The sequence below is a fragment of the Marmota monax genome, unplaced genomic scaffold, assembly GCF_021218885.2.
Source record: "Marmota monax isolate L192 unplaced genomic scaffold, Marmota_monax_Labrador192_F-V1.1 WCK01_AAM20220418_F8-fsc00022, whole genome shotgun sequence".
In the NCBI taxonomy this organism is placed as follows: Eukaryota; Metazoa; Chordata; class Mammalia; order Rodentia; family Sciuridae; genus Marmota; species Marmota monax.
In genome coordinates this window covers 26,947,840-27,086,194 of record NW_026695215.1, presented here as the reverse complement: position 1 = coordinate 27,086,194, position 138,355 = coordinate 26,947,840, and the positions used below count along the sequence as shown (strand labels likewise).

The 138,355-nt window shown below is 51.3% G+C and overlaps 5 protein-coding genes and 1 long non-coding RNA gene across 10 annotated transcripts in view; 5 read left to right on the top strand and 1 right to left on the bottom strand.

Annotated features, from left to right (window-relative positions):
- Rbm5 (RNA binding motif protein 5) overlaps positions 1–10,106 on the top strand; it is a 31,880-nt gene extending 21,774 nt beyond the window's left edge. Inside the window, exons 16-25 of the mRNA XM_046431533.2 lie at positions 311–395; positions 601–692; positions 4,041–4,202; positions 4,780–4,929; positions 5,007–5,078; positions 5,705–5,884; positions 6,178–6,252; positions 8,353–8,450; positions 8,530–8,659; positions 9,471–10,106. Of these exons, the coding sequence (XP_046287489.1) occupies positions 311–395; positions 601–692; positions 4,041–4,202; positions 4,780–4,929; positions 5,007–5,078; positions 5,705–5,884; positions 6,178–6,252; positions 8,353–8,450; positions 8,530–8,659; positions 9,471–9,596 (1,170 nt within the window). The 3' untranslated portion in view covers positions 9,597–10,106. The remainder of the gene's footprint in view (positions 1–310; positions 396–600; positions 693–4,040; positions 4,203–4,779; positions 4,930–5,006; positions 5,079–5,704; positions 5,885–6,177; positions 6,253–8,352; positions 8,451–8,529; positions 8,660–9,470) is intronic.
- A 30,611-nt stretch (positions 10,107–40,717) lies between these two features.
- On the top strand, positions 40,718–70,090 carry Sema3f (semaphorin 3F). 4 transcript variants are annotated; one of them, XM_046431789.1, is made up of 20 exons: positions 40,718–41,264; positions 41,550–41,668; positions 45,312–45,470; positions 59,033–59,193; positions 59,300–59,362; positions 59,474–59,593; positions 60,339–60,431; positions 61,984–62,077; positions 63,771–63,890; positions 64,118–64,257; positions 64,375–64,489; positions 64,653–64,722; positions 64,893–65,037; positions 65,986–66,208; positions 66,794–66,882; positions 66,998–67,039; positions 67,226–67,383; positions 67,581–67,648; positions 67,937–68,070; positions 68,743–70,090. In XM_046431789.1, exons 3-20 carry the CDS (start codon positions 45,359–45,361, stop codon positions 69,151–69,153), a joined length of 2,358 nt encoding a protein of 785 aa, XP_046287745.1. In that variant the 5' UTR covers positions 40,718–41,264; positions 41,550–41,668; positions 45,312–45,358; the 3' UTR covers positions 69,154–70,090. The 4 variants fall into 4 exon arrangements, with proteins under 4 accessions (XP_046287745.1, XP_046287743.1, XP_046287747.1 ...); XM_046431787.2 differs by lacking the exon at positions 41,550–41,668; XM_046431790.2 differs by lacking the exons at positions 40,718–41,264; positions 41,550–41,668 and adding an exon at positions 44,368–45,207.
- An 81-nt stretch (positions 70,091–70,171) lies between these two features.
- Gnat1 (G protein subunit alpha transducin 1) lies at positions 70,172–76,937 on the top strand. The gene is made up of 8 exons (XM_058574830.1): positions 70,172–72,370; positions 73,592–73,634; positions 73,743–73,884; positions 73,985–74,142; positions 74,236–74,364; positions 74,582–74,711; positions 74,961–75,114; positions 75,226–76,937. The coding sequence occupies exons 1-8, from the start codon at positions 72,265–72,267 to the stop codon at positions 75,414–75,416; spliced, it is 1,053 nt and encodes a 350-aa protein (XP_058430813.1). The 5' UTR covers positions 70,172–72,264; the 3' UTR covers positions 75,417–76,937.
- LOC124084344 (uncharacterized) lies at positions 73,271–75,362 on the bottom strand. The gene is made up of 2 exons (XR_006849092.2): positions 75,240–75,362; positions 73,271–75,041 (listed from the first exon to the last, which is right to left on the bottom strand). It is a non-coding gene; the product is annotated as an uncharacterized LOC124084344 (long non-coding RNA).
- Positions 76,938–86,170: 9,233 nt separating the features above from the next.
- Positions 86,171–103,464, top strand: Slc38a3 (solute carrier family 38 member 3). 2 transcript variants are annotated; one of them, XM_046431517.2, is made up of 16 exons: positions 86,171–86,286; positions 94,291–94,443; positions 94,552–94,633; positions 94,793–94,908; positions 95,467–95,540; positions 95,628–95,720; positions 95,817–95,898; positions 96,952–97,034; positions 97,177–97,235; positions 97,627–97,791; positions 97,868–97,947; positions 98,219–98,319; positions 98,550–98,674; positions 98,760–98,904; positions 100,723–100,826; positions 100,917–103,464. In XM_046431517.2, exons 2-16 carry the CDS (start codon positions 94,343–94,345, stop codon positions 101,019–101,021), a joined length of 1,515 nt encoding a protein of 504 aa, XP_046287473.1. In that variant the 5' UTR covers positions 86,171–86,286; positions 94,291–94,342; the 3' UTR covers positions 101,022–103,464. The 2 variants fall into 2 exon arrangements, with proteins under 2 accessions (XP_046287473.1, XP_046287474.1); XM_046431518.2 differs by having other exon boundaries at positions 86,282–86,402.
- Positions 103,465–116,110: 12,646 nt separating this feature from the next.
- Gnai2 (G protein subunit alpha i2) lies at positions 116,111–137,760 on the top strand. The gene is made up of 9 exons (XM_046431897.2): positions 116,111–116,338; positions 130,991–131,033; positions 131,274–131,415; positions 131,603–131,763; positions 134,258–134,386; positions 134,726–134,855; positions 134,944–135,097; positions 135,912–136,125; positions 136,803–137,760. Exons 1-8 carry the CDS (start codon positions 116,221–116,223, stop codon positions 136,100–136,102), a joined length of 1,068 nt encoding a protein of 355 aa, XP_046287853.1. The 5' UTR covers positions 116,111–116,220; the 3' UTR covers positions 136,103–136,125; positions 136,803–137,760.
- The last annotated feature ends 595 nt before the right edge of the window (positions 137,761–138,355 follow it).

Below are 138,355 nucleotides of genomic sequence, written 5' to 3'. Positions count from 1 at the left end.
ACAAATACTGTCTTTCCTACTATATAAACCAGGATTGAATAATATACATTCCAGTTTTATAATTTTATTGTATGTATGTGCATATGTTTTAAATATAAAACTCCAAATGGAGTGTGTTTATACTTTGTGCATGCTTCAACTCGACCCTTAAAAAGAAAGTTATTAGTATGTATTCTGCTGAAGGATTGTCTTCGATCCTTGCTGCAGTATGTCTTGTCAGGGGAGCCCTTCCTCCTGGATGATTGCAGTGGTTTAGTTCTCTTAAAAGACTTTACAGTTGAAATTATATTGAAGCTGCTGTTCTTTCCAGACTGAGGAAGCACAGCCTAGCACTAGCACAAGTACACAGGCCCCAGCTGCTTCCCCCACTGGTGTAGTTCCTGGTACCAAATATGGTAAGCCAAACCTCATGGGACTGTTGACAGTTGGAAGGTCCTAGTTGTGTCTTTGTTTAATAAAAGTTCCTCTCCCATTGTGGGTATCAGAGGGACACTTGGGGATGTGAGAAAAAGAACATTAAGACCTGCTTCATCTTACTGGCTTAAAAATATAGCCAGTTTCTTACCTGGAATGACTATGTGCTGAATTTTGTCTTTGCAGCGGTACCTGACACATCCACTTACCAGTATGATGAATCTTCAGGATATTATTATGATCCAACAACAGGGCTCTACTATGACCCCAACTCACAAGTAAGTGTGCTGTTTTACCTCTCAGCTTCAATAGAAGTACCTTAGTATATTTCTGAGGCATGAGATAAAATATTCCCTGGTTAGGAGTATGTAACTCAGATAAGTTGTTTTTATTGTTTGTTTGGGGATTTTTTGTGTGTGTGGTGTTGGGAATCAGATGATCTAGGGCCTTGAGCATGCTGTATTACTGAATCCCAAGATAAGTTTTAACTTCTTCAAAGCCACCAAGATATGGACTGGAAATAAAGGTCAATTAGTAGAGTGCTTGCCTCGCATGCTCAAGGTCCTGGGTTCAATCCCCAGCACCACCAAAAAAAAAAAAAAGAAGTCCTTCAAAGCCACCAAGGTGTAATTTTTATTTTAGGATTTACTTTTTTTTTTTTTTTTTAAGGTTAAAAAAATGTTTTGAGGACTGGAGATGTAGCTTAGTGGTAGATTACTTGCCTAGCATGTACAAGGCACTAGGTTTAATCTCCAGTACCATTAAAAAAAAAAAAGTCTTGAGGTATAATGTTCATGTAAAGAAATACACAAGATTCAAGTGTGGCCAGGATAGTGACACATGCTTGTAATAATTCTAACTACTTGGGAAGCTGAGGCAAGAGGTTTTCAAATCCAAGGCCACCCTGGACAAGTTAGACTCAGTCTCAAAGTAAAAGCGGCTAAAACCTGGCACAGTGAAGTCTGAGGCAAGAGGATTGCAAATTCAAAGCCAACCTCAACAACTTACTGAGACCCTATCTCAAAATGAAAAAGGGATGGGGATGAAGTTCAGTGATAAATGCCAGTGAGTTCAATTCCTGGTTCCTAAATAAATAAAAGTTTTCAGAAATAAAAATAGCTAGGGATGTAGCTCAGTAGTAAAACACCTTTGGGTTTAATCCCTAGGGCCACACACACAAAAAAAGACTGAAGTGTGCAATTCTTCCAAAATTTGCATGGATAACATATTTATACCATCACTGAGAACATTCTCGGCCTACCTGAAAGGTCCCTCAAACCTCTTGCCAGTCAGCACTCTTTCCCTTTAGTAACCACTATTCTGATTTTTGTTATCAGAGATAATTTTGTCAAGATTTATGTAAAGAGCCAGGCACAGTATGCATACCTATAATCCCAGCAGCTCGGGAGCTGAGGCAGGAGGATTATAAGGTCAAAGCCAGCCTTGGTAACTTATCGAGGCCCTAAGTAAGCAACTCAGTGAGACCCTGAGTCTAAATAAAATACGAAAAGGGCTGGGGAAGTGGCTCAGTGATCAAGTGACCAGTACCCAAAAAAAGATTTTTGTGAAGACCTAGCTAGAAGATTTTAATTGTGGTTTTCTCCTTGTTTTTTTGTTTTTTCAACTGAGATAAAATACACATAAAAAACAGAAACCACCATTTTAACCATTTAGAGTTTGTAACTCAGTAGTTTTTACTGTATTCCTACTGTCATGCCACTGTCTTAATTCCAGAATATTTTCATCACCCCAAGGAGAAACCCTATACCTATTAAATAGTTACTCCATATTCCCTCCCCACCTCTGCCCAGTAATCACTAATCTACTTTTTGTCTCTGTGGATTTACCTGTTTTAGACATTGCATATACATGGAATCCAACAGTATGTGTCCTTTTGTATATGACTTCTTTCAATTTTTTTCCAGAGGAGGGGCTACTAAGGATTGAACCCAGGGGTACTTTACCACTGAGCCATATCCCCAACCTTCATTTTCTGTTTTAAGACAGGTTCTCACTAAGTTGCTTAGGATCTCACTAAGGTGCTGAGATTGGCCTCATACTTGAGATTCTCCTGCCTCAGCCTGCTGAGATGCTAGGATTACAGCACCATCATACCGGCTTCTTTTACTTAGCATGCTTCTGTATTGAGGATAGAAATTTAACAGATCTGTGTAATGATGCTTTATTTTTAGTGATGTACATAACTTCTAAAATAGGAAAGCAGGGCTGGGGGTGTAGCTCAGTAGAGTGCTTGCCTTGCATGCACAAGGTCCTTGATTCAATCCCCAGCACTGCAAAATAAAAAGCAAGAAAGAAAAGCAACTTTAACACTCCATAAATAAATATTTTATTACCAGCAACTATATATATAGAATAGTAAAATAAGTACTTTTAACAAGAACTTGGCATTGAGAGCTTGTGGATTCTGAGAAGGGAAGCGTGAAGCTGTGTGCCACCAGTCTGCAGTTCTTTCACTCTGATTTGTGCAGTCTGGCCATTTCCCTAACATCTCTCCTTGGTGTACTTCTGTTACCTTCCCCAGAGGAAACATAACTGACACTCTCTCTTTTGTCCCTGTTGAGCAGGTAGTGAGTGACAAAAATAAAGGAGAGAAAGATGCCATCTGTACTCTGTTGTAACTTCTGTTGAGTTCAGGTTTCTTTACCATACCTCCTTCTAGGCTCCCTAGCTAATGTTCACACTCTCTGATTTCCTGGAGATTCAAATGATTCTACATGACTGAGCCTAGTGAAGAGCTATTAACTAGTTTTCACAGAAGATGTGCGTCTCATGACATGTCCATCTGTTCTGGCTACCTGGTTTGTGTAAATGGTGTTGTCTCTGTAAAGGAGTGAGACAGTGCTATTTGGGTAGACTTTGGTTTTTGTTTGTTTGTTTGTTTTGGTGGTGCTGGGGTTTGAACCCAGGGCCTCGTGCATGCAAGGCAAGCAAGCACTCTACCAACTGAGCTATATCCCCAGCCCTGGGTAGACTCTTTAGTAGAAGAAATTATATTTTACTTTAACCCTAGAAGTTTCACATTGCTTTGCTAGATGACTCATCATCCTCAAGTATTCCAAGGTGTATCATAGGTCATTTATAAGTAGGAAATATCACTAGTTTGTAACATATTTTATATTTTTATGGTTTTCTTGTGGGGGGTGGGTACTAGGGTACTGGGGATTGAACCCAAGGGCACTTTACCACTGAACCACCTCCCTTTTTTTTTTTTTTTTTAATTTTGTGACAGGTCTCACCAAGTTGGTTAGGGCCTCACTGAGCTGCTGGTACCAGCTTTTAATTTGCAATCCTCCTACCTCAGCCTCTCAAGTCACTGGGATTACAGGTGTGCACTGCCACATCCAGCTTGAGTCTAATTTTTTTTTTTTTTTTTTGACAAAAACAATATTAACCTGCTCTTTGTCATTGACCTGACAGAATATTTCTTTTAAGTTTACATAGCAGGGCTTGAGACATAACTCAGTGGTAGAACACTAGAACACTTGCCTAGTGGATATAGTGCCCTGGGTTCAGTCTTCCATACCATTTAAAAAAAAAGAAAGAAAAGAAAGTTGACATAACATCAGAAACCTTCATTAATTGTACTTTTTTTTTTTTTCTTCTAGTACTACTATAATTCCTTAACACAGCAGTATCTTTACTGGGATGGAGAAAAGGAGACCTATGTGCCAGCTGCGGAGACTACCTCCCACCAGCAGACGGGTCTGCCTCCCACAAAAGAGGGGAAGGAGAAGAAGGAGAAACCCAAGAGCAAAACAGCCCAACAGGTAAGAATATGACCACCCTGGGACCCTTAATTCTCTCCTTGGGTTGTCTGAACAGCTTACTTCTTTATTTTTGTGTTGTAGCACTTTTGTCAGCTTTATTTAGATTCTTAAAAACTGGACTGAGCCAGGCGTGATGCTGTACTCCTGTAATCCCAGCAACTCAGGAGGCTGAGGCAGGAGGATCACAAGTTCAAGGATAGTGTAAACAACCTAGTGAGAACCTGTTTGAAAAACTAAAAGGGGCTGGGGATGTGGCTTAGTGGCTAAGGACTCTTGGGTTCAATCCCTGGTACCAAAAAAAAAAGAAGGGATTTAGCTCAGTGGTAGAACACTTGCCTAACGTGTAAGAACCTGGGTTTGAAGCCTGACATAACAAAACAAAACCATCCTGGAACTGTCATGGGCTTTCAAGAAGTTTTCATGTGTTTATATGTTATGGTATCTATGGAAATATTTGTAGGAAGAGGTAAAAGAGGGTTTGTTATACCTCATGTGATTGAGATAAGATCCTTAATGGTTCATTGCAGTGGTACAAGGTACTGAATGTTTTTTGATGGTGCTTGTTGTTTGACATTAGATTGCCAAAGACATGGAACGCTGGGCTAAGAGTTTAAACAAGCAAAAAGAAAATTTTAAAAACAGCTTTCAACCAGTCAATTCCTTGAGGGAAGAAGAAAGGAGAGAATCTGCTGCAGCAGATGCTGGCTTTGCTCTCTTTGAAAAGAAGGTAATGATAGGAATGATCACACTTCCTAGTGGGAGCCTATGTAAAACTTGAGGCTTATCGCTTATTCTGTTTCCCAGGGAGCCTTAGCTGAAAGGCAGCAGCTCATCCCAGAATTGGTACGAAATGGAGATGAGGAGAATCCCCTCAAAGTAAGAAAATATCACTTGCATTTTAAAGATCATATATGTAATTTGTGTGTGGATTTGAGTTTCAACTACATCTTGGCTAATGTGATTTCTACTTAAAAATGGATGTGGTCTTTGTGGGTATTTGGAACAGTTTCTACACATAGAGTCCATTACAAGGGATTTGTTTTCTATGTTTGAAAACAGGTGAGGTGAAGCAATAATGAAGCCCAAATTCTAAGCTCCATTAATTGAGTTTTGTTTCATCTGTAAATAGAAGTTTTAATGGTGTGAAAAGAGAAAAATTAGATAAGAAAAACCTGTATTGGGTAGATTATTGGTCCAGCCTGGCTGTTAACTCTTGATCTGTTGTTGTATTGGAGGGTTTTGTACATGATTGGTGGTTTGAAAACACTCATCCAAGACCATGTTTCTTGGGTTCCAGGAGGGTTAGTACCAGGAGGTTATCAGGCCCCATACTTAAGGACTGCTCTATACAGTTGATGAATAAAATGTAATTCACTATACTGAAGGATGACACAGTAATGAGGATTTTCTCAAGTTTTGGATTAGGCATCACTTTATCCATATACATAGCAATTACTGTCTTCCTGTTGTGCATTTCCAATGACCCATTCTTTTGTCCCCAGAGGGGTCTGGTTGCTGCTTACAGTGGTGACAGTGACAATGAGGAGGAGCTGGTAGAGAGACTTGAGAGTGAGGAAGAGAAGCTGGCTGACTGGAAGAAGATGGCCTGCCTGCTTTGCCGTCGCCAGTTCCCAAACAAAGATGCCCTGGTCAGGCACCAGCAGCTCTCAGACTTACACAAGGTGACCTCGCTTGCTTCCCAGAAGCTGATTGGAAATGGGGAAGGGAGGTAGTGAGATGATGAGAGTGCCCTGACCTTGGTGAAGGTTTGTTAAATTCGTCTGTTGAATGGTTATATGGAAGTATAGAATGGAGGGGAGCCTTACATCTCCACACTCTGCAGGTGCTGGTTTTGATGCTATGGTGTATTGAATTATGTTTTGGCGTTTAGAACACAATAGATAGTACTAATGTTATGACATCTCACATTAGGATGGCCTGAATTCTAACTGTGTCTATAAAATCTCTTGTATAGCAAAACATGGACATCTACCGACGATCCAGGCTGAGTGAACAGGAGCTGGAAGCCTTGGAGCTGAGGGAGAGAGAGGTGAATCAGAAACAATGTGCCACTAGGAAGGATATCTGCCTTTAGCACTTTTTGTTTTGATTTTGCTTTGGTTGGTTGGTTGAAACTGGGTCTTGCTATGTTACCCAGGCTGTCCCTGAACTCTTAGTCTTAAGCCATCCTTCTCCCTCAGCCTCCTGAGTAGCTAGGACTGTGGGTATATACCACCGTGCCCAGGTTGCCTTTAACTTTTATTTATAGCATTTAATTTCAGGTCCCTGGGGCAGGATAAAAAGATTTCTAACACACTTGTCACCTAACCATTGTAGCTCATGTAGACTGGACACAGGCTTTATGTATTTGTGAGCCCCACACTGTACCTTCATGGTGGTACGCAAGACGAGCACAACTTCAAGACTGCTTATAGGTACAAAATGTCAAATACTCACTGGTGACAAACACTTGTTTTTTTTCAAGGGAAGAATGTTCTTATTTGGCCTGGCCAGGGAAGCCTTCATGGGTGATGAGGGAGGCTTTAAACAGGCTTAGGAGCTAGCAGGGACATGAGATGATTGCAGATGATACGGAAGGAAGGGATAGGCAGGGCATGGCATGCAAGGCCGAAGACAATGATAGAAAGCTGCAATAATGGGCAAGCATTTGGTGCTGGTGGTTGATAAGGCAGATTGGGGACTAGGCAGCCTGGGGTGGGTTGTTTATTTTGTTTTGCTTTCCTCCAGTACTAAATATAGAACCCAGGCATACTTTACCTCTGAGCTATATCCCCAGCCCCTTTTTAAAATTATTTTGAGACAGATTCTTGCTACATTGCTGAGGCTGGCTTCAAACTTGCAGTTCTCCTGGCATGGTCTCCAGAGTTGCTGGAATGACAAGCATGCATCACCATGCCTACTTCAGACAGGGATTTTTGTTGTTGTTGTTTTAATTTTTTAAACTTTATTTTATTAGTTTACTTTTTTATATGGTGCTAAATAAAGACTGTGGGTTAGAAATTTTCTATCCTGAGAAAATTTTGAAGTGTCTTAATTTTTTTTTTTAGTTGTAGTTGGACATAATACCTTTATTTCACTTATTTTTATGTGGTGCTGAGGATCGAACCCAGGGTCTCGCAGGTGCAAGGCAAGTGCTCTACCGCTGAGCCACAACCCCAGCCCCTGAAGTGTCTATATTTTAAGGCTTTTGCTTCCTTTTTCCCACTGGTTATGGTGCCGTCTCCCCAGGGACTGTTGGGTAGGTCTGGAAGCCTCATTGAACTTGGAACTTAAAACCAGGCCCAAGGGCTGGGAGTAGCTCGTTGGTAGAGTGCTTGCCTAATACATGTAAGGCACTGAGTTTAGCACCACATTAAAAAATAATAAAGTAAAATTAAGGTACTGTGTCTGTCTACAACTAGATAGATAGATAGATAGATAGATAGATAGATAGTTTTTTAGTTGGTTGACCTTTATTTATTTACCTATATGTGGTGCTGAGAATCAAACCCGGTGCCTCACACATGCTAGGCAAGCACTGAGCCACAACCCCAGCTCTAAAAAAAAATTTTTTTTTAAAGACTCAAAAGCCAAAACTCTGTAGCTGGGCACAGTAGCACATACCTGTAATCCTAGCAGCTCAGGAGGCTGATTCAGGAGGATCACAAGTTCAAAGCCAGCCTCAGCAACTTAGTAAGGCCCTAGGTAACTTAGCAAGATCCTGTCTCAAAATAAATAAGGCCTGGGGATGTAGCTTAGTGATTAAGCACACCTGGGTTTAATTCCCAGTACTAAAAAAAAAAAAAAGCCAGGCTTCATACTGCTGGATGTTGTGATACATGTCTGTGATCCCAGCAACTCAAGAGGCTGAGGCAGGAGGATCTCAGTGTCGAGGCCAGCCTCAGCAATTTAGCAAGGCCCTAGGCAACTTGGAGAGACCTTATCTCAAAAATAAAAAGGACTGGGGTTGTGGCTCAGTATTTGAGCACCTCTGAGTCAATCCCCAGTACCTAAAAAAGTAAAATAAATAATAATGTAAAATAAAAACTTTATAAAAAGCCATGCTCCAGATTAAAAATAGTCTAGATGCATTTAACTATTACCAGGCTGGAGTCTGAATATTTCTAATATTGTTTTTTCTTCCATGTAGATGAAATATCGAGATCGGGCTGCAGAAAGACGAGAGAAGTATGGCATTCCAGAACCTCCAGAGCCCAAACGCAAGAAGCAGTTTGATGCTGGCACTGTGTATGTGATGTGCACCATTTTCCAGTTCATTAGCTGGGGCTCTAGCTGTTTTAAGTAACTGTGTGTTTGCCACTGGCAGGAATTACGAGCAGCCCACCAAAGATGGCATTGACCACAGTAACATTGGCAACAAGATGCTGCAGGCCATGGGCTGGCGGGAAGGCTCGGGCTTGGGAAGAAAGTGTCAAGGCATCACAGCTCCCATTGAGGTAAGCAATAGGAGTGGGCATCATGTAGATGCTGGGTTTATAGGCCTTGTTGAAAAAATGAGAAGAGAGAAAAGTGCCCAGAAAGCCTGGGATATACTAGCAGCTTTACCTTAGCACAAGACTTGCCAGTCATGTTGTCACCCTCCTTATATCTTTCAAAATTAAAATTTAAGACGCGTGTGCTGGCATACACCAGTGATTTGGGAGGCTGAAGGAGGAGGATCACAAATTCGAGGACAGCCTGGAGTGTGTCTCAGTGATTGAGACCCTCTAGGTTAAATCCTCAGTGCTACCCCCACCCCCAGTCCCTAAATTGGTCATAGTCCAGATTGAGACATAATTTCAGGATCATAGGCCCTCATGCACTGGCCTAAGCAAGAGCTCCACCTACCAGTGATTGCTTCCACACTGTCCTGACACAGTACAGCTTAGACATTTACAGACCATGTTTATCCTTTGCATGTGAGTTTTGCTGACATTGGCTATCCTGTGGTAATTTATGCCTATAATTATCAGGTCTGCCCCAGGCTTCACTGGAGTGCTTTGGGTTCCTTACAAAGCATAGATATTTGCTTGAGCAGTCATGAGGATGGGATATGGCTTCACTTAGCTGTTTTCTGTAGTCCATTTTATTATTCCAGTCTTTAAACCTACCCCAGGTCTCCAGCGTAGAATCCTTGCCTTCATATAAACTTAGCATCTCCTGGTGGGTGGTCCTGCTTGGGAAGAAATGGGTTGGATGAGAGATGGAAATAATCCACACTCTACCTGCCAGCTGCTAACAGTTGTTTGGTTGGTTTTGTTTCCCCAGGCTCAAGTCCGGCTAAAGGGAGCTGGCCTGGGAGCCAAAGGCAGTGCATATGGGTTGTCAGGTGCCGATTCCTACAAAGATGCTGTCCGGAAAGCCATGTTTGCCCGATTCACTGAAATGGAGTGAGATTGTAAGAGAGAAATGACAAGGAGCTCCAAGGAGTGCAAGGAGTGGACCATGTCCTGAATTCACTCTTATGCCTAAGGGCATGCCTTGTGCTGTTAATAGTGTTTTAGGGTGAACCACTTCATTCTTCAGGGTTCTCCCTCCCAACTTAAAAAGAGCTCCCTTATGTGGTTATCTGGTAAATGGCCTTCCTTCCCGTGCTAGGGCCTTGTGAATAGACCAGAGGGGACAGTGGGCTTTTTATACTTCCGTGTACATAGTGTAATGTAGTGTATTTTACATGTGTAATCTATGTTGTGATCCCTCCTTCCTGGGGGTTTGAGATGCCCTAGGTGGTAAGTGACACTGAAGTCACCTCTGTCATTTGTCCTGTGATGTCTTTTCTTGGCAGAAGCCTTGTGTATATTTGTATATTACACATTTGTACAGAATTTTGGAAGATTTTCAGTCTAGTTGCCAAATCTGGCTCCTTTACAAAAGAAATACCTTGAAAAAATGGGTGTCCTGTGTCTCTTTATTCCTAGATGAGTGGGTGGGTAAAGCAAGTCTGAGCTAGTCAGGTCTAGTGTTTTTTAAATAAGCAGTATTTTATGCTATTTCCTTGTCCCCATCATTCATGGTTAGTTTTTTGCTTATTTGTTTTTGCAATTCTAGGGACTAATCCAGGGCCTCAGAATGCTAGATGAGCACTCTACCACTGAACCATACTCCCAACATCAAGTTCAGATTTTATATATATATATATATATATATATATATATATATATAAATAAAATAGGATTGAATCCAGGGGCACTTAACCATTGGCATATGCCACTGGTCCTGGCTTCATGTTCAGATTTTTAAGTTTGAGAGTTTAACATGTTTTAAGACTATATAGAAAATCAACCATAACTCCACTTACCTTCTGTCTTCTCAACTGCTGAGAGGGTTCTCCAGGATATTGCAGGGCTTTCTATTCTTGATAGTGTCATCCCATCCTTGTCTCCAGCACCAGGGAAGAGACCATGTTTGAGGAAGACAGAAAGTATGCCTGGGTGGCAGAGACTTTTCTGAGGACCAGGTGACTCGATAGGTTCTCGAATTGCCTTATCTGGCCTAATAATTCTTGAGCTCCATAGATTTTGTATATAATCAGGGAAGGCAGCCTTTTCTTGAAACTTGTTCTAGACTTCGTGGCTTTTGTGGATGGTCACATTTTCTTAGGGCAAGCCTGGCCCTTAAACAGTTGAAAATAGGATGAACTTCCAAGACACAGGTCCACCCCCAGCCTCCTCAGTGATGCCTTGGAGTGTTTGAGCATAACTCTAGCTTTGTGAGGGAGAGAGAAGTAAATGCAAAAGCCCCAAGTATAGGTTTTCAGAAAGCCATGAGAACCTCACAAGGCCCTAAGTTTCCAAAGGCCAGATAGGGTATGTATGTGCCAGACTAGTGTAGGGTAGGCACCCTTGAAAACAGATTGGCCCCACCACTGATGCCTCAGGGAAGATGCTGGTGTTCCAGCACTGAGCAGCAGTCACAAGCAGCCTAATTAGCTGAATCTGACACTCAGCATGGACAGCTCTTCAGGTGAATACAAGCATAATGGGCTGTAGGAAGCTCTTAATTATGTGCACCCAATACATCAAAGCTTGGGTGACAGCTTTTTTTTTTTTTTTTTGGAACAGGGGTTGAATTTAGGGGCACTCAACCACTGAGCCACATCCCCAGCCCTATTTTGTATCTCATTTGGAGACTGGGTCTCAGTTGCTTAGCACCTCATTGTTGCTGAGGCTGGCTTTGAACTCATGAGCCTCCTGTCTCAGTCTCCTGAGCTGCTGGGATTATAGGTGTGTGCGACTGCACCTGGCCTGGGCAAAAGCTTTTTTTATCTAGGGGAGCCAGCCCTCTCATCAGTCATGTTCAGCATTGGGTTGGTTTCCCCACACCAGGAAAGGTACTTCCTCCCTCTCTGCTTGGTGGTATTCTCTATGCCTCTATACGGACTGCTCTGGACCATAGCATCTGCTGTCAGCAATGCAGGCCTTTCTTATGACATGAAATTGAGGGTTCCTGCTGGGTGTTGTGGCACACACCTGTAATTCCAGAAGCTGAGGCAGGAATATTTCAAGTTTGAGGACAGCCTCAGCAATTTAGCAAGACCCTGTCTCAAAATTTAAAAAAAAAAAAACAGGCATGGTAGTACATGCCTATAATCCCAGTGACTGGAGGCTGAGAGGATCAAAAGTTCACTACTAGCCTCAGCAATCTAGTGAGGTCCTAAGCAATTGAGAAGAACCTGTCTCAAAGTACAAAATACAAAGGCCTGAGAATGTGGCTCAGTGGTGATGTACATTTTGGTTAATCCCTAGTACCAAAAAATGGAGAGTGTAGTTCAGTGATTTTAAAAAAAAAAAATGGGGGTTCCTGTGACTATGAGTATCCGAGCCAGCTTTTCAGAGAAGCTGGAGACGCCCTCTGGTTTTTTTCAACCTGTTCTATGGCCACACCTGTCACCAACCTATCTAGCCAAGTAACTGCAGCTATCATCCCTACTGTTTTTTTTTTTTCCTGGTATTGGGGATTGAACCCAGAAGTGCTTTACCACTGAGCCACATCTCCAACCCTTTTTAATTTTTCATAGTTTGAAGCTAATTTAGCAAGAACCTATCTCAGTCTCCTGAGTAGCTGGGATTACAGGATCACATCATGCCCAACTCCAAAGTTCTTTGTTTCTATTTTGTGATACTGGAACACAGGCATTTCTACCACTGAGCTACATCCCCAGCACTTTTTTTTTTTTTTTTTGAGTCTCAGTTGCCAAATCTGGCCTTGTGATCTTCCTGCCTCAGCCTCCTGAATCCCAAGATTTACAGGGTTGTGCCACTGTGCCTGGCCGGTCCCAGTTCTTTAGATTTTGACATGCTAAATCTTGGGGCTCAGATCCCTGAGGACCTGAGGCTGAAGTCCAGGGCAGGCATCCTCCATCAAGACTGGCTTCAACCCCAGGCCCTGAGATGGGTATACTCAGTTCTGCCTACCCACAGAGCTGCCATTCCTCCTAACTATGCCTGATGTGGAACTGCTGAGAGCAATATAAACTTCCCAATGAGGGAAACCTAAATCCCAAATTTGGAAGGGGATTTTGATGACCTAGAGAGAACCTCCAGGGTTCCTGAAGTCCAGACTGCCCTTGGCTGGAACAGCTGCTGTGGTGTGCAGAGCTTTGAGGGCTCTCCAGGAGCAGCTGTCATGGCTATGCATCAAACAAGTTTCAAAGCCCAGATGAGCAGCCAGGCCTGAGCTAAGCTCCCTAAGCATGCATAGTCTGGCTAGGGGTCTCAAGGGCGCCCGGAGCCCAGCCACCCTTATTGGGGAGCAGCGGGGTGCAGGGGAGGTTGGGAAACAAATGTCTTCAGAGAGGTGGGGTATGGAAAAAAATTGCTGGAGACAGGTCCCTAGAGGGGAGTACTGTGCTGCTGCTGGCCACCAGGTGGCAGCACTCCATTATCTTACTGGCCAGGCTGGTTTTCATAGTGGTAGTGGGAGGGTGTCCTACTAAGTCCTGAGGTACTGGAGGTTCTCAAAACCTCTTCTCAGGTCTCTGAGATTCAGAAAGACATGACAAAAATTTGTGCCTTAAAGCTCCTTTTGTGGAATCAGGTAAGCTCCCAGGCTGCTGGCACTATTTCCTGAGGATCCCCTTCTTCTCCCCATCAAAGATCCCCACTGGTTAGAAGGGGAAGTTGTCTCCATAGCACCCAGATGAGGGCAAGAGCTAGGCTGGCCATGTGCATACTAAGTGCTTCAGTCTCTTAGCAATTCTTGCCAACCTAGATAAATAATTTCTCTGGTCGATAAAATGCATTTCTGCCTCTCACATTCCCTTTACCCATCTGCGTAATTATTGACTCTCACAGAAATACTCTTGACAGAACTCATATCAGACCTGCAGTTTCTTTTTCTACAGCCCATGGAGCTGCAGACAAACTTGCCCAGGGCTCCCGGGTGGAAGCAGGGAGTGTCCACATGTCCTCACCACAGCCTCCCAAAAGGTGACAGGAGGGAGTAAGACCCTGGGTTAAGATCTGGAGTGGGTCATACCTAGCCAGAAAACTTTCCAGCAGGACAGACAGACCAGGGACAGGTCCTGCTTAGTCCAAGCACCACTTTCATGCAGTTTAAAGTGGAAGAGCAGTTGCTGGAGGTTACTAGGTTGGCTGTTTACAGGTGAACACTGAACCTGGATTTCAATCTGGATGGTCCACCCAGTTGACCCACGGTTCTAAGAGTTCCATGGAAATGGGTCCTCCTGTATCAATAAGGTCAGGCTCCAGCACTGACGCACTCCAATCCTGAAATGAGCTGGGCCTTAGAACCCCCAACACCCTGGAAAAAGAAGACAAAGAACAATCCGTAGATGACGCTGGGAACAGGAGCTGAAGACAGCAGCATGGGCTTCAAGGGGTGGGAGGCTGAAGGGATAAGATAAGAGGGGAGGAGTGGGTATCACAGAGGGGCTCAGGGGACTCTGGTTGCACTGCTGAGATAAGACAGCTGAACTGTGAGTGAATTCTCCTTACTGATGGGGGAGTCCACAGCAAGTGGGCACTTTCCTGCATGACAGGCCAGGCTCAAGCTTTGGGATCCAAGGGGCATCATCACCCTCTGTGTCGTGGACAGAAGCTATTTGAGAATGATTCATTGAAGCAATTAATCCCATCCCCTGGCTTGGGCTGGAGACAGGGTGGGTGGAGGTATGGGAGCCCAAACCAGCCTGCCCTGCAGTGTTGGGTTTAGCCCCAGGCTCCCCAGCCCAGCATAACCAGTCACCAGAGGATGCCCAATCCACAGGGCCAGAATAAGAACTGAACCCAAATCCTAAGGAATAGCAGGACTGGGACTTCTTCCCCTCCACCCCACCTTCCTCCCATCCTTCCCCCATCCCTTGGCTAGGCTGAGAGGACAGTCTATTCACAAGCACATAGCATACATGCATGCATGCACACTCACACACAGGCTTAGATAGTTATCCAGCTGCAGCAGGCTGTGTACATATTTCCCCAGCACTCTGGAAGTGTGCAAAGCCACTACATGCAGATGCCTGCAGGTCACAGCACATGCCAATCCAAAGCATGAACTATGTTCATTCATACCTCTTGCCCTGGCCACTGGCACACAAGCCAATCCAAATTCACCACTGCATGGAAGTGTGACCTGGCTCCAGCCACAGGGTACAGGAATCAAATGTTCTTGCTATCCCTGAAGGAAGGAACCTGCTGGCTGAAAGCAGGGAAGGGGGAGAGAGCCCTCAGGGCCAGAGCCTGACTACAGCACAAGCCATCACCCAGCTTACATACCCTTGTGCACGTACTCAATCTGTGGATCCCCTTTTCCAGGTAGGTGTATCTTGGGGGTTTTCATTTGAAACAGGTTCCTGAGCTCACAGAACAGATCCAAAAGGGCCAGTTGCTGCTCAGCTCTAGAGCTGAAAGAGAGCTATGGGGGTAGGATGCTGAAGAATAGGCATCATGTCCTTAAACAGATTAGCTTAATACTCCCCCTTCCAATACAGCAGCCGTACCTCATGGATAGGAGAGGGAGTGGAAACAGATTGGTAAACTGAGGTTCAGAGATGGACCTATGCATGCCCAGTTGAGAGGGCTCTTCAACAGCTCATGCAAACCCATCAATAGCTCTTGCTACCCATGGCCCAAATATCTCCATGGGTTAGTGCCCTATCTCCCCCAAGACTGGGCTCTGTTTCCCCTCTTGGGCAAGGAGTCTCCAGAAACAGTTGAATTCTGCCTCTTCCCTCAGATAAGGCTCTCCCAGGACTGGATAGGCCCTATTTCTCCCTAGCACCTCAGCCCTAGCTAGACCAGGCCTCTCCTTTAAGACCAGGAGCCCCAACTTGAGCCCCTTCACAGCCTTCTACCAGATTCAAAAGCAAACTGGGAGAAGCAACTACATGCCTACACCACCATCACACACCCCTGCCCCACAGATTTTTCTGGTTCTTATTAATGTAAATGAAATCTGCTCCAAGTGGCCTTAATGGAAAGCGTTCCTGGAATTTGTGCACACGTGGGGTAGGGGAAACCCTGAGATTAACTCTTGTGCAGCCGGGCCCAGACTAGTCAGGCTGCAGTGACCCTGAGACTAGGATGGGCTTGGCGGAGATCAGGTCAGTCATTCAGCCCCTTCCAGAATTTTGTCCTCACATCAAGGGTGGCAGAGAAACATCTATATTCTATCCCTTGTCCTGGAGTCAGTTGAGCATGTTCAGAGGTTTCTCCGAGCCTTAGAAAGGTAGCCTGGACAGAAATGGGGAGCTCTGGAAAGTCCTTAATCAAGGAAGGGCCCCACCAAAGAACAGAGGGGCAAAAGGGAAGTATAAGGTAGAGTAGCTGACAGTACACATCTTGTCTTCATCCAGCTGTATCCTAATTTAGGAGATTTTGGACCCAGGCACCCTGCACAGAGAAGACCTTGCCTCTGAGATTTCTCTTCTTCCCCCAACCCCACCTCACTCCTGCCAGGACCATTATCTTTGTGACTATTAAGGGCAAATGGAGGGAGTCTGAGAATCCAGAGTGGATGCCCAAGACCAGTTGGCATCAGGGTGGGAGCAGAAAATCCCTGGCTTGGAGCCTGTAACATGCCCTGCCTGGCTCCTTCACTGAATCTGGATGCTTGTTCTGGCACAGCCCTGGGGCCTGGCCCCAGCGGAGCCCTGTTTTACTGCCTTTCCTGGCCAGGACAGGGATGTCTGCTTCTTTGGCGGGGGTAGGAAGAGTCTAGGATTTCAATTTCTCCCAGGTGTGGCTCAGTCTGGAGGATGCCTTGGGGAGGCTGGCTAAGGGGCCCGCACCTGGAGGTGGGGGCTACAGAGACAGGGAGGAGCTCAGGAGAGGGAGTGCAGGAAGGGGAGGAGGCGTTAGAGGGGGTCTCAGAGAAAAAAGGGGACTCAAGATGGGGAGGTCCCTGGAAGGAAGTAGGGGCTCTGTAAAGGGGGAAGGCTCAGGGAGGGGGATTGGAGGGGCAGAGGACTTAGAGGGGTCTGAGGGCAGAGGCTCAGGGAGGGGTGTTGGAGGAACAAGGGGGTGGGGAGTTGGAGGCGGGGGCTCTGAATGGGACCAACTTCCTTGGGGAACTATAAACTGAGGATCCTCCTCACCCACACCTGGCAGGCAGCTGGGGGAGGAGACTGACCCACTTAGCTGCCTCTTCCCTTAGGCTTCCACTAATGAGAGCTCTGGGCTTTGGGAGGCAGCCTTGCCCCCAGGCTTGCTGAAGGCCATCCATCCCCCTATTGCCCTTCATTATCTATCGGGGTGTTCACTGGCTCAGTCAGTCTCCCTTATCTGTAGCTGTGCTTCCCTGTGATGGTGACAGGCAGCTCTGAGCCCTAAAAATGTACCCCTACTTCCCCAGATTAGGGAAACAAAGGCTCCCAGACCCCTGCTGTGCAGCCAGCTCTGAGCAAAGAGCTTTGATTCCACCTGTGGGCCCCTCCAGCATGCCAATGAGGAGGCAGCAGGGTGCCCACGCATAGCACATAGGAAAGCTGGCTGAGGCCCTAGCAGGACCCTGGGGGTGGACAGTGTGCTCAGATCATATAGAGGTTTGTAGTGCCTGTGGTCAGAAAGGAAAGGGGTTCATCGTAGATGAAGGAAGACCCCTTAATGTGGGGGAGAACAGGTCTGGAGGATGAAGAACAGGGAGATGCTTCAGGGGGCATACTTCTGGGAAGATGGGAACATGGCTTGAGGAGAATGAGGCCCCTAGAGTAGTTCTAGAAAGGAGAAGTGGCATCGGAGAGTTGGTGGGAAGAGAAGTTTGCAAGGGCACAGCTGCTTGTGGATAGCATGGGGGAAACAGTTCTGGGAGCAAGCCTGGGACAATGTGGGTGCTGGGAAGCACAGCTCTGCGACACTTGGGCAGCACAGCTCTGGTGACACTTGGGCAGCACAGCTCTGGTGACACTTGGGCAGCACAGCTCTGGCGACACTTGGGCAGCACAGCTCTGCGACACTTGGGCAGCACAGTTTTGGGATTGTGTGGGAAACACTATAAGAGTGAGGGCACAATTTGAGAACAATAAGGTTGGGAGCCAGCTCTCAAGGATGTCTCATGGGAGGACAGTTCAGGGAGGAGTCTACAGTGTCTCCAATAGCCTTGACCTCCTTGGACTCCTTCTCACATTCCTAGGGTACATGGGAAGGTCTGGTTGCTGGATTATGCCTATGTCCCTGAGGCCTCCCCTAACTCTGTCCCGCAGTCCATCTGTCCTCTTCATCCCAGAGGATCCCAAGGCCCAGGTGGCACTCTTTCCTCCCAACACCCTCATTAAGGAAGGGCTTTGAGATCCTTCTGTAGCATCTGCCCCCCAACTCCCTCCCAGCCAGCTGCAGGCTCTGGCCCCTGGAGCCTTATAAATATTTATAAGGAGATAAGCAGGATCTGCCAGGTCCCAATCCAAACCTTTGTCCTGGGAGTAAGAGAGAGAGAAGTAGTCTCAAACTCAGGACTTGAAGCTTCCTGAGGCAGAGCCAAGTCTTTGGCCAAGGTAGACCTCTCTGGGTAAGTCTCCTGGGTTCCATAATAGGGATGGGGCTGGGCAGCCTCAGGGAAAGCCGCTGGCTTGGAACAGGGCTCAGATGGTGAAGAATTTGCCTCCAAAGTGTCATACTGGCAAGGCCTGACCCCCGTATCCCTCATCACACTGGCTGTCCCCATTGCCAGGCTGCGTCTGTCCAGACTAAGCTGGCTGGCCTTTTATACAGGAATTACATCACCTGCCTGCTGATGTTGCCACCCTACCTTCTGACTTCGAGTCTTCATGGCTTCATAACCCCCAAGTTAAGATCACACTGACCTGGGGGCCTGGCAGGAGGCACACTCAGTATCCCTCTGAGGGGCATGTGTCAGGGAAGGAACTCCAGCCTCCTGTCATAGATAATAGACCACCAGGCTTCTCAGGCCCCCCAGCCTAAGATATGCTCCTCTGGGCTGGCCCACCTTCCCCTCCCTTCCCATCTCCCCATATGTCTTCCCATGTGGGTGCTAGGACCAACAGCAGGAGGGGCTGAACATCTAATGAGCAAGAGAACAGAACACTGTTAGAGGGAATGTGAAATATTGTATCCAGTGTGCATGCAGATTATTAAACACCGTACCCCATTTACAGGCTAAATACTAGATCTGAATGGCATCAGATACCAGGCTGAAGAGGAAATTAATACTGTACCCAAAGGAGGGCAGACTCTTAGTCTACTGAGTATAACTAAGTACTGGCGAGTACCATCCTTGCAGTGAGGGCACCTCCTCTTCGGACATGGCTAAGCATTTTTCCAATGAATACCATATCTAAGCTATGAGAGAACAAAGTTCACAGTGTACACCATCCCAGGTCCTTGAGCAAATCCTGCATCTGAAAGGAAGCATACCTTTCTCAGTCTCTAGGTGGGTGGAATGTGGGTAAAACATAAATATTGTCCTTTGGTTGGGGTGTATATATGACATTCTGTTTTTTATTTTTTTGTACTGGAGATTAAACCCAGAGATGTTCTACCCCACTGAACTGTGTTCCCAGCCCTTTTTATTTTTTATTTTGAGATAGGGTTTTGCTAACTTGAGGAAGCGGGCCTCAAACTTGCAATCCTCCTCCCTCCCTCAGCCTCCTAAGTAGTTGGGATTGCATATATGCGCCACTGGGCCCAGTTTTTAACTTTTTTTTTTTTTTTTTTGCTGTGTTGGAGATTGAACCAGAGCTTTGTGCTTGCTAGGGAAGCACTCTTCTATTGAGCCACACCCAGGTGTAGTCAGGTCCTGTATTGGGGGCAGGTGCATTCTGTACTTGGGACATACTTAACCTCTTTTCCTGTTTGGAGAACTGCTGTACCCACACTTAGGGACGGTTCTTAACTAGGACTGTCAAAGAAACCCTGAAATTGATATATTAATAATGAATCCAATGATACTCCATGTGTTCCTGGCCCATGGTGTGGGGCTCAGATGATCAATGAGGTTTCCCATGGATTCCAAACCTACTCACAGGATACAGGCCCCCACAAGGCATCTAGCTCAGCTCTGCCAAACTGGGCTTATGAATCATGAAGTTGTGGGGGCAGCCCAAGGAAACTGAGGGAGAGCCCCTATCTCCTTCTGTCCGGTTGCTGCCTAAAGAGCCCCAGACTCCTTTCCTTCTCCTCATGAAAGCCTGAAGGTTGTCCAGCAAAACTTCTGAGAGAACTACCAAATCCATTTGGTACAGGGTGGAGGCTGGGTGGAAGCCAAAGTGGAGTTAGGCCCAGGGCTGGGTTCCTCAGCTCTGGGATCAGTCTCTTGCTTTATGATCCCAGGTATTATCATTTGTAGGACCGAGGACACTTGGTCTGGAGTAGCTATACTTCACATGGCACAGCACAGTTCTAGAAGCAGATGGGGATGGAGATAGATGCAGGCTCAGGGCCACAGGCCCTGGGGACAACTCCAGCAGTACCTATGTGTTTACATGCCCACATTTATAAGTAAGAGGTGCAGCCTGGATATACATTATTCCTCTATCCCCATTAGGGATCAGGATTATTGACCCCCTGCCAGTCTAACTCCAGCCTCAGTGATTCCAAGTCAAGGGTCCCAGTAGGGTCCATTCAGCTGTCCAGGATGGTTCTGTGCTTAGCAGAATTTTAGTTGCCATTCAGATGGTAGCTCAGAATTCATTAACCTATTGTCACAGGTTAGTGGGCCAGTGAATCCTGAAGGGGTAGCCCTTGGGTTTTTTGTTTGTTTGTTTGTTTGTTTGTTTTAATTACTTCTCCAGAGTCAGGCCTCCCTACCTGACAGCTGGTTGGTCTTCCTTTTTTTTTTGTTTTGTTTTTTTGGTATCAGGGATTGAACCCAGAGGCATTCTACCACTAAGCCATATCCCAGCCCTTTTTATTTTTTTGAGAAGATCTCACTAAGTTGCTGAGGCTGGCCTTGAACTTTCCATCTTCTTGTCTCAGACTCCCGAATTACTGGGATTGCAGGCATGCATCACTGCACCCTGGCTTTGAGGGCTGATCTTCCAAACCTCCATCGTACTTGTTGCTCTGTCCATTGCAGGCAGGCCCAGAGTGTTTATACGGTGCATCCTGATAGCCTAGGCAGGATAGCCTGCCTGGTGCTTCTATGTCTCTATGGAATTCTTGTGCCTAGACCATGCCCTCAACTGAAGGGAACCCTAGGCGTGGGTCTGGAAATCTAGATTGGAACAAGCCAACTTGAAGTTGGCAGGCCTGGAAAGTTTATACCCCCCACCTCCATTGCTAACTATTCTGTGCAGACACACTCATGTGCAGAAACACACACACACACACACACAGGCAGCCCATATAATCTCTGAAGCTTGGCTACACTAATGCTAATGCATTAATGGAAAAGCCCGATACTCTAGGAGCCACGATGCTCCCAGGTGTGTTTAACCAGCATCTCATAGGGTTGGTTAGCCAGAATGTCCAGCCCCTAGTATGCACAGTGATGGCTGCATAGTGCTGAGCCTGCATTGGGACCTGTTAAAGTCACCTGTGATTCTGGTTACCTGGTTGTCCTGGATTCCCTGAGAGTGTCCTCTGATGATAGAACAGGAACTTTTCTGCCTCTCCTGGACCCTCACACTAAATCAGTGTCTTGGTGATAGGTCTTCTCCTACAGGCCCCTGGAGAAGATGAGTGCCACCTTGAGTAGCCATCTTCCAGGTATGTGCAGTCATCTTCCAGATGTGTGCGGCAACCCTCCAGATGTGTGTCATTGTCTTAAGGGTATTACATAGTTATACTCTAGGATCCTGGAGTTGATCTCTGGCCATGTACTTCTTTTTCAGGACCAGTGATGAGTGATGGTGATTCTCAGACTGTCAACTCCAGAGGTTAGGAGCCCACCTGGATGGTCTCCAAGACCCAGGCTCTCCCCAGCTAAGAACCCAGATAAGAAGTCTCAGGACCCAGCTCCAGACTCTCAGGCTGGGAATGGTGTGAGATAGGTGTGGGTAGTGGAAGCTTGGGGATTACTCCCCACAATGCTTTCTCCTGTGAACCATTGCTAGGGAGGAGGGGCCCACCTTGGCCTTCTGGCCCCCTGGAAAGATTGGGGGTGACTAATTCCAGGTCTTTCTAACCTCTTGTCCCCAAGTGCTATAGCCCAGGCCCACCTCCTCTGCCCATCCCCTCCGGCCACATCCCAAATCCCCAATCCAGCAGCAGACCTCCTCGGTGTTTGCCTGTTGCCATGGTGATGGGATGCACCTTTCTGTTACTATGGCAACCAGTCAGGGGTTTTTAAAATTCAGTTGAGGTAATTTCTACCCCTCAATCCTCATCCTCAGACACCTCGTTTCTTCTCTTTTCTTCTCTGAATGATAGAATGTTGTGGTGGGGGGTTGGATCCCACAGCCATCAGCCAGAGCTGGATGTAAGATGAGCCTGTGTGAAGACTTCACCAATTCCTCCCAGACTTTTCCACCCAGACTAGACCCTGGAGAGTAGGACAGTTTTCTTCCCACTCTCATCCCCAGGCCCAGGTCTAAGATGAGAATATGAAGGCTTTGCCTGGCTTGATAAGCAGCCAGTACACCTGGGAGGTCTAGATGAGGGTGCAGCCCATGTGACTGTGTGCCTACACAGGATCAAGGAGAGTCCCCAGGGATCCTCCCAGGCCTCCCCACTGTGTCCCCAGGCTCATTTAGAGATCTCAAGACACCGGGGCTCAGACCCTAGGACAATAGGGGACAGATGTTGTTTATGCTGTGTCCTAGTGCTAAGAAGCTTAGCATAGCAGAACCCTGGGCTGGCTGGATTTGGGCAGAGGGCATATGAGAGAGATGGAGGGAGGGAAGGGGATGCAGACACTGTCCAGTAGCTGGTCCTCCCCCTCCCCCTCCCCATCAGAGTCCTCTATCCCTAGGCACCTGCTTCATTAAGTCTAGTCATTGTAAATTCATGAGGGCCAGAATCCCCTCCCTGCCCCCACCTTCCTCCAGTCTAGAAGAAGAGATTCTGACAGCCTAGGACAGACAGGTAGATGCCTGAACCTGCCTAGTCTGCATGTAACACACTTTGGCTTGTCCCTGTAGCATACTGTTGCTCCCACAGGTGGGGCCTCCCCCAGAGAAGAGGTTTCAAAGAGACAAAAAAAATCTTGGGCAGTCCTATAGCAGGGGAATAATCCCCACCAGCTCTGACATATGCCTGTTTCCCATCTCCTCAGTGGGTTGGGTGGGGGTCCTATTTCCTGAAGTTGGATGTGGAACAGCACTGTTACCCTAGCAGCCCCATGGGTAGTTCTTCAAAGCAAAGGACTGCAGGGCCATCTGATGGGTACCAGAGATAAAGGAGGGAGCTAGGAGATTATTCCCCACAATTCTTGCTCCCTTGACCCACTGCTGGGGAGTAGGGGCCCATCTTGGCCTTCTGACCCCCTGGAAAGGTAGAGTACTACTCTCAGCCTCCCTGTCTCTTGGGCACAAGGGCCAAAACCTTAATAGCAACGGCCCTTCTGGGGGTACAGATGGACCAGCTGAACTTAAGAGGCTACAGAGAATCCCTAGGTTGAAGCCTCTGCCTGAGGTTCCACATTTCCTCTCCCAAAGCAGGGAAGTCCTAGAGACCAGAAGGGTTGTTTGGATAAGAATTGCAACCCCTATCTCCTCTAGTAAATAGTGGCCCCAGCCCAAGTCCACTTTACTTAGAGAAGGGTTCCCTGCTGCCCTGCCCACCAAGCCCCAGAGGGCCTTTACAGGGTCCATAAGTACCTGAACACCTGGGTCTATGCCACCCACCTCCCATGTATAGGATAATAAAGTCTGTATTTGACACTTTTCATGGGTTATTATTCCCACTAACCAGCCTTGTTGGCTCCATTGGCCCAGACAAAGCCACAGGGTTCACAATGGCAAGCATAATTAATTCTGTTCTCCTGCCAATTGGTGGGAGGAGTGGGGGAAAGAGGGCTCAAACCCTCTTCAGGCAAGGAGGAGGGAGCTGGGTGTGGTGGTGCACACCTGTATTCCAGATACTTGGAAGGGCTGAGGCAGGAGATTCACAAATTCAAGCCCAGCCTGGGCAATTTAGTAAGATCCAAAATAAAAAGGGCTGGAGGTGTGTCTCAGTGATAAAGTACCCTTAGGTTCAATCTCTAGTATCATACCAAAAAGTGAAATGATGGGGCCCAGTGAGGGTATGAAGACTGAAGGGGAATATTGGAAACCCACCCCTAATATCTGCCTACTTTTCCTGCCAATACCAGAGAGACCCCAGATTAGGCTGGGGAGGAAGGAGCCCAAATCAAGCCCTAGATGAGGGGGTATTTCCTAGGTGGGGAAACCCTGATCTTCTTCCACACTCAACTGGTTGGCTCCTGGAGGAGAAAATCGGGTATTTATCTCCCAGGTGCTTCCCCTCTACAGCCAATGGTGGCCTCTGCCTTTTTTTTTTTTTTTTTTTTTTTTAATTGAACCTAGGAACTCACTCCTACATACAAGTAAGTGCTTCACTACTGAGCTACATTTCCAGTTCACTAGGGAACTGCTTTTGAACCACACTATAGCTCCAACTAGGATCTTCACACTTGAGACCCTACTGCTAAAATCATGAGGGCAGGGCAGGGTTGCTAGAGGTTTCTCATGTTAGCAGCAGGCGACTGGTGAGACCTGTTCAGCTCAGTGTGACTTGCTTAAACTTGACATGAGCCAGAGCTAAGTCTAGCTGAGCAGAAACTCCAAGAAAGTCCGCTAGCCCTGGTAGGCTTGTGAAGCACTGAAACTCCTATCCAGAATCAGATGCAGGTGCAGGTGAGAAAGAGACCAAGAAGGGCACGATCCAGGCCAAAGTCTTTGGCTTGGGCAGGACTATAGTCAGGATGGGAATGTAAGAGCTCCATCCCAGACATCTGATGGTTTAGATCCTGGGCCCTGCCTAGACTTCTGGAACCTTCTCTCCTTTAGAGTCAGAGGCAGGACCCTCCCCACAACCCCACTATATATATATATATATATATATATATATATATATATATATATATATATACACATTATCATAAAAAGAGCAAACCTCAAACTGCACTGTAATCTCCCTGGAACAGTCTGATCCTTCAACAACAAGAAAACCTGGCTGGGAGTGCTGGCACACGCCTTTAATCCCAGTACCTTGGGAGGCTGAGGCAGGAGGATTGCAAAATTCAAAGCCAGCCTCAGCAATTTATCAATGCCCTAAGCAATTCAGTGAGACACTGTGTCAAAATTTAAAAAGAAACCCTGACCAAGCGTGGTGGCACACACCTGTAATCCCAGCGACTCAGGAGGTTGAGGCAGGATGATCACAAGTTTGAGGCCAGCATCAGCAATTTAGTGAGACACTGTCTCAAAATAAAAAATAAAAAGGGCTGGGAATGTGGCTCAGTGGTAAAGTACCGCTGGGTTCACTTGCCAGTATGCAAACCAAAAACAAACAAAAAAAAAACCCTGAATTGTTCTGCCTCAGTGGAGAGGGGTCCCTGAGGCTCCAGGACTGGGTATCAGGGCCTAGAATCTTGCCTCCCAAGAGAGCATTTAAAAGAAGAGCTGAGGAAATAAATGCCAGCAAATATTTATAGCCCGAGGGAGGTGCCAGCCCAAACCTTCTCCGGGTAGCCACCTGCCAGCTAAGACATGAGCATCTCTGCTTTAAGCTAGGAGGCCACAGAGGTCTAGAAAGTACAGGAGACTCATCCAAAATCCTATAAGTCATGATCTGCTTGGCTTTAGGTGCTGGACAGTAGGGCTGGAAAAGCCAGCTCAGGGATCATTGTGGTATGGGAGGGGCTTCCAGGTCAGGGCTCTTGAAAAGGAATGAAGGGCCCAGTTCCCCTTGTGGAGCCAGAGCTTCAGATGATCATGGGTCTGGGGCAAAGGAGAGGGAGCAGAACACAGCTATGAGTATGGGGGCACCGGGGAGTCATTGAGGTTGGTCCCCACACTGGCTACCATAATGAAAATTAAAGACTTAAGCAGCCCTCTTAGCCCACCCAACAGTACTTCCCCTTCCCAGCAGGGACAGCACAGCTGTTGCTGTAGTAGACACTCCCTTCAAGGAACTGGTCTGTCTTCCCCCAGGGTCTGCCAGGGTGACCTTAAGGGTGCACTAATCAACCTTATACCTTCTCCACAGCTTGCCTGCTCCTCCCAGGACATTAAGGGTCAGTTCTGGACACGTGAAGCCTATTTTTTACTAGCCAGAATGAAGCCAGCCTCCTTCCTGGGGAACCATCTGCCCAGCTCAGGTTGCCTGAAATGGGCACCAGCATAAGAACAAACAGAGCTTGGGAGCCAGGCGGGCAGCAGCCCTGAGTGGGATGTGGATGCAGCGGTAGGGGAGGTAGCTCTCTAGCCCTGCTCTGGAGTTGAGTTCCTGCAACTGTCCATGAGCCCAGTCTTGCCTGATGACTACATGAACTTCTAATTCCTAATCCTTCAGCCTTGTGGTGGACTACTCCCTACCCATGTTTAGCCAGGCCCTTCCCAGAAAATCTATCTCCTCTTGATACACAAAAGGCCTCTGCTTCCCTCCAGGAAGACTCCTCCATGGCCCTCCATTCCCTGCCACTAAACTAACAGAGCTGGGTGGTACTTCCTATCATCCTAGTGCCTGCTACTGCCCCAGTGCCAAGGACAGGCTGGCTCAGTGAGCATTGCCACCTTGGTCACAGAATTTAGGGTACTTGTTCCTGGGGTGACACCTGGCCAGTTTGGACCAGCTATATTCCTTATTCCTCCTTTCTCCTCCAAATCTGGCTCCAGGCCCAGGGCTTTACCAGGCTCTGAGGACTTTACCTAGATGCAGAGCTAAACTCCAGGACCCTATAGGAGACCCACTCTCTACCCAGCTGTCACTACCCTGCCCACATGAGAAGGAAAGGACTGGTATAACCTCTTCCTCACCCCACATGTAGGATTGGCTTTGGGGGATCCCTAGGTCTAGGGGGGGGAAGCAGTCTGCCTGTACTCAGACCTCTTATCCAGGAAGTATGAACTGCTATGGACCTTAAGATCCGGGCCTCTTGAAGGAGTTGGTACCCTTGCACTCATCTTTCCCCATCACAAACTTCAATGCTGTCTGTGTCCTGATGAGGCACTTTCAGTCAGTGCTGGGATGGGCCAGTGGGGTCCTGCGTGCCAAGAGGACTATGCAAGATTCCCCAGGACCTAAGGTCACACAGGGGTCTCTAACTATACACTTGCTGTGAGACTTGAGCCAGTGGGGAGAGTAGAGTATGGCAATCCCTCCCTCTGGGTACTCCAAAAAGCATTTAGTATACCAGTCAAGGCTCATTTTCCATTTCCTGTTGGTTGGGTCTCAACCTGACAGGCATCCTCTCTCACCTCCCAATCACCATTTCCTCTCCCCCCTCCCCCTTCCCCCACCTAATCAGAATTCCCCCCACCCCACAGAGCAGCTTCCTCTCACTGCTTAGTCCAACTGCTTCAAGGAGGGGCCATCATTCCATCCCCTGCCTCTCTGTAGGCTCTGTCCTCTCCCCTCTGTCCTTCAGGAAGACCTCATCCTATCCTAAAGTACCCCGCCCTTGGGGGTGCCCCTCCCTTAGCTGGGGTTCAGGATCCTGGCCCCCACCCCCAGCAAACTTGGCTCCTTTCAACTCCCCTCCCTCCCGGGCAGAGGCAGGGCGTTCAAGTCCATTTAATCTTGGCAGAATGCAATTTCCTGCTTCAGGGAGCTGGCGGGTTTAGGAGGCTTAATGAGGGGGAGGGGGGAGACAGGGAAGAAGAGAGGCTGAGACAGGGCTGGGAGATGGAGACAGTCCCTGAGAAGGGTGGTCTAAGAAGCCTCAGGGATGTGTGTGTCTGGGGTTGGGGGGATATTTAGGGGTCAGCTCTTCAGTTTCAGGCTCCCACTGGGTCAGGGGCCTCCTCTGCAAACCTCCCCACCCCCAGCTATGTGAAATAGAAGGGGCAGGGGGCCTGCTGTCAACAAAATGGGGGAGGGGTAATGAGATACTGTATATGTGTGTATGGAGGCATATGCCTGTATGGCTAAGGGGGTGGTGGAGGTATAGGCCCAAATGTGCAGATGAGGGAGGGGTCCAGGGAAAATGTACAGCTGGGGCGGGGGTGGGAATCCTAAATAGAATGTCCCCTTTGGGTGGGTCAGGGAAGAGTGCAGCTGGCAAATCCCAGACCCCTGAGTGGTAGAGTAGCAGCCAGGCTGGAATTTCAGCCCAGAATGGGAAGCTTATCTGTAGGCTGCCACCAAGGAAGCAAAGATAAGGGACAAAGGGGCCTCTGAGCTGCCAGAAGCCCCACACCTGGTGGGGGCAGGGCAGCCTAGAGTCCTGCCTGATACCTGGAACACAACCCCTCAGGGAGATAGAAGCTGGTTGTCCTGTGCTCCCCCACCTGCAATACCATTTGGCTCCTGCATCCACCCCTACCCCAGGTGGTCTCCTCCTACCTGGTTTAGCAGATCCACCTCCCAGAGAAGCCCTCCAAAGAGCCAAAGCCCATGGAAGTAGGAAGTTCTTAGGAAGGGCTGCTGGAAGGAATGGGATGGTCAGGGACTAGCCCAGGTACAAGGTACAAGAAAGTATGCGAGGGACACATGTCCTATGCCCTGAGTTTGCTACCCTTCATAAAAGCAGCATGTCATGCAGAGGGGCTGTCCTGTCTCTCTGGGGAGGATAGCTTCAGTCAATCAACAGAATGCTTTTAGAGGCAGCAAAAATTCCCCAGCTTGCAGGGGCTCCAGAAACCCCACCACCTTGTGTAAATTTGTCCTGGTCCTTTGCATCTCTACTTCCCCTTCTGGCTAGCCCTGCCAGCTGCCTGAGGCCAGTGGTTACCTCCTCAACCTGGCCTTGGCCTCCAGCTGCGGCCTTTCCAAGGACTGTTCCAGGGCCCATAGCTGCCTTCACCCCTACTACTTTGCTATTCAGTCCTGGTCCCTCCTGGCCCTTGAAAGGGTAGGTACAAATGGAGCTCAGATGCCATTGTTGCCCTTTTAGCCCCTTGTCCATCCCTATTAGGTTCAGTTACTGCCCATGTCCTGCTCAAGGTAGCCCAAGTTTCTTGTCAGACACACTACAACAGGGCATGTCTCCAAGCCCTTGCCCAGGTCTATTCATCTTCGTTCTTTATTTCCTTTTTTCCTTCCTTCCTTCCTTCCCTCTCCTTCTCCTCCTCTTTTTTTGTTTTAATTGAACCCAGGGACACTTACCAATGAGTTACATCTCCAGCATTTTTTATTTTTTATTTTGAGATAGGATCTCACTAAGTTGCTGAGGGTCTTGCTAAGTTGCTAAGGCTGGCCTAGAACTTGGGATCCTTCTATCTCTGGCCCCCAAGTCATTGGGATTACAGGCATGTGCCACTGGGCCTGGCACCTACCCCACTTTCAAGATTGTTCCTTTAAGGGGCTGAGGTTGGCTGGGCACAGTGGCACAGGCCTGGAATCCCAGTGGCTCAGGGGGGCTGAGGCAGGAGGATCTAGAGTTCAAAGCCAGCCTCAGCAACAGCAAGGCACTAAGCAACTCAGTGAGACCCTGTTTCTAAATAAAATACAAAATAGGGCTGGGGATGTGACTCAGTGTGAGTGTCCCTGATTTCAATCCCCTGTAAACCACCCCAGCACCACCGAGAAAAAAGGGGGAGTGGGGTTGTAGCTCAATGGTAGAGTGCTTGCCTAGCATGTGTGAGGCACTGGGTTTGATTCTCAGCACCACATATAAATAAATAAAACAAAGGTCTATCAACCTGAAAAAAAAAAAAATTGTTCCTTTAAGGCCCAGCAGTGTCACCTGCTCTAGACATGCTTCCTTTAGTTACTCTCCAGCTCCTCTGGGCACTCTGCATACCTGTCACCAGGACACCTCCCTGCAGATTTGGGAGCTGATCAAGAACATTATCATTTTGCCAACTTCCACAGTTCCTGGTGCATAATTGTTCAGAAAAATTGTGGGCTGGATGCTGGGGTCAGGGCCAGAGCTGGGCTGGCCTATTTAAGGAAGGAGGTAGCTGGGTGTGGTGGCACATGCCTGTAATCTCAGCAGCTCCAAAGACTGAGGGAGGAGGAGTGCAAGTTCAAGGCCAGTCTCAACAATTTAGCAAGGACCTAATAACTTAGCCAGACCCTGTCTCAAAATTAAAATTTTAAAAAGGGCTGGGCTTGGGCTGGGGATGTGGCTCAAGCGGTAGCGCGCTCGCCTGGCATGCGTGTGGCCCGGGTTCGATCCTCAACACCACATACAAACAAAGATGTTGTGTCCGCCAAAAACTAAAAAATAAATAAATAAAAACATTAAAAAAAAAAAAGGCTGAGCTTGTGGCACCATGGTTCAGTGCCTCTGGGTTGAATCCCTGGTACGGGGTGGCGGATTGGGGCGGGGGGTGGGGGGTGGGAGAAGAAGAAGAAAGGAAGGAAGGAAGGAAGGAAGGAAGGCAGGTTTGGGCCCATGAGTCCCAGGTGGCCTGAGTTGCTGACACTGCGTTCCCATGACAACCTGTAAACACAGGCTCTCTGTGTGTGGGGGGTGGGGTGGGGGGACAGTGAGGTTGTGCTTACCTGAGGCGTGTGCTGCCATGGGACCTGGATTGCTGTCAAGCCATGATAGGAGACAGAGTCAAAGCTAAGCAATTGTGGCCACCTCAGCCCAAGTGGACCCATGTGTTGGATAAGAAGACAGACACCTATCTTCTCTGGGGCCCCAGCAGAGAAATTCCAACCAGGCCCCCTAGCACTGGCATTTGGCCTCTTTGTCATGCACAGGGGAAAGTTGATGAGTCATAGCAAAGGTGACACAGGGAGACTTATACCCTATATGCAGGAGGCTGCTTCCAGTGATCTGTTATTGGTGGTTTGTTTGATCCTCTCAGATCCCATGAGGAAGGCACTTGTTCTCATTTGACAGAGGAGAAAACTGGGGGAAAATGAATGCACATGGGTACATGGGTAAGAACCTCATATAGCCAGGTTTAGAGAGGGCAGATTTATGGGAGACCAGCAGCCTTTCCACATGCAAGTGTGCACATGCACTCGTGGTCCCAGCTTGTAGTTTGGATAGGTAGAATGAGGCACAGTGAGGTCAACGAGCTCAGTGAGGTCAAAGGGCCACACTGCCAGCCTAGTGGCCCTTCCTGTGTCTGCCCATAGGAGTTCTAGTGGGTCAGACCCATAGGGCTTCCACTTGTCAGGCTCTCTCTAGATGCCTGACCCCTTCCTGCCTGGAACCCTCTCCCCTCCTCAGGGGACATCAAGGTGTTGGGTCAGGGTGGGCTATGGGACCTGTAGGGACTCAGATCCCCCAACCCAGGGCCATTATGTTCCCTCTTTCTTCTCCCTCTCCTCCTCCGCCTCCTCCTCTTTCTCCTCCTTCTTCTGAAGTACAGAAGATTGAGCCCAGGGGTGGTCTACTACTGAGCTACATTCTCATCCCCAGTCCCTTTTTTTATTTTATTTTGAGATAGGGTCTCACTAAGTTGCTGAGGAAGGTCTCCAACTTTCAATTCTCCTGCCTCAATTTCCTGCATCTCTGGAATTACAGATGTGTACCACCACCTTCAGCAAGGTCTTCTCTTCTTGAGGTGGCTCCCAGTCCTCAGCTCAAAGCCTGAGAGCCTGGTCTATCACTTCTTGGAGACAGTTATGTTGAAATTTCTAGCCAAACTGGGATGAAGCCAGATTCTCTGCCCAGGTTTTATCACAAGGCTGGGCACACGTGATTTCTACAGAATGAATGACATTTGACCAAGATATAGGGCAGAGTAAGGGGTTCCCCCAAAGACCTCACAGGAAAAAGACTAGCTGGACGTTCAGGACAGGCTTTCAGAGGAGACCATTTTGAATCAGGCCAGAAGGACCAGGAGTCCCCCTACTAGGGAGACAGGGAAGGGCACTCTTGGGGGAAGAGGAGCTGAGGCAAAATCTTGGGCACAACAAGATAGTACAGATGATGAAGCTGGCTCTGCAGTAACCAGAGGCACTGCCCAGGTGAGCCACTGAGTTTTGTCTGGGAGGCCCTCCAAAGATCCTCTGACTTGTTCTGCTAGGATCACATAGCAGGCAAATTGGGCATTGCTGTTTGTCTGACTTAAACTTTCCATGGGACTCTATCAGGGCCTTCATTTCCCCATCTGCCATCTTTGTCTGAGTTCTGGCATAGTAGAGGGTGAAGGGTCCCTGGCATGGAAAGAACAGGAACTAGGGATGGGGCTCTGTGGGGAGAACAGGACTAGGGATGGATTCTCTAGAGTTCTGAACTCTGTGGCCCTGATCAATAGGTAATAGAGGGAACAGAAACTAGCACCTACTTAGACAGATGGAAGCCCTAAGGTATCTCTCTACCACAAGCCCCATTGTGAGAAAATATTGGGAGCAACAAGGGGAATGCATGGAGGAAGTGAACACAGAATTTCTTCCAAAATCTGGCATGTGGTAGGAGCTCTCAAGCCTTGTGCCTCAAATCCAGCTCTTATCTCTTCTCTGAGGCCCCTTCTCTACCTGAAAGACCCAGGATGATGAGGTCTGGGCTACCTTGTGACCCTTAAGTTTGGAGGACAACTGCCTCCGCTGGAGATAGCAGTGCCCTTCTGGGTCTGGCTACTAGTATCTTGGGAAAGCTGGACCCACCAAGACCTGAACCAGCCAGGAGGACTACTTGAGCCCCAGAGACCCTCTTTCCTGGGAACGGTGACTGTGGCTGAGGTGGGCTGGAATGGCACACAGTAGGTGTTTAGGCAGGTTTTGACACATGAATTTATTCCTTTGGGTGGCAGGAACTGGGTTCTCCCTAGTTAGACTGAGGATGCTGGGGCCAGGCAGGGCAGAGTGTGAGGTCTGATTTTTTTTTCTCTCTTCCCAAGTAGGCCCTGCCTCTCCCTGCCTACATCCCTCCCCCTGTCTCTTATCCCTCCATCTAGGTTGGTGCCTGTTGCTTCCGGCAGCAAACATGAGCTTTGCAGAAACTTGTCCTCAGATTAAAGCTTAAACCACTATTTCAGGAGAAGGGGGCAGGGTGGCTGGCCAGGCAGGCCATGTGTCCAAGGGTATAGGGACTAGGGAGGATCCTGTCTCCCCCTTCAAAATCCAGGTCAGGTCCAATAGATGGGTTCCAAGGGAAGGCTGAAGGAATCCTGACCATGTTCAAAGATACCCAGGAACACTCCCAGTGCTGGTCAGATCCTTGTCCTCTCTTCTGGATGTCTGCAACTTCCTCTCTGGCACCCCACTAGTCAGGGAGATCCTTTAGAATCTAAATCAGGCTGGGCATGGTGATTTATACCTATAAACCCAGCAGTTTGGGAGGCTGAGGCAGGAGAATCGCAAGTGTAAAGCCAGCCTCAGCAATTTTGCAAGGCCCTAAGCAATTTACCAAGACCCTGTCTCCAAATAAAATATGTTAAAAAAAGAGTTGAGGATGTGGCTCAATGGTTAAGCACCCCTAGGTTCAATCCCCAGAACCAAAAATCTAAAATCAGACTCTGCCATTCCCCCTCATCCTCAAGTCAGTCATAGTCTTTTCTCTTTTAGAGGTTGCACCTCAACAATCAATGGAGTCCTAGTCTAGAATTCCCAGATGAGGTCACCCAGTTCCTTACTCTTCAAGGTCTCAGCATTCCCCTCTATTAAATGGATGCACAATGGTGTTCTAATCTAGGTGAGTCTGAGCTCAGATTCTTCCCCAGACTACACAGATAACACAGGAAGATTCCAAAAGTTCCAGGGTGAGAGGTCAGAGACCCCCAACATAGCCAAGGCCCCCTGCTCTGCCCAATTATGTTTGAAAATCAACCCTTAATAGGACAGGAAATCACCAGAACCCCAGGGCAAGTAGCACAGGCTTGACTTCATTGCCCTGCCAACCACAGTACATGGAATAAGGAGGTTCATCATTCTGGATGAATGCTTAGCCGGCTCCAGGGGCAGGTTCAGCTTCCCCACAGGACTAGTGTCAGCCCTGTTACCCTAACCTTCCTCTAAGGAGGCCATAAGCTATAAAGGGGAGATTTTCTGGAGGGAGCATTCCTTATTAGTCAACCCCAACACTGCTGGGCCACAGAGACCTTGCTGATGTAGCCTCTCTGTCTCCTGGCCTGGGAAGGCTACAGACCTAATTGGGATGCTCTGGTTTCAGATCTCTGGTGTGAAGGCAGGGACAGTAACCTCAGATTGCAAGCCCTCCTCAGGGATGACCTGGAGCCAGGCCTAAGGAGGAGGGCCAGGATGACAGGGTGCCCAAAGTCTGCACATCAACCCCTCCCTTTCCAGCAGGGCTCTCTTCATCTGGTCCCCACTTCCCTGCTGGGAGTGTAGAACTTAGGGGAGGCCACGCCACCCGCCATCACCACTGTCACGAAAGGGACATTCCCCAGTCATTTGGAACTAAGTAAGTCCAGATCTCAGCTAGCAGGCCTGGTTGCAAAACCCTTCTCAGGGGCCCCCCTCCTCAGGACTGGGGCCACACAGACACATGGAGGGAGTGTGCTCAGCAGATGTGGACCTGGGACACAGCCAGAAACTTCACAAGACCAGGGCCTGTTGGTGTTAGCTTTGTCAGGGAGCTGCCTGGTCTCTCCTAGCGCTGAAGTCCACTTCTACCTAAGGGACTATGCCTGCCCTGGGGAGCTCAAGTGGAGCTTCACTGCCTTTTGTGTGTGTGTGTGCGTGTGTATGTGTGTGTGTGTGTGTGTTCACGTGGATTGAACCTGGGGCCTTGAAGCTCTATACTATTAAGTCTACATCCTTAGCCCCTTTGCTACCTTTTAAGTAAAGCAGAGTCTATCTTAAGTCCTGGATACTACACCTTGAGAGATCCTCTTTTTTCAGCCTAGCTCTTAAAAAGAGGGGGAAAGAGCAAACAGGTACCCTTCTGAGTCCATCCAAAGTTCCAGGTAAGCGTGAGCTGAGGCCCCAAGGCAGGAGTGAAAAGCAGCTCACAGCCTGTGATCAGCGTATGGTCGGGCATGGGACTGAAGCTCCTGTCCCCCAAAGCCCCATTCATTCATTCATTCAACACCTGGAGAAGCAACATAAGACAAAACACACAAAAGTCCTTTCCTCTTGGAATTGACAGTTGAGCATAAAAAAATATGTTAATTCTATAATACGTTGGGAGGAGAAAAAAGAGAAGGGAGATAAAAGTTAAGAATGCTGGATGCACTGGTGGCTAGGACGGGCCTGACTGAGAAAGGCTGTATTGGGGTTAAGTCCTGAAGGTAGGGAGGGTAAAGCCCATGCACACATCTGTGGGAAGTGTGTCCAGATAAGGGGAATAGCCACTGCAGAGGCCCTAAGGGCTAGAGTGTGCCAGGTGTGGGAGAAAAGTAGGAGGCTGTAGCCAAAACAGGAGGAAGCAAGTCAGAAAGGTGGGGAGGGGATCAAGGGAATGATGTCACGCTAAGGACTGACTTTCAACAAACTAGGAGCCATAGAGAATTTTGGGCAAGAAAGAGACATGATCTGCCTTTCATTTTACCAGGGTCCCTCTGAATTCTGGCTAAGTAGGTTATAGGCGCTGAGAGAGCAGGGAGAAAGCTCCCATAATTGTCATGTGAGAGATGAGGTTGGCTATGGAAGTGGAGGCCTCTTAGGCAGTGGCTGCAGAGCATGTGGTCAGGAGGTAAAAAGTGGTCACCTGACACTTTGTATATGGTGAAGGTGAAATTTGAAGGATTTGCCAGTGGTTTGGATGTGAATGTGAGAGTCCAGGCTGACTCTGGGGCTTTTGGCCTGGGCTGCTCAAAGGACAGAGCTGCCCCACTGAGCCAGGCTGGCGTGAGCTCCCAGTTTGGGTGCTTTTTCACCTGGGCAGGGTGTCCTCAGCCAGGTTCATTGGCCAGTGGCTGGGACTGGTCACTACTGATCCAGGGCCCTGATTCCCAGAAATAAACCTCTACAATGGGGCCAGAGGAAACCTGAGTCTTCCTTCCTTCCTTCCTTCCTTCCTTCCTTCCTTCCTTCCTTTCTCTCTCTCTCTCTCTCTCTCTCTCTCTCTCTCTCTCTCTCTCTCTCTCTCTTTCTTTCCTAGGGATTGAACCCAAGGGCTTTTACCATTGGGCCACAACACCAGCCCTTTTTTTAATTTTTTTTTTTTAGTTGTAGAGACACAATATCTTTATTTTAACTTATTTATTATTATGTGGTGCTGAGCATCAAACTCAGGGCCTCATACGTATGAGGCAAGTGCTCCACTACTGAGTTACAACCCCAGCCCCCCAGCCCTTTTTAAAATATTTTATTTAGAGACAGGATCTCGTTCAGTTGCTTAGAGCCTTGATAAATCACTGAGTCTGGCTTTGAACTCACCATCCTCCTGCCTCAGTGTCCTGAGCCCCTGGGATTATAGGTGTGTGCCACCATACCTGGCGGAAACCCAAGTTTCTACCCCAACTCTTATTGGGGAGGCCTCTCTAGAACCAGTAGGGACTGAGCTTTTAGCCTGGACTTGGGCTCCCCAGTGGGGGCTGGGCAGGCCTGAGGGGGTAAGGGAAGGCTGTCTGGCCTCTGTCTAAACAGGATGTGTTCAGGCTGGCCAATGGTCATGGGTCACTTCGAAGCCAGTAAAGCGTAGGCCCACTCGACCCTACCTTACATGGTCCAATTCATATAAACACACCACATGAAATGAGGGGGTATGTGAGAACAAGCAAAGACCCCAGTGCCCTTATTCCTCTCTATTATTCATGCTAAATTCACATGAGCAGCAGTTGCTAGTAGATTCCTAAAGGGCCCCAGGGGACTACAGAAGGGTTTGGGTGCCCTGGGCAGGATCTTTTAGCGCCTGGATTGAGGTGAAGGATCCGCAGGGGCCCAATCCTGACACAGCCACTAAGGCTGACTTCCTGGGAGATGAGGTCTCTGTCTAGAGGCCTGAAGGATCTAGGAGGAAACAAGAAGGACATTCCAGGCCCAGGGGAACAGCATGTACAAAGACTCAAAGATGAGAGACAGTATAGAGCTCCTGGAAGAGGTTTGGGATCCCGAGGGGCCCAATAGGGGAAGAGGAAGATGTGATGCGGCAACCTTAAAAAAGGAGGCCTGTGCAGAAAGAGGCAATGTTTATGGGTGAAGGAGGTGGCCAAGGGCCCAATCCTAGTGGAAATGCAGGGTTCAGTGGTGCTGGAGTCTGGGAAGAACGTTCCTGGTAGAGGGAACAACAGCAGAAAAGACTTGGTGGCAGCTACGGGGAACAGCCAGGGAGGTGGGTCTTTCCAGCTTTTGATCGGCTTAGAGCCAGCCCCTGGGGCAGGTTGGGCAGGAGAAAGCTGAACCAAACCTCATCCTGGCCTTGAGCCATGGTGACTCCTCACTGCTCCCCCTTCCTGGTGCTGCCCAACCAGCTGGCCCACACCCCCTCCAGGCCCCTTCCCAACACTCCCCCTCTCCAGGATCCGGTTCCTGGGCCAGAGAGCAGGCGGCGCCTGGGGCAGGGGAGATGAGAAAACCAGAAAGTGGGGAAACCTGAGCCAGCAACGCTAGGCGGGCCAGGGCCTGCTCAGCCTGCTAGGCCCGGGAAACAGGTTCCCCCGGGGCCTGGGGGCAGAGGAGGGAGTGCCGGTGTGGCTGCCACCTTCATCCTCAGGGTATGGGGGGAATCTCTGAGGTCCAGGCTTTCTGAGGCCAGCCTTCATATGCCAGGCCAGAAAGGCAGGATCTCTCTCAGGAAATGCATCAAGGGGCTCCCCTTTTCTGCTTCAGGCAGGCCAGGAGCAGACAGATAGGGGATGCACACAGCAGGAGGCCAAGAGGTGGCAGTTCAGTCCCCACAGCACAGCCTGGAAGAGTCAGAAGGAAAAGAAGCAGGCATGAACACTATTGGGTACTGCCAGGAACAGTCGGGCCAGGTGGAAGGGCTGGGGTGTTAGGGGAGGAGCCTGTCAAGACTCTCCTGCCTGCTGACAGCATCATCACCCAGGGTGGGGGCTGGGCCAATTTCTCCCAACTGTAAATCCCACTGTTGGCCCAGAAACCTCTCAGAAGCCTGTTTCTCTGTCTCTACCCCTCCCCAGCCCATGTGACCAGACTGGTATCATGGTGGGCCATAGAGTTGGGGGCAGTGTAGGGTTGAAGAAGATGCTTGGCACACTGTGGAGGAGGCCTGACTATTTCCCTTCAGGTTACCCTATTCCCCTTCCAGGTCACCTAAGTGGAACTTCATACTATTGGGCATCCTGGGTGATTCTCAGGCAGAGCTAAAATAGCTGAGTAGTCTTTTGAGGGAAGGACAGTAGGAATATGGGTGTCAGGGAGACCATAGGGTAAGGGCAGTCAGTTCATAGCAGCTTGGTAGCAGAGTGAGGAATTGACTCTCTGGCTTCTTGGCTCATATTCCCTCTCAGATCAAGATGGAGTGCTGCAGGGCCTTGCTCTCTTATTCGTTCAATAAAGATTTATTGAACTCCCTTAACTCCACATGGGGCTCTAGGACTCAGAACCAATTCTAAGCACCTGTGTCTGGGATGGCAGGCCTTGGCTCCACATGGGTTCCCTAGCCTGGTCCTTCTGTCCTGGAAGTTTTTTCTTTTTCTTTTTGGTTCTGGAGATTGAATCTAGGAATGTTTTTGCCACCAAGTCACATTTCTGGTCCTTTTTTATTTTTTGAGACAGGGTCTCACTAAATTGCTTAGGGTCTAAGTTTCTCAGAAACTTATCTCAGCCTCCCCAGTTATTGGGATTACGGATTACAGGTGCCCCACCAGACTCTGTCCTGGGTTCTCAAAGCTCCTGAAATGCTGCCCTCTTCAGTCACCATAAGACTGATGGCCATATGCCCCACTTCTACCAGTCTCTACTTCTTCCTCTCTGCAATGGGGATAATTGCTTCTTGGTGTGATTGGGAATTATGATTTCCAGGGCTGGTTTCAATGGGACCTTTTTTTTTTTTTTTAAGAGAGAGAGAGAGAATTTTTTTTAATATTTATTTTTTAGTTTTCGGCAGACACAACATCTTTGTTTGTATGTGGTGCTGAGGATCGAACCCGGGCCTCATGCATGCCAGGCGAGCGTGCTACCACTTGAGCCACATCCCCAGCCCTCAATGGGATCTTTAGATCCCTGAAGTTGAAGGCAAAATTGTAGAAAACTATACAATATTACTCCAAATAATACCATATAACAACACATTACAATGATACAAAATGCTTAGCCTACCCCTGACACAGAGCAAGGACTCAGTGAGGATTCACTGCTGCAATAATACTAATTTTTTTTTTGGATTGATTATTCAGTCCCCAAATTATCTATGAGAGAAATTGGCCTTCCATCTTGTAATGAGGCTCAAATCTAACTCTCTTTCCTTCCCCTTGCCTCTGTCCCTCCCCTTCCAGTTCACCTAAGTAGAACTTCATGAACAAATCAGTTGAGCCTCTTTCCTTCTGGACCCTGCAACCTGTAGGTGTTGTCAGGTCCTCACAGTTCTGCCTTAGTGCTCATGATGATGCTGATAATGCCAGGGTGGTGATGCAGTGGATGGGCTATGAGGACACCATGGAAGCTGAGAAAGGATGGAAGAGAGGGTGCTTGAAGCCATAGTGAAGGTGACCTCGCTGCTGTGGTAGTGGTAAAGTGGTAATAACCTCAGTGGTGGTTATGGTACAGAGGAGTGAGGATAAAGAAGGATGTCTGTCACAGGGTTTTATTGTCATTCCCCACCCCTCCACTGGTGCTGGGGATTGAACCCAGGCCCTTGAGCATGCTAAACATGCCCTCTACCACTTGAGCGTCACAGCAATTTGAATGAAGCATGACAGAGAGAGGAGGTGCAGACACTGTCACCACAGGTACCATAACCCCAGTTGGTGTTTCCTCACCTCAAATGCCCAGCCTCTGCTCAAAGCATGTGGGTAGCACTCTGCTCCTGAGTCCTCAGCAGGATCCTATGACCTGTCCCACACTACACTATAGTCACTCAGTCAATGGGTCAGAGGGACAGAGGTTTGCTCCTAGGAGTCTTAGCCAGGAACAGAAGTAAGGAAGGATAAGAGAAAGAAAGGGAAAAAGAGTAGGAAGAAAGAACAGGAGAAAAAGGAGGAGGGAGAAGAAAGGGCCAGATTGAGGCAGGGGAAGGAGGGGAAAGAGAAGGAGAGATTATGGGAGGAAGAGGAGGGAAACGAAGGAGACAAAGCTGAAGGGAGAGGAGGAGAAAGAGGAAGAGGGAGAGGAAGGAGAAGAGGAGAGGGGAAAAGAGTTGAGGAAGGAAAGAGTAGAAGACAGAGAAGAAGCAGAGGACAAAGAGGGCCAGAATCTCTGGGGACCTTGGCAAAGTGCATAGGGCAGGGAGAAGTGGTCTTGGCTGATGAGGACATGACCTTGGAGGTTCGGTTGAGCAGAGGGTTCCTTCCTGAGGTCAAAGTGAGCCCCTGTTCAGTTGCTGAGCCCTTGGGTTATCACAAGGCCATTTGAAAACAAGTGTTCCTTTTAGGAGAGGCCTCAGTTCATTTGATTTCTCTGGGATATGGAATTATAAAGGATAGTCTTTGGGAGCTGCTGGCTTGAAATAGAGCTGGTTATTGAGGTGATCACGGAATGGGGGGAGCATCTGGTGGCCGGACAGAACTGGTGGCTGGACTGCTCCGACCTGGCCCTAAGCTAGAGGCGGTGGCCCGCGGGAAGGTCCAGCAGTGTCAGGAGTCCCAGGGGCTGCACCGCCACCTGCTGAGCAGCCAGGGCAGTCCCAGGTCCTGCGCTGCTGGGTTCAAGCTAGGTGCCTCGGGCGCGGTTGGCGGCGAGTGGGAAGGAGGGACGCTGAAGGGGGTGCGCAGGTGAGCGCAGGCTGGTTGCTTCCCGGCGGCGCCAGCCCTTCTCGCCAGGGAGTTGAGTGCCCGGGTAAACACCAGTAGCGATGTGCACGGTGTATCCACGGAGAGACAAAGCCAGGGCGGGGCGGGGGCGCCGCCCGCGAAGCGGGGGCGGGGATGCGGGGTTCAGATTAGCCTCCCCTGGCATAGGTTGCCCACCGCCTGGGAACGCTGAGCCCAGCCCGCGGACAGGTGGAGCGGGGGCGGGGCGGCGGCCGGGCGGGTCCCGCCCCGGGGGTGGGGCCGGCCGGGCGGGGCGGGGCGGGGCCGTGCTATGCAAATGTCGCCCACGGGCGGCCAATTGCTGGCGCTCCCCGCGCGGCTCCGAGCGCCCTGTCCCGCCAGCGGCCGCGAGACCAGAGCAGAAAGCGAACGAACCGCGGCGGTCCAAGGAGCCCCAAGCGCAGCGTAGGGCCAGGGCGCGCCTCGAGGAACCGTGCAGCCCAGCGCGGCCGCCCGACCCCAGTCCAGCAGCCAGGCGAGCGCAGCGACACCCGGCCGAGGCAAGCGCAGCGCCCCGAAGCCGAGCGCGCGCCACCGCCCGCGCCCCGCGCTGGGGAATGCGCCCTCGGCGCGCCGGCCAGGGGGCGCCCGCAGCCCGCCCCGGGGGAGGCGGCCCCGAGCGCCCCTGATCCTTCCCATGGCCCGGGCTGGGGCCCGGGGCCTCGGCTGCTGACGTGCCCCAAGCCCGCGGAACCAGTTAAAGCCGCGGCCCCGGTGTGGATCTGTGCTCAAGCGCAGCGGCAAGAGGGCGCGGGCAGGGCCATGGCCCCGGGGGGCCGCTAGAGCGGGCCGGCCCAACAAGAGCCGCTCCGCCACCACTGCGGTCGACACCGCCCGGGCGCCCAGGCCCCGCCGCCTCAGAAAAGGTGAGTGCAGCGGTAACCGGAGGGAGTGGGCAGGCGGCCGGGCCACCCCGCGACCCCTCTGGGATCCGCGGCACTGCAACTCTGCAGAAGTGTCCAGTGAGCTAGACTCGGCAAGCCGAGGCACTGCCCGAAGACGCAGGAGGCTACAGGACTAGGGTGGGCTTCGTACCTGTCCCGGCGGCCCGGACCCCTTAGCTCTGGGGCTGTATAATGATGCATGGATGTTTGGGTGATGTGGCCTGTGGGGTCACCAGTGTGCAAAGCAACTTTTTCCCCCACCCGCAGGGATCCGAATAGGTGGATATCTTCACCCTCACGCTCCTGGAGCTGGAGTTCCGATTCCCCTTCTCCTGTTTTCAGTTTTCTTTCCCATTAACGCCTGAGGCAGCACTCTTCTGCATTAGGTACGCCTGCCCTGCCTCAGTGTCCCTATCTGAAGACCGGGTCAGTCAGAAGGAAAGCGCTATACTGGCAGCACCCACGGGGGTAGGGGTTTGCCCTGATCAGTAGGGCAGGAACACAGCCAACTCAGAGGTTTTTCTCCTAGCATTTTGCCATCCCCTTGACCCTCAGCTGCATCTTGGGTTTGCTTTTACAGCAGGGAGTCCTGCTTGGGTTTATGGGTCCCCTGCATGTGGAAGTGGAAGTGATCCTGCAGTCAAGCCCCTGTTTGAACCCAGGGCCCCACTACTTAAGTGTAACAGGGTCAATAGGGGCTTGATGGGCTTGCCTGGAGCAAGTAGGACAGGAGGATGTCAGGGTGGCCCAGGAATTAGGTAGTGCTGGCAAGAGGAGTCCTTTGGAACTAGAACTGGGGACCTTGATGGACAAATAACTCCTAATTTTTGAGATAGCTGCATTTTGCCACCTGGAGAGAGGACAAATGGAAGGCACCAGTGTGTTCACCCTGGAGCTGAGCCAGGTTGGAGACCCCTTGTCCTTCTGAATTCATCCAGTTTGTCTCCCAGAAGCCACTATCCTAGTTGCAGAAATGGGAAAACTGACCAGGGATCAGGAGACTCATCCCAGCCCAGCGTTGTTAGATGGAGCTGGGGCCTCTTCCCAGGCTACTCAGGGGGTGTGCCTGGACCCCACGGGGTATAGTGTCTGGGCAAGACAAGGGCATAGGCATACCTACCCCAACTGCTCCCCCTCAGTTCTGAAGAAGCCAAGCCCGGAAGTGCAGAGGTGGGGGCCAGAGAGAAGGCCAGCAGCCCTAGCTTCAGTCCTTGCTGCTCTGCATACCTTGGGGTGCGGGGAGGATGGAGCCAGGCCCAGGTGACCTTGACTGGAAAACCCTGGCCACAAAAGCGGGGTTTCAGTCCCAGCTATGCTGGGGCTGCTTCGCTTCCTGGTCCATGAGGTGTTGGGGGAGGGGGAGCCAGCCGCCAGGAAGGAGCTGGGGGGTGGGGGGGTGGTTTATATCTGAGGGGTTGAGTAGCTGGTGGGGTGCTCTTAATAATTTCCTCCCCGTGTTCCCCCACAGCCCCTGTTTCTGTCTTATTTCCATCTAGGCGGTTCTCAGCTCAGAAGAGCCAACCTCCCTTTCCTGAGGCAGGCTGTCCACCCCCCACCCCTCACTGAGCTTGGGAGGTCTGGCTCAGGCTGGACAATTCGACCACCTGGCCCCCTGTCCAGCCCCCAGGTGCCTCCGGACCTCTTCCTCTAGCCGCCCCTTCCCTGCACCCCTTGCCAGCCCCAGCTCCTCGTTTCTTTGTTCAGGCGTCTCTCCTCCGTCCCTCCCTCTCTCCTCCCTCTCTCCTCCTCCCTCTCTCCTCCTCCCTCCCTTACTCCCTCCCGCCAGTTTTCCTCCTCTCCCTCTCAGCCCTCCTCCTCCTGGTGGGCTCCCAGGTGGCGGTGGCTGTTCCTGCTCTGTCCACCCATTTGAATCTGTTCCGATTTGGGGGCTTTTAGCGGGCTGGGGCCAAGTAGAAGGCATCTAGGGGCTGACAGAGGGGAAGGGACTGTGGAAACCTCCTCCCCCTTTCCCTTTCAGTCCTTTCCCTCTTCTTTCTTCCTTCTCCTTCTTTCTGCCATCATTAGGCTAAAGAGGGAGCCTGGACTTAGGCCTGAGACCCCAGCAGACTTCGCATCCTCCATTCACCTCTCTCAAGGGCCAGAGCATTGTAGGAGGTCCCTGTAGGGGCACTGTGGGAAGTCCCCCACCTTCCTGGACACCTTGGGTGAATCTAACTTCTGTCCTTGGTGACCCTGACCTTTGTCACCATGAAAATGGATGCAAGAAAAATGAGGTCATGGGGAAGGGGTAGATGGGAGGCAGATTGACATGAGCCCCCTGCTACATAGAATCAAAGCTCTCAAAGGGACTGAGAATGCATCCTCCCAAGCCGGGACAGTATCTCCCAGCTTTCCTGAGCCCCACCCCACTAGCAGGTCAAGTTCTTGAGCAAAGTCATGCCTCTGAGGACGTGCATAGGCATGCAGGTATGGAAGTGTGTACATCCAAGACTGTTAGTGGGGGGCCTCCCAGGTGGGTGAGGGAGGTTGCACAGCCCTTTCTCCCACCTGTCCCCCTTATCAGAGCCTGCTTTTCCGTCAGCACTAGCTTTGTGCCCCAGCAGACTGGGGGGAGGGGCTGGTTCTGATTCTCCCCACCCCCAACTGGCCTCCTCAAGAGGGAGCATCTGGGATGGAGGATATCTTAAGGAACATGAGAGGTGTGCCAGGCATTCTGGAGCCATGTTCCCACAGAGAGCACCACATGAGGAATAAGCCAGGAGGCCTGAAGCTGTACTTCCTGTTTGAGGAATCATGAGTGGTTTGCCTTGGCAGGAGAGGAAAGAGCTCAGGGGATGTGGGTCTTGGGAGGGCATGAGGGTCTGTCCAGTGAGGCCTAAGAGTCCGATGTGATGCCTGGTTCTTGCCTCAGCATTGGTTAGCAATGTCAGGGGCGTAATAGGCCACAGTGCCCCCACCCCCAAAAGAGTCTTAGAAATGGGCCTGGGTCTTACCTCCCTGGGAACAGACAGGGCAGACTAAGGAATGGGGCTTACATTATCATTCTTGATGACCCCCCCAACCCATGCTTCCGTGTGTGTGTGTGTGTGTGTGTGTGTGTGTTGGGGGTGGTAGGAGTTGGCGCTGGTTTGTGCCGGGAGGGAGCAATATGTTCTGACAACTGGTGCTGGGCTGCGTTTACCCAACAGCCAGCCTGCCTGGGGAGACAATATTTGAAAAACATAGTATTGAAACTTGGATCTGCTAAGGATGTGGGGGGTCTGAAGGAGATAATTCAGCCATCTCATACCCTGCCCCAGGCCCACTGGCCATCCTAACTCCCCTTCTTCACCCTCTAGGGTCAAAACTGGAACTTTTCCTGGCAGGAAGTCCTTCTGCCTGTCTGACCTGGGTCCTTCCTGCTTTGATTTTAATAAAATTGAGCCGTGCTATTCTGTACATCTCTTTTTCTTGCTGATGCTGTCCCTTCTGCTTTAGGCTGTCTGTGTGTGTCTTGCTTATCCTCCCAGTTCTCTCCCGTGCTTCTCCACACACCAATAATCAGGTCCAGATTTCCTTGCATCCACTGGGAGGAAAACTTTGGCTAGAGCAGTCAGGGATGAAACCTATCTCTTCCTCCATTTCTCAAGGTGGGAGAGAGAAAATGAGTCCACTTCACTGGCAGTGGGTGCAGGGGAGAGAGCCTACTGGGGATTGGATAGGGCTCCAAGATCACCTGCTCATGCTAGACCCTTTGAATGTAATTCAGGATTCTATGAGGGGTAGAATTTAAGTCTCCAGCTGCTCCTCATTAGCTCTGGTGATCCCAAGCCACCCACCATGGCCTGGTCTTGTTTGTCCGTGACACTTTCCCAGACAAAGGCAGAAGAGCATATATCAGGTCTGCACACTGGAGCATTCATGGCCCCAAGTGGGGTGTGTAAACGTGAAGACCTCCCCCACCACCATTACTCTTTTTGTTCAGGTAGGGAAACTGAGGTACCTTGGACAGAAATTGAATAAGGGAAATGTTGGTAAGGAGGGAATCCCTCATGTGTTTCATACATTCCAATCTTGTTCCTCTCCTAGGTGTCCAGAGACCAAGCCTGCTTCCTGGGCCCTAGGCCCCTCCCACAATGCTTGTCACTGGTCTCCTCCTCTGGGCTTCCCTACTGACTGGGGTCTGGTCAGCCACCCCTACCCAAGACCACTTCCAGGCCACTCCCCGCGTCCGGCTCTCATACAAAGGTAAGACGCTGCCTTGATCTTCCCCAGAAATCTTTCTTTCTTCAGAGCACTTGACTCCACTGCACAAGAAAGAGAAGAAGGGTCGGGGCAAAAAAGGGACAGATTGTACAGCCACGTGGGTTTTCCTGGGCATGGTGGGAAGGGCAACATAGGAGATGGAGTCTTGCTGGAAAAGGCTGGAGACTAGACCACTTAAATATTTTGACAAAGGGTCCAGAGTCTGGGCATCTATGTTCCTGGGCTATGTGGCTCACGGTGTTCAGGGAATCTGTCTCTGATTCCCTGAAGGTGACAGCTGAGGAAATGGGTATGTTATTCCTTCTAAACCTGCAGCTGCTTTGTAGTGTATGCTGGTGTCCTGGGCAACCCCTGGGTGGAGACATTGAGGCAGACACTGGAGCCTCACCAAGCTGGAGGAGTAGGACCTCCCCTGTTGGAGCATGGGTTCCAAGGAGCCTTCCTATGATCTCCAAGGGGGAGGGGTTCCCAGGAATCTGGGAGTCAGTCACTGTGGCCTGTTATAGGTTCAGGGAAAACTCATGCTGTTATGAGAGACCTCGCTCCCTGGATCCCTAGTGAGACTTTGATTGGAGAATCACTGGAAGGGTTTTTATTTGTTTGTTTGTCTTTTATTTTATTTGCTTGTTTGTTTTGTAATGAGGCCACACTGTATTCCCAGGCTGATTAAAAACCCCTGGGCTCCAGCTATCCTCTGTCCTCTTGAGTAGCTGTGACCACAGGTGCATGCCACCATACCCAGTGCCATTGGAAGGTTTTAATGATGTGTTGGGGTCTGCAGCTAGTTCCCTAGCTCCATCATCTTTGCATCTAACCCACTTGGGCAGGTGAATAGAATACATGGTGTACACACTCAAGAGGACATATAGCTCACCTGGCTAGCAACTTCCTCAATGAAGGATGTGGCCTCTAGAGTCCAACCTGAGCCTGGGGAGAGGGGCAGTGGCCATGCCGGGGTCATTGCTGAGTTCTCAGCCCCAGCTGTTCTCTGGCCAGAGGTAACTTTGTCCAGCCTCCTCTGCCCTGGGTGGGGCCAACTCAGCCTTGGCTGGCCAGATTTCCGGGCAGCCATATTGAAAGGCTGGGCTGACCTTTCCTTCCTCAGGCTTGGCTGAGACCCAGCCCCCATCTTACCAAATGTTCCCCCTCCCTCATAGGGCCCCTCCCTGGCCTCATGCCACCCAGGCAACTAGATGGAAAGAGTGGGGAGTGAGCTGCCTATCATCAGCTTTCCTAGCCCCTCACTTCTGGAATTTCTGAGGATGGGCCTGGAGGGAGTCCTCAGTACGGCCTGGGAAATGATCAGAGAAGAGTTAATCCATTCGGGTTAGAAAAGCACCCCCCTTTCCCAGGCTTGGGTAGGTGAGATATTTATTCTGCTGATACCTCCACCCTTCCCTGGTGGAATTCTTCAGAATAGATTAATAAATCTTGAAGGGGTCAGGTCCACTCCTCAGTCCTTCCCTGCCCAGGGTGTCTGCAGGGCCAGTGGAGTGTCTCCTTCCCTCACAGAGGCAGGGAGGGGTGGCTTGGGCTCCATACCCTAGGGATCCTGTGTCCACTCTGGGTATTATTCTTGTTATTATCCACACAAGGAAACAGGGAGGACAAGACATTCCTTTTAACCTTCTTGGACCTCCAGGGGTAAAGGGGCAAAGGCTTTTGTTCCTGTTTTCCAGAGAGAGAAACTGAGTCTCAAGCAAGGGCAGAGCCAAGGTCAGTCAAGCAAGAGGCAGAAGCGAGGCCAGAAATAGAACCCTGGTGTCCTGGCCTTGCCAGCGCCCACATCTTGTTGGGTCGATTCCCTCTCAATTAGTTCTGAAGCCGACACCCACAGTGACTAAAAGCCATGCTTGCTGGCAACCAGCCTAGGGTGCCCCATGCTGTGGAGGACTGGGGTGGGGCTGGAGGTTGTCTGGGGCCACCCCCTCCTCAGGCAGGTTTACCAGCAGAGAATGACCGTCCCTGTCCCCACCTGCCCTGCATTCTAGTATTTCGTTTAATTGCTTCAATTTAGCAGATTTTTGGGCACCTATTGTGCACCTGGCCCTGGCTGAATGCTGGTGACTGCTGTGGATGAGACGAGGTGCTCTCAGGTAGACAGCTGAAAAGACAATGGATATTCAGTTGATCAGTGCCCTGGGGAGCCAGTGTGCACTGTGCACTGGTCACTTTGAATCCTCCATGCTGAATGATCTCAGCTGATTATATATATATATACAAGTGTCCCTCAGTGAGGAGAAGGCCCTCACCAAATGCTTGTGGAAAAAAAATGAAGACCAAGGCCTAGAGAAATTGGGCTCCCACAGCTAGGCTACATGCTGGGAAATGGGGAAGGGAGTTTTTCCTTCCAGGGTACACAGGAGGGGCATAGAAAAGGTTGTTCTCAGAAGCACCACTGGCCACTTGGGTTCCATGACTCAGTTTCTCCTTCTGTGCTTGGATAGATATAGCAACTGGCAGCCCAGGCCTCAAGGATCCAGGGTGGACCTCTCCTTCCCTGAGTCCTGCTGCAGGCAGGAGTACCAGTTCTAGCCTGGGTAGGGCTAGACCCTCCAAAGCAGAGGTGCTGGCATAAGGGGTCACACTGTTCAGGCCAGATAAAGGAACAAAGGCAGGAACTGGTGCCAGACTTGGGCTTGCTGCCCTACCCGCCCAGGCACCCCAGCCAGATTTAGAACTAGAAGGTTGTGAGGGCAAAGGGGCCCAGAGTTCATTCAAATTGGTAACTCCTATGGCCCATCTCCTTAGCTTCCATCAGCAGCACAGACAAGGTCAGGTCCAAGTGAGGGGTAAAATGGGACAGTTTTTCAGGAGTTGGCAAAGTGCTCTTTGATTCTTAGTTCTGGGTTCTGGAGAATTCATGGGGCCCTCTTCCCCTCCCCACTTTCCCAAGGTCTGAAGTCCCTTTCACCCAGAGTCACAGACGGCCTCCATGAAAAAGCTTTTCTTTTTCCTACCCTGAGATGACTCTAGGCCCTGGGGTACCACCTCCATCCCCTGCAACAGTAGGGAGGTGCAAGGCCCTGCCCGGTCCTTTGTTTAGCTTGGGGAGTGTTTACTTTTTCCCAGGAAGCCGCCCTTCAATGCACTGCTGCTGCCTGGACTAGCTTTGGCCAGGACTTGGGGTCAAAAGATGTTTGGTCGGAGAGAGGGATCTTGTGATGGCAGGCAGTTGGACTATGAGGAAAACTGAGGCAGGAAAAAGGAGAAGGAACAAAGGGTCACCTTGTGAGGGGAGGTCAGGAAAGATGGAAATAAGGGTGGGTAGGTGCCTATTGTGATAACCAGGCTGTAGTCTCTCCCAGGCCTGAGCAGAGGCTGCCCAGTTAGTTACCTGTGAGAAGGAGGCTCAGAGGGGCTTCCCAGGTCACCCAGGTGGAAGATTGAAATTGTGCCTGGCTCTGCTTGATGCCTAAACCTGTTCCAGGACTGAGAGTGGAGGGTGGGGTCCTGGTGATGCTGTGGCACAACCTGTAGCCATGAGTTACAGCTTGGGTTCTAGGATCCTGCAGAGCCAGCTTCAGTGGTCATAGTATTGTTTCCTGAGGAAAGGGCTGGTGTGGCACTGGCAGGTTCCTCTTGTCTTCTGTCTACTAAAGGAGCAGAATCAGAGTTTGCTTATTTTCAGGCTGTAATTCTACTGAACAGTGTCTGCCAAGAAGCCCTCTTAAGTCAGACATGAGACAACCAGGACCCCAAAGAAAAGGGGCTTCGGTGTCCAGAGCCTCTCTGCATCTGGGCCCTCTCTGACCCGAGGTGTAGCTGACTCCTTCCTGAGTCAGGGTAAATGGGTGGGGCTGGTCGCTGCTCTCCCACCTGCCTTGGCCTAGGTTCTGGGTGGAGAATGGCTCAGAAGAGTAGTACCATTCACATCATTTGCATGTGCATCCGAGGACCAAGGTTGCCAGATCTTGTTCGGAAATGACAAGGTTGGAAGTCAGGAGAGGTCACAATAGGGGTTAAGGTGGAAGGCCTGCAGCCTTGGAACCAGGCTTAGCTACTGGGGTGGGGATGGGGATGGGAATAAGGCTGGAGAGCTAGATGACCTGTTCTTGCCCCTCGGGGGCTCCATGGCCAGCCAAACCGGGACACAGAGCTTTCAATTGCAGAGTAGAAGGAAGAGACCCAGGAGCTCTGAGGCCAAGAGTGGCCTCAGGAAGCTGACCTGGGGTCAGGTGGAACTAATCTGATAGGGATCGGTGTGTATTCTAGGATGAGCCAGGATGACAATTGGCCCACGGAGAAAGTAGAGACAGGGTCATTGAATTTATCCAAGAACTTGTGTGAGGCCCAGTCTGACTCAGTCAGACCATGGGCTGGGGCCTTCAGTTGTTGCCCATCCAGGTCCAGCCACGCTTTGGATGGGACTGCCACTGGTTGGGCCTCCACAGCACAGGCCTCGTCTCCAGCTCCCTGGCATGTTGCCCGCCCCTCCCTGCCTGGCTCCAGCTTCCCTTGGCACTGAGCATGGAGCTGGTGCATGCTCAAGGAGTAAATCATGTTCCTTGGCAGCCCCCACTGCTTCGTAATCGTAAAGAATTTAAAGAGAAACCACCAGGATAAAAATCTCACCCTGGCCCATAAAGGCATCTTTCACCCTGTGGCTCAAGAGGCAGCCAGCCTCAGAGGGGCCTTGTGGCTATCTGCACCTGTGTGTAAGCACTTCTGACCCCTTGATCCTTCCAGAGGTAGTGATAGCTCAGAAGGTGGCTTCAGGGCTATAACTTTCTGACCCCTGACTCTGGGAGCCTGCCAGCTCCACACCCAGGGCTGAATAGAACACTTAAATTTGTTATGGTGCAGAGGTGGTGGCGGTTAAGCTGGCTGGCCCTGAAGGCAGACAAACCTCTGAGGTTGACTGTGTGACCTCAGACAAGTGCCTTAGCCTCTCTGAACCCTGGTTTCCCCTCATGACAAGTAGGATTGGTAGTTACTCCCTAGAAACAGCATCCCAAAGGCTCAGGCTGCTTTGCTTATGACCTGGTATGGGGTAGACCCTGAGTAGTGTACTTCTCTGCTCACACTACTTCCTGCAAAATGGGGATGAATACTGTTATTGCCCTAGCAGTGAAGGAAGTCTCAGTGGCCAGGATGGTGGTTGACAGATGAGGAGGGAGAGTGCCCCAAGATGAACACACCTCTCCCTCTGGAATTCTAGGTTTTGTTCAGGGGGATGGTACTTGGAAAGAACTGCAAGAAGGACCCTGAGCTCTGCAGGCTGGATGGACGGGGTCAGGAGGGGAATTCCTATCACTAGCATCCAGGTATCTGGCAAGCTTCATCTGGAGGAGACAGCGTCTCAGAGGAAAGGAGATCACAGAGAGGGAAAAGCCAGGGTGAGGGGCATGCCGTGCTGAACCTTGTGACTTTTAGCTCTTCTCTTACGGCAGAGGCACTAATTATGGATGGTGGGAAAATTCTAATGATAGAGATGCATTTGGGGGAGAGTGGGTGCCTTGGAAGTAGCCTCCTGCTGAGATCAACTTAGAGCCTGGTTGGGGCACCTGATCACCTCCAGTGACTCCCTCTGTGGATATTGTTGTGGCTCCTGCAGCTTGTGTCAGGGTGGCCAGACTTGGGCTGCTCACTCAGGCGTCTACACAGCAGGGCAGAGAATGTGTTTGCCTCTCCTGGCCTGGTGCTGTCCTGGGAATCTGAGCCCTGTCTCAAGGGAGCCCTTGGAGAAGCAGAGAGGATTCCTGCTGCATTTTTCTTAGAAATAGCAAGAGGGCCTTTGCCAGAGGTCTGGATGCCAGAAGGCTGCAGCCTCAATCCAAAGCCCAGCTCACGTGGGCGCCTGCGCTTGGCAGGCCTGCAGCCCCGCACCCAGGCTGCCGAGGGAGAGGGTAGAGTCCTCCTGGGCTCCAGACCATGGCCACTGGTCCTGACCTAGCAGAGAATGGGGTTTGGGCAGTGGCTGCTGGTGTAGGATCCAGGGAACCAGTCTGTGGTGGGGGACGAGGCTCTGCTAGGGCCACTGTGGCATTCTTACAGGAGGGACGAGAGCTAACCAGCTGGTACATTACTGTGTAGGGCAGAGACCAACCCAAAGCAACGATCCACAAGCCCTTGGGGCCTGGACACCTCAGCTCCAGACTCCCTTCCCCCACTCTTCCTTCTTTCCTCCCTCCCTCTGCCCCACTTGCTTTCACCCACTCCTAACACTAACCTTCTCCGACTTCCTACCCCAATTGGTCTTTCCTCTGAAGTTATAGCAACGAGCCAAGAACCTTATTTCTTCCGACTTGGGGCCCAGTGTGGATGCCCTTATTTCCCTCCATGGGCAGAGTCCTCAGCTTTGTATCAGCTAGTCAGCGTGGCCCTGAAGGCAGACAAACCCTCAGTTCTATCCTTGTTGACTGTGTGACCTCAGACAAGTGCCTTAGCCTCTCTGAGCCCTGGTTTTCCCCCCATTACTTTATACATTACAACTAGCAGAGCAGTGCCTAGAATTTGGGGGACTTGTGGACTCCTGCAAACACTGAAGCTGGGTGGTTGGCCCTTGAGGTGGCCTCAGTCCAGGGATGCTTGCAATATCATTTTGACCAACCCCTTCCTCTACCAGCACTAGGCCTGTGTGCCATACCTGTTGCCTTCTCTTAATTGGCTGCCCGCTTAGACCTGCTTGGGCTTCTGATCTAGCCTTGCCACAGCCTCAAAGCTGACCTTGAGCCCGGATCTCTATGCTTTAGTTTTCCCCATCAGAATATATTGACAAGGGGGCTAAACTGTCTTTGGCATCCTATGAGGGTGATGTGAAGAGGTTTCGGGTTCTACAGGAGTCCAAGGAGGGCAGCAGGGATGGGGGCTGGGCCCAGGGCAGGGGGAGGGTCTTGACACCCACCAGCCTGTCGTCCCATCCTGGCCTGTCCAGCTGGGTGATTTATCGGAGTAAATGAGCCATGGAGAGTTTGTTGTCTTTTGTAGTCACTGGGAGGAGGAGGTGGTGGTGGAGGAAGGAATGAGGGGTTTCCGGGCCAGGTCTGGAATGTGGGAGGAGGAGTGGGCCCCTGGGGCCTCTGGAACTGGAAGCATCTCTGAAGGCCCTTTTACTCTCTCCACCTGAGAAATGGATCAGAGCAAGCCTTTCACCTTAGGACCATCCTCTCTCCCTACCCCTTTACCTTTCCTGGGACACATTCCTGTGTGATCCACCTGTCAGGCCCCGGTCACCTCCTCCCACCCCCGCACCAGGACTTCTCTTGATCATACTGTGTCCTTCCCAAGGATAGCCCAGGCATTGGCTTCTGCCCACCCTGCAAATGCCCACGTGTGTTCTCTCTCTCTCTCTCTTTTTTTTTAATATTTATTTTTCAGTTTTCGGTGGACACAACATCTTTATTTTATTTTATGTGGTGCTGAGGATCGAACCCAGAGCCCCACGCATGGCAGGCGAGCGCGTTACTGCTTGAGCCACAACCCCAGCCCCCACGTGTATTCTCATAGGTTCACACCATTAAGTATCTATGTAGAACCTCATGGCTCCTGAACCACCAGCCCAGACCTGGAATGATCAGGTATCAGGGGGCCATGGGATGAGCAGGAGTTAGTGGAGGCACTTAGACTGGAGAGCCCTCATCTGCTGGGACAGAGGGTCCAAAGTCACTGGATGGTCTTGTGGGTGCAAGGTATGGAACTTTTGGTCCTGGGCTGATGTGTGCCCGGGGATGACCTTGTTGCTCCTTTCTTCCTGGCTGGCTCTTCCTGGCTCAGAGATGAGCCAGCCCCCAGCCTGTCCTCCTGGGCGGAGCAGGTGGGCACTGGGGCAGAACGGTCGTGGGAACGGCATGCCTCGGCCTGTAGGCCCCAGCCCCCAGCCCCCACCCTCCAGCAACTGAAATGGGAGGGAAGAACAGAGCAGAGTTTTAGCCCAGCTGGGCTGCTCTTACCCCTGCTTAGTGTTTACTGAACAGCTGGGATGTTTACAGTAGCCCTTAAAAGAAGAGGCCCCTGTTCCAGAGGATTTTCCATCTTGAGGGTCCCACTGAAAGCTCTCCCCACCTCATCATCTCCCTGACCCCCTGGCCAAGGATGTAGGGACAGCCACCATCCGACCCTGCATCAGTGGCACTGTCCTCCACCCCTTTCTCTGGCTTGAGTTCTTCTCCCCTGGAGGAGCCACATTCCCAGAAGTGGCAGCTCTAGGTGGTGAAATTGAGTAACTGGATCCCCAGTTCAGACATTTAAATTAAATTCAATCAGAGTAGTGATTGAATATAAACACGAGGAGTCATTTACATGTTAATTATGTTGAATGGACTATGAGGCCATAATTAGTTGCTAATTGGGTGAGAGTGGCTTAATTGGTTTTGTTGGCACCGACCTGGCTCACCTGCCTGAGGGGAAGGGGAGTGGGTGTGGATGCTCCCTGGGAGGCCTCTGGATCTTCAATCTGGAAAGCCTGGCCAGAGTGAAGATGGGGGGCAAGTATTGAGGGACTTAGGAGGACCAGAGGAACCTGGAGCCTACCGCCAGGCAAGGGCATCTTAAGCCCAGGGCCGAACCCTGGTTCTGGCTTCCAGGGATTCTATCCAGAACACCCAAGGTGGGGAAAGGGATCAGCATTGGCAGCCTCCCGTGCTCAGCTCCATGTAAGACCTGGCCTCCAACAAATGGTGAGTGCCCCAGAAGGTCCAGGAGAGCACAAGGCAGGTGTCATTACAGATGATGGACCCTGGGTTGACCTGGTCAGTGGTTGAAGGCTTGGCATTGGGGTAGGAGTGGACTGGGTGTGCTGAGCAGGGACACCACGAATGCAAAGGCTTCTGGGCTGCCCTGCCCCCATCTCACACTGGCTGGGGCTCCCAGGGTTGCAGGGCTGTGGCCAGGGGCTGAGGCCTTCCGGCTGGCCGCTCATTAAAAGAGGATTAGGCTGGAAGCCAGGGGGCCAGTCCAGTCCTGGACTTTCCTCTGGGGCCCCTTACAGCTTTGGGGAAGTGAAAGCGGCTACGGCCCCCTCCCTAGAGCCCACAGGGGGTGTCCAGTACAGACTGCCTGGTCCCTGACTCTCCTGTCACTGCCACGTCTTCCGACCTCAGAAGGTCATGAGGTCTGTCTTCTTGATGGAATATACTAACAAAGACCCAGGCCAGCACACCCCACCTCTTTACCCCCAATCCCCTTTCTCTAAAGCTTCAGGATTAGGGCTGTACTAACCCACATGAAGTCAGAGGTCAGAGGGAGACTGCAGAGACCTTTCTGTCACTCTCTGGACCCCAGCTCTTCCAGGGAGGTGAAATCTGTCAGTCAGGCCCTCCTGCTTTGTGGAGCTGTAACCAAGGGGGTGGAGGGCTCACCTCTGCTCCAAGACCCTCTTTTTGCTGCAGACTGTGCCTCTCTGGCAGCAGACCTGGTATCCTAGAGATGGGCATCAGGGGTCAGACCCCTCATACACTTGGGGTCTCTGGTGAGAGCTGTGTGCACATTTCCTCAGTGCCCGTCCTTGTCTACTGCCTCCTCTTATTAAAGTAAGACATCAGCTGCTGCTTCCTAAAGATGAGGAGACCCCTGGGATGAAGCCCCCCCCCAGGCACAAAGAATGTTCCTTGCCTCGGAACCTTGGCCAGGCCATTCTGGGCCAGAATCCTGGCTGTATGATGGCTGAGGGAGAGGCCTGGAGGCAGCAAATGGCTGCGGAAATGAGGTGTCTGATGCCAGAAAAGGCTCTTCCTTCCTCTATGAGGGGAAAATCCTTCCCGGATGTTGCCCCACCCAATTCATGCCTAGCCTTGGTGAGAGGATGGGGTGGGGGCCTTCCCAGGAGGCATCACACAGGCATACCACCCTCCCTCCTGCCAAGGTCAAAGCTTGCGTGGGCTTGAATCTTGACCTCCAACGAACCCTTGATTGGGCCTCAGCCCTCCCTCAATTCTGCTATGTTCATGGAGGAGGGGTGACACTCCTGCTATCCGGGATGAGCTGGGGTCAAGTGTTGCTGAGGTGGGCCTGACCTGAGGATATGATCAGGCTAGGTTCACATCAGCCCCTACCCACACTGATGCCACCTGGGGCCCCTGGAACCTTTTTGTTCTGGCCTCTACTGATAAACTGTGGGTATCAGAGAAAGGTACCTAAGGCTACTTGACCACCTCTGTTCTGATCCAGGGTCCTTGGATGAATATGGCCCCTCAGTTCCTTTGTCCTGTGGTGTATGGGTTAGGGGGGTACTAGACACCAATTCCACCTTTCAGTATACGACCTGGGATAATCACCATTTTCCCTGGAGCCTCGGTTTTCCTCTCTACAGCTAGGAATACAGGACTTTCCTGGGGCTCCTTGTTTTATTTTCTCCTACCGTCTGCCATGAATGTTCCTGATGTGGGTTAATAAGGCCAGAGCCCTAGCCCTGATTCTACCTGGGACACTGAGAAACCCCTACATCTCTCTGCTTTAGTTTTCCTTTCTGTAGTCCAGTTTGGATGAATGATCTGGGATTTAGCTCTGCTTCTGTGGATGAAGTGGGTGGGGACCTGCTGGATTTGGTAGAGGTTGGGCCTGAGTCAACAGGAAGCTCCTTCCTTCTCCATAGCCTCTCTGCTCTCCACCCCAGCACTAGGAAATGGGGCAGCAGGGATGGGAATGGGGGAGGATATCCTCTAAGAGATAGTGACATCTAGAAGGAAGGCTGCTTCCTCAGGCAGAGAATTTGGGACCCTGTCCCAGCTCTCCTATCCCCACAAGACAGATGCCCATGGAGTGGGGAAAGAGCAGAAGAATGCCTGGCTATCATTTTCTCTGAGATCAAAAAAGGGACTCCCACTCAGGATCAATTTGAATGTCAGTACTAGGAGGGTCCAGGATATGTCCTAGGCAGGAAAATGAGACCCACAGAACCAGAGTGCCCCACCTGGGATCACAAAGCCCTCTCTAGAAACTGAGCCATATAGCCAAGGACTCCCGATCTTGGGTTCCATCACTTCCTTACCCTGCTCCACTTCCCTGCCACCATTTCCACAGTGACTGAAGTATCACGTCCTGTGACACCAGAGGGTCCTGTAATTCCAGAGCCATTGACGCCATATCCCGCAGCCACTGGGAGGGGTCCAAGGGTCCTGAGTCATGTGTCCTATTGATGGAGGGCGAGTCACCTTCCGGTCCTGGCTCTGCTGGCAGGCGGTCTCCACCACCAGGACTGGCTTCCCAGGGCCTCCCCCTCCATCAGCCATAGACCTGCGTAGGAATCTCATCCCCGCTGTACCCTGGCCTGTCACTTCCCTTCTCTGTTCCCTGATGTCCTCACTTATAAACCGGATATGTGAGCACAAGGCTTTGCATGTGGTAGTGCTTGATGACTGAGTGAAAGGCGCCCACCACTCTACCTCCCCCCAGGGACAGATAGGGGAGAGGGTACAGGGACAGGATGTTGGGCGAAGGCTAGTCTCCTGTCCCCCTTCTGTGCACTCAGGTTCCTCACTCGCCAAGTAATCTTTCCCCTGCAGAGGAAGCTGGGGAATACTGGGGCTTGGGGAGTAGGTTGGGGGTCTTTTTGGACTTGGGACATGGGTCATGGTAGTCATGGCAAGCAGAGGGGAGGGTCTGGATTATGGAGGTCAAGGATGAGCAGGGATGGAGGGTAGGGATTTTGATTGCTTGGGTCTCTGGGAGCTAGATGTCTGAAGCTTCCCTTATCCCAGGTGCTATGTTTGAACGTGGCCACTTGAGCTCTGCCCCTCACCCCTCCATTGTCCCCAAAGCACCCCCTAGCCCAGCAGGATGAGTGAGGGCATAACCAAGGCCATGCCCCCAGCCAGGGTATAAATAACCCCTGGCGGGCTGTCCCTGCCTGTAGGGGCTCTGCTGGCAGTCCCACTTCCTCTCTGGCCACTTCCCAGTCCTGGGGGGTAAGGGAGTGTTTACTTTCCTGTTGTCACTATGATTGGGTGGCCAGGCGGGGGACTCCGAGTGGCCCAACAACAGGTGCAGGACAGGTGCCCAGGCTGCCCTGCCTAGGACTTCAGAGGCGCCGCTGGACTGGCGGGTGAGGCCATAGCCAGGCAGGAATCGGCCCTTTGATCCCTTGGCATCCTGGCGTCCCTGCGTCCCAGCAGCCGGCCAAGGTCATCACCTGTATTCTCTGTTGCTGTGTAGTCAAGTCTGGGAAGGGCAAGGCCTTACCTTGACCCCCCAGCCTCTCAGAGTGAGGTCTTAGCACCAGACAGGAACTCCAGATCAGCTGTTGGAGCTCCTGGCCCCCAGCCCACCTCATCTACCCTACATGCCCAGCCCAGCACATCTTAGAGCTCCTGTCTGAAGCTACTCTCAGGCAAAGTCCCCAGCCCATCCTAGGGTCCCTGGCACACAATTGGAGTCAGGATCAGCCAGGGCCAGTCAAGGACAGCCACCTACTGGTGCCAACTTCAGTCTGTGCCCAGGGCTTCAGATCCCAGCTGTTCTCCCTCCAGGTGCCTTAAAGCCTGGCCCAGGCTCCCCTGAAGTGGGTTACCAGCTGAGTGCCTCAGCTGTTGCAGGGGGTGTGTGTGTGGGTGTGTGTGTGTGTACGCACGCACGCGCACACATACCTGTACCATGCGTATACATGTGCTCTTCTATGTGCTGCCACGTTAGCCTCTTGTGCATACAAGTATTCATCACCCTCATCACACGTTTTCTCGCTTGCTGAACTAAAGATAGGTGAGGGTGGGCAGAGAAGGAGCTTCCCAAGGGGACACCTTAGCTTTCCCAGAGGCAGCTTCTCATAGTCCTGTGTCTGTCATTGGCTGAGCTCCCTCCTGTCCTTCCTCCCCAGGAAGGAGGACTTTTTTTCCAGTGTCTTGGGGGTAAGGGGGATAAGGTTGCTAGACTTATGCCAAATAGAAAACAGAGACCCAACCAGCCACTTGCCCCAGCCCTGGGGGCTCTCAGGCACTAAGGAGAGAGCCTCTTTCTGACTTCAAAGTGGCCTGAGTATTCCATCATTAGCATTGGAGTCATCATTCCACTGGAGTCTGGAAAAAGCCAGAGGTCTGTTGGACAACATGGCAGGACTTTTCAGAATCCTGCTAGCCTGCTTCAAACCAGGTGGGGACCTGGCTGTGCACCAACTGTGTCCTCTGCCTGGTGAACAGCCAGGGTGAGGATAGGGCATCTAGGCTCCATGCCAGCGTCTGCATGCTGGATGTGTCTTATGTGTTCCTGACCCCCATTCCTACCTGCTCATTAACCCTTTTAGGCTCATGTAGGAAGCTGGCCTCACCCTGAGCGTGGGAGCATTAACCCCCACTGAGTAAAGACACTTTGATGCCATCACTCACCCTGGCCTGAAACCCACTGCCCTTTCATTGGTGCTAGCTAGGGCTGACTATGAATCAGCTTTGGGTGTGACTCCTTCCTTGGCCTGCCCACCTGTCCCACTTTCTCTTCCCAGCCTGTCAGGGACTGGAGAAGAAGTTACAGAGGCTCTGGGAGATCAAATTTAAGAGACTTAAGACAAAGATGTGGAGGGGTCCTTGAGGGACACCTTGGCCTCAGTGCTTTTTCTCAAAGGGAATGTGGTTGGATGGTCACCTGAAAGTCCTAACTGGTGCCCTGTCCTTTACTCACAGAGCTAAAGGCCACAGGCACTGCCCACTTCTTCAACTTCCTGCTCAACACCACTGACTACCGAATTCTGCTCAAGGATGAGGACCATGACCGCATGTATGTGGGCAGCAAGGACTATGTGCTGTCCCTGGACCTACATGACATCAATCGCGAACCCCTCATTGTAAGGGCCATCTTAGAAGTAGGGCATGGGGAACATAAGGGCGTGGGATCTCAGGGCACAGGGCCCTGTCCAGCAGGCTGCACCCTCTGACCCCCATCTCTTGCAGATCCACTGGGCGGCCTCCCCTCAGCGCATTGAAGAGTGCGTGCTCTCAGGCAAGAATGGCAATGTGAGTGTTGTGGGGTTCACAGGTGGGAAGCAGGGTGAATGAACGAACCCAGAGAGGAGATGGGACCAGGCAGGTATCTGTGCATCTGTTCAGCTTTCTCTCTGGCCTCAGGGCGAGTGTGGGAACTTCATCAGGCTCATCCAGCCCTGGAACAGAACACACCTGTATGTGTGCGGGACAGGAGCTTACAACCCTATGTGCACCTATGTGAACCGTGGCCGCCGCGCTCAGGTAAGCCCTGGCCCACCCTGGCCCTGTATTATCCCCACTGATGCCTGCATTTCAGGGTCCTGATGGGCATGAGCCCCAGCCCTACTACTTCTGAACCCTGTGACCGTGGGTGAGTGACCTTGTTCAACTCTCTGAGCCTCAGTTTCTCCACCTGAAATGGGGCTAACAACTGCCTTTCTCACAGGTCGGTGTGAGGCGGAGGCAGAGAGCTAATGATCCCAAGCTCTTAGCACTATGCCTGGCACATAGTAAGCACTTGCCCCATACATTGACAACAGTTCTCTTGGCTACGTCTGTGGACTGTTCCCCTGCAGCCAAGCCAGAGGGGCTGGCAGGGACCTTGGCCTCAGGAGGCTAGATGCTTGGGTCAGCTTCTGCCATGTGGCCTAAGGGACAGCTGCCTTCCTCTCCTGGGTTCAGGGGTTGGGGGGAGCTGCCCCTTCTTCAGTTCTGCTCCACCCTGCCTGCTTCTGCCCTTTTCCATTTCCATGTGGGCATGTATGTGAGCTGGTGTGACCTCATAGGGCATATGTGAGAGAGAGCGACTGGACCTAAGGGGCACATGTGTGTGTAAGTGTGTGCCAAGCCTGTGTGTATGCGTGCACGTACACATGCATATCTGTACTCTGGGGGCCCTGTGCTCACGTGTGTACTTGGCCTGTGTGGTGTGAGAGGCTGGCAGCCCAAGCCCGCTCCCCCAGCCCCTGCCACCCCCAGCTCTAACCCCTGTTCCTCATCTTCTCAGGCCTCACCATGGACCCGAACGCAGGTGGTCAAAGGCCGCGGCAGCAGAGCCACAGACAGTGCCCTCCGCCCAACACCCGCAGCCCCACGCCAGGTGGGCCTCATCCCTCCAGGCCTTTGCCAGGCAGCACAGCCTCTGAGGTCAACTCATCCTGAGCCTGCCCTTCAGTCCAGCAGGGGCTCCCCTCTACCTCTGTTTCCCCACCCCACTCCCACCCCTTCCCCTGCAGTGCTCTTAGGCACTGAAGGCAGTCCCAACTGGATTCTTGTCAGCTTCAGTGTGGCCCCTGCAGGCAAGAAATCATGAAGCCACCATGTGGGGAAGACAGGAGTCCTGGAGATAGCTGTGCCTCACCCTGAGAACATGTGTGGAGACTTGCATGAGCACATACCAACATATTCTCGAGCACCCTTTTTTCAGTGCCCAGAGTGGGAACATGGCATGTGCGTGCCCTCTGATGCATGACTGATAGGTGTCCATGCTCATGCCTCCTGTGGGTCATCTGGTACCCTGCACACGCACATATAGGGGCTCTCTTCTGGGGTGATGTCTGTTCACTAGTCAGGAGTCAGATCTGGGCTGGGCAAGGTGGGGCTGGGCAGGGGCGGGCAGGGGGACAGGGGCTGCCGGTGAATGATAGAGTGTGTGCACGTGTAGTGGGGAATGCTGAAAAGTCGGGTCATTCCATTCCATGAGTGTGTGTCCAGGGTGTAAGCCATGGGTTCTGTGTGCTGGTGGTGACATGTGTGGAGCTGTGTGTGCAGCCCCTGTGTGTGCAGGAAATTGTGTGCAGAGTGTAACTGGAAGTGGGCCTGTGTGCACCTTCCCATCACCATCCTGCCACCTGCTGCCACCTCCTCCTGCCTCTGTCTCTGTCCTCTCCCCTTTCCCTCCCTCCCTTCTCCCTACCTTTCCTGCCAGGCCCAGGAGCTCATCCTGGTTCCAGTACCTTTACCAACCCTCCTATCATCTTCCAGGCTAGGCTGGGAGGCACTAGGGCTTTGTGAATTCCGTGTGGTCTGGGCTGGATCCCCCAATTCCTGGCTCCCAGGGGGAGATATGGAGCCTGGGGGCTCTGCTAAGAGGCAGGAAAGCCTTGGCCTGTTGTTTACCCTGAGGACTACAGGTAGGGCGTAAAGCCTGGGGAAACAGCAATCTTAAAGCTCTCTGGCCTGGTCTAATCTGATGGCAAAGTACAGGACCCAGGCCCTTAACCTGTGCCCCCTGCCCTGGCCAGGTCTGCAGTCTCTCCTTGGCCCAGGAAAAGAAGCCACAACTCAAAAAGTTGGTCCTCTGTGGCCCAAAAGGGCCTTGGCCAGCATCTCCTGAGCCAGTTGGCATGGAGGATCTTTATCCCCTATAAGCCACTTCATGCCCATCTCATAGCCCCCAAGGTCAAACCTTCTGAGACTTGATTCCCAGGTCTTGCCTGAAACCTGAGACTAGGAAGCAGATCCCTTGGAACCAGAGCATGGCCCTGCCCCAAGAGACCTGACTGGATGGAGTACAAGCCTGAGAGTCCTGGGGATTCTAGGGGGTGGGCTCAGGGTATCCCTGGCGGCTCATTCTTGCCTTGAGAATCTGATGATGCCCTTCCTAGCTATGGACTGACTTGGACACTGCTAAGCCCCCCTTTGCCCTGCAGGATTACATCTTCTACTTGGAGCCTGAGAGACTCGAGTCAGGAAAGGGCAAATGTCCATATGACCCCAAGCTGGACACAGCCTCAGCTCTCATCAGTGAGTGCCTCCACCCTCCCCAGACCTACGATCTGAATATGTGGCCTCAGCTACTGGACTAGGGAGGGGGATCAATACCCCAGGGCAGAGACCATGACCAAGCTATCCCTAAAACCCCCAATGGGGCCCCACTTGGTAGGGAGAAGGGATACAAGTCAAATTCCCATGGAAGCTGAGGGGCAGCAACTAGGTGATATGAAGGACTGAATGGAGGCACTGAGGGGCCAGGTCCTCCCCTGAAAACACACTGTGTGATCCATGTAAAGCCCAGAACCCTCCAGGTCTTAGGCTGCCTAAAAGAGAAGACGAGCTGAATGTGTACTGAAGGCGATATGAAGCAACCCATAGCTCCTGCACATGTCCGGGAGGCTGGGAGAGGCCCACAGGGAAGCACCAGTGGAGAGTTCTGACCCAGCTGTGGAGAGCTTGTTTTTTGACTGGGCAGGTGTCAGGGACAATTGAAGATTCTCTTAGGAGAGGTCCTGTCTGGCTCAGGAGCAGCTGTTGCCCCTAGGGATCCCCCACTTTGGGGATGCTGCCCCTGTCCCCTGGCCCAGGCACTCTGCCTGCTTTCTGGCTGCCCAACCCAAACTGCTTTGCAAAGCAGCTGCTGGGCACTGTGCCTTCTGCAAGCCTGGGAAAGGCCCCTAGGGCAGGGGGTGGGCCTCATTCTCTTCTTGGCGAATGAGAAGGTCCTAGCCCTATGACAGGCTCCAGACCAGGAAGTCTAATGGGAAAGACAGGGCCTTCCCTGGAGAGTCTCAGAGGGAAAGCATGAATCGGTGTGGTGGAGCCAGCTCAGTGGTTAAATTTTCAGGAATTTTTGAGCCAGTTGTTAAACATAGATATTATTTAAAATTAAGTTATAAAAACTTAGAATCAAGACAGACCTGGGCTGGGGCTGTAGCTCAGTGGCAGAGTGCTTGCCCAGCACATGGGAGGCACTGGATTCAATCCTTAGCACCACACAAAAATAAACAAATAAAGGTATTGTCCATCTTAAAAAAAAAAAAAAAAGACCTGGTGACACATGCCTGTAATCCCAGTGACTCAGGAGGCTGAGGCAGGAGGAAAGTTTGAGACCAGCTTGGGCAACTTACTGAGACTCTGTCTCAAAATTAAACAAACAAGCAAATAACAACAACAACAACAAAAAATTAATGGGGTGGGGATGTAGCTCAGTGGTAGAGTGCCTGGGGTTTAATCCCCAGCACTGAAAAAAAAATTAATAAAAAACAGAAAATTTAGGATCAAATAAATTACACTAAAACAAAGGTAACAACAACAAAAAGTTAATACTCAAAGCTTATTACTCCCTAATTATTTTACTACATTTTATTATTATCTATGCTCTTGGAGTTATTTTCATCTATTGTATCTATGGGATAGAAATACTGTACAATGGTATTGGCAGTGCTTCCCAATCTTGCTTATGGGGTGATAACAGCTCAGGATCAGCTGTGGTGGGAGTATTTACATCAGAGATTGGTTGTTGCTACTAATCAGAGTTCATTGCTATTACTCCCAGCCCTCCCAGAGCCAGTTGTTAAATTCTTCAGAGTACCCTACAGGAGATGCAGTCATACCCTGGGAAGTCTGAGGGTGGAGATAGGACCCTGCCTGGGGATCACTGGGTTGATGCCCTGGCTATAACAAAGGGCAGCCCCCTGACTCACCCACTGGCTACCCACAGACGAGGAACTCTATGCTGGTGTGTACATTGATTTTATGGGCACTGATGCAGCTATCTTCCGCACACTTGGAAAGCAGACAGCCATGCGCACTGATCAGTATAATTCCCGGTGGCTGAATGGTGAGTGCAATCTGCAAGACCTTAGGTGGGCAGCACATCTGGGATGTGGCAAGGAGATCCTTTAGAAACCTACATGGGGGAATTTTTGTCCTGCACCTAGCTGGGGCAGGGTGATTTCTTATCTGCAGAAAGGTCAAGGGTGTTCTTGTACATGGCCAGTGATTCTGTTGGGGAAAAGGGGTGTCTTCAGAGGAGAGGCTCATGCAGCTGCACCTGCTCATCCATAGATCCTGCATTCATCCACGCTGAGCTCATCCCTGACAGTGCAGAACGCAATGATGACAAGCTCTACTTCTTCTTCCGAGAGCGGTCCGCAGAGGCACCTCAGAGCCCTGCTGTATATGCCCGCATCGGGCGCATCTGCCTGGTATGTGTCCATAGGGCCCCTTGTTGGCCCTCTACAGGCCCAGCTCTGGTTCTTTCCACCCTGCTCATTCTGGGTGTGAATGAGCTAGTCTAACCTGACGTCCTGCTCCACCCCCAGAATGATGACGGTGGTCACTGCTGTCTGGTCAACAAGTGGAGCACATTCCTGAAGGCGCGGCTTGTCTGCTCTGTACCAGGAGAGGATGGCATTGAGACTCACTTTGATGAGCTCCGTGAGTGCCCAGCAGGCAGGCAGGGTCCTATGGCTGCAGAAGGAAGGAGGGTGGATGGAAGGCCAGGGTACCTTTGGTGGGCCCCCTTCCCTGGGTAGGAATGGGCAGGGCCCTGAGGCTCCTGCCTAAGACCTCCTCCAGTACCTTCTCTCTCTGTCCCCAGAGGACGTGTTTGTTCAGCAGACCCAGGATGTGAGGAACCCCGTCATTTATGCTGTCTTTACCTCTTCAGGGTGAGGCTAGGGTTGAGGCCAGCAGTGACAGGGTGACGGGATTGGGGGATTATGACCTGTGGAGGATACCAGCCTGGAGGACACAAGCTCTGGGGTTGGGGCAGGCTGGGGAGGGTAAGGACCCTGGGCCGAGGCTCTACCCCACCCATAGCAACCTGCCCTGTACACAGCTCTGTATTTCGAGGCTCTGCTGTTTGTGTCTACTCCATGGCTGACATTCGCATGGTCTTCAATGGGCCCTTTGCCCACAAGGAGGGCCCCAACTACCAATGGATGCCCTTCTCAGGGAAGATGCCCTACCCCCGGCCTGGCACGGTAAGCACCTGCCTCTCATTTTCATCTCCTTATAAGAGGCCTACTCTGGGTCTGCCAAACATGGGCTTTACCATCTTGGAACTCACAACCGGTTGGGGAGGTGGACCATGATACTCAGAAGCCCCTAGTTTATAAAAGCATCAGACTGTGAAGGAGCAGAAACAGACAGCATCCTGTGATGTGGATAGGGGATTGGGTGTGGTGGAACCCTCCTTGGAGGAGCTGAAGGTTAGAGAGAAGAATCTCCAAGGCAAAAGTTGGAGGCAGGCTGGAAGTCACCTTGGCTAGCTAACATTGAGCAAGGAGGTAGGGAGAGAGCAAGGCCAGCCCTGCAGGGTCTCTGTGGCAATGGGTGGCACCTTGCTTTATCTTGGTATGACCTGGATCACCTCAGGAGACTCAGCAGGAGATTTAGGCATGATCTGATCTAATGTAGCAGCAGATGCCACTCCATGGGGTTAGGACTGGCATAGGGAAGCTTTTCCCCTAGAGGTGAACTTGGAGTTGGAAGGATGGCAGGATGGCTGGGGTAGTGGGCAGGTTGAGCCCCAGGCAGAGAGGACAGCCTCAGGGAAGGGGAGAGCATGTCTAGTGTGTTAGGATGCCTTCAGGGTCTGCTGCCCAGCTCAGCAAGAGGGAGAGGGGCAAGATCCCAAGGATAGCCAGAAAGAAAGGGAAGGAGACAGCAGGGGGGTGATGAGGATATGGGAAGGGAGTAGTCAGCTTGGCCAGGTGCTACCACAAGGTCATAGTGTATGATGCTATGGATTTGACACCGTGAGACCTTGGAACCTTGGCACAAAAGTACCTACAGGGAGGTCTGGTGCAAGGCAGAAAGCAGGAAAGTGGAGGTGGTGGGGGGAGAGAGTACAGAGGCCTCTCTTAAGCTAATGGGTCCATGTGCCCCACCCGGGCAGCCTGGGATTGACACTCATCACCTACCTGCAGTGTCCTGGCGGAACCTTCACACCATCCATGAAGTCCACCAAAGACTATCCTGATGAAGTGATCAACTTCATGCGTAGTCACCCACTTATGTACCAGGCCATATACCCCTTGCAACGGCGGCCATTGGTGGTCCGCACAGGTGCTCCCTACCGTCTCACTACTGTTGCTGTGGACCAGGTGGATGCAGCTGATGGGCGCTATGAGGTGCTTTTCCTGGGCACAGGTACCCACTACTGCTTCCAGCCCCTCTGACACTGGGCCCACTGGGTAGGGGGTGCTGGTCCCCGGGGTTGGAACCTGCCCTCCTATGGATTACTATGGGCTCATCAGGTCAGCTCTGTCATACTCATCTTTGGGAATCTCCCTTTTGCCAGGATAGCTGAGGCTAAGGATGGAAAAACTCCATTCTCACCCTCAGAGGAGCAGGGACACTGGATACCTGGTAGCCATAGTATGACAGAAAAGGGGTTGAGATAGATGGCAGGCACTTAGGATAACCCAGATCCAAATACTAACACACATGCTGGCATATGTACACATATGGAGAAATGCACCCACAGTTCTAGCAACTCCCGACACAAAGGAATGCCCCAGTGTCCTGTTCTCAGCAGGGCCCAATATGGGGTAAGGGAGGCAGACCCTGGCCGTGACCTCCTTTATCCTGAACCCAGGGAAACCCTTTAACCTTGGCAAGGAATGCCTGCTCCACTGCCCTGAGGGATTTGGGGTCCTGGTGGGGAAGGGGCTGAAGCTTTGCCCCTTCCCCAGTGTCCCCAGCCCCACTGAGGTCCTGCCCGGCCCGTTCCAGACCGCGGGACAGTGCAGAAGGTCATTGTGTTGCCTAAGGATGACCAGGAGGTGGAGGAGCTCATGCTGGAGGAGGTGGAGGTCTTCAAGGTGGGTTTGGTCCTGTCTTCCCCACTTTGACCCTCCCCAGTCCCTTTCCCTGACTTTAGACCTCAGGGCAGGGAGGAGGTCCCAAGGTCCCAAGCTGATCCCTGTCTTCTTCTAGGACCCAGCACCCATTAAGACCATGACCATCTCTTCCAAGAGGGTGAGTCTTTGACAATGTGGGCTAGGGGGTATCAGGATGGAACCCACATTCCCTTGGGGGGGGGGTCACACCTTTGGCATACGGATGGGGAAACTAAGGCATGGAACAAGGAAGAAAAGAAGCCCAGACCAATGATGTGGGTTATCTTTGGAAAAGGAACTGACAAGCCCTTGCCCCTGCTCCTAGCAACAACTGTATGTGGCCTCAGCAGTGGGTGTCACACACCTGAGCCTGCACCGCTGCCAGGCATATGGGGCTGCCTGTGCTGACTGCTGCCTTGCCCGGGACCCTTACTGTGCCTGGGATGGCCAATCCTGCTCCCGCTATACAGCATCCTCCAAGAGGTATGGATCCCCAGACACTAAGAATTTTAGTCCCTGTCCTGGTCATTTGGAGGTAAATGTGCATTACCCTGGGAGGGTGTATGGATAAGACATCACTACACTGGGAACATAGGGCCCTGCCTTGGAGTGTTGGGGATACAGGGACCTGAGGGGGAAAGCTTCCTGGGGACACTCCCTTAAGAGCTATCTTCATCCAGGCGGAGCCGCCGGCAGGATGTCCGGCATGGGAACCCCATCAGGCAGTGCCGTGGGTTCAACTCCAATGGTGAGTGAGTGTGTTGTGCCTCCCACTGGGTGCTCCTCATGGTGCACAGCCCCATGCAGCCCATGAAACTGCTTACAGGGTCCCCACCGTAAGGACGCAAGTTGGTTAGTGGTGGGTGAGGGTACTGGGGGTTTTTGATTAGGATGTCCCTGGTCACCCCCTCAAGGAGTGGATGCCCAGTGGTGCCTTTCTGCCTTTGAGGGTAGGTGCCCTGGGTGCCAGCCCCTCCCTAGTCAACACTCTGCCTAGGGCAAGGTTGCTTCCACTCAGTGCCTACTTGATCCACAGCCAACAAGAATGCTGTGGAGTCTGTGCAGTATGGTGTGGCAGGCAGCACGGCCTTCCTTGAATGCCAGCCTCGCTCACCCCAAGCCACTGTTAAGTGGCTGTTCCAGCGAGATCCTGGTGACCGGCGCCGAGAGGTGAGTTCCTGTGCTCACAGTGCTGCACCATGGATGTGGGAGTCCCTTGTACAGTGGAAATTCCACATGGGTGAAATGTAGTGTAGGAGCCAATCTGGAGATGTCCTCATGCTATGAAACCCCTTCTGAGCTTCTTTCCCTATATGGAAATAATTTGAGTGCAACTAGTTATGTAGAAACTCTGCAGGATAGGTGTCATTATAGAGCAACCATTTATAGGCATGCCTCTTCATAAAAATTCCATATGCATACCCCATTGGAGTATGCCTCCATGTATGGAACATCATGTGGGTGAGCTCTAGTATATGGTTCTATGGTAGCCCTCATTTTGTGGAAAATTCTTACAGGTGTCCCTCTTTACATGAACATTCTATGTGGGTGCCACATTCGGGTATTCTCATTAAATGAAAATTCTGTGTGTGTGCTCCAAAATTCTCTCGTTCATTGTACAGAACCCTCATAGGGTCATCCCTCCTGAAATGGAAATATGTGCCGATACCTTATTCAGATATTTCTCATTTATGTGGAGACTTCATGTAGGTTTTTTTTGGTATATGGAAATTCCACGTGGGTACCCCTACGTGAAATGGCTACAAAGGTGGTCTCATCTGGAAGCTGGCTAGGGCAGCAAAGTGGTCATCCAGCCGCTGAGCCCCGCCCCTGCCCCTGCAGATCCGTGCAGAGGACCGCTTCCTGCGTACAGAGCAGGGCTTGTTGCTTCGCGCCCTGCAGCTCGGTGATCGTGGCCTCTACTCCTGCACGGCCACTGAGAACAACTTCAAGCACATCGTCACGCGGGTGCAGCTGCATGTACTGGGCCGGGATGCCGTCCATGCTGCCCTCTTCCCCCCACTGCCTGTGAGCGCCCCACCACCCCCTGGCACAGGCCCCCCCACGCCTCCTTACCAGGAGCTGGCCCAGCTGCTCGCCCAGCCAGAAGTGGGCCTCATCCACCAGTACTGCCAGGGTTACTGGCGTCATGTGCCCCCAAGCCCCAGGGAGGCTCCAGAGGTACCCAGGCCTCCTGAGCCCCAGGACCAGAAAAAGCCCCGGAATCGCCGGCACCACCCTCCGGACACATGAGGCCAGCTGCCTGAGCCCTGTGTGGGGCCAGCCTAGCCCTCATTCCTTTTAATATAAAAGATATATATATATATATATATAAAAAAATCTATATTCTATACACACCCTGCCCCTGCAAAGACAGTATTTATTGGTGGGTTGTACATAGCCTGCCTCAGCAGCAGCTTCATCCAGAACTTAGACCCATGCTGGTCAGAAATGGCAGAAAACCCAGCCCACCTAATCAGGCCCCGTGAGTTGGCAGGGCCAGGCCAGGACCACACAGTCCCCAGACTCATCTGGAAGTCTGCTTGTTTGAAGGCCGCCAAGATCTACAGAACACAGGAAAGGAACAAGCCCTACTTGAAGGGCCATGGACCATACATCTTTGCCAATGTGTGCTGTCAATTGTGCTGTGGTGTAGGCACGAATGCTAGGACTGCTTTGGAGTCTGGGTGTGGGGGCTCAGGGCACTCAGAAGGCAAGAAGGGGTCATCACAGGATGCTGGCCCCTGCCTGGTTGGGGGCACTTAGTCGAGGCCAGCCCTTCCCAGGTATTTATTCTCTATTTATTGGGGGCAGGAGGAGTCCTACCTGGGTGGGGCAGGATCTTCAGCTCCTTCTCCCCTCTCTGCCTGGACAGCAGTGCTGCCCCATTCTACCTCCTTAGCTTTTCCTATGCTACCTTGACTTGGAGGCTGGGAAAACAGCAATGGGGCCAAGTACAGGCAGGGCTGAAGGGAGTCCCAAGTCGTGAGGGGAGAGGGGCCATTGTGGAGGCCTGGGGCTTGTAGGGGCTCCCCAGGGCCCCCTTCTGCCCACCACTTCAGGCAGTGGGTGTAAATAGCTCTGGGGGCAGTTGGGTAGGTGGGTGGGGGCTCCTGGCAGCCCTCTGCTGCCCAGATCACAGTCACCCTTGGGTTCCATCTTGTTAATAAACACTGGCTCTGGGACTAGACTTTGGCTTCTCTCCTTGGTGGTGGTTGTGGTGGGAGGGGTTAGGGCCACACCTGGTGGGTAAGGGGAGACAAGTGGGGAGCTGGGAGATAGCAGGTTGGCCCCACTTTTAAAAGCCCAGTTTTTTTGAAACCAGGTCTAGTTTAAGCAGCCTGAGTTCCAGTACTACTCTAGTCCCTAGGCAGTGTGAAGGGTCTCAGAGACTTTTGGGGCCACTTACAGTGTGGAAATAGGGGGTGGAGCCCAAAGGCAGAAACTGGCACAAATGAAATAGTCTTGCTTCTAAATAGATCCCATCCAACAGGGATAATGCTTATGGCAAGAGCCAGTGTCCACTTCCTATGCATCCTGTTTAGAGAAGAACTCAGAGCTCAGTGTCTGGTACCCTGGCACCCCCTTGTGGTCTTTTGAGTCAGTGGCAGGGTTAAATACTAAATGGCAAACAGGTTTCAGGAAAGGAGTCCAGCCAGGAGGCTCTGGGCCCATGTAGATAGCCTTAAGAGCTGATTTGGGTTGTCTGATGGGGTTGGGGGTGGGAAATCTCCAGAGCCTGGGAACTCAGTCTGCAACTCAACCTGAACTACTTCACCAACAATGTGGTGCAGCTGAACAGAGCTTCAGGCTCTGCAACCAGGCAGGTAGGCTCTAAAAGCAACCCTAGGCAGGTCCTAGAGCCAGAACAGGAGCAGGTATTATGGAGAGCCCCACTTCTCCATGATTTCAGGAGTACCAAACCTGCTCTGGGGCTTGGTTTCCCCCATCTGACAACTGACTGGAAAAGATTCACTTGAAAAACCTTGCCACCTCTGCAGATCAGAGACTGTTGCACCAAAATACGTATGTATATATACGTACAGGAAATTATATATGCACACATACAACCACACACAAATGCTCAGGTATACAACTGTGCTCACACATGCACACAGGCAGATAAACTCTAACATGCTTTGCACAGGAATATGCATTTGCACATTCAAGCGCACAAGTGAACTCACACAAGCACATGTGCCTGTGAAGGGAAATGCATAGGGGGCTGGAAATGTTACTCAATAGTAGAGTATGTGTGAGGCCCTGGTGATCCCCAGCAGAGAAAACACACAATAGCACGCACGTGTATATTTGTGTGTACATGTAAAACTGCACACAAAGTTACATGAATACTCACATGCACTAAAAAGCATAAGCACACATGTATACAGTGGTATACAAGCACAAACCTGTCAAGCCATTACCTTGCTCGGTGCCAGTAAAGAACAGAAACTTACATTCAGGCACATGTAGCTGATGTGCATGCCTACCATGCCTACCAGGGTCCATCAGAAGCATGTAGAGGCCCTGCTCAGGGTCAGATCTAGCCTTCAGTATGGGGTAATTGCAGAGTAAGCCTTTTGCCCCATGATTCCCAGCAAGGCATAGAACCCTGGTCTGGAGTTAACTCTCTCTTCTCATCCACTGCCTCAGTGTACTCCTGTGAGCCTCCACTTATTCATCAGTAAAACGGAGCTCATGATAAGGACAGCCGTCTCCTAGGACCAATATGAGCTTACAAAATAAGGAACAAGCAGTGCTGAGTCCAGTGCTGGGCAAGTGGCAGGTGCTCCATGCCTATTTCTCCCTCCATTTCCTCTTCCTGTCATCCCCCAGGGCTCCAGGTCCTGTCCTCCCCTTTCTTTAATTTTTTTTAAATGTGCTGAGGTTCGAACCCAGGGCTCACATGTGCTAAACGAGTGCTTTACGGTTGAGCCCACAACCTCAGCCCCCTTTCTTGGTCTTACCATACCAAATATGTCTTACTGTAGTGGGACAGGGGAAGTACTGTTCAAGCCCTATCCTAGAGGGATGGAGGGAGGGAGCAGAAGGGATGCAGAGTCAGCGGTTGAGGGATTGGGGACATGCCAGCCTGATTAGAAGGGTTGGGGGACTGAGCTGGCTTCACCTGTCCTTGTCTCTGATTGGGCCTTGGGCATCCTAACTCTCAAATCCCACTAAGCAGCCCCCACCAGGGCAATCTCCAGAGACCTATTAAGGTCTCTGGAGAGTCAGTTGGTTGCCAGTCTTGGGGCCAGAAGAGAGTCTCTGGAGGCCAGAGGCTGGCCTGAACCAAGTTCTTGGGATACCCTCCATTCAGAAGAGCCACCTGCTCACCTTGTCCCTTCACCTGCTGCTGGGGTCATGGGGGCTGGGGCCAGCGCAGAAGAGAAGCACTCCAAGGAGCTGGAAAAGAAGCTGAAAGAGGATGCTGAGAAGGATGCTCGAACTGTGAAACTGCTGCTTCTGGGTAGGGGTGTGGGCCTTGGTGGGGAAGGGCAGCTGCAGTGAGTCAGGGACCTGGAGTCAAGTGGGCAGCCCTTCTATGAGGCAGGGGTTCCTTGGGGGGAAAAATAAGCCTTTGATGAGGCAGAACACAGTGTAGGATCCCTGGCCAAGCAAGGCAAGGCCTGACAGTGATGTTGCAGTCCCCCCTAGGCTGGGCATCCCATGGCAATCTCCAGAGAACAGTCATCCCACTGCAGAAGTTTGTGCCAAACATACCTTTGTACAAGTGTGTAGAAGGGATACTTTCAGCTTAACAGGCCAGCTGGGCAGGACTTAGAAACCAAAGGCCTCACTAGGAGCCCCACATAGGGCCACTCCCTTGGGAAGAAATCATCCTGAGAACAGGGATACTCTAGGACCACCCAGATCCCAGATCCCCAAACAATGACTCTCGGATGCCAGAACTTTACTTTTGGCAGACCTGTAAAGCAGCTAAAGTTGGAAAAGTACTGTGGGGAATAGATAAACCTGAGTTTATGGTCCCATGGGTAGTGGAGGGAGATGGGGCTGATCTAATCCTGTCTCAAAGCCACTGCTTAACCCCCCAAGGGGAAGGAGCTGTTTTAAGAGGGTGAGGCAGTCTTCCAAGCCTTCCAAGATCCATCCAATCAGCTGGAGGTGGACAGAGGGACTGAACCAGGGCCCCCAGAGGAACAGCAGAGAAGCTAAGCCAAAATACCATTAACTGTGCCCAGTGCTCCCAAGAGAGCCAGCTCAAAAGGGATGTCATCTCAGTCCTCTCTGCCTCCAAAGGCTCTAATTCCCTCTGAGCCTCTAAAAGACAACCTGCCTTATGGTGAAAGGCAAAGGTTGAAGCAGCTCAAATAATTCTGTGCATGCAGTACCAGAGATTCCCACAAAGTGGAGCTCCAGGATTTCTTTATTTTGGTCTCACAGCATAATAAAGAACGCTTTATACCAGGGTCCTGGAGATTCCCTGGACAGTTAAGTTTTCTGATTTTGTTTATTGGCTCCCTTTTGTCATTGTGCTGACATTTACAAACGTTTTCCGACAGTGCTTAAATGCTTACTGCGGGTGGGGTGAGGGCAGGTATGACTAGGGATCTAGCTGGAGTGCTGGCCCCTTGGATGCGGGTCCAAAGGGATGCCTAACTCCTCTTGTGGCCTCCCTCAGGGAAATGGAGGGGATCCATGCGGCTCTAAAGCGCAGCTTCCCTTTCAGGTGCGGGTGAGTCCGGGAAAAGCACCATTGTCAAGCAGATGAAGTGAGTGCCCCTGCCCTTCCGAAACCCCTGGGGGTGGGTACAAGAACACTGGGACCTATTTTTCACTACTGCCTCACAAGACGCTGACTCTGCTCGCCTTGGCCACAGGATTATCCATCAAGACGGGTACTCGCTGGAAGAGTGCCTTGAGTTCATTGCCATCATCTATGGCAACACTCTGCAATCCATCTTGGCCATCGTGCGGGCTATGACCACGCTCAACATTCAGTATGGAGACCCAGCGCGCCAGGTGCGCCACGAGAAGGGCTGATGGGGCCCCCGGGAACTGGAGGCGCCCAAAAGGGCTCCAATTCGCCGTCCTCAACTACCAATCCCACCTTGTCCCCCAGGACGATGCCCGGAAACTGATGCACATGGCAGACACGATTGAGGAGGGTACGATGCCGAAAGAGATGTCGGACATCATTCAGCGGCTGTGGAAGGACTCGGGTATCCAGGCTTGTTATGAACGCGCCTCGGAGTACCAGCTGAACGATTCTGCGGGCTAGTGAGCTTTCGCAGGCAGGGCGGGAGGGTGCGGGCGGGACTCTTCTGAGCCCCTCTAGCTCACCCACCCACCCACACCCGGTGTCTCCCACAGCTACCTCTCAGACCTGGAGCGCTTGGTGGCTCCGGGCTATGTGCCTACTGAGCAGGACGTGTTGCGTTCTCGTGTCAAGACCACAGGTATCATCGAGACGCAATTCTCCTTCAAGGATCTCAACTTCCGGTAAGATCTGATGCTCTTGCTCAGGACTGCCCTGAGTTCCCCGGAGTTCACAGCCCCTAGACTCGCTCCCTGCCCCTTCTCAGATGCCCTGCCAGAGGAAAGGTCCGGCGCCCCTAGATGCCAGTCCCATCTGAGAGCTCCCCAGCCAGCTCCAGGGAGGAAAGAGAACCCCAGGGAGGCGCTGGAGGCGCAGTTTCAGGTCCCCTATGCCTCACAGGATGTTTGATGTGGGTGGGCAGCGCTCGGAGCGCAAGAAGTGGATCCACTGCTTTGAGGGAGTGACCTGCATCATCTTCATCGCGGCGCTGAGCGCCTACGACATGGTGCTGGTGGAGGATGATGAAGTGGTGAGTGCCAAGCTAGTCCTGAATGTTTGAAGAAGAAAGCGGAACTGGGGAGCATCTGAGAGCAGAGAGTTGTTCCAGGGCGGTCTGGAGGAGGCCAGCAGGCAGCCCGCAGCCCTGCTGGAGGGGGAAATTCGGAGGCTCTCTGCGAACTATGGGAGCCGGAAAACCCTGGGCGGGTCTGTTGGGCGCCGCCCATGTGAGGGCGACTGCTGGTGTCTTCTGGTGCCCGACAGCCGATGCTCTCCTCAGAACCGTATGCACGAGAGCCTGCACCTGTTCAACAGCATCTGCAACCACCGCTACTTCGCCACCACATCCATCGTGCTCTTCCTCAACAAGAAAGACGTTTTCACCGAGAAGATAAAAAAGGCACCCCTAAACATCTGCTTCCCGGATTACGACGGTGAGAGTCCCCAGCCCTGCCACCAGGCGGCGACCCATTCCCATGATCTGGGCCACGCCCCTCCCACCAGGAAGGGCTAAGGCCGGCTGTGAGCGCTCCCCTCTGCTACAGGGCCTAATACATACGAGGATGCCGGCAACTACATCAAGGTGCAGTTCCTGGAGCTCAACATGCGACGAGACGTAAAGGAGATCTATTCCCACATGACGTGCGCCACTGACACACAGAACGTCAAATTTGTCTTTGATGCTGTTACCGATATTATCATCAAGGAGAATCTCAAAGACTGCGGCCTTTTCTGAGGTGGGGTCCTCGCTGCTGGACGCTGGTCTCTCTCCCCTGTTTGTCTTCTGGGTTAGACTCCTCCCTACTCCCTGGAGTCCCGCTCCAATGTCCCCACCGCACAGCTTTCAGGGCCCACTCCGTCCACTTACCCTATAGGCCCCACCTATTTAATATATCGACCCTGCCCCATCTTCACAGGCGTCATATCTTTCAGGGCAGCCCCCAACAAAATGCCTAAATCTATGTGAATCTCAGGGATGCTGACCCAGTTGACTCAGTTTCCTTCTATCTTCACAGATGTCTGAACTGATGAATGTCCCTTGCCCTGTGGCCCTGCAGCCCTAGCTGCCTAGTAGCCACATCCCTGTCCCCCATCAGGTCTCTAGGACTCTTGGACCACAGTCTGCTGCCCCACTAGCCACAAACCCAAAACCCTGAACCCTGAGCCTTGAGTCATAGACCTTCCCCCACTCCCGCAACCCCAGCCCTGCTATTCACCGCCTGGCTGCTCTGGCCTCTTGGACCCACAGCAGCCAGCCACAGCTAGGACATGGCAGTACTTGGGGGCAGTTAGAGCTTACAGTGACTCAGCACTGCCCAACTGACCAATCTCTTGCAGCTGTCCTGCCCTTGGGGACCCACAACTCACCTGGTGGGTCTGGGTTCACCAAACAGCCCTCCCTCCCACAGTTTCATGAAGGTACTCTTGAGATACCCCTCCCCCAAGTAGGCCTGCTGTTACCAGCAGCCGGGCCACCTCCATGTGGCAAGTCTGACACCTGTCTACTCAGTGACCAGTGACTGTCCCTCAGCAGTTTCAGGAATCCAAAGTCCAAGCTGGTCTGTCCAAGCTGAGAGGCTTCCACATAGATAAATTAGTGACTGGAGGTGGAGCTGGGAGTCCCTGGTGCTAGAAAGAGACATAAATTGGACCCTTCCCAAAATACCAGACTCAGAGTACCCCGAGCTCACATCCTTCAGATCTGCCTTTTCTGTCCCTGGATACCAGATCCGGACCATACCCCCACTTCACCCACCCACATATACACAGTACTCCAGGCTGGTCAGCCAGGGGGATGGTGTGTTGAGGGAGCAAACTATTGACCACAGCCTTGGCCAATAGTCAAGCTGTCTTAGGGGGTGGCTGGAGGCAGAGTCCAACTCCCATCGATCAGCCCCAGGCAGAAAATTCAGGATAGGATGGAGGTGTGGGCTGTGCCCAGAGGAGCCTACCTCATGTGGGATTACAGGAAACCCAGGTAACCCTTTTGTCCCTGCTTCTCTCGCCCTCTCCTTCCAGAGCCCATTCTTTGGTAGGGAAAACTGAGAGCCATGCCTGAACCATCAGGGATAAAAATCACATCCCCAACATCCTGCTTCTTCCTTCCTCATCGAGCAGCAAATCTTTGCTTATGCCCATGAGGCAGGGCTGTGCTATAGCTGGGGATAAGGAGCTTTTATCTGGCAAAGCCAGAACATAAACTGCACTTCCCTTAGCTAGATGCACAGCAGACTCAGCAATAAACCTTTGCATCAGGCCCCAGTTGTTCTTTCTTGGGGGAGTGCGGGTGTGGAGAACTTAATTATCATGAGTTGTTGATATTTATTAAGTACCCAATGATGGGCTGGACATGAAATGGGAAGATGACTCCTTCCAGGAAGAAGAGCCTGGCCTGATGTTGGGGACTCTCTTGGTAGTATGGGACCAATTTGTGCCTCTTGAGGGGTGAAGCTATCGGAAATGTTCACTGGGAGAATCTAGAATCAAAAGTGAGTTTTGATCTGGGCGTAGTGGCACACATCTGCAATCCCAGTGGCTCAGGAGGCTGAGGCAGGAGGATTGCGAGTTCAAAGCCAGCCTCAGCAATGGTGAGGCACTAAGCAACTCAGTGAGTTGCTAAACGAAATACAAAATAGGGCTGGGGATGTGGCTCAGTGTTCTAGTGCTCCTGAGTTCAACCCCCAGTCTCCCCCGTCGAAGAGTGAGTTTTGAGGTAGAGCCTCTTTTGATTGGATAAGGCTGGGGAACATGGGAGCTCAGTGGAGCAGGAGTAGGGAAATGGGGAGATGGGGTGGAGAGACAGTGAACTGGTGACAAACACCAGGCCAAGGGCCTATGCTTTCTCTAGAAGGTGATGGAAAATCATGAAAGTTCTTGAAGCTGGGACATAATTATGGCTGGGATTAGGGTAAGGCTAGTAAGGACCTTATGTCTGTTACAGAATGTAAGGGGATGGCCAAAAAAATCAGTAACCAAGATAAATAATATATTAATGCAATGATGTAAAAACTCAGAATTAATACAAAAAATCCACAATGAACCAAATATCAAAATGCAACAGGGGCATACCAAAACATAAGAACCCCAAAGATAAGGGGAAAATATCTACTATTGTATGTGTTTTTATGAGGTTTTATCCTTTTTAAATTTTTTTTTTCAATCAAGAGATTTTATTGGGGGGCTGCCTAAAGGGGAAGAAAAGGAGAGGCAGAGAGAAAGAGAAAAAGCAGAGAGAGGAGAGAGAGAGAGGAGAGAAAGAAGAGGAAGAGGGCAGAGAAGGAAGAGGAAGAGGGCAGAGGGGTTTTATTCATTTTCTGTGGTGAAATTCCCATATCATGGAATTTACCATCTTTGCCATTTTGAAGTGTACATTTCAATGATATCAAATACATTCATAATGTTGTGCAACTATCACCACCATCTATCTCCAGAACTCTTTCCATCTTGTAAAAGGAAAATTCTATATTTATTAAACAGTAACTCCCAATTCTTCCCTTCTCCCAGCCCCTGACAACTTTTGTCTATGATTTTGACTACTCTAAGTACCTGTAAGTAGAATCATACAGTATTTCTTTTTGTGACTGGCTTATTTCACTTAGTATAATGTTCTTAAGGCTCATCCATGTCATAATATTCTTAATCATTTCTTCCTCCCCCCACCATCTTCCTCCTCCTCCTCCTCTTCTTTCTTCTTCTTCTTCTCTGATACTTGGGATTGAACCCAGGGGTGCTTTACCACTGAGTTACATGCTACACCCCCAGTATTTTCTATTTTATTTTTAAATTTTGAGACAGGGTCTCATTAAGTTCCTGAAGCTGGCCTCAAACTTGCAATCCTCCTGCCTTGGTCTCCTGAATCACTGGGATTGCAGTTATATGCTACTGCACCGAGCCAGAATTTCCTTTTAAAGGCTGAATAATATTCCATTGTAAACATTTGTTTATCTATTCTTCAGTCAATGGATCCTTGAGTTGCTTCCATGTTTTAGCTGTTGTGAATAAAGCTGCTATGAACATGGGTGTACAACTATGTCATTGATATTCTGTTTCCAGTTCTCCTGGGTACATACCCAGATGTTGAATGGCTGAATCATATGATAATTCTTTTTAATTTTTTGCAGAATCATCTTCTACAGTGGCTATACCATTTTACATTTGTACTACTAATAGTGCATTCTTGCCAACACTTGTTATTTTCTGTTTTGTTTTATTTTTGTGCTGTTTTAAGAATAGAGCCCATAGCCTCATGAATGGTAGGCAAACACTCTACCACTGAGCTACATCCCCAGACCATTTTATTTTTTTTTTGTTTTGAGACAGGGTTTCAGTAAGTTGCCCAAGCTGGCCTCAAACTTGAGATCTTCCTGCCTCATCCTCCTTATTAGCTAGAATTATTGGTCTGTGCCACACCTGGCTTCTTTCTACTTTTTGATAGCAGCCATCCTAATGGATTTTCAATGATATCTCATTGTGGGCCTTTTGTTTGTGTTTGTGTGTGTGTGTGTGTCTGTGTGTGTGTGTGCGCGCGCGCGTGCGCTGGGGGTAGAATCCAGGGCCACTGCGCTACACCCACAGTCCCTCATTGTAGCTTTGATTTACATTTCCCTACTGTTTACATGTTGAACATACTCATATACTTACTGGCCATTTGCACATCTTCAGAAAAAATGTCTTTGAAATCCTTTGTTCATTTTTTAACTTAATCGGTTGGGGCTTTTTTCTTTATTTTTTTTTCTTTTTCTTTCTTTCTTTTTTTTTGTAATGGGGATTAACCCAGGGACACTATATCACTAAGCCACATCCCCAGCCCTTTTGTATTTTTTATTTTGAGACTCGGTCTTGCTAAATTGCTCAGGGCCTTGCTAAGTTGCTGAGGCTGACCTCAAACTTGTGATCCTCCTGAGTTGCTGGGATTACAGTGTGCACCACCATACCCACCTTTGTTTGAAGTTTTTGTTACTGAGTTTTAGGAATTCTCTATACATTCTGGAAAATAATCCCCATCAGAAACATTATTTGCAAATGTTTTCTCCCGTCCTTTGGGTTTATGTCTTTTTTACTCTTTAATGTTTTTCTTTTTTTTAATGTTTTGTTTAGGTGAGCACTCTACTACTGAGCCACAACCCCAGTCCCTCTTAAATCTTTTTTGTTGTTGGTGGTGATGGTATTGGGGATTGAACCCAGAGGCACTTCTGAGCTGCATCCCCAGCCCTTGTCCAGCCCTTTTTAAAAAAAGTTTACTTATTGTATTTGTTTTGTTTTGTTTTATGTAATGTTGAGGATCAAATCCAGTGCCTCATACATGCCAGGAAAACACTCTACCACTGAGCCACAGCCCCTGCCCAGCCCCTTTTACTTTTTATTTTGAGACAGGGTCTCACTAGGCTGTTAAGGGCCTTGCTAAATTGCTGAGGCTTCCCTTGAATTTTTGATCCTCCTGCCTTGGCCTCCTGAATTGCTGAGATTACAAGCATGCTCCATTATGCCCACCCATCCTCTTTTATGTATTTTTAATAGTTACACTTTCCCCCAGAACATTAAAATAGTTAAAAATTTGAAAGTAGAGGCTGGGGTTGTGGCTCAGCAGTAGAGTGCTCACCTAGCACGTGCGAGGCCCTGAGTTCAATCCTCAGCACCACATAAAAATTAATTAATTAATTAATTAAAGGTATTAAAAAAATTTGAAAGTAGGTATATTAAAACTCACTTCTTTTTCCAGTGCTGGGGATTGAACTCAGGGTCTCACATTGCTAATAAGCAAGCACTGTACCACTGAATTATATCCCCAGCCCAAATTTATGTTATTTTAAGCTTAAATAGCTTATTTCTACCTAAACAAGAATTATTATAATTTTATTTTCCTGGGTTTAATGGAGACAAAAATCATCAATAATATTTTTGAAATTTGTTATGTGAAAAAAATAATCACTAAAATTTTTCAAGCCAGGCATGGTGGTACTGTAATCATAGCTACTTAGGAGGCTAAGGTAGGAGGATTGCAAATTTTAGGCCACCTTGGGTAATTTAGTGAGAACTTGTCCTTAAATAAAACAATAAGGCTGGATGTTGTGGTGTAAACCTGCAATCCCAGCAACTCATGAGGCTGAGGCAGGAAGATCACAGTTCAAAGCCAGCCTCAGCAATTTAGCAACACCCTAAGCAATTTAGTGACACCTTGTTTCAAAAAAATAAAAGGGGTTGGGGAGGGCTGGGGCAGCAGCTCAGTGGCAAAGTACCTGCCTTGCATGCATGAGGCACTGGGTTTGATCCTTAGCACCACAAAAAAAAAAAAAAAAAAAAGAAATAAAGGCATTCTGTTCATCTACAACTACAAAAAAAATTTTAAAAAGGGTTGGGGATATTGCTCAGAGGTTAAGCCCACTTAGGTGCAATCTCAAATAAATAAATAAAACAATAGAGGGGCTGAGAATGTAGCTCCATTGTAGATCACTTGCTTAGCATGCGCATGTGTGAGGCCCTGGGTTCAATCCCCAATACCAAAAATGTTTTTTTCATAAAGCATTTCGTAAGGAGCACACATTTTCCTGCGGGGACCTCTATGGGCATGGAAAAGGAGAGGAGTAGTCTGGAAGACCCATGAATCAGAGGCTTATGGGTGTGCACTCAATACACAACAGAGCCAGTGACCTGCAAAACAAGGGACTCAGCCACAGGATTCTGGGTCTACAGGTTGACCAAGCACATGTGATGCTGGACCAAGCACATGTGATGCTGCATCAAGCCCAGACCACAGGGAAGTATTGAATGAGCTGCTAGCAGGACCTTTGGTCACTTGGGGCAGATATCCAGGTGACAGATAGATAGATACTTGGGGCTGAGCAGAAGGCAGATTGTAGATGGCATCCTCAATGTCCAGGTGGATGGTGGAACTGTGAACTTGCAGGGGGCTGGAGAGGGGAGAAGGGAGGGTAAGGGTACACAGACCTGAGCAGGGGAAGAAAATTAAATAGCTCAGGGAGCCAAGTACACATGTGGGAGCTATACTGGTGGTGTTCACAAGCCTGAGTGAAGGAGTTTGGGGCTTTCAGGCCAGTGGTACAGAATCCCTGCTGGGTGGTCTTTGGGTCTGCTGAGCTGGAGCTATTCATCTCTACTAAGGACCTTCTCCCCAAGAAGTTTATTAGAATGAGGTGGTGCAGGGGGTAATGACAGGGATTTAATGGGCAGAGGCAAAGGAGAGGATAGGAGGCCTTGAGTAGCTAGCTGGAAGTGTTAGGCTTCAGAAGGAGGAAGGTAGACTAAGAAGGAGAGGTGGATTAATGGGGTCTTCCTCATGGCTGCCTTGTCTTAGAATGGTAATGAAGTCCTCATCCTTCCTGGGCAAAGAACACAGAGAGCCAGAACACCATGTAGGGACTGGACCCTGCCCTCCACAGATGGTTCTGACTTTAGAGTCTGGGATTAAAGATTGGTATGCCTGGATCATGAGGGCTGGAGACACTGCCTGGCCTCAAGCTACCTCATCTATGACCAGCAAATGGGGTGTGGGGGAGCTTTGTCTCCAGCCACTCACCTCACTCCTTAGCCCCACTTACCAGTATAATTACATCCGAAGGAACAGGATCAGTGGCCTGATGACCGATTCACAGTCCAGGGTAGTGAATCAGAGACAGCTGGCCTAGAATCAGGACCACGGCCTCACCTGTCATGTAGGTGGGGGACATTTACTGTGGGCACCACCAGCCACCACCATCTCTCTTGACTTACAATCTCAAGGTGTCCCTGAGGGACTCTGTGGTCTTTAGCTCTGGCTCTGACAGGACTAACCTAGCCTAGTCACTGACCAGAGATTAGACAAGCCTGGTGGACGGTTAATGCTGCTGACGTCAGGGCCTGGCCAGATGACCACTGGGGGTTTGGGCCCTCCCCATGGGCAGCAGCACAGCCCATGTGACCTGGGATCATTAAGCCGCTTCAGTGGCCAGAGAAGCTGGGGGCCAGATCTCAGGGGAAAGAGGGCGGGCATGCCAGAGCTACAGGGGCAGGCCTTGGACAAGAGGCACCAGCCCTGGCCCCCAGACTGGGGAAGGCTAAATAGCAGGGTTTCCTCTGAGTCCCCTCCACAATTCCACACTTTGTGTGTAAGATTAAACTCTCCTTTGCCTCTGCCCACTAAATCCCTGTCATTACCCCCTGCACTACTTCATTCTAATAAACTTCTTGGAGAGAAGGTCCTTCATGCTCAAAGAGCAGCCTCCAAGGTACCAAACTAAGAATGTGGTCAGGTGCATGGGCCTGAGTTCTTGACCCTGGTGAATAGAGTGAGAACCATCCTTTTCTATGAGGCCTTTGAATCTCTAAGAACTCCAGAGCAAGTGTCCTGTCCCTGCACACAGCTCTCCACTTAACAAGTGCTGATTTCACATGCATTCTGGTTTCTTCCACCTGTGGGTCCTTTCTCTTCCCAACTCTGACATGTGCCTTCCTTCTCCTTGGCAAAGCCAAGCCAGAGTTTGGCTTGGCTATTGAGTTTTCCTTGATTCATGCCCTCCATTCTGAAAGGCGCTTTCCATTTAGACCATAGAGAGCACTTGGAGATGTGGAGGCTGGAACTGAGTGAGATAGTAGGGCCACCACAGTGAATCCTGGGATAGCTGGCTCTTCTGGTGACTTAAGCAGGGTTCTCAGAGATGATCTTCTATTTTTGTGCTAAAGGACAAGTAGAAGTTTGCCAAGGAGGTGGGACCTCGTGCCTTAGGAAGCACGAGGGCAGAAGCACAGCAGCATGAAGACTAGAATATTCTGGGAAGAGCAGGATCATGTGTGGCCAGCTGGGCCAAGGCATAGGGTGGAGGTGGGGGCACTGGGAGCAGGTGGGGGGATATCAGGTAGGCCAATTGAAGGTGAGGGAAGGAGCCTGCAGGGTGCCTAAGTAGCCAGTGGATCCAGATGCTGGGTTCGGAGAAGGACTGGGTTAGAGGTGAAGATGGGACATCACTGTTGGGAGAGGGTCTTGGCACATCAAGTAGATGTGGGCCAGTGGATATGGTGGTGTCATGAGAAGAGCCTGTCTTGCTGGAGGCTGAGTGTTCATGACTGGAAAGGGTGGGGTGAGTGAGAGGTTTCTGAAATAGTGAAAGAAGGATCTGGCAATCCTGGGGACCCTAAATTCTGCTCCATATGTCTGGTAGTTTCCTGGACCTGTGTTTGAGGTGCAGAGATGGAAGAGTAGAAGCAGCAGCTGGGCTGATGCAGGATATAAAACCTCCCTTACTCCCAAGCTGCTGCTCCCTACACAGCAGTTGCATGGATAGACATTCCCTCTGGTCTCTGGGAGAAGGTGCCTGGCAGCTCACATAGCTCCATCTCTGCTGCCCAGCTGTCCAGCCACTGCAGGCTGGGCTGGGAGATTCGGCAGGTGGTGGGAAAGGCCTCAGTGCTGTGTTTGCCCTGGCGGGGGCCCAGGCCTAACAACAACAAACAGTCAGCTCCTCCCCCAGCCTGGCCACAACTAGTCTGGCCCAGGGACCCCACATCATACCCTCCTCTGGGACTTCCACAGCAGCTCAGTCCAGCCAGACCTGCTCCCTCCAGTATAAATTGAGGACCTCTACACTCACATGCTGGATGACCTTGAACCAGGTCTGGCTCATCAGAACTGCCAGTGGAGCTGGATTTGCCTGTACATGCCTGTAATTCCAGCTACTAGGGAGACTGAGGCAGGAATATTGCAAGTTTGAGATAAGCCTCAGTAATTTAGGAAGGCCTCCAGCAACTTAGACACTGTCTAAAAATATAGGGCTGGGGGACTGGGGCTATAGCTCAGTGGTAGAGCACTTGCCTAGCACGTTTGAGGCACTGGGTTCTACCCTCAGCACCACATAAAAATAAATAAAGGTTTAAAGAATTTAAAAAAAAAAGGGACAGGAATGTGGATCAGTGGTAGAGCATCCCTGGGTTCAACCCCCAGTACCAAATGCAAATGGAAAAAAAGTAATGAAAAAAGAAATTGCCAATGGGAGCCAGTAGCCCTTTGCAAATGGCTCCTTGAACACCCAGGGTTCTATGTCCTTTGGATAGTGGGAGTCTAATGGCCCCTCATGATCATGGTGAGCTCCATTCTGTCAATTATATTAGCCCCAGATCAGGAGGAAAGCCAAGTCCCTTTTACTGACAAGGCAGGAATTAGGTGACTTGAGGTTTTTGGAGGTTTCCCCATCCCAATACATTTCTCTTTAGCCCTCCTAGACCCCTGACCATAGCATACAGCTTTCCTTTCACCCATAATCCTCAGGTTCAGGGGACAAAGCCTTTTCCTTGTGATACAGAGGGAAACTGAGGTATGCTAAGGCTTGGCTATGAGTCAGCAGGAAGAGAATCCAGAAGTCCTGGATTCTGGGAGTCCTGACTCCCAGCCCATGGCAGGGGAGGGGTGAGGCTTGTCCTCTGAAGGCATTCCCCCCACAACAGGAAGTGGGGCAGACATGACACAGAGAAGTCCAGCGTGGATAGGAACAGCAGAGGCCATGGGATTAATCGGATCAGAGCCAGTGGCTGAGAAGCAAGGGGCACAGCTGTTCTGGAAAACCCCCCTCCAGTTTATCCTGAAAGGTCAATGCCTCCCCCCAGCTCCCTGTTGGCTGGACCTGGAGCTTTACACCTACTAGCTACCTCTAAGCACCAAGGCCCTAGTTGAGAAGCAGGCAGGGGTGGGACAGAAGCCTTCAATCAAGAAGGAGGCCACCCTAAAACCTCTGTCCCCAGAGCAGGGCCAGCCTGGAGGGCATGATCTAGAAGGCCCCAGGCAAGACACACAGAGAGGTCACCTTACTCCCTTCCTGTCCTCACTTCCCCTACTCCTGTCTTTCCAGCCTCAATAATACTTTCTTCTAAATATCTGGGGTGAATTGATAATAGGAAGTCCTTCCCATTCCCACCCCATCATCCCATCACTGATTAGGAAGGGTGAGATAGGCAGAAAAGGCATTTTTGTGGCAGTCCCAGCTACTGGAGAGGCTTAAGCAAAAATATGGTGAATTTGAGGCCAGCCTGGGCAACTTTTTGAGATCTTGTCTCAAAACAAAAAATAAAAAAGTTCTCAGTGGTAGAGGGACTGGGCCCAATCCTCAGTACCACCACACACACACACACACAAAAAAAAGAAAAGGTATTTTTCTTGCCTAAGTAATGTCTAAAAGTACTCCATGCAAACAGAGCACCCTTCACTGAAGTTAAGCTTTGCCCTGTTCCCATTCCTCTTGACTAAAGATTCCCTCTGGCTTCAAAGACATGAGGGCAGAGCATTTCAGGGGTTTAGATCACCAAGAGACCTCTGAGAGAATCTGTTTTGGCCTGAAGCATTTCGCCAATTCTTAAAAACCAAGTAAGCACTCCAAAACCTAGGGACTCCCTTCGCCCCAGCTGCCCCTCTGCTCCAGGCCCGTCCCGCCCCCGTCCCTCTTCGGACAGCCCCTCCTCCTTTGGGCCGCCGGGGATTGGCGGGCCGGGGGCGGACCGGGGGCGGGGCCGAGCGCCCTTCATCCCCAGCCTCTGCTGGCTCTGTTGCAGCCCCGCGCTCAGTCGGAGAGCAGAGCAGACCGAGCCAGCCTGAGCCAAGCGCCGCGCGTGCCCACCCACGAGGCCAGGTACCACTGGGGACGTCGGGATACAGGCTGAGGGCCCCCGGGCGAGCCCTGTCTTACTCGCCTAGCTGGCGTCTGTTGCAAGCTCTGGATAGCACCTTTCGACCTCTGCGACCTAGGCAAGCGCCCTAGCCTCCGGCAAGTCAGAACCCGGCGCGCTCCAGGCACTGGTCTGCGGACCTGCCAGTCGGGACTCATTTCCAGGCTTGAGCCAGGGTTCCGGAAGGGGCGCCTTGTCCACTGGAGTTTTTCGGGAGGGCCAGGCTGGACAGCAGGAGGTCAGCGGCCCCCAGAACTGGGATCATAGGACGCCTTGTTGGGCACTCAGGCAGCACCCGACCAGGTTCCCAGAGGCATGGCCCGCGGGGCGGGCTAGAGAGGTCCCGGAGGACGACTCAAGAGGGCCCCGGAGCAGTCCCTGGAGCGCTGCCCCGACGGGAGCCTAACAGGCAGAGCCACTGGCTGGCACGCCCGGAATCCGAGTATATTTATCCTGGCCTCTTTGGGCAGGGGTTTGAGGGCAGATCGGGCCTGACCGCCTGAGGGGCCGCGGGGTACATGCTGGCCCCAGAGCCAGTGCCATTTGCAGCGGGGCCAGCGGGCACTGCGGGCGCAGGGCTCGCGTGGCTCTTTGGCCTAAGGGCGGGACGCCTAGTGCGCTCCTCCTCACCTGGCGACCATGCCGGGCGGGCGGGATATAAGAGTCTAGCCCTGCGCACACTTGGAGGAAAGGGTCCAAGACGCCGTTTGCATGAGCCCGCCCTGGCTGAATTGTCCCCTTCCATTGGCCACAACGAATGCGTGCTTTTGTTTACACCCGAGGAAGGAGGTCAAGGATGGGACCTGTGGGGTTCTTCCCTCCCTCCACCCCGACCTGAACCCTGAGCCCAGGTGTAGACTCTCCAATGGAGCTGAGGAGGGCTAATTCAATGGCCCTGGAGTCCTGAGCAGCACGGGGAGAACACCCCTTCCCATGCCCATCCTTCCTTCAGCCTGTTAGCTCTGTCCTTCCTTCCATGATTGCCTCCTGATACTTTGCTGCCCCTGGAAGAGGCACTTGGTCTGGAATAGGGGCTTAGTGTCTTGTAGAAGGGAGGCCAGACCCTCCCAGTTCTCATTCTGGATGACATGAAGCTAGAGATCCAAGGACAGTTCCTTTTTGAAAGGGGGAGGTTCATACAGCCATGGAAGCCATCCCTCTGGGAGCTCCTACCGAGGGAGGGATCTGGAGTGGATAGGACCAGGCCTGTCCCATCTCTGAGAGAACTGGAATAACTGAAATCAAGAATGGCATCTGACTTCTTAGGAGTGGCTGTAGGGGATTGTCTCTGGGGGAGGATGGAAGTGTGTTTCAGAACTTCATTGTGCCTGGGCCCATAGAGCCTATGTCCTCATGGGCCTCTCAAGCCATTCTGTTGAGTGCTGGTTCTTGTGGCCCATGTTACAAGCCCACCCCACCCCCAGGTCCAGGGCTCCAAGTGGTCGGATCACAAGAGTTGGTTGCTTTCTGTCCTTATGCCACTGCTCTAGTAAGGCAAATGGGGAAACTAAGGCACAATGAGATTAGGCTGGTGATTCATAATCTCTGGGCCAGGATGGGGAAAGATTTCAAGTTGAATTGAGCACACCTTGGAAGTATTGGCTGAGTGTGAGGTCAGACATTCAGTTTCAGAGGAAAATGAAACATTTGTAAGGGAAGGGGTTGACTGGCTACCAGGGAGATGCAGTTTTGACGTTTATGTGTGCGAAAAGCTGGGATGGGATTTGCAGTCGATGCTGTGTTGGGATGGCGGCCCTGTGGAAGTATGTTCTTGGTACAGATATGATCAGGGTCAAGCCCCACTTAGAGCAGGTAAGATGGACTGAGGGCTTGCCTAGGGGCTTGAACTCATTCCATTCATCCAACACTTATTAAGCACTTACTGTGTGACTCATGAGCACTCAGTCTTGTGGGTGGAAGAGTACTGAAGAGGTGGACCTTTGACTTTGGATGGGAGGGCAGGGTGGGGCTCTTAAGGACCAGGCGGGGCTTCTGGAGGCCAAAGGAAAGGACCAGCTGCTGGGCAGGAGGGCCTTTCCTGCCAGTAGCCTAGGGTGGCTTGGTTTTGAATTTCCGCTCTGCAGGCCACGTCCTGTACACAGCCTCTCAGCCAGCACGTCTGCACATGTGTGTGGTCATTGGGAATAGGAGTCACTATAACTGACCATCATTTTTGCATGTCTTTTCCATTGTTCCAATAGTAAAGCTTCAGGTGCTGGACCAGAGGTGCTTCAGGTGCTGATCCTGGCCTTGTGACCCTAGTGGGTTTAGCTGCACCCTCTAGATGACAGTTGTCCCTAGCCAGTGGGGTCATAACCTGCCCTGGCAAAGATGTAAAGATGCAGTGGTTGCCTTTGTATGGGGTTCTATCTGGTCATTCCTGCAGTGCCCACTGAGCATCCTGCCCCCTCATGTGGGCATTCTGCTCGCTCTCTCTCTCTCTCTCAATCTCGGTCTTTTTTTTTTTGTATTTTTTATTTTGAGACCAATTCTCATTAAGTTGCTGAAGGTCTCTCTAAGTTACTGAGGCTGGCCTCAAATTTGCAATTCTCCTGTCTCAGCATCCCGAGTCACTGGGATTACAGATGTATTACCACATCCAGCCCCTCTCCCCTTCTTGTTCCTTCTGGGATTTTCTGTCTTTCCTTGGCTGTCTCGTTCCACCATCTCTTTCAGTCTGTCTGTGTCTTTTTCCATCTGGCTATCTTTGACTGGTTGGTAATTTCTGTTTCCTACCTCTCTGGTTGTCTCTGTTTCTGTCTCCCTGTCTGAATGTCTGTCTACCTATTACATGTGATTTTTGTCTCTCTGTGTTTTTCTCTGTGTCTCTTTATCCATACCCATTTTTCTTCTAGTTCCCTGGGCTAGGCCTCTTGTCTGTCTGTCTGTCTGTCTGCCTAGATCAGTATGCATGGGTGCATATATTGAATGTGTGTGTGCTTTCTCTCCCTGATCTCTCCCAGTCTCTCTCTTCCCTCCCTCTGCCTCTCTCTGCTTCTTCCTGAAGTTGGATGTCACCCCTCCTCCAGGCTGACCTTGCCTTTAGCCCCCCATCATGGTCTCCAATGAGTCCTGAACTGCCCGTGGCCTGTGTTCCAGCTTTCTTTGGGGCCAGAAGTCCGGCTGTCCAAATATTTGGCCGCCTCCAGGGGATTCCGGGTCAGCAGGGAGGAAGATGAGTTGGCTGGCGCAGGGTCTCCCCTGCCCCTGGGGGGCCACAGTCACGTGATGTCCTGTCCTTTGCTTCTGCTGGGCCTTTGGCTGCACGTCCCTCTCAGCAGGCTGGCAATGGAGGGGGAGAGGGAGGTGCTGCTGGCTCTAGACCAGTCTTTTTTTTTTTTTTTTTTTTTTTGAGACAGGGTCTTGCTCTGTTGCCCAGGCTGTGCTTAAACCCCTGTGCTCAAGCAGTCCTCCTGCCTCAGCCTCTCAAGAAGCTGGGACTACAAGTTTGTGCCACAACACCTGGCTTCTAGCCCAGTCTTGAGCCAAGAGGTTCTGGTTACAACCTCCAATGCAGGAAGCCTGAGCAAGAGGGGTCCAGGGCTGGGTAGGAGGCAAAGCCTATGCGGCTTTTAAGCATCTGTTGGATGTCTAGGAAATGTTCCCCACCAAAGGAAAGTCTACCTTCCGGTCCTGTTTGGGACTCTCAGATCCTCCTAGACACTTCCGGATGCCCAGATCACAGACACAGAGAGCCCTAATCCCAGAACCAGGGAGCTGGGAAATGAGGGTTTGGTGTGGTGACTCTATTAATGTTCTGGGCCATTAACCTTTCTCTGAATGTGCCCCCTCCTGTATATTACCCCCTCAGAACCAGCCCAGGGTTGGCTACTTTTTGTTATGTGTTGTTGACAATGAGGAGTGGCAGATGGGGGACTGGGATAAAATCTGGGGTTATGGCCTGGGGGAGGAAAAAGGGGGTGTTTTTGTACTCTCCCCTATTCTAACAGCATCCTACTTGCCCAAGCCCTAGACCTCTGACCTCAGCTCCCAGCAGCCCCTGGCTGTGCCTGGAGGATACACAATTCAAATATGTTGATTGCATCTAGTTTACCCACTGACTTATACTCTGCCCTAGAAAGGATTTTCTTTCCCTTGAAGCCTGGAGAAGCTGGTGGGCAGAGGGGTAGCTGGGGAGTGTGAGTGCCCTGTCTCAGCCAAGGAGGGGAATGGTAAGGATGGGCTGAGTTGGGACTGTGGACAGCCCTCACCCCGAACCTCACCCAGGGATAACCACAGGAGACCTCAAGCCACACTAGCTGCTTCTCCCCAGGTCCTCCTTGGACTGAGGTCAGGACTCTCTAGGTATTGGAAGCCTGGCCTATAGCAATATTATCAGTGGGGTCTAGGCCTCCATCAGTGCATGTGGCCACAGGACCAAAGGAAGGGCAAGCAGATGTCTCCCTGTAGCCATCCCACCACTGCAGATGGACTTGTGTCCCTGAGCATTGGAAAGGAAAGCAGGATTCAGAGCATGGGGACTCCAAGGACCTTGATCCCAGGGCAAAGAGGTGTGCTTCCTGTAGTGGCTGACGAAAGCAGTCACCCCACAGTGGCCTGGATTCCTGGGCCTGAAAGTCTTTAATTAGCCAAACTCAACACCTGCAGAGGTGTGCCTGATGAATTCTCACTCTGTGATGCCCGCGTGGGCAGGTGTTACCTGCTACACCATCCTGTGGCTCCTGGGCCCCCTGGTCTTCCCTCCCAGTAGAGCAAATAGCTCCCAGAGCAGGAGCCCAGGCCATCAATTCTGTGCCCGTGACAGATGCCATTTTGATGACTTTCCCACAGTCATAATGATCTCCCTGCTGTAATGCTTGACTTTTATCTGGGTACCTATGGTCTGTTCTGGGGGCAAAGGCTTTAGGGAGGCTCCTCATTCTGTCCTCAACTTTGGCCAAGCCTCATAGGAAACCTGGATGCCAGAGGTCATGGAAACCCTGTCTCGGGAATACTCTTTCTATGGCGACACAGTGAGGCCGGCCAGGCTAGACCTTTGCCTCAGGTTCAGTCCAGGCTCTCACCCCAGAGGGTCAGGCTCCACTGCAGCTGTCCTTCAGGGGCTCCCCTCTGAGTTTTTCCTAACTCCCCAATGCAAAGGACTGCGGGAGGCACCGAGCCCGAGGGGTGAGAGCTTTCAAAGATGGGCTAGCAGCCTCAGGGAATGGCTAAGGTCCTGAGTGCCAGGCCAGAGCTGATCCCACTCTGGCCCCCTAGGCCTCAGGCCTGGCCTTGACCTATGTCCAGACTTTGCCATGGCCTTTCAGGCTTGTCTGTAGCCACAGCGACTTCATTCCACCCTCACTGCCTGCCCCACACCACAGAAGCTTTTCCCATGCTCAGCCCTCTGTCTGAGGCCCTCTTTCCCATTCCACACCTCAGGGCCTCCTGTTGGAATTTTAGGACTGGCTTCATCACCCTCCTTGATGACTCCTTTTACCCCACTCCCTTTTTCTTGTCTTTTTTGCTGTGCTGAGAATAGAACCCAGAACCTCACACATGCTAGGCTAGTACTGTATCATTGAGCTATGTCCCCAGGCCCTCTTTCCCCTTCTCTGAGTCCGAGTACGATGTGATTCATATTTGTAGCAGGAACTTTAGGGTAGTGTGGAGGGGTGGAATTTGTTTTATTGTTTTTTGCTCTTTTTCCCCTGCTTCCAGACTGGAGGTCACTTGAAGAGGGATATTTCATGTCCTTTCTGGAATCTCAGGCCAGCCTGAGACCCAGCAATGACTGGTTATGAGTGAATAATGACCACCAGACCCCAAAGGTTGAAGCCTCCATCCAGCAGGGGGATAGTGAACCTAGAGCCAGAACCTCATACACCTCCCAAGGCTCATGCCATGGATTGGGGTTTCCCTGGAGGCAGTGTCTGGCTGCTAGGTGTCCTGATGGGACACCTTAGCCAGTGTATAGTGCACCCCCTACACACACCAGCCCAGGCAAGCCTTCAGACCTTGGTTATTAAGACAGAGGAGGGTGCTTTGTGCCTGCTGCCGACTCAGCACACTCCAAGGGCCTGTCCTAGCTTGCCCAGGGCTGGGGGCCAGGCAAGGGCAACCCTGGCTTAGTGCCAGGGGGAGCTCTGGAGGGACTCTGGAGACCCGTCACTGGCACCTGTGCATCCTGGTGGAATCCTTAGAGGGACTCTGATGGCAAGAGTTAGGCAGGGGCATGAGAACAGGGAACCCTGGTCTAGGGAAAGAGGGCTCAAGATGACATATCAAGCCAGGTATAGTGGTACACAGCTGTAATGCTAGCTATTCAAGTGGCTGAGGCAGGACTGTAAGTTCATGGCCAGCCTGGGTATCTTAGTGGGACATGTCTTGAAATTTAAAAAATGGCTGGGGGTGGGTATCTCAGTGGTAAAGCACCTCTGGGTTCAATCTTCAAAAGATTGAACTGTACCAAAAAAAAGAGAGAAATTTTAACATTATGTCCTAGCTAAGTTGGCTGGGAGGGGAGGGATGCTCAGAGCTGGCAGCTGAGGAGGCAGAAGCATGTAGGATGCCAGGTATGGGATCTCCAGGGCTGAGATGACAGAGATCTGAACTCTGGTCTGGGGCAATGGAGAGGGGGTCCTCTAGTGGTAATGTGAGGCAGCTATCCCCATCTCCTCATTGTCCCCAGCACATAGTATTGGTTTGAGTTCCCTGGTGCTCTAGACTCAAGAGCAGACCCAAGGGTCTGCAGTGGGAAATGGGGATTCAGGGCAGAACTTGGGGTTCCCAAGCAGAGGGGCACCATGGCCCCAGGACTAGTCTCTGGCCAACCTGCCAGGCAGAACCACCTTTCCTGATCTGCACTCTGGCTCAGTTCTCCTACTAGCCAGTCTGTGATGTCCTGACAGACCCTGGATTCAGATACGTTCTGGGCATGGGATAGGCAACGCCAGGCCCCACTGGTGGGAGAGGGGCCAGTAAGTTGTCTGGGCAGTGTGCAGGGGGAGCGGAGGGAAGCTAGATCCTAGAATCCAGCTAGGCCAGGCCCTGAGAACAGAGAAAAGGACACTGACCTGGTGATCTAGGCTCCTCTTCAGGTGGCCGAGCCCCTGAGCTCTGTCCAGGAACTCAGGGAATGAGGGTTCTGCTTGAAAGTGTGATCCTGGATAATGGGCACATGAGCACTGGGGCCTCCCTGGAGGAGAGGAGAGGCTACAAGGAGAACATGGTCCTGGGGCCAGGACTGTGTGGAAGATGAAGACCATGAGGCCCAGCAGTTCTCTGAGCCATGGAACACCCATTTCCTGGAAGGTCCCCTGAGGGCCTTTCGCCATAGCCAGGCAGGAAGGGCCCAGGTGTCCAGTCACCCAGCACTGCCTCAGGCCTCCTGGCTCTGGGAGGGCGGGCAGCCTCTGCGCCTGCTGTTCCCAGCACCAGCTCTCAGCCCACAGAGGGCCCTTTGTTTTGGCTGCCAGCAGTGCCCGCCTGGCGGCTGGGAACAGGGCCCACAGCCCTCACCCTCTCCCGAGGCCTCTAGCTGTTGGGCAGTGCCATTCTATATTGGTCAGAATGCCCCTGGCACACAGGGCCAGTGCATAAAACTGTCTCCCAGGACTAGTGTGAAAGGAGGAAGTCCATCCAGGGTGCAAACCCAGAGTAGAGTCTAGGAGCCTAGGACTCAGCATCCAGGGGCCCTGGTGCCATTGGGCTCAGAATTGGGTCATCCAGATGACCCTCACTTCACAGATGGGGAAACTGAGGCCCCAAAGGCTTGACTAGGCTGGAATATGTAGGGGAGTTGTGCTGGCAGAGGTGTCCTATTAGGATATACTCAGGTGTCCAAGCTGTGCCCTCTACAAAGGCAGATCACAGAGAGACAGCAGGCAAGTTGCGTGTGTGCGTGTGTGTGTGTGTGTGTGTCCTGAGTGACCTTTTGGGTGGGTGCTATGGTTTCTGGCCTCATTTGAGGAACTGGGCAGTGGGCCACAGAGTGGGGATAACCAGAGGGACTGGCTGCTCCACAGACAGCCTGATTGTTGGTGTGAGAACTATACTCCCAGTGGTGGTCCCTGAGCCATGGAGGTGCCTCTGCAGACAGAGATGGTGGAGCTGGTGCCCAATGGAAAACACTTGGAGGGGCTGCTCCCAGTCAGCACACCCACAGCAGGCAACCAGAGGTATGTAGACAACCAGAGGTATGTCCCAGTGGTGGCCGGGACAGTGCAGGGCAGGGGTACAGGGTACAACACTGGAACTGAGCTGCCTTCCCTGGCCTGTGTCTGCAGAGCTGAGGACTCTAGACAGAGCTGTGTGGAAAGTAAGGACTTCCTACAGAAAAGCCCCAGCAAGGAGCCACACTTCACCGATGTAAGCCGGCTAGCCTAAGGGGCTTGGGGGCACTGTGGGGAGCTTGGTTGCAGTAATACATGCTCATTGATGATGATGGGAGGCTCAGTGACAGCAAGAGGGAATGACATAATGCCCTAATCTTGCTGCCATTTCACCACCCCATTCTGGTGCCTGCAGTTTGAGGGGAAGACGTCGTTTGGGATGTCAGTGTTCAACCTCAGCAATGCCATCATGGGCAGTGGCATCCTGGGACTCGCCTATGCCATGGCCAATACAGGCATCATCCTTTTCCTGTGAGTGCCTTCAGCAAAACTTGTATAGACGGGGAGCCCTGAATAAGCCACCACCATGACCTCCCAGGACCCACTAGTTCCCTGTTCAGTGGGTGGGGACCTTTTACTCTAAACCCAAACCACGTCTGCGAAAACATCCACAGCCAGACAAATATACTTCACAGCCCAGAAAACCCACTGAGGCCATGACACAGAGCCGGCTTTACAGGCCCAAGTCTGTTCTTCTACCATGTTTATATGTGATGGTCAAACCCTGTGGCCAGGACCTGTGTGGCACACATGTCCTTGGTCTGGGGGATCTGCCCTGAAGCCTGAATGAAAAGCATGTTTATCCCAAGAACTCCTTAGTCATAGGTTGCTCTTGACCCACAGGGACCCTTCTGGGTTATGTCCCATGTTCAGTCAAACAAAATGGTATTCACACCTCCAGGCATGCAGAGCCTGCATCTACATCCAGTCAGGGGTCCAGATGATAGACCTCCCCAGGCTTCCTAGAGACCCTTACCCCCTAGCAGCCAGGGGAGTCCCTAGTGGCTTCTTTTTCTCCGTTTTCCCCAGGTTCCTATTGACGGCCGTGGCCCTCCTCTCTAGCTATTCCATCCACCTGCTTCTCAAATCCTCAGGAATTGTGGGTGAGCCTCCCACCAGCCTGCAGAAGGGTGGAGTTGGAGCAGACTGGTATGAGCTACCCTGGCTGTCCTGATCCCCTGTTCCTACAGGCATCCGCGCCTATGAGCAGCTGGGCTACCGTGCCTTTGGAACTCCTGGAAAGCTGGCAGCAGCCCTAGCCATCACACTGCAGAACATTGGAGGTAAAGCCAGTGGGCAGGTGGCAGGCAATTAGTGATGTACAGGGCTGAGGGCTGGCTGTTTTGGCTGACCCCAGCACCTTCTTCCCCTCTCCCTAGCCATGTCCAGCTATCTGTACATCATCAAATCTGAGCTGCCTCTTGTCATACAGACATTCCTGAACCTGGAGGAGAAGACCTCGTGAGCCCTGGGGGTGGGGGTGAGGGTGGGAGGTCTTAGTCCCCCTCCCTGTGTCCACTGGCCCTGGGGGGCCCAGGCTGGGTTTTTGGGGAAGATGAGAGTGTGGACATGGGCCTGAGGGAAAAAAAAGAAAGCTGCCAGCACTTAGCTCCCACTTGTTTATGGACCACCTAAGTGAACCCTCCCCAGGTGGGGACACCTGGGGCTGGGACCAAGGTGAGACTGGGGAAGCTGGGCTTGCCTGGGCTTGGACCCCTCCTGTGAGCATGAGAGCCTCAGGCTTATCTCTAAGCACCTACTATTCCTGACCATGGGGTCAGCCCCGCCTCTCCTCCCACCAAGAGATTAAGCCCGGGTTGTCCTGGTTGCCCATTACTTTAGCCAGCACTGACTAGGTATCAACTTTGTCTAGTGGATAGGAATCAGAGAGAAGGTGACCAGCTCTGCTCTTGCAGCCCAGCCCAAGCAAGTAAAGGGGCTATGAGCCTGAGTGAAGCTCTGGGAGGCAGGAAGAGTCAGGATACTGCCTCCAAGACCCCACCACCTTTCCCAAGGAGTTGGCCTTTGGGTTTGTCCTAGAAAGATGGTCCTGGCCCTTATCCCCTTACCTCCCTGAACCTCATGTCAATTTCTAGGAGGTTGAAGGGGTGGGGTGATGCAAGATGCAGATGCCAGGAGGAACCACAGGGTCATAAGCAAGTCCCTGAGGCCCCCATGGAAAACATCACCTCCCAGAGGAAGGTCCCTCATCTCACTCATCTCCCTCAGGAGGGCTCAGCCCAGACCTGTGTGTGCTATGAAAACACCAGCAGGAACTGCAATAGTAAGCACAAACCATGTGCTAGGCTAGCACATTTGTCCTCACATCACATAGAAGAAGAGTGTGAGAGTGTGCCCATTTTGTAATTCAGAACAAGGAGACTCAGCTATAATCAAAGATTTTCAGAGGTTATTCAGTAGCTCTGCTGGTGTCCCTAACTGGGGGAGGCAGGTGGCCCCACCCCAGGCCAAGTAGTGGACTTTGACCCTGGCACCCCATTCCCATCCCTACAGGATCTGGTACATGAATGGGAACTACCTGGTGATCCTGGTGTCCGTCACTGTCATTCTGCCCTTGGCACTGATGCGGCAGCTTGGTGGGTGTGGCAGGGTCAGGCCTTGGAGGGGATGTTGGAGGGATGTACAGAAGGGATCCCAATCTCACAGTCCTCTTGGAGGGGATGTTGGAGGGACACATGAGGGAGCTCCACTCTCACAGCCATCTTTCCCCTTTTGCAGGCTATTTGGGCTATTCCAGTGGCTTCTCTCTCAGCTGCATGGTGTTCTTCCTAATTGCTGTGAGTCACCCTCCATGTTGGTCAAGAAAGGGGTAGGTCACCCAGGGGAGTCCTCTGTCAAAGAGAAGGTACAGATGTTTGTGGGATGCCTGGATCAGAAAGTAGCCTTTCCAGGCCGGGCGTGGTGGCACATGCCTGTAATCCCAGTGGCTCGCAAGTTCAAAGCCAGCCTCAGCAATTCAGTAAGGTGCTAAACAACTCAGTGAGACCCTGTGTCTAATAAAATACAAAATAGGTCTGGGGATGTGGCTCAGTGGTCTAATGCCCCTGAGTTCAATCCCTGGTACCAAAAAAAAAGTAGCTCCTCCAGTTTGTGATCTAGATATGGCTTCATGGTAACCTCACAGGCAGCCCAGCCTGGCTCTGAAACCCTCATCCTTTCCCACCTAAGGTCATCTACAAAAAGTTCCAAGTGCCCTGTCCCCTGCCTCTCAACTTAGCCAACGTCACTGGCAACTTCAGCCACACACAAATCCTTGAGGAGAAAGTGCAGCTGCAAGGAGAACCTGAGGCTGCTGCCCTCTGTACCCCGAGCTACTTCACACTCAACTCACAGGTTCCAACAGGCCGTGGTAGGGATGGAGGGGCCTGGTGGCAAGGAGCTGGCTTGACACAACCCCATATGTCCCCAGACAGCATATACCATACCCATCATGGCCTTCGCCTTCGTCTGCCACCCTGAGGTGCTGCCCATCTACACAGAGCTCAAAGAGTACGTGTCTGTGGATGGAAGAGGGATCGGGGCTGCCTTGAGCTGGTTTGGGGAGAATGGATGGGACCAGGGTGGGAGGGGGCAGGGAGGGTAACACAATCCAAGTTACCTGGCCAGAGGTATCCATGGCTGCTATGAAGACATTAAGGGCAAGAAGGAGACGCCCTTCTTCTGTCAAACAGTGAGGATGTGGTACTAAAGTGACTGGCACATGGAGTTCTCCAGATGTGGCCCAACTTGTCACTAAGCTCTCTTCCTCACTGCCTCATAGCCCCTCCAAGAGAAAGATGCAACATATCTCCAACCTGTCCATTGCCGTCATGTACGTCATGTACTTCTTGGCTGCTCTCTTCGGCTACCTCACCTTCTACGGTATGACTGGACCAGTGGGGACTAGGGCAGAGGCCAGGTTGGGTGACAGGGGCTGGTCAGCAGCCATGGTGCCCTGCATACTATAGGTGCTCATTAGGTGCATGATACCTGCCTATGCCCTGCAGCTGTGGAGGTGAGTCTGAGTGCCACTCCCCAAAGTGTCAGGGTCCACCAGGCAGCTCAGAGTCCAACACCCCTGGCCTGCTGACCACCTTCCCTGCTCGCCACAGACGGGGTGGAGTCAGAGTTGCTGCACACCTACAGCAAGGTGGACCCATTTGATGTTCTGATCCTGTGTGTACGCGTGGCCGTGCTGACAGCTGTCACACTCACAGTGCCGATTGTTCTGTTCCCGGTGAGCCAGTGGATAGGTGGCTGCGCCAATGGGGAATGGGGCTGATGAGGCAGACAGGCTGATGGCTCTTCCAACCTGCCCCCAGGTGCGCCGTGCCATCCAGCAGATGCTATTTCAGAATCAGGAGTTCAGCTGGCTGCGGCATGTGCTCATTGCCACTGGTCTGCTCACGTGTATCAACCTGCTGGTCATCTTTGCCCCCAACATCCTGGGCATCTTTGGGATCATCGGTGAGAATTTGGTCCTGCTGTGGAAGTGGGGGTATCGTCTCACTTCTGCAAATCCTGGGTGATTTTTTTCTTTCTTTCTTTTTTTTGTTTTTTGATGATGCATCTGAGCTTCTGTCCTTAAGGCTATTGTAGGCTCTTTTGAAGCCTGAGAACTACTGAGTCAATCCTTCTTGCTAGGGGGGCAGAGGTGGACTCCAGTGTTCAAGGGACTCCACAGAGGATCTCACTAGGCTAGGCATGGTAGCACACACCTGTAATCCTATCTCTTTGGGAGACTGAGGCAAGAGGACTATTTGAGCCCATCTGAGACCAGCCTGGCAACATAATGAGACCCTTTCTGAAAAGAAAGAAAAGCGGGCCAAGTGCAGTGGCACACGCCTGTAATCCCAGCTGCTCAGAGGCTGAGACAGGAGGATCTCAAGTTCAAAGTCAGCCTTAGCAAAAGTGAGGTGCTAAACAACTCAGTGAGAACTTCTCTCTAAATGAAATACAAAATGGGGCTGGGGATGTGGCTCAGTGATCAAGTGCCCCTTAGTTCAATCTCAGGCACAAAAAAAAAAAAAAAAAAAAAAACTGAAAGAAAAGCAAAAGGACCTCATTGGTTCTTGTCCCTATTTTATAAACAAGGAAACTGAAGTCCACACTGATTAAAGAAGCAGCAGGGCGATACAGCTAGTGAGTAGAGAGCCTTGATTCAGTCCTAGGATTACCAAGCTGTAGGCTTGATGCTCTGTCCACTGTTCCATCACAGGTGGGGTTCTGAGCTAGAAGATCAGACAATTCTGATACGTGTTTGGGGTGACCCAACTCAGAATACTGACTCCCTGTGACTCCTTGACCCAACTCTGTGAGGTCTGATACAGTCTTGGTGCTGAGTATTATGAATATCAAGGACAAGATATTGCTTTTATGGGTTGAAAAATCTAGCTCAAAATGAAGTAAGCAGGAAGAAATCACTGGGCCTACAGATGTAGCTCAGTGGTAGAGTACTCAACTAGCAAGCACAAGGCCCTGGTTCAATCCCCAGTACCACCAAAAAAAATTTATATATATATATATATATATATAGATAGATAGATAGATAGATAGATAGATAGATAGATACAGATATAGATGTAGATATATAGATATATATAGATATATATAGATATAGATAGATAGATATGGATATATATAGATATAGATAGAGAGAGAGAGAGGATGAGAATAGATTTATTTTGGCTCACAGTTTTAGAAGTTCCATTTCATGATTTTTGGTCCCATTGCTTTGGTCCTGTAGCAAGGTACCACATTATTGCAGGAGCTAACCACATACCTCGAGCTCAGGAAATAAAAGGGAAAGAAGAAGAGATCAGGATCCCATAATCCCATCCAAGGGCACACTCCCAATGGCCTAAGATCCCCCCACCTCCTAACATTTCCACCACCTCCCAACAGCCACCCTGGGCCCCAAGGTGTCCTAGCACTTGACCCCTCCAGATCCCTTCAGAGTCTCCCAATACTTGAACCTTTGGAGAACATTCAGGATCCAAACTATAGAAAGTTATACCCAGGAGCCAGTATCCTTAAGGCTTCATTGCTCCAACATAACTTCCTTTTCTCATTGCCACCTTTGTTCATTGACTTCCTTCTGACACCAACAGCACCAGCCTTCCATTCTGATAGGTGGAGATCAAAGGCAGAGGTTGGTGGGCTCCCCAGAATCAGGCAGCACTCTCAAGTAGAGTGAGAATGTTTGATCTCATTGAAGCATCTACCCCTGAACCTTGGCCAGTAAGTGAACAAGAGTCATCAGTGACCATGCTTTGTTCTTTTCAGGTGCCACATCTGCCCCGTGCCTCATTTTCATCTTTCCTGCCATCTTCTACTTCCGAATCATGCCCACTGAGAAGGAGCCTGCAAGATCCACCCCCAAAATTCTGGTGCGAGGGACCTGGAGGCTGGTGGGTTGGTGTGGGACTGAGGAGGCTGCCCTGAACCTTTATACCTGACCTTCAGTTCTGATCCTATAGGCCCTTTGCTTTGCTGTTCTTGGCCTCTTGCTGATGACCATGAGCTTGAGCTTCATCATCATTGACTGGGTCTCAGGAACCAGCCAGCATGGAGGAAACCACTAGGATGACCCCAAACCGTTTCGTTTAATTGTCCTAGTGCCCCTGCCTAGACTCTCCAGCCCCTGCTTCCATCCAGTGGCTAATCAGGGGGAGAAAGATAGGGGAGACAGGCATGGAAAATACTATAGCATTTGGCCCCGCCCATGTCCTCTCCATGGAAGGTTTTTGTTAAAGAACCAGGACCAAGGCCCTGGGGCACTCCCTGCAGGGCTCCCAAGCTTTAGAGGCTTCCTGAGCTGTGAACAGGGTGGGGTTATTGCTTCAGATCCCACTCAAATCCCTCATCTCCCTGGCAGAGGTGCGTATGCTGGGGCCCAACAACTGCTTCCTGAGGTCACAGCCTAGGGGCACACAGAGCTAGAACCCAGGCCTGCAGTCATTCTTCCACTCTGCTGCAAGGTTAGGGTCTGCACCCAAGGCCTCATCTCCTCCATCCCACTTGCTTTCACTCCCTCTATTCCTTTGGTCCCTTGTGGACACTTGGGCTCAGGCCCTTGAATACTCTTATCCTCTTTTCCCATCCCTTCCATGAGAGTAGACCCCATCCATAGCTGGGGCCACAAGGTTATGCTAAGGATAGGGCTGGCATGGGTCCCCCCAAGGAACCCTAGCCTTGTCCCTTCACCAGTCCTGGGGAGGCTGGGACTCCCCCACCCCAAGCCTGGACAATAGCTCACATTCCACTGCTGGGAGAAAAGGGACCAAGCCTAGAGTGTCCTGCTCCTGGGAGCCAAAGACCCCAAGGGCCAGAATGGGATAGGGCTGGGAAGGACTGGCAGCCCCCTTTTATAAATATACATAAGACCAGCTGTGTTTTATATTCTTGGTTTCTATAGTCCCTGGGTTCCTAGAAAGTGGGATAGGGTCAGGACACGGATAGTGATGGAGAGCCCCCTGTCTCCTCGCCTGGATGAGGGTGGAGACAGGGCAAGACCCCCACACATCCCTTCTCCTGCCTCCCAGTACAACTAATGGCATGCTCAGATCCAGCTCTGGGTCTGGGCCAAGCTCAACACAGACCTGCTTTCTCACGGGGTGAGGTGGGGAGGAATTAATGAGGCCCCAGGAAGTGGGACAGAGAGAGGCCTCCGGAAGGAGGCAACGTGAGGTGCATCCCCAGCAGCTTCACAGAGGGTCTGAGTTGGGGGCAGCTGAGCCCTGAAGAAGCACCAGGAAGGGCCTCTTGCCCTCCCCTGGCTCTGAGGCTTCCAGGTTAACCCTCTGTCAATGCCTTGAGTCTAGGGACAAAAGTCCAGGGATCCTATGCCCCATTGGGCTGATCTTTTTATTAACAGTAAAATCAACTGTGAATAAAGGTGGGTTAGTGAGTTCCTATGTGTGGGGCCCTGAGTGGCAGTGGGGGAGGGGGTGGCAGTCCAAGGCAGGGCAGGGGCTGCAAGGAGGCCCCAGGTGTCCTGGCCCAGTGGCACTGGGAAGCTGCCCATCGCCTTAGGCAAGCCTAAACCAGCTGCAACACAGCAGGATGGAGCTGTCCAGGCCTTGGCATCAAACCCTCATTAGGAGAGACCCTGCACCATGCTAGGCCACCAGAGAAAGGACAGCAGGAAAAATCTAGTTTGAACTAGCAAGGCAGCTGCCAGCTTGGGAAACTCCTGAAAAAAAGAACTTCCTCAAGCTGGTGGCTGCTTGGCCCATAGCAGTGCCAGCTGGGTAGAGGGGGGGCTTCCTGAATCCCATTCCCACCATCTCCAGGCACCTGACTCCAGCCTGGAAACTCACCCAGAAGACCTGTGGCCACAGGAAAGAGCTGAACACTAGTCTAGAGGTGGATGGAGCCCAGGGTGCCCTGTCATGAGGGGCTAGCCTCTGGATTTCTCAGGCCTGTTCTCCATCAGATGGGGCCAGAGCACTGTCTGGAACCCTTGGCTGCTGGGGAGTCAGGGGCAACAAGAGGCAGAGTCTGTCCTGCTAATAGGCCCAGGGGATCTTTTCACATACTTCTTCCATCCAAAGAGGGCTGTAGGATAGAGCAGCATCAAAACACCAGGCTGGTGGGATTTGCTAACAGTAGCTACCCACTCCCCAGCACATAATAGTACTGGATTGAGAGGGACCCTGGCCTCCAAAGGCCTCTTCTAGCCTGATCAGGGGACAACAGCTCCAGCAAAGAGAGGACAGGTGATGTAACCACTGCACTAGATTCCAAAGCCATGTGCCCATAGACTATGTGAAATTGAGTATCCCTTGTCTCTGGCTGTCAAATTCTAGCCATTCAGCCTCCATGAGGACGGGTTTTCAGGCCCTTGGGCCTTATTAAGCATTTTCAAATGTTTTGAAGAATTTCCCAGTTTTTTCCTCCCATTTATACTTTAAAAAATTTGTTCTAAGCCTGGGGATGTAGCCCAGGAGAAGAATACTTGCATAGCATGCATGAGATCCTAGGTTCCATCTCCAGCACTGCAAATAAAACATTGTTCTGAAAGAATTTTTTCCTTGCTCTTTTTGGAATATTAAGAAGGTAGATGGGCTGGGATTGTGGCTCAGTGGCAGAGCGCTTGCCTCACACATGTGAGGCATTGGGTTCAATCCTCAGCACCACATAAAAAAATAAAGGTATTGTGTCCATCTACAACTAAAAAAGAATATTAAAAAAAAAGAAGGCAGGGTAGCCAGAAAGTCCAGTATAGACATCATCTCTACTTATTTTCACTGTTTTTCTTGTGACTGTTACAGAAAAATAAGATATACAGACTAGGAAAAGGGACAAAAGCATATTGATTTCCCTGCCCAGCCACTGTCCTTGCCCAAACAATCCTCACCCATGTTTACATGCACACAGTCACCTATCAAATGAAAAGGGATGCATTAATTAAGTCACTCAGTCTACAACTATTTGTTTATTTGTTCTGCAGTGCTAGGGATTGAACACAGGGCCTCATGCATGCTAGTCAAGCATTCTACCACAGAGATACACCTCCAGCCTTTTAAGAGGTGCTAGCTTCAATTCCTAATTGAACCAAGGACCTTGCACATAACAAGGCACACACACTACAACTTAGCTATTACCCCAGAAATTATGTGTTTATTGAGACTTCCTATGTGCCAGGCATTCTCCCAGCACCTGCCAAGTACAGCAGTGAATGAAGGGAAGACCCCCGCCTTCCTTTAACATCCACTCTAGGTTAAGAACTGGATTCAGAACAGAAATATTAAACAAACCACTAGCTTAAATCACTTCTTAGAAGATGCTCAGTGTTAAGGGGAATAAAATATCAAGGTAAGGGCAATAGAAAACAAGGGATCAGGAAGTAGATCAGGGTGACCCTCACTAAAGAGGCCATCAGAGATTTGAAGAAAGAAGAAGCTACGCGAACATCTTTGGAGGAAAGTTCTAGTCAGTGGGATCAGCCAGTGCAAAGCTCTGAGACAGAATGTGCCTGACATCTGAAAACAGCCAGGAGGCCATTGTGGCTGGGGCTGGGTAAGGCAAGAGATGGTTACAGGGTTGGTTGGAGGCTCATGAGAGGGCCAAATGTTGTGGAGCCCTGTCATGCCACCATAAGAATTTTGGAGGGGGCGAGGGTGGTGGTACATACCTGAAGTCACAGTTACTCTAGAGGCTGTGGCAGAAGAATTGCAAATTTGAGGCCAACTTAGGCAATTCAGCAAGACTCTGTCTCAAAATAAAAGTAAATTAATATGTAAAAAGGGGCTTGGGGTATAGAAGAGTGTCCTGGTTTAATTCCCAGTATCATTAAAAAAAAAAAAAAAAAGAAAAAGAAAGAAGGAAAAGAGCTTTGGATCCCATGGTGGCACAGGTCTGTAATTCCAGTTACTTAGCAGGCTGAGGAATATTTGAGGCCAACATGAGCAAATTAGTGAGTCCTTATCTCAAAATAAAAACAATAAAAAGTACTGGGAGCCAGGTGTGGTAGTGTATGCCTGTAATCCCAGCAACTCAGGAGGCTGATGCAGGAGAATAACGAGTTCAAAGCCAGCCTCAGCAACTTAGCAAGGTCCTAAGCAACTTAGGGAGACCCTGTCTCAAAATAAAAATAAACAAATAAATAAAAAGGACTTGGGATGGGATATAGCTCAGCCCTTGGTGCAATCCCCAATATAAAAAAAAATAGTAAGTAGAACTTTGGATTTGTATTTGGGTAAGATCAGAATCAATATTGGGTTCTAAACAGAATAGGGGGCAGGGAGGCAGGATCTGATTCAGTATGACTCTAAGCTTTGTATGGATTATGCTAGCTACTACACTGAAACTAAACTCTGGATAGGGTGGGGGGCAAGAGTTACACTGACATTAGGACTACTGCAATTATTCCAATCATGTCAGGCAGCTTAGCTCAGGTAGTGGCAGAGTTGGTGTAAGGTATTTTGTCTGGAAGATAAAGGTGGCAGGGTTGTATTATGGACTGGATATGGGGAGAGAGGATGAATCAGGGTGACTCCAAGTTTGTCTAGGGATAGAGCTGCGCCACTTCAGGAGGCTAGGGTGGGAACAGGCTTGGAACGGATATCAGCATGACGGTGAGGAGTTGAAAGTACTGACCATACATCAAAGTATAGTCACATCAGTTACTGGTGTGTGCTGCAAGCTCAGTATTGGCTGGCAGTGGAGCTTTGGGTCTGAGAGGCAAAGTTAGTGGTACTTCAAGCCATGGGCCTGGACAAAATGGGAGGACGTTTAGACAGAGAAAGGCAACAGTTCACACTGAGCCCTGAAGAAATAAGATAGAACCAGCAAGGATCTGTGTAGGAAAAGCCAGCAGGTAGGAGGAAAACTAGAAAGTGTGGGTACCTAGAGTCAGGCAAATATCAGATGCTGGGAATCACTGAGAAAGGTTTCAGGTGGGAGCATCAGATTCAGGACCCTGTGGTAACTAAGGATCCTGTCCAAGGCAGTTTTGTGGAAGGAGAGGCAAACATGACTGGGTTGGGTAGAGGAAAAAATGAGAGACAATCAGAAAGAGCTAATATAGACAACTTATATGAAGTTAAAGGGGCAGAGCCAAAAGTGGCTTTTAAGAAAGATTGGAAGCCTGGTGCAGTAGCACATGCCTGAAGTCCCAGTGGCTCCAGAGGCAGGAAGATTACAAGTTTGAGGCCAGCCCCAGAACTTAGTGAGATCCTGTTTCAAAATTAAAAAAATAAATAACTTAAAAGGACTGAGGATGTAGCTATGTGGTAAAACATCCGTGGATTTAATTCCCAGTACCAAACAAACAAACTGGAAAGATGCTATTGTGGGGGAAGGAATGGAATAGGCTGGTCAGGTGTGAGCCAAAGGTAGGTGAAGGACTTCTGTGAATATACTGCTGGGGAAACTGAGCTGGAGGACCATTGTGGGAGGTTGGATAGTGAAATCTGCACATTAGAAAGTGTGAAGGGGGGCTGGAGATGTGGCTCAAGCGGTAGCCCCCTCGCCTGGCATGCGTGCGGCAGGGGTTCGATCCTCAGCACCATGTACAAACAAAGATGTGTCTGCCGAAAACTAAAAAATAAATATTGAAAAAAAAAGAAAGAAAGAAAACAGAATGTGAAGGGTGGCTGCTGATCTCTGACCAAGTGCTAGATATTAAGACATTATGAGTCCCAGACGCAGCCCAGGGACAACAATGAGAATGTGAAGAGACCCAGGGAACTCATCCAGATGTTTGTCTTGACCCCAGAGAAAAGTCACCCAGCAACTGACTTTCTTTCAAACAACTTGGAGCCGTGATAATTGACTGAGAGTGACTTAGTAATAAAGTAGCCCTGGAAAAAATCTGAGAGAACAAAACTGCTTTCAAAACCACACAGGGCTGTAAACTCACCATGCCAGGCACAGCTGGGTCAGAACAGTTTTAGCCAGAGATCGAATCTCCCCAATCTGCCAGAAGCGGCCTCTGCTGCCCCCATGCGATCAACCGCGGAGTCAGGGTTTCACAATGACCCACTGCATTGCCCAGCCCAGTGGCTGGGACCCTCTCACCCCTAAGGCTCCAAGGCATTTCTGGAAGTCTTCCTGGCTGGCGTACCAGAGGAAGACAGGCAGGAAGGTTTCAGGTGGGAGTTCGACCGGGAGGTGAATACGGAAAGGAGCCAGCCCAGGTTCCCCACCTGCCTGACCTTGGAGGGGTCCCCAGAGCAGAAGAAGGGGCTAGACCCCTAGGCCAGGGGCGTTCTACCACTGAGTTACATCTCTCCCTCCAGCTCCTTTTGTTTTTATTTTCAGTCAGGGCCTCACTAAATTACAAGTAGACCTCCAATTTGCGTTCCTCCGACCTCAGTCTCCGGAGTCGCTCGAATAGCAGGCATGTGCTACCATGACCAGCTAGATACACTCTTGATTAAGCGTTCTGGGAGCCGAGTATTATCCAGCTCCTCTCCATGGGCTTTGGGGTCAAAATCCACAGGGCATCGGAGGAACTCCATGGTGCACTGGCTCTGCGCTGAGTGCGGGCGACTGATACCAAGCCTCCCCGTCTTCGGGGAGAAGACAAGGATCCAGAGGGGCACCACTCAAATCACCATCTAATCTCCGCGAAGTGGAAGCAGACAGGGAGGGAGTTTCCTGAAACAGAGGGTGTGAAGCAGGAAGCAGAAAGCCGGTGTCATCAGACGTTCAGTAGACGGGCTGAGCGCTGCGCCCGAGGCCCACCAGGAGGCGCCGCTGCCCGCGAGCTTTGCGCTGCCTCTGGTGGCCACAGAAACCGCGCGCTCGGGCCTAGAGAAGCCCCGGAAGAGGCGGGGCAAAACGTACTGAGGTCGCTTCCGGATTCTGCTGGCTTGAAAGGCCTGGGTTGGGGCGCGAGAACCTGGGGGCCTAGGATCCGGGGGCGGGGCGTGGTTCCCCTGAACTCTTGGGAGGTAGAAAACTGGATAGTTCGAGGGGGCTGCGGAGGGCAGGGACAGAGAGCAGGCTGCAACCTGGGAGGGTACTCTATACGAAGTTCTAGGCCCGAGCCCCCCCCATTCGTTTACGTTGGGGTCCCTTGATAGTTTAGCGCTTGCCAAGACCCGGTAGGGGGTCCGGAAGTCTTCCTAGGGATAGAGCGGTGGAATGGGCACTCCCGAGGAGGTGGAGAGTTGGGGTCTTAAGAAGGATCTTCTTTATATTTTGTGTTTGAGCAACGTCCATTTGGAGAAGCCAAGCCTGCAGAGAAGGCTGAGAGGGGATGAGCCAGCTCAAAGCTTCTAGAGGAAATAGAAACTTCCTGGTTATATTTGCACCCCCACCCCCAAAATTTCTTCTCCCAGAAGACTTAGGACAGCCCTGTCCCCAAAGATTTCATTCCATCACCATCACATGGTGGCCACCCCCTACCTACTCTCCTCCTCTGGCCTTGCCTCTCATAGCCGAGGGGACTTTAAAATATCAGCTCTCACCCAATATAGTGATACTTGCCTGCAATACCAGCTTCTGAGGAGACAAGGCAGGAGGATCACAAATTTCAGACCCGCCTGGGCAACTTAGTGCGATCCTGTCCCAAATAAAAATATTTTTAAAAAGGACTGAGGATGTGTCCTAGCATGCATGAAAATCCTGGGTTCCATCCCCAGTATTAGAAGGGGGAAAATCATATTACTCGGCTTTTAAAACTTCCAGCAGGGCTTAGTGGCGCATGCCTGTAATCCCGCGGCTAGATGATCCTGAGTTCAAAGCCAGCTTCAGCAAAAAGGCGAGGCACTAAGCAACTCTATGGGACCCTGTCTCTAAATAAAATACAAAAAAGGGCTGGGGATGTGCCTCAGTGGCAGATTGCCCCTGGGTTCAATCCCTGGTACCCAAAATAAATAAATAAATAAGAACTTTTCCAGGGCTGGGGTTGTGGCTCACTGGTAGAGTGTTGGCCTAGCACGTGTGAGGCCCTGGGTTCGATCCTCAGCACCACATAAAATATATTATACCCACCTAAAACTAAGAAATAAATACTTTTTTTATAAATAACCAATAAAATAAAGGTATTCTGTCCACTCACAACTGAAAAAATATATTAAAAACAAAACACTTTCCAATGATTTTCACTAAACTTAGAATACAGTTTTAATTCTTTCTTGCCCTCATGTCCCTGATGATCTGGCTCCTGTCAATCTCCACACCCTGGTGCTAACCTTTAGCCTGGTCTGTTGCAGTGACATAATGCTGGCCTTTTTGCTGATTGATGGCTTCTCAGAAGCTTCTTCTCCAACATCCTGGGCAGCAGCTCCTCACCAGACTCATTCCTAACTGTCTATTTGGCTTTGGGTATAGCGTTTACTCCCTATAGAGTAGAGCAATGCCCCCTTGCTTCCTGGGTTCAGTGACCAACTTCCCCAGGACAGATTCCCCTCTCTCTTCTCTCTCTCTCTCTCTCTCTCTCTCTCTCTCTCTCTCTCTCTCTCTCTCTCTCTCTCTCTCCTAGTCACCAGATACAGGAAGCCCCTGGGCCCAGGTGGCAAGGTTCACCTTGCTGGGCTGTCTGCTATTGCATCACCTTCATTAGGGCTGTTTTTGCGCCTTTATTAAATTAAATTCCAGGAAGCAGTGCTAATGACCGCCCTAACGAGTCATGGGAGAGGCTACCAGCCCAGCCTTTGGACAGCATGGTAAGAAGGACTAGGCAACCATGTGAGCAGAGCAGGAGCTCCTGGGGATAGAGTCCATTATCGTTTCCCAGGCCCGCCAAGGATTATGTGCTTCCCAGGGGAAGTGGCCTTTGGAAGCTGTGTATGTGGTAGGCACAGTGGCAGATTAGATCATGAACTCTTCAAGAACAAGGAGCAAGAGGGGAGCTTAGCTTAGACCTTGGCCTCAAAGCCCTGAGGTCTTTCTAGACCTACCAGGATCTAGGTAGGCTGCCTGGCACTCTGAGTGCCAGGATCAGTAGGACTTGCAGGGCTAGATGTGGGTCACTGATTTGGTGATACTGGTGTCCCTACCTCAGTATCTCCTGTGTGCTCTGCTCCTCAGTGACGCCTCACGGCAGCCCCCTCTCACATCATTATGCTTTCATTATTCTGGACAGGCCTTTCTTTTCTTTCTTTTCTTTTCTTTTCTTTTTTTCAATTTGTACTGGGGATTGAACCCAGAGGTGTTTTACCACTGAACTACATTCCCAGCCCTTTTTACCTTTTTATTTTGAAACAGGTTCTCACTAAATTGACAAGGCTGGCCTTGAATTTGGGATTTTTCTGCCTTAGGCCCCCAAATCTCTGGGATTACAGCTGTGCATTGCTGTGCCCAGCAGTTCAGTCTCCTTTCTGGTACATGAAGAGCCAGCTCTTTCCCATCCCAGGGCCTTTGTATTTGATGTTGCCTCTGCCTATCACTCTTTTCTGCTAATCACAGGACTGGACTATTCCCTTCCCGTGATTGAAATCCCCCCCTCCCCCGCCCTGCCAGACTTTCCCTTGCACACACCTTTCAGTGACTCTTGTGTCACCCTGTAGGCTTCCTCTAAAACTGAAGTTCCTTTCCCTGTTTACTTGTTTGGTATGTGCTCCTGAGGGCAGGGTCCACCTGCTTCCCTTGACCTAGATTCTCAGCACACTGGCACCAATAAGTTCCCAGTGCTTGAGCAAATGACCCTTCCCTCTTGATCCTCCTGTGCTCCAACATCCATACCCATGTGTCAGGTGGAGGGAGCAGGGTCTCGCCTAATCCAGAAACTTCTGGACAAGGAGTGCTGGATCCTGAGTTTTTTAGGCCAAAGCCAGTTATCTGCAAAGGGGCAGATGACCAGGAAGGGGAGTCTTGGGGCTCAGGTCCCCCAGGCTTGGGACTGTTCCTCTGCAGAGAAGGGGGGACCAGCAGGGAGTGGGGAGGGAGGTCAGGATAGTTGACTCCAATCTCAGAACTGCTGCTGGGCTAAGAAGCTAGAAGGGGGAAGTTCAGGGGATGCACCCAGAGGTGGAGTCTAGTTCAGGACTGCTGGGAGGATGTGAGTTCTAGCCACTAAGATCCTCTAGTAAAAACTGCCAAGACCCTGTCTTTGTGATTTGGTGGTTACAGGTCTTTGGCTAAGCCCTCCCTGTCACCTAGGAACCATAGAGTTGGGGGTCAGGATCTTGGTCAGGATCTAGGGGGTCCTGCCTGGTACTGGACTCCGGAGGGGACGGGGTACAGACACACCCACTCTGAAACTGTTTTTGGGGAAGTTCGGCAGCTTCCCCTTCCTGAAGCCTGTAGGCTAGGGTGTCACAGCCCACTGCAGGGGTCTCTGTTCCTCACCCTGCTAGGGACTGCTGCTTTATAGGAACTTAGGACAAGATGGACCTGTCTGTAGTCTGTGGAGGAAAGCCTGTAGTCAGTGTGAGCCAGCAGCTGCACTTCTTTTTATTTTTATTTTATTTTATTTTATTTTTTATTTTTGGTACTGGGGATTGAACTCAGGGGCACTCAACCACTGAGCCACATCCCCAGGCCTATCTTGTATTTTATTAGAGACAGGGTCTCATTGAGTTGCTTAGTGCCTCGCCATTGCTGAGGCTGGCTTTGAACTTGTGATTCTCCAGTCTCAGCCTCCAAGCCACTGTGATTACAGGCGTGTGCCACCACACCAGGCCAGAAGCTGTACTTCTTTGCTCCAACTAGAGTACCACTTTCTGCTCTGTGTCCTTCCACTGTCCTTTTGGAATAGTCCAGGTGGCGCTGGGCCCAGAAGGCAGAGGGACAAGTCATGCTTCCTCTGGTGCTCATGAGGCCCTAGCTAGGCAACCACCCTCTGCCCCCAAAATGATCTCTCCCAAAAGGACTTCTGGATTCCTGAGTGTGAAATAACCAGTATACCTTTGCTGTCCCTCACTGGATGACTATGGATGGGATTCACTTGATTCAGCTGCAAAGTAAAGGGTTTCTCTAGCTCTGACCCTTTATTTTCTCTCTGATAATTCTCTAATACCTACCTTCCTACCCCTACATGTGCCCGTTCCTCTTTCTGGAATGTGCTTCCTCAGTGTTCTTCCTCAAGCACTTCTCTCCTTTACCAAGAAAGCTTCCTGAACTTCTAGGAACCATAAGTTTTTCTCCCTTCTTTGTGGGAGCTCTTTCCCACCCCAGGGCCTTTATATTTGATGTTGCCTCTGCCTATCACTCTTTTCTGCTTGTCACAGGACTTGTCAGTGACTCTTGTGTCACCCTGTAGGCTTTCTCTAAAACTGGAGTTCCTTTCCCTGTTTACTTGTTTGGTATGTGCTCCTGAGGGCAGGGTCCACCTCCTTCCCTTGTCCTGGATTCTCAGCACACTGGCACCAATAAGTTCCCAGTGCTTGAGCAAATGACCCTTCCCTCTTGATCCTCCTGTGCTCCAACATCCATACCCATGTTCAGGTGGAGGTGAATTGTTATAATAGTAATTTCCCCCACCCCTCCTAAAAAAAAGGCCCAGTTTATAGTCAGGAAGTGAATGATGGCAGGCATGGGGTGGGGCAGTGATTAATGGGATAGGGGACCAAGCGGGAAGAGCAAGGAGACAGAGACTATAAGGCAAGATCAATAGTTGAAGTGTCATTGTGTTGCAAGTGGAGGAAGATGAGGTGGATACTTGGAGGGGGACAGCCTTTATAAGGGCTTTACTGAAATTACTATTATAACAATTCACCTCATATTGAGGGTTTTCTAATACCATACATGTTCTGAACATTTTACTTATGTTTCCTCCCTTAGTCCTGACCTCAGCCTGTGTATTGGGTGGATATAATTGCTAGACCTATTTTATTGTCAAGAAAACTGAGGCACAGGAAGTTTCTGGTATTTGTCCGAAGTAATATGTAGCCAGCAAGTTTTTTTTTTTTTCCTTCTTGTTTTTGGTTTATTTTGTTTCCTGTGGATTGAACCCAAGGGAGCTTTTTCACTGAGCTACATCCCAGTCCTTTTTGCTTTTTATTTTTTAGTGGTGCTGAAGATTGAACCCAGGGCCTTGTGAGGCAAGGCAAGCACTCTACTAACTGAGCTACATCCTCAGATCCATCCCAACCCTTTTTTTTTTTTTTTTTGAGACAGGGTCAAATTTGCCACCCTCCTGCCTCAGCCTGCTGAGTTGCTTGGATTACAGGCATGAGCCACTGTGCCCATCTGGTGCAGTTAGAAAGTTTGCAGACTATTTCCCAGAGCCCCTGTTGCTAACTGCCACTCTACTGCCTCAATCTCCTGCAGAATCCAAACCAGTGTGCATGAGCTTTATTCTCAGGACACTGGGGAGCCAGAGGAGGTTTGTAAGCAAGGAATTAATTGTGTTTCCTTTCAGCAGTATCCTCTTGGCTCCCATGTGGAAAATGGATTTAGAGGGGAAACAGGAGAACCAGGGAAGAGACAGGGAGGCCTAGAATGGTACACAGTGCAGGGACAGATTTGAAGGGGAATTGAGGAGGAGAAGAGGCTCACAACATGTTGGGGTGGGGGAGAGTGATCATGGCTTTGGCTGCTTCTGGGAGGCTCCAGAAGCAGGGGCCAATGGAGGTGAGATGTACCCAGTTCTAGGCAGGGGTTTGAGAAGCCCAAGGTGTCTGATAGAGGCATCAGGGCAGTAGTAGATATAGAGCTGGCAATCAGGGGCAAAGTCAGATTTGAGATGACCACATGGGTTCTTAGCCCCTGGAGTGAAAGGTGTATGACTGGAGTAGAGAGCAGAGGCCTGCCATAGCCCTGGGTACCCCCAAGGAGATGGAGAATGAGCAGCTAGAGGTTTGGAAACAAGGGTTTGTGGACTCCCTAGGAAGAGCACAGGACTGGAAAGGAGTGATTGACCCAAGAACCATGATATTGGCTTGGGCCTGGAAAAGGCCATGCCTCCTAGTGGCTCCATTCTGCCCTGCATCCATAGGTTGGGGTCTGTGTCCTGCCCACCTCCCTCCAGCCCAGCCTCCAAGGGGCTGACAGGTTCTTTTGGTTGCCTGGCAACTGAAAGAGCTGTTGGCTGTTGCTAGGAGCAGGCTGGGGAGGCCAGAGGAGCGAAGCTCTCCAGCACAGGGCGGGGTAGTGGGGGAAGGGGCCTGTCTTGGAGTCGGGTTTGTAGTCTGTGCTTAGACAGACTGTGTTCTTGGCTCTATGCACCTATATTTATAAAGTGTTCTGTGGATTTGGGGTATGTTGGAGGTGGGCTTCATTGTGTTTCATTCTGCTTGTTGTATGCCCATAGCAGGGACTGCTTCAGTTTTGCTTTTAGGGCAGGAGGAACCCTGGGGGAACCATTGGAGGATTACAGGCCAAAGATTCCTCAAAAAGAGCTGGGCGGGACACAGTGGCACAGGCCTGTAATCACAGCTGCTGGGGAGGATGAGATGGGAGGATCTGAGTTCAAAGCCAGCCTTAGCAATGGTGAAGTGCTAAGCAACTCAGTGAGACCCTGTCTCTAAATAAAATATAAAACAGGGCTGGGGATGTGGCTCAGTGTTCGGGTGCCCCTGAGTTCAATCCCCAGTACAAAAACAAACAATAAAAAAACTCAACAAGGAGACATTCAGATAGGAGTATGCAGACACTCCAGAGAGCATAGACAGCTTGAGTACTGAGAACTGGAATAAGGTGTATGTCAAGGTAGTAAGGAGGAAGCTGTGTTAAACAGGGGTCTGTGGGTGACCCAAGCATTGCTGGCCAGGCCTTGCTTTGGGGACCTTCTCTGTCTTTGGTCTGGGACCTCCAAGGCTCATGGCACCAAGATCACACAGGATTCCCTCATGGGTAATCCTTGGCAGACCCTTCAAATGTCCAATCAAGTTAGGGTTTGTGGGTTCCTCGGGAAGAGCAGATCAGAGAGATTTGAAATGGTTCAGCTAGGGCTGGGGATGTGGCTCAAGCGGTAGCGCGCTCGCCTGGCATGAGTGCGGCCCGGGTTCGATCCTCAGCACCACATACAAACAAAGATGTTGTGTCTGCCGAAAACTAAAAAAAAAATAAATATTAAAAAAAATTCTCATTGAAATGGTTCAGCTAGAAACACTGCTGCCTCCGCTCCACCTTTGCCCAGCCATAGAGTTGCAGCCACTGTCCAATGGAGACAGGCTACTGAAAGATGGGATGTGGGATTGAGTCCACACACCTTCAGAGGTGGATAAGCCATGGAAGGGACAAGTCATAATATCAACGTGGTTTTTGTTCTAGAAATACAATGAGAATTTCTCTTCCCCCTCCTTCTCCTGCTTTAGTCCTTTTTACCTGGTCCTAGGAATCCAGGATGGCTGCTAGCAGGAGAATGCCTCCAACAGATCAGGGAAGGATGGATAAGCCATGGGTGACTAGAGAATCTACCCATCTGAGGGGGACAGGCTAGGCAAAATTGTAGAGGAGGCAACTGATTTTGGTTTTGTTTTTCATATTACTGGGGTTCGAACCCAGGGGTGCTCTATCCTTGAGCTAAATCCCCAGTCCTTTTCAATTTTTATTTTGAGTCAGGGTTTCACTAAGTTGCCGAGTCTGGCCTCGAAATTGCAATCCTTCTGCCTCAGCCTCCAGAGTAGCTGGTATTACAGGCGTCCGCCACCACCACGTCTGACACCACGTCCAACACTGGTTTTATTTTTGACTTGCCGCAACTCAACAGAGAAGAGGGCAGAGCCCTTGCCTAGCATGTGCACAGCTCTGGGTTCGATGCCAAGTTCCGCAAAAAGAAAAGAAATCCACGGTCCAGAACCATTCGCCTGGCTCACTGGATCCCAAAACAAGTTTACTGGGCTCATTAACTTTAACAAGTGTTTTAGACACGCCTCCTGCACCCTATTCGCCCAGCTCTCAAAAGCTTAGAAGGCTGATTTCTTTTCAGCCCGCGGGCATCAAGTCTCCACCCACGGGCTATGAGATCCACCCTCCTAGCCTCCTCCCGGCTGCCCCTAAAGCGGGGCTTCAGGCCCTCAGCACCCAATCCGAAGTCGGCCCCGCTTGCTGCCAGCCCAGAGCCAGAGCCCAACGTTGACTCCACTGCTATTGCCTTCCGTCCACTCCCTTGGCCCCGCCTCCAGCCCGCGCCCGAGCCTGGGCTGAGCTTAACTTCGCTCCTTGCTCCGCCCTCGAGCCAATAGTCAGCCCTTATTTTCCCTTGGCTCCGCCTCCAGACCCGCCCCGGCCCAGTCCCGGGCTTGCCTCCCTCGGGCCCCACCCCTGGCCCGCCCCGCCGACGGTGCGCGGCAGCCGGGAAGGCGCCTCCCGCAGTCGCTCGGAACTGCGGACCGGAGAGAGCTGTCCGCAGAGGGCCGGCGGCGGGAGCGGAGTGGGTCGGGCGGGGCCAAGCCGGGCCGTGGGCCGTGTGGGGGCCGGGCCAGGCCGGCGGACGGCAGGATGGGCTGCACCGTGAGCGCCGAGGACAAGGCAGCGGCCGAGCGCTCTAAGATGATCGATAAGAACCTGCGAGAGGATGGCGAGAAGGCGGCACGGGAGGTGAAGTTGCTGCTGTTAGGTGAGGCCGCGTCTGGATCTGCCCTCACCCCTTTGCCAATTCCCAGCCGGAATCCCCAGACAAGGGCTTCAAACTCCCTGGCAGGCTCTGGACCCCATAGCCGGGTTTGAATCTCCCCGGGATAAGCCTGGCCACGACCCCCAAATAAGAGTGAGGAAACTCTGGGTTAGTCTAGATCTCTAATTCTAGGCCACACTAGATCAGATCCTCAACTTATACCATACCCCAAACTCCCAAGTGCAGGCAAAGGTGCTTTAACATCAGCTGTCCAGTCCTTGCTTTACCATTCACCCTTGATAACTAATCTCACAGAGCCTCAGAGTCTCCATGCCTTGTCATTCCATTCTTTCCTAGACTTTATCTAAACCCTCAAAACCCTACTCGGTCCCCACCCCCAGGCTTCACCTGTTCCCCCTATTCCTATTGGACATGAGCATCCCTTGGGGTCCCTGCCAGGCCCCTACTCCCTCCTTTACCTTCTGTGCCCTGTACTTACCCTGGAATCTATATTCTCCACTTGTGCATTCTAACCCTAAGGGATCTCTCAAGTGGGAAACTGTTCTTGAACCCTCTCCAGCTGGACCTTCTTCAGAGCCCCTGCTTCTGGCCACCAGATCCCTCTCTGCAGGCATCACTTCTCAAACTCTCTGCTGCTCCTCTGTAAGTTCTCTCCCACACTCTGGCCTTCCCAGAGTCCACCACCTCTCCTGCACCAGGTGGGCTGTGCTGGGAGAAGAACCAGGGTCTGGAGAGAGCCTAGGCTGGTTAGGTAGAACCCCGAGGGCCTGGACTGAGATTCCACTGGTAATGTTGGGGAGGGGACCAGACCTCAAGTCTCTCTGAAAGGTTCTTCACCAAGAGAACATCTTTCCCAGTTTTAAAGCCCTGTCTGGGCCAGTAGTGGGGAGTCTGGGAAGTAGGAGGGAGTGTGGAGGAGTTAGGGTTGTAGCTGCTTCCAAGACCAGGGAAGATGGTGGTTGCTAGAGGGATGGGGGAAGTGGAAGTGGTGAGACAGCCGACATATTGCTGCCCCTGCGGCCGGGCGGAGGAGATCTGCTGATGGGTGCTGCTGGGCTTCCCGTACCTTTCTGGACTTGAAAGGGTGGGATATGGCTTTCAAGAGTGGGTGGGCCTGTTGGATTTCAGAGCCGTGTGAGGGGTGTGATGGAGGAGCTGGATGAGGAGTTGGGGGGTGAGCTGGGGGTGGGCCAGTGTGCCTGGGAGCATTCCAGCTGGTCTTTTGCAAAGACAGTGAGCCTGCCTTTCCTCATAGCCCAGTCTCACACTGGGAGCAGTAGTTCCCTATAGAAGCCTGAATTGGTGGTGGTAGGGATGCGGGCAGGGAGGGCTCGGGCAGCAGCGCAGGAGCATTGTAGGCAGGATAGTATGTGTGTGGGGGTGTGGCCCCTGGTTCCAGAGCTGCCTTAGGGCCTCCAGGCTGTGAAGAGTAGGCCCTTTTATGTAGGGCTGGTGGCTGAGAAACCGCATGGATGTACGTTATGGGCCCATCTGTTGACTGTCTGGGCAGTCTGGTCTCGGGGGCACAGCCCCGGAGGTTTCAAAATGGCATCCGCTCCACTGCTGCTGCGGGGAGGAAGAGAAGGGGCGGGAAGGGGCGGCGGCCCAGCCTCCTGGGCTGCTTTGCGTTGGGCGCTTGCCTCTTCCTGTCTCTGCTGTGAGTGCGGCAGGCAGTGAGTGGGTGTCGACGCGGCGGAATGCCCTGTGCCTGCTGGGCCTGGGGAGGGCACTTCCGGGACCGCTACCTCCTGGTGCCCAGCCCAAGACTTTTGCCAGCCCCTCCCAGGTTGATCTCAGTTTTTGCGGTAGCTCAGGAGATGTGAGGCTGGACCCTAGGGTACTAGAGACACAGGGATTCTAACCTGTTTTGTGACTGGACCGGAAGCTTCCCTTATCTTGACAGACTTGCCCCTTGGAACCCAGCTCAGTTTTGGGGCCAGGCCAGGTGGAATCTGGTAGAACCTGGCAACCCTTCTCACTGGACTAGTAGCAGCCAGAGGTATAAGGTCTGGCTCAGCACTTTGCAGCCTGAGGAGTCCAGCCCAGTGTTCTGCCTCTCTAGCTTTTGCTCTTTCTGTGACAGGGGCTTCCTGGGTTGAGTCGAACAGGAACCTCTGGTTCTTGTTGGGGACATGGTGTGGGACTAAGACCCAGCAGGGTGTATGCTGCAAGGGACTGAGAGACCAAGCTCTGCCTGAAACTGAGGCCCAATCTGCAGGACCCTATCTGCCATGGCTGCCTGGGGAAGGGTCCTGGCTTGAACCTTGCCTTCCCCATCCAGGAATAAGGTGGCAATGGGAGCCCCACTGTGCCAGGTTCAGAGTTCTGGGCGCCTATCCCACTTAGCGGGAAATTCTGTCCAGGCAACGGGACTCAGGCTGGGCAAGTGCCAACCTTACCTCCCAGCCAGAACCACGCCTGCTGCCCTGCCTGCACACTGGCTCCCTCCCCTCTGTGTAGCTCTGCCAGCCGTCAGGCACAGTCACTGTCACCAGGACAGAGACAGATGTGTACACACTGGCAAGAGTTTTTCCTGGTAGCTTGGTGGGGGATCAGAGTAGATGGTCCCAATCTCACTCCAGCCATACCCCCAACCTTACCCAGTTCTACATGACTGACCAGCTAGGCCCAGGTGGAATTTGGTGGACAGCCTCTGAAAGGAGAGTGCCCACTGTGGGTTCCATGAAGGATTTAGAGTATAGGTACAGTAGTTTTGTCATGCCCCTGGGACTTTACATCTGTTGTTTCCTACTTGATTATTCTTTTTTTTTTTTTTTAGTGGTACTGGGGTTCAAATCTAGGGCCCTGCACATGCTAAGCAGTCTACCATTAAGCTATATATCCCTGGCCCTTGATTGTTCTTCAGTACTCTACTTGAGATCTCCTCCCAGGATCTTTACTTGTCCTCCACTGAGGCTGGTGAAGCTTCTCTTCAGGCCCTGGGTACTGCTGCTTCCCTTCATCAGAGCATGATATTGGCCTTGAGGTTGCTAGCACAGAGCTATGTATTGGGTGCTTCTCACTTATTTGTTGAACGAAGTACATATCCACAGAACTTGGTTTGGGGAATGGGTAGGTGGAGGTCACTGAGCCATAGAGGCTGGGTTGACACTAAGAGAACAGTTCTTCAGCCTGTTTCTTCCTGGTCCCATCACAGTCTGTGCAGGCACCTCAGAAACAGACCCTAGCCCGTTCCATCCACAATATTTGCTGCCCAGCCTGTAGCCTGTCACAGGGCACGGCACATAGTAGGAACTCCATCTGTTTGTGGGGAGAGTAGCTTTGTATTCTTCCTTCAAATAAGAGCTATTTGGAGACTGCCTCAAGGCTACCTTCTCTGACAGTCTAAAAGCTTCTGTACAGCCTGAGGGCTACCAGGCTGAGACCTGTGCAGTGCTGCAGAGTCTCTGGGCCTGCCAGCACAGGGACTGCACAGAGGGAGACTGCACAAAGAATAAGTTTACCAAAGGAAAAGGAAGGGAATTTTGTGGCCTTAGTCCTGTCTGTGCCTCTAGCAAAGGGCTGACACTTTATAAGGTGCATATTAAGTGTTTGTGGAAACAATGAGGCTGTTGAACACATCTACAACAGGGCATAGCCCCTGGGGAGAGGGATAATATAATCCTGGGTGTGTGTGTGCAGTGCCACTTGAGCCTGGTTGCAGGTAGATGGGAGGGCTACCCTGGGATCTGACCTGGCTGGGCAGTGGGGAGACTCTAGTGGTGCTTTTGAAGGGGTCTTCCTGGAGGAGGGGTCCTCTGGCTGGCTTTGAAAAATGAGCACCATTTGCCAGGGCAGGCACTGGGGGAGACAGACCAACTCAGCAAGAACACCCAGACAGGAGACCTGGCCTGGATTCCCAAGACCTTGGGGGTCACACAGATCTGTGTTCAAATTCCAACTCCACCTTGTGCTCTGGCTAAGAAACTTTCAGATAAAGCCCTCGCAGGAGTCTTGCCTTTCACATACAATCTGGGGACCAGATCTGCAGCCAAGGGTATTGTGGGTGGCAGTGCATTAAACCCTGGAGGTATGAAAAGGGTTGAGGGACCTTAACTGCTGATTCCTGCAGTGCTGAGCATATGGTGGGAAGGGGGCTTTCATTCTACAGGATGCCTGGCCAGTGTGGGGACTTAGGGGAACCCCCTCCCATGTCCTCAAGCAGCTCCACTGCAAGTGGGGAGACCAAGGTGTACTGCAAAGAGTTAGTGCCCGATAAAGTGATAGATTATCCCAGGGATGTCAGACAAAACCTCTGGGGGCCTAGGGTTGGGGATGTGGCAGAGCCCTGAGTGCCAGGTAGGCTGGTACCCAGGCAGGCCCACAGCCCAGACAATCTCCCCGCCGGCCCTCTTCTCCCCTGCTGGAGCTCATTAGCACTTGAATGGGGGGCGGGGTTGCTTGGGCCTGAGAGTCTCTTCCCACCCCTCCCCCAGGTTGGGCAAGGCTTTGTCTGCTGGAGTGGGCTGGGATGGAGCTCAGTTCGCACGGCAGGGAGAGAATGGGGATCTAAGCCATTTCTGATTCTCTCTGTCTATGTCCTTAGTCTCACTAAGCTCAGCACCTGCCATGAGAAATTGTACCTGAAGGTTAGGATAGGAGTGTGACTAGGTCCTTCAAGGGATACCCCTGATCTGGGAGACTAGGTGAATCAGTAGCTCAGCTGGGAGTATCTCTGGAGGAGGGGGGACAGGGAACCATAACAGGCCAGCAGGTGGTAAGGACACTGGGAATGAGCTTTCAGTGTTCTGGAGATGGAAGTCAAACCAGCCTAGGGACACAGCCTTCCATGCCAGAAGCCCTGAGGCAGCATCACGCCACCCACTGTGTTTGAGTAAGAGCCTAGGCTGCCAGTTGGTGGCTGGATATGGTTAGTGACCCCTTTGGTCTCCTTTGTTTTGAGTAAATATTTGCCCACCAAGCAACAGCATTTAGGTAGTACTGGGGGTGGGGTGTGAGCCCATCCCAGTGAAGTCCTCATGCTTCCAGCACTGTGGGTTGCCAGGGGTGCTGGCACTTGAGGCTGCTTGGTCCACACACCGATCCTGTACATCATGCCCTTGATCTTGATCCCAGGCTGTTTCCAAAAGCCACCGATTTGCTGGGCCAGTGGTGTGCACCTGTAATCCCAGTGACACAGGAGGCTGAGGCCTGAGAACCACAAGTTCAAGGCCAGCCTTAGTAAATTAGCAAGGCCCTAAGCAACTCAGTGAGACCCTGTCTCAAAATAAAAAATAAAAAGGGCTGGGGATGTAGCTCCATAGTTAAGAGCCCCTAGGTTCAATCCCTAACTGTGGGAATCCCCAGTTTTTGGGGTTTTTTTTTAGTGGGGGGAGATTAGCCACTAATTCACCTGGCAGGAACAAGATGGAAGAAAACTTTGAATGCCTAAGCTCTTAGCCACTGAGGACCCAGGGGCTGCCTACTCCAGCAGATGATGAGTCAGTCAGATTTAGAGCCTGAAGTGCTGCCTCTTTGACCCTTTCCTGTCGTGGAGGGGGCAGGACTAGGCAGCTGAGGTAGGGTAGGGTGTAGGCTGGGCAGCTGTCTCACCTTCCCAGCATCTTGAGCCAGGAGTCCCAGCTTAGCTCAGTGAGTAGGGGAAGGGGTCAACAAGTGTGTGACCAGGTGACAGCTAATGGGCTTTGCTTAAGAATGCTCTTTAAAGTGCCCTGAGAAAGGCAAAGAATTGGGTGTGTAGATAATGGCTCTGGTACTTGATGCTCTTAGGCAGCAGCTATCGATACAAGGTGGGGCCCCTTCTACCCAGGCCCTCTAGCTGGGAACTCTTGTTCTTACTAAACCCCAACCCCATCCTCACCCTATTGCTGCCTTTAGGGACTGTGACCACTCTTGGTTTGGGAAGAATAATCTCCCTGGAATAAACAAATATTACTGGCCAGGCCCTCAGTGTTTGTTGGCTTTCTGAATGTGCTTACAAGGCTCAGAAGGCAGTGACAGGCCAGTTTGAGTAAGCCTGGGTTATCCCCCAGGGCTTTTTGGAGAGAAGGTATCTTTATGGCTTGGAGGATGCTGGGAGCTCCAATGCTGTCACAGCCTCAGGATGTACAGAGGATATGTTGATAGCGGTACCTGCTGTGCCCTTACCCAGAGAGGGGGCAGTGAAGTTTGCATGGCAGGACCTCTCAGGGAAGTGGTGTCCACATCGGAGGAAAAGGAGGAAGCAGCTGGAGGAGGAGGAGCCCAAAAGAGGAAGAAGCCAGAAGACTCTTTGGTGCTAGTTCAGAGGTATAAACCCAGGCAGCCCAGGGTTCTGCCAACTGGAAGGTCTAGGAGGTAAACACGTATCCAGACTCATCAGAATACTTCTGTGGGCAGTCACTAGGTAGGGACCAATCTAGGTTGCTCTGCCCTTGTCTTGCCCCATAACTGCTGGGCCCAGAATCCCAGAGAAGGTGGCGCCTCTGAGAAGGATTCCAGCCCCTCCTTTGGCCACAGGAAGTGGTGGCTGGGAGAAGGACGCCAGTGGGAGGACCAGCAGGAAAGCAGAAAGCTGCTGTTAGATTCCCGAGCGGCCATTGCCCTCCAAAGCCGGAAGGCCAGCCACAGGCCGAGATGAATGCCTGGAAATGGAGCAGCAGCCCCAGGATTAGCTCACTCTGGGTTTCCCCTGCTTGGAGATTGATAGAGAGGGCCTTGGTCCTAGTTTAAGGAGTCCGCCTGCCAACCAGCCATTCTCTGGGCCTTCACTAGGCCTCTGTTTCTCCTCTAATATTAGCAGCCATTGCCTCTGATTAAGCTTTGATGATTGTGTGGAGCTGAACTCTTTGCAGTCTTATCTTACTTAATCTTGAGAGGCTGAGACTGATGTCACACCCATTTCACTGATGAGGAAAGCCGGAGGCTCAGGGACATTATGTGACTTACTCAATAAGTGGAGATGCCAGGATATGACCCAGGTAGTAATTGAGCACCTGTTCTAATCATCACAGCCTCTTGGAAGTCTGGGCCCAGCTTATGGGAATTGATCAGTCAGGGTGACAGGCAGATACTGGGGCAGCCCTGGTGCCCATGCGTTCTGTGTATGCTTAAGGGCCCTGCCTTGGGGGCCTTCATTTCCTCCTTTGCCCTGGAAGGTGGGATCAAGATTCTGCATAAATCTTTGCTACTCAAAACAAGAAATGTGTGGGAAGCTGGGATTGTAGCTCAGTGGTAGAGGGCTTGCCTTGCATGCATGAGGAGGCTCTGGGTTTGATCCCCAGCACCACATAAAAATATTTATTATGTCCATCTACATTTGTTGTAGATTGTGTCCATCTACAACTAAAAAAAAAAAAAAGAAAAGAAAAGAAAAGAAAAAAGAAATCTGTGGAGTGTCCATGCGGTGGCCTCATCCTACATGCAGCTGCATTTTTTTTTTTTTTTTACTTCCCACCTTTTTTCCCAGCCCATGTCCAGTGTTCATGTCATGGCAATGTTCATGTCACAGTCTGCAATTTAGCACTTCACTTTTCCCTTAATATTAGGATTGTTCCTTCTGTAGCTCTCTTTCTTAGGGAGACACACCAGGCCTGAGGAAGGTTTACAGATCTGCTGAAGTCTGGGGTGGGGCTGTGAGATGGGGAGTTGGCCAGATGAGTGGAAAGGAAGAATGTTCCTGCAGGGCTTCTGCTGTGAGCACCAACTCAGGGGTGTGTGCCCCTGTGGTGCTTATGGTACTGTGTGGTGGTTGATTGTGGCTGTAATGGGCTGGTGACAGCATGACAATTGGTAAGGTCAGTTCCTCATGCTTCTTGGTCTTCACATTGAGTTTTGTGGCTGCTGGGGCCTTGCCCTCCACCTTGGAGGTTCCCGGGGGTTCTGCTTTATATTGTCAAGCCAGGTTCTAGGGGGATAGAGGGTCCCAAGAGAGGCATAGGAGAGCCAGGGCAGAAGCATCCACATCTCTCTGGGCCAGGAGCTATGCAGAAAGCAGAAACCCTACAGCCTCAAGGCTACACAAGACTGGGTTCCAGGGGTCCAATCCCTTACCTTCCTTATTGTATGACCTCAGGCTATCCTGTTCCCTGTCTGTGCCCCACGCTGGGGCCTGTAATATGATTCTTAGCACAATACTGTGATCTGTGGACATGTGGACAACTGCTGGCTTGTTGGGCATGAACACAGTTTGGGGTGAGTGTGAAGACCCAGGAGAAGCTGCTCAGTGTAGGCCATGGGTTTGGCACTCCCCTGAGGGGTACATTTTACATTTAGGGACACTGAGAGCTAGGCTCTAGACACCTCACCTATGGTACAACAAAATTAGTCAGAAAAGAGTTGGTGGTTATTCAGATATTTTAAGAATAACAAAGGGGCAGTGGTGTACATCTGTAATCCTAGCTGGTGAGGAGGTTGAGGCAGGAGGATGGATCACAAGTTCAAAGCCACTCTCATCAATTTAGTGAAACCCTAAGCAACTTTGTGAGACCCTGTCTCAAGGGCTAGGGATGTGGTTCACTCCTGGGTTCAATCCCTAGTGTGCCCCCCACCCCCACAAAAAAAATAACAAAGGGGTCTCCTTGGTAGTATGGTGGCTGAGGCAGGAGGATTACAAGATCAGGGCCAGCAAATTAGCGAGGTCCTAAGCAATTTCAGTTGAGACCTTGTCTCAAAATAAAAAATAAAAAGGGCTGGGGTAAAGTGCCCCTGGGTTCAATCCCCAGTACCAAAAAAAAAAAGGAATTCTTTAAATGAAGAAGCTTCCTGGAAAAGGGATGTACCAAAAGATCCAGCTCTTTGTGTGACCTGGGCTTGTCCAGCACCTTCTGACTTCTGCAGAGGGTGAGATCTGCAGCCCAGGGGATTAACCAATGATGAACTGGTCTCAAGGTTTCCCTTACCCCAGGCTTCCCTTCCTCACCAGGTATCTGAGTTTCCTTTTGGGCAAGGGCCTCATTGAGAGAGATGCTCCTACCCAGGAAAGCCTTCCATGTCTGGACAGGATTCCAGGCCTCAGTTGCCTTTGTACAGAGATCTTTGACTTGGCAGTAGCAAGACAGGCCTTAGTTGTTGGTGCTTCCCTAATGGGTTTGGGAACTTCTGGAAGTTGCTGGAGGCAGCCCAAGTGGCAGAGACCAGAAAGGGTTTGGTTTGTTGGGGCATCTGGTGGAAGGCCAGGCTACAGGAATGGGTGAGAGTGTGGAAGAGGCCATACAAGACCTCATATCCCTGCCCCCACTCCAGTGCTGGACCCTGTGAGCCTCCTTGGAGGGATTGAAGGGGCCTAAGAGCAGCACCTGGAGGAAGGAAGAGACTGGCAGGGGGTGGGGCCTGGAGGGCCTTTGTCTGGTTAGGCCTTCTCCCCCTTCCTCCCTCCTATTCCCATTGTTTCTGCATGTGGTCTCTGAAGCTGGCTGGGGGCTTCCCAGGGTGGAGGTGGTGGGTGAGGGTCCAGGCACTTCCCCCAGTCACCCCTAGCTAGGGGGGTTGTTTTTCCCAAACAAAACACTCCCCAGCTCTGCCCAACCCCCACCTCTTCCGCTGTCTCTGGCTGCCGTGCTCCCTCTGCTGGTGGCCAGACCTGGGACACCGAGGCTGCGTGGTGGGGGATGAATGGTGGGATCTGAGAACCATGGTCTAACCTGGAGATGTGGTACTCTCCTGGGATAAGAATAGAGGTTATGTCTGGGTTGCCTTTGGGGTGGGCTTTCCAGGGCCCACCCCGATTTTTCCCCCTACCTTGTGCCCCACCAGGATAGGCCGGAGAAGATTGTGACAGCATGGGTGCGCCTGGTGCTGTGGGTTTGAGCTGGGCTGCTGCCCAAGTCTACCCTGTGGTTCCAGCCACTGCTGCTTATGAGAATCTCTGCCCTTGGGCTGCCACGTCAGCTGGCTGCTCTCCCTTACCCCATGTGTTCCAGGAGAGCCCACCAGCCTGGGAACTCTCTTCAGGGAGGCCTTTTCCCAAGCCTTCTCAGCCTTTTAAGTGTGTAGTCAGTGAGCAATATTAGTGGGAAGGCTCCTGGGCAGGAAGGAGGGCCCTGTAGGAGAGGTAGTGCTGTGGAAAAGGAGTGATGAACTCGGCAAAAAGCCAGGAGACTGACTGGTTCTTACTCCTGTCCCAGGTTATACTAAATCCAAGCAGGGAACTACCACTCTCTGAATCAGCCTGTTGGTCACCATTCATTGTTCTTCATCCACTCTTTATCTGAAAGCTCTCAGAAGCTCTCCTTCAAATGAGATGACCACAGCAGTCCACTCTGCAAGTTGCTGTCACAGTGACCAGCACAGCATGGTCAATATGGGTTGTAGCAAATGAGAGATTTGGGGAAATCTGTGTTCTTCCCAAGGGAGAAGTGTGAATTTTTATCTGAATGCTTACCATGTGTCAGGCACTGTGAGAAGAGCTTTGCATTAAATCCTCACCCCTTTCCCAGGAGAAGATAATGGGATATTCCATTTCACAGGTGAGGTACCAGAGAAAGGGCAGGAAGGGAGTTGAAGTTCATGGAGATCTCAGGAAGGATCACAGTGAGCAGCAGGGCCATGGCGGGTCTGGACCTCTCTGGGAAAAGATCTGAAAGTGAGAAGATGGGCTGTCTGGCCTCTCAGTGCTTGGCAGTCTTCAGGGGAGACACTGAGGTCAAAGAGGACAACAGCTTATTACTACCTCCCAGCAGAGTAATGCCTAATGGGGGGAGTAGAGGGTCCAAGATGGGTGGAAAGTGACTTAGATACTGGGACCTGGGATCAGCATCAAGTAGGTGGATCTATGGAGCTCTCTCTTTCTGCAAGGCCCTGCTGGCTATGTTCAGACAGATGGGATGTTACTGTCTCCTTTCCTCCATTGTCCCCTCCTCCACAGGAGCTCAACACCCCACAGTAGAGGCAGCTGTTCTAATGCAGAGCAGCCCCTGGAGCCCAGCACATTGCTGTAGTCACTGCCTGCCTGCTCTGAGCTCAGCAGCTATGCCACCGGGCTAGGCTTCAGAGGTGGCTTCCTTGGTGGAAAGAAGTGTGACCCGGTGGGAATGTCAAGCCCCATCTCCACCCCCCGCAGGGAACCTCTGTGGGCCCCTCTGGTCTCACCCAGCTGAGGATGGAGTACCCAGTGGAGTCCTCTCTCAGCAGAAGGAGCTGATTTCTGTCACCTATTGGCAGAGCTCCCCTGCCCCTTTGCAGCAATCTGGAGTCAGCTGGGGAAGGTCCCTCCTAAGGGAAAGATACAGGGCTTGGTTGGGGAAGCTGAATGCCCCCAATCAGCAGGGTGCAAGCAAACTCTGGGCCAGATGCCAACTTATCTGGTGAGGAGATCCATCAGGCCCTGATAGAGAAGGAGCCCAGCCTAGGGAATGAAGAACAAGACTGCAGCCCCACAGCTCCCCAGGCACTCAGCCTAGATGCTGCCAGAAAGCCAGGGTCTTCACCCCACCCTTTCCACTGGAAGTCCCATGTGCCCCACCACTGTGCTCCTGGCCCCTCCCCTGTGTAGCTTCTTGGGGCAATGCCTTGACTCTGTCCTGGTATCTTCCTGCTTTCTGCCTGGCTTCCAACACCACGCCCTTGTTCTCCCTCTCACTATTTTCCGCCTGAGTCACAACTACTGGAAGAACAAAGGGACCACCCTGAATCCAAGGATGGAAGCTCTATGACCTTGATTAGTCTACCTGTTAAAGGGGGTTCTGTTTGCATTAACCCCTGCTGGGGCCAGAGAATATCCTCCTAACTCTTAGCATTTGAGAACTTTGTGAAGAGAAACTGAGGCTTGAAGAGGACAGGGAAGTGGGTGGAGCAGAGAACGAGTGTCCTGGCTTCAGGCCTGGCATGCTCAGGTGCTGCTATCGGTGTCTTGATGTCTACCAGCTCTGCTAGGAAAATGAGATTCAAAGCAAGTTTGTGCTTTATCCCTATCACTGGGCGGGGTCACGAGTGACCCAAGCTACCTAGAAAGAGAAAGATCAGAAGACCAGATGCTTTTTCAATTCTTAGTGGTCAGATGGGAGAAACCGATGGTGGTTAGGGGTCCCAAAGAAACAAAAGGGGAGCAAATCTTTACCTTTCCAAGGTCTCCTGTATCCTGGACAGTTGCACTGCTCTGAGTTTTGATTCTACTGGCTGGGGTCAGCATATTGATCTAACCCATGAATTTACATCCTTGGTCTCTGCTGTCCCAGTGGGGCCCCCAATCCTAAAACTCTCTGGCTCACTCCTAGTTCTTCCTCTGCTCTAAATGTGCCTCCTTCCTTTTGCTCTGTAGGAGCAAGAGGGAAGGAGAGCCAGATGGCCGCTGCTGCCCTCCCCTCCTGAGTTGCTATTGAGGCCCAGGGACATGGTCCCATTGATTGGGTATTACTACCAGGCTTTCTACGCCTTCCACATCCCTACCAGCCCTGTGGAGTACGAGGGATCCTGGCTGCTCTGCTATGTGCAGCCCAGTAGAGGGGGAGGGTGCTGCCATCTGACTGCAGTCCACAACCAGGCAACTAAATGGGGCCAGGTGCCCCTAATGCCCAGGGCTGAAACCGTAGAGGGAATCACTATTCCACCTGCCCAGAGCCTACACGTTATACCACCCAGTACCCTCTCCTATCCTAGGAAGCAGGCCTGGGACAAATTGAAACAGGCACCGGTAGCATTTATAAGGAGAGTTCAGGTCCTCTCAGAGTAGCCACTGGAATAGGGATATGCCCAAACCCACTCTTGCAAGGGTCATAGCTAGATCTCAGTTTCTCCTAGTAAAATGTGGGTCTGAAGCCTCCCATACATGCCTATAGTCCCAGCTACTTTGGAGGCTGACACAGGAAGATCACTTGGGTCTACATGTTCAAGACCAGCCTGGACAACATTGTGAGATGTCATCTTAAAAAAAAAAAAAAAAAAAAAAAAATTCTCAGGTAGGAGAGCTAAGTTGGGCAAGGCCCTTGGAAATGTCTGTTACCCAGTCCTGGTGTCTGCTAATGCTGCTGTTGCTTGTTGGGCACCATATAGACTGGGGCCAGAGTTGGCCTGGGGCAGGTAGGGAGTGAACTCAGTATCCCACTGAGGAGTACAGCTGGCCCCAGAGGACTGTGTGGCCTAGCTGTGGTATGAATTATTTAAGACAACTCTAGAATGAATGGTGTGTGGAATGAGGTGGGCCACCCACACAGGGGGCTATAACTGTGCTACCTCAACCTCTTTGTGTCTGTTTCCTCATTTGTTAGACAGGGATGAGAGCAGAACCTACCTCTCAAGGTTGCTGTGAGGATTAAAGTACCTAGTGAATGTAATATCATCTGGTACTCTTTACAGTAATGCCAGTATCATTGCTGATGTTTGCTCATGCTAATTTGTAGGTTAGCCCCTTTATCCTCTGAGGCTGTCTTTATCAGCCCCTAGGGTTGCTGGTGGCCGAGTCACAGTCCTCAAGTTTAACCTCCCCATAGACCCTGCCACCTATCCTCCTGAGCTGCTCAGAGGGATGGCCCTGCCACAATGCTCAGGAGAATTGGGATGCCAGAAATGGAGCATGGGGCAGGTCTGCACAGCAAAGAGAATAGCATGAGCAGAGGTCTGGAGATGACAAGAGGCAGTGTCTGGCAGGAGGAGACAGTCTGGGCAAAGCCTGGGCAGGAGAGTGGGGCCTGGCTGAGGGCCATTCTACCTGTAGCTCAGAACAGGGGAGCAGTGCGGGGAGAGGTAGGGCCCTATTTCCAGTCTGTCCATCCTTGTCCTATCTCTCTCTTTTTTTTTTTTTTTTTAAGGTGCTGGGAATTAAACCATGCTAGGCATGCACTCTATTGCTGGACTGCACCCCTAGCCCCAGAATCTGTCTTTTTAAATACCCTCCCAGGGCATGGTCCTGGAGGTCTGAGCCATGTTTTGAGAAAGGCAAGGTAGACTAGGCAACATGGTTCTTGGTATTCCCTTGTCTTTCTGAATCCTGGCTGTACAATTTTGGACCAAGATTTTACTTTCCTGAGCCCCAAAGTCCTCATTTGTAAAAATGGGAGTAAAAACAGTGCCTGTAGGGGCTGCTGTGATGAACAGGAGAGAATGGCAGCAAATCTCAGAGAATAAGCTGAAAAGAAATATGGGGTAGAGGCTCTGACAGGTTAAAGAAGAAGCTTGAGCCAGTATAGAGGGATGTGTGTGTTTGTGTGTGACTCCATGTGGTTCCAGGTCTCTGAGATTCTATGCTCCATATGCTCAGAGCAGACCTGCCCCATCCAGCAGAGAGCTTGAGCCACATCCAAGAGAAATGAGTATGACACTGTGTGCCAGCCTAGGTCCCCAGGAAGCTAAGGTTCAGGATGTGGGGAGAAGAGGGGCTACTGTCCTGCTGGAGTATACAAGGCACTTTCCTACCAGCTCTGCTTGAGGTGCCATGTTGGTGAGCCCCAGGTGCACAGGGAAGCAAGCCAATGTGAGGATGACAGGGAATGCAGGGCTGGCCTTAAGTCTCTGGTCAAGACTCCTTGAACTCAACCAAGGCAGAGGGGAGCCATGGGGGCCAGTGAAGTCTACGGAGGAAAAGGCCTATAGACAGTCTCCATGGGACAGGTACTATAGGTTCTTGACCAATATGGCCCTGCCAGCTGCCTCCCTCTCACTGTGCCACTGATGTGGAGATTGGGTTCTGCCTCTAGGGCTACAGGGGCAGTCCTGTGGAGCCCTATTGGGCCTGCCCCTGACTGCCTGTGCCCTCTCTTCCAGGTGCCGGGGAGTCAGGGAAGAGCACCATCGTCAAGCAGATGAAGTAAGTGCTATGCACACAGTCAGTCCCCAAACTTTGATTTCCCCTTTTCTTCCCATGGGCCTGTATTGCCCCCAGTATAGGCTCAACCAGGCCCAGACTTCTTATAGCTAGTCATCTATCTATCAGCCCTGGTGGGTTGGGGGCAGTTTTTCCCTCTTTGAAGCAGGCCCCAGCAGCCCCAGGAAGCCATATGAACTCCCTGTGCCCTGTGGACCCTAACTCCTGACCCCTGGCTGTCAGGATCATCCATGAGGATGGCTACTCAGAGGAGGAATGCCGGCAATACCGGGCAGTTGTCTACAGCAACACCATCCAGTCCATCATGGCCATTGTCAAGGCCATGGGCAACCTGCAGATTGACTTTGCTGATTCCCAACGTGCGGTATGTACATCCTCCACCACCACCCATTTCCCACAAGGCTTTAAGCCATAAGGCTTTAAGGGAATCTTGTCCTGGGGAATCAGAATATCCCAGCCTGGGCCCCATTCCAGAGGACTCCCTGGCTCTGACAGGCAGGGTGGGGGTATGGTCCTTCAACTGGCTGACTGCCCACCACTGCTGTACCTAGGACGATGCCAGGCAGCTGTTTGCACTGTCTTGCACTGCTGAGGAGCAGGGCATGCTCCCTGAGGATCTGTCCAGCATCATCCGGAGGCTCTGGGCTGATCAAGGTGTGCAGGCCTGCTTTGGCCGCTCGCGGGAGTACCAGCTCAACGACTCAGCAGCCTAGTGAGTGCTCCAAGGGGCTGGGTAGAGAGCAAGGGTCTGGGGAGGTCTAGACTAGGGGTTGGACTGTAGAACCTGAGCACCCCCAATGAGGTACTACTGGTTTCTGGTTATGAAGCTGATGATTGTCAACCAAAGCTTTGGTGGTTTGTGGGGTTGGATGGGATGGGGTGGCATAGTATTAAAAGGCCAGGAGGAATGATAGGGTGGCTTGTACAGTATTCTTATAGGCCACTTAAGCCTTATCTGTCTTTTTGCACAATTGTTCTAAAGAACATTTACTGTCACCTGCTCTGTGTCAGGCCCCATGCAAGCCTTCAGGGGCATAGTGATAAGTGGAGCAGATAAGTTCCCAAACAGTGACAGCTGAGGGTGTCAGCGCCATGAGGGAGATGTCCAGTGGAAGGACATCTCAGCTGAGTGCTGAAAAAGAGCTAGCCATGGGAAGATGGTCAGGGGTTCCAGGTAGGAGTGTGGTGTGTACAAACTCCAGGGCTGTGCTTGAGGGCACTGAGATCAGATCAGCCTGAGAGGGACACGCAAAGTGAGTAGAGATTCTGTGCAAGGTGACAGGCATGTGCACAGGCTGGAACCTGTACCTCTGTCCTGACCCTTGCTGGCTCCAGGGTGAGCCCAATATTCATCTGGGGAATCACAGGGAATCCCAAGAATCCCAGATGTGTAATAGGTCTGGACCCTTTCAGCCCAGCCCACAGTTCTAAACTCCTTCCCTACAGTCCTTACCATGTGTCAGGACTGCTGCAGGGTGCTGAGGACCCCACAAGGATGGGAAAGAGAGGTTCTAGGGGATATCCACAGATACTGGAACCAGATAGACTGCAATTCCTGTCCTCTCTCCCTCCTGGAGCAGAGGCTCCAGCTAGGACTCCTGTGTGGAACATCTTTCTGACTTTTACTGCCTGTCCAGGCCACAGCCCACCTAAGAGGGGCTGGACCTCTCAAGGGTGGGTGAGAAGAAGGACTTGCCTGGCCAGGATTTTCCAGTCCTGCCCCTCATCTTATGGGCAGCCTCCCTCTACCCTCCTTGTATGGCCTGACCCCGCCCCCTTGTGAGTGTGTCCCCTCCATAGAAGCTGCAGGATTATAGCAAATACTGTAGGGGCCTATAGGCCTCAGTGGTACCCCCACCTCACTGAGGTCACAGGCTCAGCCACCAGCAGAGCTTGTAGGACACAGGGGCAGGAAGGGGTAAGCTCAGTCAACCATTGCCACTTCAGTGCTCCTAAAACTCAAGGAGGATAGGGTTAAAGCCACCTATAGGCAATTTCCCACTTCTCTACCATCCTGACTCTTCATTCCCCAGACATTGAGCACCCATTGGGTGCCCAACACTGTTTTAGATTTTTTTGTTTGTTTGTTTTTGTTTTTGGTGGCTCTGTGGATTGAACCCATGGCCTTGGGCATGCAAGGCAAGCACTCTACCAACTGAGCTATATCCCCAGCCCTCCAACATTGTTTTAGGAATTAGGGTTTAGCTGTGATTACAGGTTCTACTCTCCCAGGTAGGTTATACTTTGACAAGATAACCCAGGGGTAGAGTATGGATTGGAATACCATAGGGAACAAGAATACGTTAACCCTCTTTACTGCAATACTCTTAAGACTGCAGGTAGGGCAGGGGGGTCCTTAGGGCGAATCCACTTATTGAGAAGGAGAGGCTGCTGTGGAACCCACCATGAAGTTTTCAGGCTGGGGGCTCTGTCAGTAGTGGTTGGGGTGTGGCACACAGGTCACAGCACATGCGTCATGGTCCCCCATGGCCCTTCCTGTTTTTCTGTTCTGTCCCTGTGTCTCTGAGATCATTTCCCTCTGGCCTGGTTTGGCCCGGCTGCTGGCCCCAGCAGCTCTGCCTCAGGAGCAAGACATGGGTAGAGGGCAGTGGTGTAGATGCTTAAATCCAGCCTCCAGGGTAGCAAGTATATTGAGACAGGCCTACAGAGGTAGCACTGATACTAATTAAGGGAGCTGGTAATGAGGAGCCCCTGGGACACCTGCCAAGCGGGTATCTTTGCCCTCTCCCTAAGAAGCCAAAATTTTATTGGTGCCCACTGGGCCTGGCAGGCCCCAACATGTTCAGCCTCATATCAAGGGACCACACCAGGCTTCTCTGCGGCAATTACCATAATTGCACGATTAGCATCCTGAATCCCTCCCTGAAGGACTAATTTGCCCCCTTCCACCCACTTCCACTCCCTTCCACCCCCTTCTACCCCCTTTTCTGAAGCTCCAAAACCCTGGAGCTGGGGCTTGGATGGCTGGGCCACTGAGCTTCAACTCTTCCCAGTCCCTTTCTGTGGATGGGAGACAAGAGGCTATGAGTCCAGATTTCTTATCTAAGCAGAGAGTGTAAAGTAGGCAGAAGTTAAAGAAGCAAGTACTTTGCCTGAGAAGTGGGTGTGGGAGGGAGGGGGGGCTCTTCCTGCTGACCCAGGGTCCATGTCAGGAGGCCTCCACTGACCCCCGCCCCCATTTGTAGCTACCTGAATGACCTGGAGCGCATTGCGCAGAGTGACTACATCCCGACACAGCAGGATGTGTTGCGGACCCGTGTGAAGACCACGGGTATTGTGGAAACACACTTCACCTTCAAGGACCTACATTTCAAGTGAGCGGGCATGTGGGCAGGGTAGAGGGGCAACACCTGCCAGCCTTTGGGGTAGCAGAGTGGGGGCTAGGCCAGCCTTCCTTGGTCCCACTCAGGTTTCTCAAGGGTGCGTTTGGGGAAAGCATGTCTTCATGACCCAGTACATCAGTGGTCACTTCTGCCAGCTGTTCACAGCCTCTGCCATCAAGACTTGCCCCAGCAGTGAACTAGCAGTGAAGTGGGCAAGTGGATGGTTCCATGAAGGCAGTGGCCCCACTCTGGACACACCTCTGTCCTCAGCCTGTGAAACAGGGTGGGGAATCTCCCCTTTCTTGGAGCTAAGGTGATCTATGTCCACAGGATGTTTGATGTGGGTGGTCAGCGGTCTGAGCGCAAGAAGTGGATCCACTGTTTCGAGGGTGTCACAGCCATCATCTTCTGCGTAGCCTTGAGCGCCTATGATTTGGTGCTAGCTGAGGATGAGGAGATGGTGAGAGATGGAGAAAACGCTGGGCATAAGAGAATGCAGAGGGTTGGGGGGGGGGGTGCCATTGCTGACCTCACTGTCCTGCCCCCAGAACCGCATGCATGAGAGCATGAAGCTGTTTGACAGCATCTGCAACAACAAATGGTTCACGGATACATCCATCATCCTCTTCCTCAACAAGAAGGACCTATTTGAGGAGAAGATCACACACAGCTCGCTGACCATCTGCTTTCCTGAGTACACAGGTGAGGGGACTGTAGACACTGCCTCTAGGGAGAGATGGTGCCTTTCCCAAGAGGAGCCAGTGGGGACCAGGTGGCCCATGGGCGCCCTCCTCTGGACAGAAGAGTGACTATAAGACACACCTGCAGAGGCTGGCTTATGAACTGTATCTGCACACACAGGGCCTTTTTTTTCTTCCCCTCTTTTTGTTACTGAGAATGGAACCTAGGGGCACTTTACCACTGAACTACATCCCCAGCCCTTTTAAAAATTTTATTTATTTATTTATTTTTGAGGCAGGGTTTCGCTAAGTTGCTGAAGGTCTCACTAAATTGCTGAGGCTAGCCTCAAAACTGTGATCCTCCTGCTTCATCCTCCCAAGTCACTAGGATTACAGATTTGTGCCCCCATGCCCAGCCACAGGGCATTCTTAATATACGTGGGGCCAGGCACAGTGGCATATGACTATAATCCCAGGGACTCGGGAGGCTGATTCAGGAGGATTATAAATTGAAGGCCGGCTTGCTCAACTTAGTAAGACTGTCTCCACATAAAAAATGAAAAGGGTTGGGGATGTAGCTCAGTAGTAGAGCATTGCTGGGTTCAATCCCTAGTACCAAAAAACACATAGACACACAGACATGGACACATGGGCACATCCTTCACACAGCAGGTTCTCTCTTTACATAGAGTGTGCATGTATATTCATATGTGGTCACTATGCATGTATACATGTTACATGCTTGTCTATCCACATGCACAGAAAGTTGCTATATACATAGGAAGGCACCTACCTGCCACACACAGCACAAGTCTTCACTATTGCATCTCCCTTAGGGGCCAACAAGTATGACGAGGCAGCCAGCTACATCCAGAGTAAGTTTGAGGACCTGAATAAGCGCAAAGATACCAAGGAGATCTACACGCACTTCACATGTGCCACCGACACCAAGAACGTGCAGTTCGTGTTTGACGCTGTCACTGATGTCATCATCAAGAACAACCTGAAGGACTGTGGCCTCTTCTGAGGGGCAGCGGGCCTGGCAGGATGGTGAGCCAGCGTGGGGTGAGGCAGGGAGCTGGGGAAGAAAAGAAGGGACAGACTTGGGACCTGGGGAGATACCTGGTGGGAGTGGTAAGCCTGAAGATGGGAGGGAAGGGGCCATCAGGTCAACTTATTCGTATTCAGGGCACTGAGGAGGTAGCACAGGTAGGCCTAACCCACTAGCCAGAAAAAGGGGCCTGGTCTTCTGGTTCTATCCCAGTATTCCTTGGAGAAAACTCATGTCCTCACCCACCAGGGCACTGACCTAACCCGATGGAAGCTGGATGCTGACGGGAGCCTAGGTTTATACTTACTGCTCACTGAGACCACCTCTGCACTTGTCCTTAGCCACCTTTCCCTCAGACAGGGTCCTGGGCTCAGGCTGGCTCAACTGGCCTTGGTGGAGGTGTAATGACTCTGCCAGTGCTGCTATCTCCCCTACCTTCAACAGAAACTAGTTCTTGAGTGACACCTGGGTTCCTGGTAAAGGTGGGTGGGGAAAAGGAGAGGTTCAACAGGGTATGGAGGTGCATGACTGTAATCCCAGCTACTTGGGAGAATCAGGAGACTTGGGCAGGAGGATTGCAAGTTCAATAAAGGAGAGGGTCATTGTCTAGGAAGGCAGGAGGAAGAGGCACACCCAGCTACCTCCCAACCCATGTCATGACTGTCCCCACCTCCAGGGCCATCGCTGACTCTGCTCCCCCCAGTCCCTGAGGAAGATGGGGGCAAGAAGACCACACTCCCAGCCTGCCTCACCCAGCCCTGGCTGCTTCTCAAATCTTTCCTCTGTTCCAGTTCCTCTCCCCTCTCTCAGCTCCAGTCTTAGGGGAGGGGTTACCACAGGCCTCTCTAAAGCCTGACTCTGAGGTGCCAGGAGTGGCTATGGTACCTCTTCCTGGGCATCTGTTCTGATTTTCTGACCGTTATCTTGTTCTGTGGGGGGAGCACATGCTGAATCTCCCAAGGCCTGTGTCTGGAGGGGCACCCACTTCTCCAGTCCAGACCCCTAGCTTCGCCCAACACCAGCCCTGACCCAGCCCAAGTCCAAATGTTTACAGGGAGCCTCCTTCCCACCCCACCCCATCCCCACCGCTTGGAGGCCCCAAAGGAAAAAGCACAAGAAGCGTGAAACGCCACCATTCCTGGAGAACACAGTCCACCTGCTCATTCTCGTAGCTTTTAAAAACAAATGAAAGTAAAGAAAAAAAAACTGCAAACCTAGAATTTTAGAGAAAACCTATTTAAAACTCAGATCCTGACCAGCACCCTCCCAACCCCTTTCCAGTGATTCCGTGCCTTGAGTGTGTCTGCGTGTTTACACCCATCCATCTGCTCGCCACCCCTGTGCGGGCAGCACCCCGCCCTGCCCTCCACGGAATTGGGTTCCAAGGGCTGTTCCAGACAACTGCCAACATCACAGAGGGCCCTACCCCGTGGCCCTGGGCCCAGGCTCCATTAACCTAAATGTAGCTCCTTAGCGCTAACCTAGGAACCGCAGCTGCCTGCTGAGGGGCCAGGCCCCTCATGCCCTCGCACCAGGCCCGGGTCCTTCAGCGTTGAACACTTCCTTGCTTTTTTCACGTTTTATGGAATTGTTCACATGGTTTGAAATAATAAAATGTAGAAAGAAAAAAATGCCAAGACTTGATGGTTTTTCTTTCTCCCAGGAGACCACGACTTATGTGCTCAGTGATTGCTCTGGACCTCAGTCCTCACCTGAGCCGGGATTCAATTTTCTGAGCTTTAATTTCCCACTGGACTGGTCAGTTTGTATGCAGAGGCCTGGATGTCCCCCCTCTCTGCAGGTTTGGGGCAGCTTGCAAGCCTGGCAAAGCAGTTGGGCAGACTCAGAAACTCTTCTAAAGGGTTCTTGCACTTGCAAGCAAGAGGGGTGCCCAGCCAACCTCTAGTGCAGAAGGAAATGGTGACTTCTGCCCTCCCAAGTACAAAGGTGTATGAGGTGCTGGGTCACAGCCGTGTGCGCTGCATGACTACAGAGCCTACCTTTTCAAAACTGAAGGGTTGAGACAGGCAGATAACCACACTTAAGGTGCATGAGGCCTGGGAAGCTGCAGGCCATTGGCTGTATTGGGGGCTAGGGCTCCAAATGTGTAAGTTGCAAGAAACTAATTGAAGTGATGGATATCAGTGGGGTGGGCCTTATGTGCCAACCCCAGGCTCCAGGACTTTTTTTTTTTTTACTTATTTTTTAGTTGTAGTTGGACACAATACC

What these genes read in the sequence shown, in the direction of transcription:
- Gnat1 (XM_058574830.1), top strand. Translation starts at nt 72,265, where the DNA reads ATGGGGGCTGGGGCCAGCGCAGAAGAGAAGCACTCCAAGGAGCTGGAA. An exon ending in TGTGAAACTGCTGCTTCTGG is followed by an intron (nt 72,371 to 73,591) that starts GTAGGGGTGTGG and finishes CTTCCCTTTCAG; the next exon opens with GTGCGGGTGAGTCCGGGAAA. An exon ending in TTCAAGGATCTCAACTTCCG is followed by an intron (nt 74,365 to 74,581) that starts GTAAGATCTGAT and finishes TATGCCTCACAG; the next exon opens with GATGTTTGATGTGGGTGGGC.
- Gnai2 (XM_046431897.2), top strand. Translation starts at nt 116,221, where the DNA reads ATGGGCTGCACCGTGAGCGCCGAGGACAAGGCAGCGGCCGAGCGCTCT. An exon ending in TTGCTGATTCCCAACGTGCG is followed by an intron (nt 131,416 to 131,602) that starts GTATGTACATCC and finishes TGCTGTACCTAG; the next exon opens with GACGATGCCAGGCAGCTGTT. An exon ending in CTGCTTTCCTGAGTACACAG is followed by an intron (nt 135,098 to 135,911) that starts GTGAGGGGACTG and finishes CATCTCCCTTAG; the next exon opens with GGGCCAACAAGTATGACGAG.
- Sema3f (XM_046431787.2), top strand. Translation starts at nt 45,359, where the DNA reads ATGCTTGTCACTGGTCTCCTCCTCTGGGCTTCCCTACTGACTGGGGTC. An exon ending in CGTCCGGCTCTCATACAAAG is followed by an intron (nt 45,471 to 59,032) that starts GTAAGACGCTGC and finishes CTTTACTCACAG; the next exon opens with AGCTAAAGGCCACAGGCACT. An exon ending in GGTGCTTTTCCTGGGCACAG is followed by an intron (nt 66,209 to 66,793) that starts GTACCCACTACT and finishes GGCCCGTTCCAG; the next exon opens with ACCGCGGGACAGTGCAGAAG.
- Slc38a3 (XM_046431517.2), top strand. Translation starts at nt 94,343, where the DNA reads ATGGAGGTGCCTCTGCAGACAGAGATGGTGGAGCTGGTGCCCAATGGA. An exon ending in ACAGGCATCATCCTTTTCCT is followed by an intron (nt 94,909 to 95,466) that starts GTGAGTGCCTTC and finishes CGTTTTCCCCAG; the next exon opens with GTTCCTATTGACGGCCGTGG. An exon ending in TGCCGATTGTTCTGTTCCCG is followed by an intron (nt 98,675 to 98,759) that starts GTGAGCCAGTGG and finishes ACCTGCCCCCAG; the next exon opens with GTGCGCCGTGCCATCCAGCA.